This window comes from Patiria miniata, unplaced genomic scaffold, assembly GCF_015706575.1.
Source record: "Patiria miniata isolate m_02_andy unplaced genomic scaffold, ASM1570657v1 HiC_scaffold_6, whole genome shotgun sequence".
NCBI classification, from domain to species: Eukaryota; Metazoa; Echinodermata; class Asteroidea; order Valvatida; family Asterinidae; genus Patiria; species Patiria miniata.
The window spans coordinates 19,790,558-19,932,765 of record NW_024037073.1 but is presented as its reverse complement, the minus strand read 5'-3'; the positions used below and the strand labels follow the sequence as shown (position 1 = coordinate 19,932,765).

Below are 142,208 nucleotides of genomic sequence, written 5' to 3'. Positions count from 1 at the left end.
ATAAATCATGGCTTTTGTACAGGACTGAACCTGACAGTTAGGAATCACTTTTGACAGTTCTGGATCACGCACGCTAGAACTATGATCAGGAATAGTCAGAATCTTTTGGTCTGGGAACCGGACTACCACTGGGCCTGCGGCGTGCGTCCTGCACGCGTGATTGACAGGTGAACGATCTGCGCGAGGGCATTGTTCAGTTGGACCATGGAGATAGCTCCATGGTTGGACCAAGTTGCCAAGAAGGATCCAGAAAATGTCGTAAATTACGCAGCAGCTGGGCAACTGACACTGGCAGCAGGTTCTAATTTTGTTATTAAGAGGGTGAGTGTATTTTTAAAGCATAAATGAACTTAGCCCCACTAGTGTGGCCGTCGGTATGCTGCGCTGAACCTTTGGCCACACACCGTGGTACCGCGCGCTACTGAGGACGAAGTTTTCATAAAAATTCAGGGCAGTTTCTTACATTCTCAGTTTCTTACTTTCTTATGGTTGTATTCTATGTCTCACCTGTCACTTCTGGGATGCTTAGGTCTAATGATGTTCCATTTTCCGAGATATTCTTCAATCTTTCTGGAGCCCATATGCACTCGTGAAACGTCTGGTGGTGGCAGCCATTTTGAATGTGACAAGAGATGACCTCAAGCTGTGACGTCGCGTTTATGCAAATTGCTTGTCGAGCGCGCGAGGGCGCGAGTTGCAAATGCGACGGCTGTTTTCTGTGCCGTAGATCCTGAATAGAGATCGGTGCACGTGGCCCCCTGACGATAAATGCATGGTACAGGAAACAGCCGTCGCATTTGCAACTCGCGCCCTCGCGCGCTCGACAAGCAATTTGCATACACGCGACGTCACAGCTTGAGGTCATCTCTTGTCCCATTCAAAATGGCTGCCATCACCAGACGTTTCACGAGTGCATATGGACTCCAGAAAGATTGAAGAATATCTCGGAAAATGGAACATCATTAGACCTAAGCATCCCAGAAGTGACAGGTGAGACATCATAGAATACAACCATAAGAAAGTAAGAAACTGAGAATGTAAGAAACTGCCCTGAATTTTTATGAAAACTTCGTCCTCAGTAGCGCGCGGTACCACGGTGTGTGGCCAAAGGTTCAGCGCAGCATACCGACGGCCACACTAGTGGGGCTAAAATGAACTGGGTTTGAAGTCGCAATGTGGAAATCACTTTCAAAAATTCGGCGAGTCAGATTCCAAGATGGTGGACGTGTGGCCTATGTTTACGGAGGCAGTCCAGTAAACGGAGCAACTATAGAATGCAGGGCCACGCCGAAGCAAGGTTTTTTATTTTGCCTGGAGGCGTGGATGGAATAGGAGTAATAGATATGCAAACCTGCAAAAAAGTGCTAAGTACAGCGAAGGAATGCACTGCACTTGTCTTCAAAGCTTCTCATGAAGGATCGGAAGGGAGGGCGTGCTTGTAAATGTGTTGGAGGCACTGTCTGGAGTGGCGGAGGCGCGGAGTCTTGGAGTCGCAGAATCGCGGAGACGCGGGGCACTGGAGTGGCGGAGGCGCGGAGTCGCAGAGACGCGTACCGATAGAGGGCGCAATTCTCGGCGGAATCTTTTTGAGAACGAAGCATCCATATCCATTTTAAATGGGCGGGCCAATTAGGAAGGGGGGGGGAGGGCGACGGGGCACTGTCTGGAGTCGCGGAGGCGCGGAGTCGGGGAGTCGCAGAGTCACTTTAATTGGGCGGGCCAATTAGGAAGGGGGGGGGGAGGGCGACGGGGCACTGTCTGGAGTCGCGGAGGCGCGGAGTCGGGGAGTCGCAGAGTCACTTTAATTGGGCGGGCCAATTAGGAAGGGGGGGAGGGCGACGGGGCACTGTCTGGAGTCGCGGAGGCGCGGAGTCGGGGAGTCGCAGAGTCACTTTAATTGGGCGGGCCAATTAGGAAGGGGGGAGGGCGACGGGGCACTGTCTGGAGTCGCGGAGGCGCGGAGTCGGGGAGTCGCAGAGTCACTTTAATTGGGCGGGCCAATTAGGAAGGGGGGGGGGGGAGGGCGACGGGGCACTGTCTGGAGTCGCGGAGGCGCGGAGTCGGGGAGTCGCAGAGTCACTTTAATTGGGCGGGCCAATTAGGAAGGGGGGGGAGGGCGACGGGGCACTGTCTGGAGTCGCGGAGGCGCGGAGTCGGGGAGTCGCAGAGTCACTTTAATTTGGCGGGCCAATTAGGAAGGGGGGGAGGGCGACGGGGCACTGTCTGGAGTCGCGGAGGCGCGGAGTCGCAGAGTCGCTTTAATTGGGCGCGCAAATTAGGAAGGGGGGGGGAGGGCGACGGGGCACTGTCTCTCAGTGGTGGAGGCGCGGAGTCGCAGAGACGCGCACCGATAGAGGGCGCAATTTTCTGCGGCTCCACGACTCCACGATGATTTTCAGAGGTAGGTCGACTGCGGTTCCACGCCTCCACGCAGCCGTACGGAGGCGCGGATGTAGAGTAAAGTGGCCCTGCATTCTATAGTTGTACCCAGTAAACTGGCCACATTATGGGGCTACATCAGACCGTACAAAATGTGTGTGACAATATTTACCATGTAACGTCATGCATACGCACACATCATGACATGACATCTGAAACCGTCCGTTCGTGTTGCTACCACTGGCTTCTGTTTCACAACTGTCACATTGCTAGTGCTACACTTGTCTTCCTAATTTGACGGTGAACAATTATGGCAACGTGACTCATTGACTTAGGTGAAGACACACTTGGAAACCAGATTAGTTTCGTGTCTAGTAAGTATCGACTAGCGCTAGCGACTAGCGCGTGAAAATCAAAAATTGTCATGTGGATGGCAACAGACTGGTCTCGGCCATGCTGTCATATTTGTAGAATGCATTGTGACGTCTGGGATCTGCTCCACTGAACACATTTCAAAACATCACCGACGATTTTTCTTACGGGCATTTTCATTGGTCCGAAAAGTGACACTCGTCTATCTTACAGTTTAATACGCCGCGAAAAAGAGATGGCATTTTAGTTTGTACAAACAAAATTTGACATTTCTCAGAAAAGGTGACCATTTTTTACTTGAAACTGTGCGATAAATGCTGCAACTGTTGGAAATATGAACGTGCGTGCGTATAAGGTATATGAACAATGAGCCAGTTCTGAAGCACTTGAAAATATGTTGAATTTTGAGTCAAAATTGACAGTTATCGATTCGAGAAGTTAAAATGGACAGCTAAAAGTGCGTGGAACCATGTCGTAGCCGCAGGATGGGGGGGGGGGGGGGGGGGGGGGGGGGGGGGGGGGTCTTCTGACGCTAGAGGCGCTGGGGGGGGGGGGGCAATTTGGGGGGGGGGGGGGTTGCGGCACATGCCCCCAAGGCCCCCCCCCCCCCCCCCCCCCCCCCCCCCCATCCCGCCGGCTACGCCAATGTACGGTCCTGCGGAACCCTTTTTTAACGTTATAAATCATGTTTGACCAACTTGCTCGAGGTTGCTTGAAAATATCAATTTTATTACACATTTCGCTCATTTCCCTCACGTTAATGTTCGTTTAAAAAAGGGGGGGGGGGGGGGTCGGGAGAGAATGTCACAATTTTAAGTGGGCAGGCAGGCTCAATCAAAACTTTAAAAAAAAAATTCAGCCATCACATGCACAAACGGTGTACTCATGTCCCAGCGATAAACCATTTCCCTCTAGATCCGCCTTATTAACGTATAAGGTCTATGATATTCGAGCAAGCTTCGCTTGAGCCACTTTTTTTTTCGATCCCCCAAATAATCAGTCGAACAAAAAGGGAGAGGAAGTTTAAGAGAAGAACAAAATGAAACTATTCATAAGATGGAATTTGCGTCAGGTTGATACTTACAGATCTAAATCAATATTGGTTTTGCCCTCCCCCGACGTGTATAAACACGGTATATAACAGTGTTTATACACGTCGTTACCTCCCGAGTGAAAGTTGGAAAACAAATCACTCCGGGGTGAGACTTGAACTTCACCAGGGAGGTAACACACTGAGTATACCGTGTTTATACGTCGGTGAAGGGCAAAACCTAATATTGATAAACATGTAAATCTTTTGGGATTTATCATTCAATCTTGGGAATCCACTCCAGCAAGCTTATACAAGGAAGGTTGATCACTGTCATGGCCAAGGACGCACGCGCGGTCGGTCAATTTGTTTTGGTCATTCAATGACAAAAGGTTTGGTCACGTTTTAAGAAGAAGAGGATGAAAGAAGAAGTGAGATAGATACGATTTCAAAGGTTGAATAGGAGGTTAATTGGTTTCGGGGGAAGGGGTAGATGGGTGTGCCCCCCCCCCCCTTTCCAAGGAGTCTATGAATTGGTTTGTTTAAATAATTAAACCAGGAGAGTGACGTCGACTTTTTTTTTTAACCGATGTTGTATATTGTCTACTCTTCCCTCACGGATGAGTGAAATAATTAATAAACAGATAAAACACAATTAAAGAAAGTTAACTTTTGGGAACTACGTAAAATTCCTGGGACTCGAACCCGCAACTTGCAGAGTGATGCCACGCTTGCTACCGTGGAATCTAAACTGGGTGTATAAGTTATTTCAAATAACGTGCCAATTATTCAATCACCAGATTGTATACTAATGTCCGAAAATTGTAGGATTTTTGTCTTCGCCCCCACTCGTCGGATGAAACTTCAAACAATAGATGTGAATTGGCATGGCTTAGACAGTTACATCGAAGCCCGAAAGCTATACGTTTTGCATTTTGCTTTTCATAATAGGGTTCATAGTTCTGAGACCCCGATTCTCGGAATTTTAAGACATGTATATAAGCTCGTTAAGTCAATGTCAGAATAGCCTCTATGTATTTTGAACGATCCTTTGTGTGGAGTTAGCCTGTATAGAATTATTAACAAAAAACATGGTATATGAGCAATATTAAATACAGTGCTGAAAGAGCTCGTCAGTGCATAACACCAAACTAATGACTGATTAGACTGTGCTTGAAAACAAACCATAATATTGAACAATGATTATATTCGGTCAGATTGTGTTCGCTCCGATATTTGTAGCTGTAAACTTAGTTAATATTATGCCACTTCTACCGGTTTCAAAGACATTGACCTTTTGTAATTAGACCACGAGTGTGCACGGTTTCTACTTCGTGGGTTCAGATTAAGTTTAGCTAGCGACCACCGTTTCAGTCTGAAAGGAGCAACCAGCCGTTTGAACAGTGGTGGTGAGAGTCTTGTCATTACCGGCAGTTGCTCCGCGACCCGCAGCTACGGTAATGCGGGTACCTGTGTCATTACTTGTACCGTCCTCCGCAATGCCGACCCGGCGGGCAAGCCAGCGGTTCCCGCAAAACTCCTGCTTGAGTTTCTTACGAAAACGATCGTAAGCGAAACAGTAAATGAGAGGGTTGATGCACAGGTTGAGGACGACAATGACCGAGAACACTTGGTAGACCGGGTGCTCCACGAAGTTGTTGTGCACGTGGAGATTGTATAGAAGGTAGTAAATGTCAGTTGGAAGCCAACAGATGGCGAAGAAGGCAGCGACGACCACCAGGGTGATGGTCACGTTGCGATTGGCTTTGGAGAACATCTCCCGGGCAGCGTCGTTGTTCTCTCCCTCTCGGACCCTAGAGCGTCGACGGAGGGACCAGATGATCCGGGAGTAAGCAAAGAACATGACTGTGATAGGGACGATGATCTCGTGAACGAAGATGAGGGTGCCGGCCACGGCCTGCACCTCAAAGTTTGGCCAGGAGGCGCCGCAGTCGCGCACCTCGGCGTCGTAGTAGCAGATCAAAGTGAGGTGGGCAGCCGGGAGCCAGCCCGCGAGCCAGGCGGCGGCCATGACGAGTTTCAGACGGAACGGGGAGAAAGCGTTGCGATGCTTAATGGGATGGCAGGTAGCCACGTAACGCTCCGTAGATATGGCCACCAGATTGTAGGTAGAAGTGACGAACATACCGTACATTGGCCACTCGGACCACCAGACACGGCAGTAAAAGCCCCCAATGAAACCGTCAGCGATTGGGGGTACCGCGAGCGCAAACCTACGGACAAAAAAGATTGTGGAAGCCACGAGGTCAACAAAGGACTGGTGGATGATCAGCTTGTTGGTCGGTGAGTAGAACACCTTCCTGTGGCGCAACATGACAAAGCAAACCAGAGCGTTGCCGAGCATGCCCATGGAGCTCAGGATGACAGAGAAGAGCAACCCGAAGTCAACTTTGCCACCGAGAGCTGTTGCAGTGCTCGATACGGTAAAACTCTGCAGCAACGGCTGGCCTGACGTGACAGAGTCAGTCACATAGATCGTCGGTTGATTTGCCATAACTAACTGCAACTCAATTGAAGAAAGAGGTTAAGTGAAGAATTTGCTTCGGTGGCCCTTTGCTCAGTGTTCGTCTGAACGCAAGTTCAGGTACATCGAATATGAAAGTGATACAATCGCTTCAAGTGTGACGCTTGACTTTTTGGTAACTTTCTGGCAATGACAATGTGTTGTCCATAAATTGTTTTCTTCACAAGATAAAGAACGTTTGTATTTTTGTTTATTTACTGTACCCGAGGCCGATTGTCCTCTAAATGTGAGTCTCTGACTTACTGACTGACTGACATGGGCCGACTGACCGACTGAGTCACTCGGGATAAACTGAGACTTTCAGATCCATCTCTATTAAGCAAACCTCGTCTTTGTTTGCCTTACGGAATGAACCATGCACGCTTTCCTTATTAAAGGCCTGTGAAATCTTTCTTGACGTGTTCAAGCTTCTAGTGAAAGCTCCACACAGTGAAATCTTTGGTATAGCCACTGGAAAACCGACTGCGGGATGCTGACTGTAATCGAGGCCAGAGCTGATGCCCTTGTCTGCTAGAGTTGTCAGACAATTTTAGCGAGCAGCGAGACTTCCGGGGTAACAAAGGTCGCAGAACAGAGAACTTTAGAGTCTAATGACGAAGTTCAACATATACAGGCCGAACTTGTTTATCTCAAACTCGGTTTAAAATTTGACCGTTTGTTCACTCAATTACTCTCATCTGACCCTCGAAAGAAGGGGCACGTAGCAGTAGCTCCTAAACACAATTACACGTCCTCTGCTACCGTCACGCGATCTCCGTGCGATGGACCGAAAGATAGGATTTGGTGACCGTGGCAACAGTAATCCTCGGCAAAGACTCCTTGAAATTAAAGAGGAGAAAACACAATGTTAAGTTAAATTTTTAAGTGCAGGTGTTTTCCAGATATTGCATTCGTGATGGGATTATTTTTTTTGTTTGCAAGTGTTCACCTTCAATCCGAGATAGCCATCAATTACGTTAGATCTTCAGGATTTCAAGGATCACTTTTCCCCATTATCTACCCACGCTCAGTTCCTTAATACAAGTCCATCGCAATTAGGCAAGCTAGGCACGAAACATCTGTGGTTATGTCTCTAAGGAATAACGAAAGTTACTCTTCATTGGGGTCATCAATAAGGCAACGTCTCGCATGGGCAACACCCACATTTAAGATCCGTGTGTGGTCCGGACCATTATGCAGGTATACATGTATGTATGTGGTCATTTTTTTAAGACTGGAACTTGTTTCTTCGACGTTTTGGCCGAGAGTTAATATCGTCACATTTTTACCCTACGGGTCACAAACCTTTGGCCTGTGCAGGGTGTATCAAAAACGTAATCCAAAAATAATGGATTTGTATGTGAAAGTTATGAACTTGAACACTGTCAAAGTGGTTTCATCTTAAAGGATGAATCATTAGCTGGCCATTGATACTTTATTTGCATCTCTGCATTCACGGATGACAGAGTACCATTAATTTCAAAGCGAAGGCCAGAAACTCGTTTTCCAAGTGAGTTAAGCTGTCCCAAGATTCGCTGTCGCTTTGGACATTGCGTTGAAACGGGAGTTATTAGGGAGGTTTCGCAAGCGAACGGATACGCTTACACTTACGCTTAGCTATCCGTATCCGTTTTTTACTTACGTGTAGCGAGCGAGATATGCGTGTCGTCTGCACGTTTAGCGGATAGTGAGTGGCGTATGACGTCATACGTGGAGACCACATGCATATCTCGCTCGCTACACGTAAGTAAAAAACGGATACGGATAGCTAAACGTAAGTGTAAGCGTATGCGTTCGCTTGCGAAACCTCCCTATTGTGGATGTGTTAGTGCACACAATGTTAGGCCTGCATCATTATAATGTTGTTCCCCGAGTGTACATTAATCATTCCAAATTTATTTTCATCATCTCAAATGATCTAGTATTCCAAGTCACAATGCTTGGAAACATAACTTCTTGTGGGCATTGCCGAAACCTTGCGACGAAGTTCGGCTGATGCCCAGGCTATGCTTGAGTACATTTTGGCATCGGGTATAGTTATCATTTTAACGAATAAAGAAAAATATTTAATGTGATTTAGTTAATCATTAAACATGATATTTATACTCGAACATCTTCAACATATAATCCTCCTCATTCAACACATTGCTCCTACATATTTTGACCAATCATCCACCAATATTTTGACCAATCATCCACCAAACTTTGTCGAAAGTATCAGCAGCCAAGCCCCAACATGTCACATGACCAAACTGGGGTCAAAGGTCATCATGGGGTCACTAGGGTCAAAACCTGATTTTTCAGTTTTAAAACTCAAAACACTACTCCTTCCAGAAATTACATGGCACAATCACGTGACTCATGCATGAACACGAATTCGTTGTGTTCCATACTTTGTTGTCTACAACGCCTCAACTATACCCAAACCTTGCAAAACAGAAAAAAATAATGGATTTGCCACTCGGATAAGTAACCTGGCTGTCCGGAATCACGGGGCTTCTTTGCAAACCCCGTTCTCTACTGACCCGCGAACAGTGTTCTCGGGTTGCCCATCACGAACGCTCAAGTGCATGTGGATTGCGTGGAGCTGGCCGCGCAACTAAAAAGATGACATCCGCCATATTTAAACGCCGAATAAAAACAGAAAGGGAAAACTAGTGATCTTATGAAAATAATTCAAATACCGGAACAGCTTTGTTGTTTTCACGTACAATAAAAAAAAGGTCGCCTTACTACTCCTGCACTGAACGAGTGTTTTCAATTATATTATGCACAAAAAAATTAACGCAAGTTGCGGGAAGTCCGCCATCATTGTTCTTGACGTTCTTCATCTACTCCCCAATAAGTGGGGAGTGAAAATCCTGCTCGGGAACACCGTTCGCGAGTTGGTTGTCGTAAAATTGGAGCTCGAACCCGCAACCTGCAGCATTGTGGCCACCGACCTAGCGCAGCTTTTCGCACGCTTTTCGCCATGTATTCTAAATTATAACACCTCGCCCACAGATTCTGTATCTTGATTGGCCTAGAGCGAGGCACATGGCATTCGCTATTTTTTGCTATCTTGATGTGCACGGCAAAAGTACTATACCCATAGCAACCAAAGTACTATCCCCTTAGGAATGTCGGACACTTCGCCCCATTTCCACGTCGCCCCATGTCACTTCGCCCCTAACCACTTCGCCCAATCCCCACTTCGCCCTATTCCCACATCGCCCCATCCCCACTTCGCCCCATTTCCACTTCGCCCCATTCCCACTTCGCCCCATCCCCACTTCGCCCCATCCCCACTTCGCCCCAGCCGTTACATGTAAAAAAAAATCTCATCTATTTTTTTGGCTTAAAAAACAATTTCAACAGATTCACTAATTGCTAACCAACGGAAAGAATTAGCCCATCACCAAATGAACAATTCATAACCAACCTTTCAAGCTAGGCTCTCCCCTACCAAGAAAAAAGCTTGAAGTAAAAGATCCAACTTTGTTCCCAACCCGGCTATACCAACCCGTCTCCCACTTATCTGAGAACGACAATACCTTTGACATCCTAATTTCACTCTTGGAGGAACCAATCTCATCTAAATGAAGTTGTAAGTGTCACATATCAGACAAATTTTGACGGAACATTTTCCTCAAGGCAGTGAGTTCCTTTTAACTCACTGACCCATACCTACGGATTCTTTTGAATCCAGCCGCTTCCAGCGGCTGATGATTCACAAGCCAATAGGAGAGGCGTCTCTGAATGGGATAGAGCCATCATTTCTCTCATCTGTGTCTCGAGCACCTCATCAGAGAGTTTGTATTTTTCCTAAGTTTCTAGAATTGGGAGCATTTATTATCTGGGGTCTTTGGCAGTTTATTTGGTCTGCACCCCTAGCCTTCACCTTTTTCATACTACATGGGGCGAAGTGGGGATGGGGCGAAGTGGGGATGGGGCGAAGCGGGGATGGGGCGAAGTGGGGATGGGGCGAAGCGGAGATGGGGCGATGTGGGGATGGGGCGAAGTGGGGATGGGGCGAAGTGGTTAGGGGCGAAGTGACATGGGGCGACGTGGAAATGGGGCGAAGCGTCCGACACCCCCCCTTAGCAACCAGAGTGCTATGCACATCGACCGGTATTGTGTGCAAATGCATACGGTTTTGCGTGTATTGTTCCCAAAATGCTAGCGCTACAGAGCAGGGTTCAAACATTTCGTGAAGGGGCAGTGTTTAAAAGTGCAATTAAATTTTCAAGTAATTTCATATTCAAATTGATATACACTTTTGTTGTATTTAGATTAAATTACTTTTGTTGTATTTAGATTAAATTGACTGCTTTATATCGTAGTGTAGTAAAACTAGCCTCCCTGGGTGATCCATGGAGCATTCTATTTTCCCTCGGCTTCGCCTCGGGACAATAGAATGTCCATGGATCACCTCGGAAGGCTAGTTTTACTATATAAAACCACCACTCAGTGAAGCAGTCAATATTTGTAAACTATATGATGTAATTTCAAATCACATGATTATTCAATCACGTGATATGTTACTAATTTTACAAGCAAAGTAGCATGTAGAAGAGACATTTTCCGACCGCCGCGTCGCGCCATGTGCGTCCTATAGCACTCCAGCACAGGAATGGTTGTTCTTAACTTCCTCGACCCCAATAAACGTGTACTTTGTCTCTCATTAGACATGAAACCCAGCAGATTGTTATAACACAATTACACAGCGCCGTGGATATCGGTGGCGACAACGGACAAAAACGAGAGTCTAACGACTTGTAATCACGTCTATAGCTCTTTATAGACTACACATTTCGCTCGTTTGCAATTTGATGTTTGCGCTATGGCGTCAGGTAGTACTTTCAAATTCGTAATGCAATGAAGACGTCGTCCATAGCAACCTGGGCTATTCGACGACATGCCTTACATACAGCGTGCTGAAGTCTAGACTGGATGTAAGTACGGTAGAGGCACGAACATTGAATCTTAGACTGTTGGTCTGGTACCAACAATAGCAATTTTTCTATAAAGCTGGAGGAAGTAATTCACCGCACCGCATTGTGTATTAGTAAATTCAATTTATTTCAATTCGCATTCCCGCAGAAAGGTTTTTATTATTGGACTGAAAGTTTGGCATTCATTTTGTTTAAAGAGAAAAGGAATAGAAAATGGCATTAATTTAGTTTTCTTTTCGTTTTTTTCTTTCGTCCCCCCCATTATTTTGGCGTGGGGGGGGGGGGGGGGGTGTAGTGCAGTGGGTCAATCAGGGTTCGACCTTAACTTTTTTGTTCACTAGCCGCAGCCGGTCTACTCTTAACTAGCCCGCGGGCATTTTCACTAGCCCGCATTTTTTTCTTATCTCAAATACAAAATGGCGTATTTTCAGGCTCAATTCTGAGGCAATTTTGTCAATGTTTTTGATTAACAGATCTAATAATTTAACCCTTTCAAACAGTTGATAAAATTAGACACGAATTGATGGGGTTTTCTTTCAGAATTTGATGATTTATTCTTCCTGTACCTTCATCTTTGCCGTATCCCAATAATGTTTCACTCGCCAGCCGGGCTAGTTAAGTAAAAGTTTGACTAGCCCGCCGCTGTTTTGACTAGCATTTGGCTAGCGGGCTACAGCTAATTTCGAACCCCGTCAATATAGGTAGTACCCCACCCATTTTGTGAACACGTTCTATATGAAGGTTGTGGGGGAGGAAATGTGGAGGGAATGGAGGAATGTGGGCTGTCAATTAGATAAGATTATAAGGAATTTTAATTACAGTGCATTTTGAAAGGATTTTGTAAGAATTTGTGTATCGTACATGTAGGCCTACGGGTGCTTACACCTTTAGAAATGTCATTGTGGATAGCTTTACATCTTTTTTGTTCCGTATTATACCCGGGTCTCCACAGGGTAGCAGTTTTGGAATCACATGCACGTTTGTTTATCGAGGAAAATCGAGGATTTTCGTTTCCTTTGTTTGTACTTTTAACTTGTTCGCAACAGCTCTCACTGGTTTTGAACACGTTTTCTAATCGAGGTCGTCCTCGATTTGGTCCCTGTCCTCGATTCACCGATGATGTTTTACGTGTGTGTCCTCAATGTACACCAACAACAAACTCAAGCACACACTTACGATACGAAGTCACGAACTCGAGTCACACGTGTCAGGTCTTGTTGCTGGCACAATGTACACCACGAACGTGACAACCGCAGCTTTCAGACCTTGCTACAAAACAACACAACTAGACGTATTGCCGAACGTTATACTTGCCTAAACTGTACACGAACATGATATAATTATGTGACACTTAATTTTTACGATACCGCGTTTTATAATTGAGTTCTTCAAAAAATGCTTAGGCACTGGACCAGCTTAGGTTATCACGAAAGCGCCCATCAGGGTCGCGTATTAGTTGGGATATTTGTTTAAAGTAAAACTACATCTTGAAAAATTTGTTATTTTCGTGTATTAACCGCGTGAAAGAATTTCAGGACACAACATTTTGGTTGAAAAAAATTAAGCCGTTGGAGTACTTGTACTTGAAATTCCAGTCATGTTTCCGATCCTAAAGAAGCCTCAAACGCGTGGGCCGGAATTGGCACGTGTGTAAGTCTGTTACGAGTGTGGCAGCCGACATCAATCCTGACACTGTCACGAACGTGATATGCATTTTATGCGGCTTTTGACAGATTTGCCCAAATTCACTACTGACAAAATCGCTATACCGCGCGTGCTGGCTGTAAACAAGCCTCTTTTTGGGGGGTTTGAAAATTGTCTCCGCAAATGTAAGGTATTGTGTAGATTTTCTGTGCCCCAGACCTTATAGGTATTTGTCTAGCAAACACAATGAAACACTACAGTTTGGCGATCTCCGGACGAAAGTGTACTTATACGCGTCTGCCGAAATATGACGTGTAATTCGCAAAAATAATTATGCGTCATTAAAATAGTTGAAATCGCAAAACACGTACTTCACAAATAAAAAATCCAAATCACTCAACAGAATACTGTACTAAAAACCTTTAAAAAAAAAGCAAAGGGACTTTATGAAAAATCGGTTTCGAAAAAAAAAATTTGAAAGGATTTTTTTTATGGGGAGAGCGGGTAGGTTTTTGTCAAGGAAGGAAAGTTGCATAAAATAATTAGAGCTGGCATGCATCGTTGACGATGTGAACTAAAGGAGAGAATAAAGGATTGAATGGATTAGATTATCTCGCCAAATTGACTTACTAAAGTCGAGGTGACTGTGTTTCGATGTGATGACGTGCCCAGATAAATTATCTCACCAAGTCGAGGGGAACTAAAGTCGATATGATGAGACGACCGGCGGCCCGTGCATTAGTAACAACGCTCTACGGGTATACACTCGCACGTATGCTGGATGACACGTATCTTTGGAAGTCTCGTCCTGATACTAGTAAGCCGAGTCGATGACATAATTGTATTTTTGCAAATCATTCATGCGTATGTATAAAAGTTAGCTTTTGCTTTTACTACAAATTTTCAAACATTAACATGCGTCTGTTCGACTAAAAATGAAGCAAATACTGTTATTGGAATGCATTTGCTAAAAGCTAAAGGTACTGTCTTTTTACTAAAAGTATTTACCTTAGTAGCTTTTGCCAGACTGTAGGCATATTCTTTGTTTGGTACGAACAGAATGAGTAAATGCTTCAGATTTGGAGTGTTTTTACTGGTCGTTTTTCAAGGCTGGGTCGGGGCAAACTTGAAAAGAGAGAAGTAAATACTAGTATGCAGAGTGGCAGCTTGAATAAAATGTGGTCCGGCAGGCAAAGGTAATGTATGCATGGGGGAGAGAGTGTCTAAAATCAGAATACAAGCTGTACCGGTTTGAGGAAAGAAATATGGCAGGGAACATCCAGGGGAGGGAAAAGGGGGGGAGTACCGACTGCAAAGCAGCAACTTGATGTTCGTATCAATAAATAAAGCATGTTTAGCTTACGGGTTGCTCTGTGTGTGTGTCTGTATGCACACACAGACTGAAGACCATACACTGCTTGACGTTCACTCAACCACAATTATGAAGTATTTATTACCATTTCAATTAGAAAACGTAAAACAGTAAAAGTGAACTTTGATTCATACGAATTTAACCAATTGCTTTTCCTTATAATGCTTTTTCTTTATAGTAAACGCTTTTGCTGTTTGCTTAGACCTTCCAGCATTTGCTGGTTTTTACACATAATAGTTACGACCCCTTATCCTGCCACCAATTAGTTGACCTCATCACGGGATTATTTATCTTGGCAAGGTGTCATCCTGAGTTCATTTTGCCGACTTGGTAAAAATTGTGTGATCAAGCAAAACTCAACTGAAGTTGATGTGAGAATAAAATTAGGCCTAAATCTGTGTATATCTTAAGAGCGTATATTGTAGAACGAGAAAAGGAATTGGCTTCTTTCACTTATAAAAACGCGAAAACCCACCACTTGAGATAAAGAAATTGCAGTGGCAAAACAAAGGCATTCAAGAAGGTGGGGGAGGGGCGAAAACTCACGAAAATTCACTTACCAAATCCATAAGATCGCACTTCGAATGTCATATATATGCGGGACACGAAGAAGACGGCCGCAGAAGGCGTGGGAACCACCCAAACAGATGCTGCGCTCGGCATTCAGGCTGTCCAATTGTGAAGCACGGCTAGACTGAAGTCACCAGTCTTTAATACAACAGCCTGCCATGATTGAAAAAAATGCACTAATTCTGATTGGCTCGTCTTCAAGACAGGTGAGGCGACGCGCGTATAGACCACGCCCATTTACTAGTATCAAACTGACAGTCCCGAGCAATTATACAATGCAGAGAAATTATCAAAATTGATGGAGACTTGATATAAAAGTCTTTTAAAGATCAGCATGCCTTGTGTCAATGACCCTCACAACGGTCACTTTTTCGAAACGCTTGGTGGCAGCAGACACACTGGTAATTTTTCTATTGTTTGTGCGATTTTGAACATGCGTCAGTTACGAAGGGCTGTGTTTCTGACTTTACTTCCCCAATACAAAAGAAACCTTTCAACTCCAAAAAAATGGAGGTGAAAGAGGTTTCACAGTTTAAGTAAAGTAATTTTTTTGTACCGACGGTTTTCTTAACTACACGAAAACAAACGAATGTCCACATAGAGTATGTAAACAAACCTGAGTGTGTGCACGCGTGTACACGTATCACGATAAACGCCTATATTGGGTTACAGAAAAAAAAAAACGGTCGCGGCACCAAGGTGAAGGTTTATTTCCAAACAACTTTGTACTTTAGTATATGGGCCTGCATCACTTGATAATAATTGATCGATTCGCGGATGAAAGATTCTATTAAACGCATTTGTTAAGCTTCGAGTGCAGCTTTCGACTTTTAATGGCTCGAGGCTGTCACTCGCTGGCAGCAGGGCGGAAACTTAGCAACGCACGTACGAGACAAGACTACATCGGTTGCCAAGAAGTCACCCTACGCCGCTCTGGTTGGTCTTCATTCGTGCATGAAGTACACGCTCGATGGGGCGTTTAGTTCGATGCTGTGTGCAACTCGAGTAAAGGCTAGTTGCACGAGATTTCTGTTGACCATTGAAAATTGTAAATATTCAGTTCATAGTATGTAAACAGTGAGGAAAGGTAGAAACTATTACAACACCTCACCCACAGATTCTGTGTCTTGATTGGCCGAGAGCGAGTCACATGGTACTTTCTATTTTTGCCATCTTACAGTGCGCAGCCAAAAGTACTATACCCGTAGCAACCAAAGTACTATACGCACTGTGTGCAAAATGCATAGGGGTTTGTTGCGCGTTACGCGTATTGTTTCCAAGCGCGAGCGTACAGAGCTGGGGTCAAACATTTTGTTAAGAGGTAGTTAGAAAAAGTGCAAGATGATTTCCAACTAATTTCTTATTCAAATAGAATTGAGTTTGTATTGTATTCAGATTAAATTAATCACATCGCTTAAAATCAAGCAGAATCTGTGGGAGAGGTGTTATAAAACAAATATTGACTGCTTTATCTCTTGGTGTAGTAAAACCATCATCCCTCGGTGATCCATGGACCATTCTATTTTCCCTCGGCTTCGCCTCGGGAAAAATAGAATGCTTCATGGATCACCTCGGGAGGCCAGTTTTACTACACCACTCGAAGCATTCAATATTTGTATATACTATATTATATCTCCCCAACCGACACCCCCCCCCCCCCCAAAAAAAATACCCATAAACGACATAGCTCCCTCTCAATTATTTAGCTCTAAACCACAGATAACCGATGCACATGTATATACAACAACACTATGAAGTATTTAAGTTTTAGCTCCAAAATAAACTCTTGTTAGAAAAGAAAAATTAAAAAACAGTGCGTGCAAGAAACTGAAAACCTAACGTCCTGTCTGCAGTTAGGGAAAGCTTTAATGAAAAGTTTTTCAAAGTAAGCTAGCGAGACGTGTTTGGTCGGGATTTTCTTGTATTACCAGGTAAGTTGATTTCGAAACCATTGTGCAAATGATACAGGGCCTTCAGTAAAACGTGTTATTGATATTTACGACAATATTTGTGCATTATTTTAGGAAACGCCCAAATGATAGAGTTCTATACATAATTCTCTGTCGTTTTGCGATGTCACGTTCTAAACAGTGTTCACACTTCCTATGCGAACACGAAGCAGGAAATACTCAACATAAGAGTGATACAGTATTTCGCCAGACTTAAAAAATCAGGGCAAATTTGGGAGTAAACGTGGCACTCTGTGCAGGTATTCGCTTTCCGAAGACAAGAATGCATGTAGGTTAAGTAATTAGGCCGCCATTGTACAACACAATGGCTAGTCTGTGAAACGAAGAGCCCGATGATGAAGTCGCTATGGCAACGAATCGGGGTCCTCTGACTGACTTCACATCTACGGCGGCGAACAACTGGGATGTGAAGTTATCAAAGGTACATTGGAACATTTGCTTTTTGTGGATTTCTTTTCGTTTGAAGAAACAAAAATGCTCACAACCTTAGGAAAGACAGTTTCAGCTCAGTGGATACTATACAGTTTGAGAAACCAGAGTGATGCACAATTTCCGGGGGTCTCGGAAATGCAGCATAATTTCTCAGGGTATTTGGTACTACTTCACTTTGAATAAGGATTTTCTCGTTATGTTTCCGGGTAGCGATATTTTTTTCCGTACACATACATTCGTTATGGGTGTATTTCGAAGTACGTTGAGTTGCAAGTCAGGTTCTCGGACTTTATTTTCCCTTGAAACAAAAAAAATCCTCCTAACCACATATTGGTAAAAGAAAAATGATGCAAATGACTAACAAACCCTTTTAAGAGAAAAAAAAGAAGTAAAGAAGAAGAAATTAAAAAAAAAGCATCCAATGGGAATCGAACTCACACCATTGGATTTGTAATACAAAGTAGTATCCATGACACTATGGCAGCGACTCGATCAATGTGGTAGTTTTAAACATTATTCTATTGCATGTATAGGGCCCTCCAGCATAATTCTATAGTAGCGAATATGTGGTATGGAAAAATAAATCGCCCGCGACTGATCGCACAACGACTTATAGCTGGTTATCAATAGCAATTTCCATAGCATAGTGCAGAGGGGACCAACTTTCAACAAAAATGGCGGAAAACGAAACTTTGTGCGATAAATTTCACATTACACACTTTTTCCATGTTAGTTTACGTTACGATTATGTCACTTTTGTCACCATTGTACAATGATATTGTCGATAAGAAGTCCTAAGCCATACACAATTATTATTATTTGTGTAAATAAAGAGAAACAACCAGAGTTGAATAATTGTGCGACCGCCATTTTCTGACGGTCGATGGCATGCCAATAGCTCGACTAGAGTGGAGTCGTTCACACTTCAACTTCAGTGCGCATGCGCTAGGTACGTCACGAACCAACCACTATATAGTTAACCACTGGTCCTTGCTCAAACTTGCCCCATGTTTCCAGGTGTCAGAAAACTTCTGAGACGATTGGTGGCAACAGAAACAAGGGTGCTTTTACAAAAAATAAAGCAATGAAAAGGATGCAGAATGAGAAATTTGGAGGAAAGGATGAAATCACAGCAGAATTATTAAAACCGTACAGAGTCGCAACAGTGAAATGGTAAGAAAACCTATCATTTGATCAGTACAACGGCGAGCAGCCCGCTTCGTATGTAATGATTACAAGCGGAGATCCAGCGTTAACAGCATGCTGTCTTCTCTCAAATGGGACACCCTCGAACTCCGCAGAATCCGACTACGACTGACAACAATCTACAAGGAAGTCCACAATATCATACCATCAAACCTGCCGTCAAGCCAGAGTAACAACAATCATGCAACAAGACACAACCTCGGTCCTCATATCATTGTCCCGTCAAATTTCAACAAACTGTGCTATCAATATTTACTCTACCCAAGAACTTCAAGGGAATGGAACCTGCTACCACCAAACATTCGCTCTGCTCCCAATGTCAAAGCTTTCAAAGAGGGAATTGAGCACCTAGATCTCCTCAGCTTAGTTAATAAGGCCCACTTTAAAATTTAGTTCACTGCGCCAACCACTCCGACCTGTGCGAGATAACCACTTAAGAGGTGTTTGCACAGTAACAACCAGAACCAGAACCAGAACCAGGATGAAGTACCATAGACATAGAAGCAGGGGCAGATTGTCAAAATACCAAAGAAATATTGACCTAATGTGGAAATTGGAGAGGAATCACGTTAACATCTGTTTTCCGGTATTATTTGGAAGACTTCTTATCGACAGAATCAGAGATGGAGTGAACAGCAAGTCGAGAGATGAGCAAGCGGGTTTTAGAAGAGGCAGAAGTACTGTGGAGCAAATATTTGTAAATTACGCAACATAACAGAGCAAGCTGTGGAATGGCAGTCAACCTTATACATTACATTGCGTGGACTTTGAAAAAGCGTTCGACTCTGTACATAGAGAGAGCATTTTGGGCAATCATTGGCAGTTATGGAATCCCGCACAAAATAATGAAGATGGTTCAGATCATGCACGAGCTAGGACAGTGAATGTGCAGTGCTGGACGAAGTGGAGGGAGACGGAGTGGTGCAGGGTAAAGGCTGTAGTGAAGCAAGGCGATGTCATGTCTACGTCGTTCATCTTCTTGACTGTAGAGGATTGGGTAATGAAGAGAACAATAGAAGGAAACAACGCATGAATTAGGTGGAAATTCATGAGTAAATTGGAGAATCTGTATATACTTCGCTGACGACATTGCACTTTTGTAATCAAACTGTCAACATATGCAATCAAAGGCCACGCAACTAAATCAATCTGCGACAAAAACTGGACTCAAAATTAACAAGAAGAAGGTTGAAGTATTGAGAATAAACAGCAACAGCAACAGCAGAATGATGGCTGATGGACATCAGTTAAAAGAGGTTGACAAATACACGTACTTGAGAGCCCTTGTTAGCAAGCAAGGAGGAAAGGTGAAGACATTGCTAGCCGGATTTGTAAAGCAATGACATCATATATGAAACTAAAACAAGTTTGGAATTCAAACAAGTACTCATTGAAAACCAAAATTAGACTTATCAACTCAATCGTATGATCAGTGTTACTGTATGATTGCGAAACGTGGAAGATCAATGAAAGTGACAATAAGAAGCTGGACACATTTCAATTCAAACGCCTCAGAACAATCTTGAAAATCAGATGGACTTATGTCGTGTCAAACGAAGAAATACTCAATAGAACCAAATCAAAGAGAAGTGAAGGCTAGAAGAGGGACATGGATTGGTCACGTTCCACTGCAGGAGAGCAATGACATGGGTTGCTGAGGGCAGGAGGAAAGAAGGACGCCCGAGAACAACATGGAGGCGTACTGTAGGGAAAGAAAGGAAATAGCTAGGATAGAAGTCTTGGAATGAAGTTAAACCTGTGGCCAAAATCAGAGCAAACTGAGAGTGTACTGCAGCCTTCTAGGCCACTCGGCTCGAAGAGGATATGTGAGGTGCGGAACATGTACACGTGCATCGGCTTAAACATGACGTAAACAATTAGCGTCTTATAGTCTCCCATTGTAAATGCAAATGTTCCCACTAGCCTATAACAAATGCTGTTAAACTTTTCCTCGTGCAAATGTCGAGTTTAAAATTCTCAAAATAAATACATTTTCTAAATGCTGGTTCCCCCTCCCCTACAACAGTTAACTTTTGAATGAGACATCGATCGAAACCATCGGTCCTTGTTAAGTTATTATACATGTACGAGGTAATTTTAGTCAGAAGCCATGTTGCACTTCTCTACATTTTTTTTTTGCTTTTTACACGTGACGTACGCTTAGCGAGTTGTATCAGGCTGTTTTCTATACAGAGGGCGTTTAAAAAAAGGAAACCCAAATGGCGCCCCCTATTCAAGGGCGGATCCAGAACACAATTTTGGGAGGGGCCAAAAAAAGTTTTTGGTCCCCCAAAAAGGTGGGTCAAACAATTACGGCGTGGGGTTCGGGGCCCGCTTAAGGGCCCCGAAATTTTTTTGGTTTCTAGATGCTCTGTGGTGCGATCTGAGGCAATTTCTGACCACTTTAACCAATGTTTTTTTGAGGAAAAGATGGTGGTGTACTCATTGCCTGCCTTTATTGCGATGTCACAATAAAAAAAAAAAAAAATTGGTTTCGTTTTGGGGGGGGGGGGGGCCATGGCCCCCTTTGGCCCCCCCCCGGATCCGCCCTTGCCCCTATTTTGTAAAGAGGTTTTGCATGAAGCGCTTTTCAGATCTACGATATGAAAGCCCAATTAGTAAGCTTTCTTTTAGTACAAGAATCATTCAAATCACTGATGTACTTTCCGAGTAATGGAGTTTTGAACACAAGAGTTTTAAAATGTTGTCCACGGATCACATGTAAGGTACGTGATTTTTCAGTAAAATGAAACCATGTCGTAATTGTCGTAATGAATAACACTATCCAAACTTTTTGGATATAAACATGGGAGTGGTATATCTGTTTCGCGACTCAATAGGGAAGATCCTACCATGCTTTTCGATGGAAAATTTTGTTGTATAATTTGTTTTTAGATTACAGTACCTGGTCCTGTTTGAAATAGGTAGCAATTTGTTTTAGGGCTGTCCCGAATATACCGAATATTCGATCATCAACTGAATATTCGAATAGCTTTTTGCCAGTTGGAATATTCGGCGCTTTATTGTCAGGTGCCACTGTAGCATGAATTTAGGTTTTATGAAATACGGACCCATTGGTGGTATTGCACATGCTCATGCATAGATAAATAGGAGAGGGACCGGTCACGTGAGAGGGCTTAACCAATAATAGGGAAAAAGAGTCCGATTTTCATACAAGTCCGATTTTCATATGACACCACTTTTTGGGTTTAACGGTAACTTTTTTTTGTTCGATGGCGGTTCGTTGTTCTCATCCTTTTAGCAGGTTAAAGTCCCTGACAGTTGTAAATACTTACAGCAATACACTCCAGCGGCCCATAACGATTGCCGCATGCAAATTTTAACTGGCACTCTCTGCGTGCAACGTTTGACCGGCGCGGCACGCAGTTGCAGCTGGCAGTTTCGAATATCCGAATATTCGGTCAAACGCAGTTTCAAGTAATCGAATATTAAATTATTCGAAAATGAACAGCCCTAATTTTGTTTGCATGATGTACATGGCATACCAAGGAATAGCCACACGGGAGAACTTGTTCACGGGCGCGGCTATCTTGAACATTTCCGGTCTTAAAATCAAATGGGGAGGGAGGGAGTTTAACACTTCTCAGACACTGTTTTAATGTGAAAATACACCTGAAAATGTTTACTGCGAACCACTGCTTTAACCGCCCCTTTTTTTCTCTTCCTATTGTGGGGCACATGGGGGAGAAAACTCCCGAATCATCGACCGCTCAATCTCATCGATTCACCACCAAGGGAAAAAACATCATCATCAACCTTAATGGACCAAAGCCTTGAATTTTGTCCGAGTTATAAACTCATTTCGAAGCTTAAACTTCATCCACGTGGGACTTATAATTCATTTCACCTTTCTTCAAGAAATAAAAAATGTCTTTTATCATGCGCTGTAACGGGACATGTTGCAATTTAATTCCTTTTTTTTTTTTAAGCACAATGCATATCTCAATACCGAGGAAAAATTCAACCCCAATCGACTAAAAACCTTGAATTTTGTTCGAGTTAAGAGTGAATTACGGGCTTCATATATAAGAAATAAATTTTTACATATGCTCTTCAGGGCATCCATTAAATATGGTTCTATGTTTTTGGCTTTGAAGGAGGGTCGGTCGGTCGGGGGAAAATACTCGGAATAAAAAAAAATCCCCGTTGAACGCAGACACACGCTATTGCTATATAAAATGACGCAACGCCCTCAATGTATTATATGACGGAGTCTTGATCTAACTTTTAATTCCTTGACATTTCAATGAACAAAATAAAATAACAAAAAACAATTGGTTGGAATTCTTGTTACATTTTATGAATTCTCATATTTTACTTGTACTTCATTACCTGTCGTCGAAACATAGCGTGTAAAACAAAACAAAAAACTTCCAAAAGGGCGTTACCCGCGGACCAAAGCAAAAAACAAGTGTGTGTGCACTGTATGCAGGGACGGTACATCACTATCATAAAGTTTCGCACGTTATAAATTTTGCACAAACAGCTCAATTGTGAATGTACATGTACGTACAGGTACATCCAGGCCAGGTACAAAAAACAAATGAATCTACGGACCGGCTGATCAACTTAATGGCTGTAATCATGCTACAGGACGATACCAACATGTGAATGATATTATACACATGTTTTCCCCCGAAATTGAAACGATCTATTTCTTTGTTTTGGTTCCTTAGTATTTTTTTTCTTGTAGGCAATTCCAGACGGTCGGCAGCACAATAAAATGTTTTTTTTTCTTATAGGAAGCCAAAAATAGGGTTGGGCGGCAATGAGAACAATAGAAATACAAAGGGACGCCCTAATGAAAATCTTGCCATATATCTTTAAAATGTAGTTCCTGTTTACAGGAGTTGCATCATTGCATGTCGCAACTGAATCCGGTTCATAATAAGTGACTTCGTCATACACGCGCGCGCACCACTGATTACTAGTGCCCGATGGCTAAACATTGAAGTTGCGTTAACTTCCGGTGTAGCATGAATTTAAGTTTTATGAAATACGGACTCATTGGTGGTATTGCGCATGCTCATGCATAGACAATAAGGAGAGGGACCGGTCACGTGAGAGGGTTTAACCAATAAAAGGGAAAAAGAGTCCGATTTTCATACCAGTCCGATTTTCATATGACACCGGTTCCATTGGTGCAATGCTACACCGTGTGCAGTAAGCATGATTAAGTTGAGATGACGTCACACTTACGAACCGGTTACCAAGTAAACTCGAGATTAGTTTATTTAAGAGCTTCATCAAGATCCAGGTATAAGACTCGAGATTTGCTCGGTTTTGTAAAGAAATACAAAGTCCATATCATGCATTTTGGGCATTTTGCATATAATTTATTAATTCCTGTTTAACGTTAGTTACATATACACATACACCATACCGAGAAATTTTAACAAGATCCTAAAAAATCGGTTGCCTTCCAAATAACTTAATCAACCTTCCCATTGTTCAGTTTTTAAAGAAATCCGGTTAAGTCACCGAGTTTAGCAGTGCTAAAAATGCAACACCCACAAAGAATGGAGTCTGAAAGTGGCTTTGTTTTAATACCATAACAATAAGATGGTGGACCTACAGTAGTTATGTTTCGGTATGGATTATTTTTCTATAACCCGATTTGGTCACCGAATTTTTACTATTCTTTGCGATACATGACTTTTTACAGGTACTCAAAAAGTAAGCGAAGTCCCCATCCATTCCGTTGACAAAGACGCATGCGCGTTGTGGACGGTGACTTTACTTGACTGAAGAAAAAAAAGCTGCTTTCGGTTTTGCGAGTACCAAATTTCAGCGAATCAGATAGGGACTGAAAACCCAATTCACAGTTTTACAGTCAAAATAATGTACCTGCATTGTTTATTACGTATGACTAGGTGTTGGTTGATTTTTGCGTGAATAATCAACAATATTTCTGCTATGCATGTCTACGAAATTGGGCTATTTGTTACTGCAGACCCCCACCCTCTTGCAAAACACTTAAAAAAACTAAACTCTTAAATAAAAACAACAACCTGCATTAATTTTAACAGAATATCTTTAGTCAATAAAATTATTCTTGAATGCCTAGGCAGAAGTGATGTCGGCAGCTAGTTCTTCTAATTTTTCCATCAACTGTTGTTCCTCGGCCTCCGTCGATCGGGTCAACTCGTATTTGTGATAGGGTATAGATTTTCGATCTAGAACAAAATAGAATCTGAGGTTATAGAATTATAAGCATTAACGGCATCTACCCCGAAAACCTGTACCTTAATCTCTGCAACAGTTTCTCAGGCTGGCAATCTTTGCTTAATCAGTCCACGCCAATGAGACAACCACCAAATTTACTTAGGACAAAGTGAATGTTGGTGAATTCATATAAAACTTTGACATGTTTCTCAGACACCTTGGAGAGTTTTATTTTCCTCCAGCTGATTTGCAGCTAAGGCCACATTCTGGCAAGGACCATTAGTCGACTTGTGGTTCATTTGTGACGTACCTTACGCCTGCGCACTAATAGCAACGTGCGAACGTATCTAGTCAAACGCTGGTCAAAATGTCATCGCAAAACTTCTGGGTCCTGGTTTCCTGCTGTACGTTACGAATGCACTTGGCTATTGGTTACCAGCGATGCAACCAGCCCCAGTATATGGTTCCAAATAGTCGACTAGCGTAGTCAATCATCGTCGACAAGACAGAGTTCGGGCAAACGTTAGTCGAACTATGGTTAACCAATGGTCAACAAAAGTTTTTGCACAAACTTGCCCTCTGGTGTTTATCTTCTCTAAGTGGCAATAACACTTACCCAAATAAAACTGACCACTCGCTTCTTGAACAGCGCCCTCTGCGATGGCCAGCCACAAGACTGTATCAGCACCCTCGCCCGGCGTCCTCAACCGATCTTTCTTTTTCGCCTGTTCGTACAGGTGAGGTGGCAGGTAGGCCTGCAAAAGGGGCGTGTCGACTATCCCAGGATGCATCGCGGCAAAGTGGATCGCTGGGTGCGTGCGAGCCCACGTGGTCAGCATGATGAGCTGCTGACGCTGTTTTCGGAGGATCAAGTAAAAATGGTGAACATCCAGGAACTGAAAATGGTGAACATCAAGGAACTACAGGAGACTTCGAGACTTTTTGTGCGCACGTTATGCGCAGGCGGAAAGGTTGACCACTGTTATTGTTCATACAAATTCTGTCCAATGACAGCTCGAGGAAATTACGTCATGCATTCAGAAAAAAATAACCCTTCCAAGCGCCCTGCTTCGGGCGGGCGGCGGGTCCGAGCAAAGTGACAGAATGTGCATACGAATTGTGAAAATAACTTTTTTGGGGTGCAAATTATTACACACTTTCAGGGAGTGGTCAGGGAGGTTGCCGTTGGATCCAAATGAAAACCTCCCTGGCTGATGAGTTTACTTATAATGTCACGCGTTCCTCTTGGTGAGGTATTGACAAGAGATTCAAACAATGAATTTGGTGTAATATGGTTTAACCCTACATGGTCGCTGTTAAAAGTGGATCGCAACGTTTGTAAGGATAACTATTTCTTTCCAAAATGCATATTATGCTGCATTTCGACAAGTTCAGGCTTGGGTAGACCGCTACAGGTTTCGGTAATTTTTCACTGACTGAATCTTTGACAATTTCGAAAGTTCTCCCCGAAAATGGTCAATAAGATATCGAAGTAGCCTCTGTATTACATTTGGGATTTTTTTTTTTTACCGTGGTATGACATTCGATAAAATGTATCTACATTGGCACTGTTTTGGTTCTAACTATCTTTTCTTCCTGGTATACCATATAGACTTACTTTACTCTGAACATAGACTATCTTCTCTTTCTGGTCTACCATATAGACTTTACTCTGAGCAAAGACTATCTTCTCTTTCTGGTCTACCATATAGACTTTACTCTGAGCAAAGACTATCTTCTCTTTCTGGTATACCATATAGACTTACTTTGCTCTGAGCATAGACTTTGTGTCCGTCGAATGGCTCCAGCCTTTCTTGTCTGAGATCATCAAGGCTCTCCAGACGAAGCTTTTCCGTAAACATGCCTTGAGTAGATACTATTATCTAGGAGTATAATTGGTATACAAAAAAAAAAAACCACAGGCCTAATTGCAACACTTTGGCTTTGGTATTGCACGTGTTTCAAGGTAGATACTCGAATAATGCTGTAAACCTCCCTTTTCTAGGCCCGGTTTAGATGTGATACCACCAAAATTGAGAATTAATTTAATTAAAGCACACCCCTGCAATAGCAAGCCGTCAGAATGCCCATCAGAAGTAATTCTGAATTCAGTGTGTAGCGTGCTGCATCGTGAAAAAGCTACAGAACCGATACCGAGATTTGGACTATTTCTTTCAATAATACTGCATATATTGACAATATTCTTTTGATGCCGAACAATGTAATACCGAATAATGTTGTCGAAATACCGAAATACCCACGACCTATGGACATGCATCAATACCGCGATTTTCCCTCTTGAATGTGGCCAGATGTGTACAACAGCCCTTTAAAAAACGTGACAGACACGACTTGGCAAGATGTACAGTGTATACACGTATATGGAAAATTGGTTAACATTCCTTATGGTCAAGGTAGCTTGATATGAAGGTAAAAATTGTGCTTACAAGTCATCACGCCATTCTGCTCATCATGCTGCCTGTTTGCAGTTTCCCTAACACAACGTGTCTTATTTATTTTGATGACAAAATACTCTGTCCAGAAAATCACATAATACTGAATACCGCCACATTTTTGTGTGGCCTGCCGTGGACTCTTAAAATCTAAATTCCAATACCGCACAAGCCACTTCTACTTACAACTCTGGATCCAGGGGTTGTACGGAGCAGTGGTATCAGTGTTGTCGAGAGGATGTACACGCCCATGGTGTTCATGGCGTAATTCGTTTCATACCCATCCTCCGTTAGCCTTCGCTCGGGCAGTACACACGCTGCGCAGTTCACCTGCGTAAACAAGGGTAAAACAATCCTGCATTTTTACTGAAATCAGGAATGAACCACGATTCGTCACAAAATGTGTGACGTCATAGCACATTATTTAGCCGGCAGTGAAACCGTATAACCTATGGGTAGACCTTTACGTGTCACCATTCAGTCAGTGGTGTTAAACAAAATTGCATGTGAACACGGCAAGTGAGGTACTTCCCAACACGTATTGTTTCTGTATTCTAGAGTCATCATACCATAAGAAACAAACATTGTTTTCCCCGCATGTTTACGGAAGCATTTATTTTACCTTAAAAATAATTGATTTTGTTTTTAGAGTCAGGCCTTCAGTATAGTACACGATTAACCGAACCACGATCTGATAATTATGTCTGGGATCTAAACTTTCTTAAAATTATTATCATTTATTTGCTACCTCCATTCGACGAAAAGCACACGGAAATTACTTAGATGCACAATTAAAATATAGGTAGGCCTATAACAAAACATGAAAAGAAAACAATTATTTCTTATCACAATTATTTTTCTTTTTACAGCCAGTCCTCTACTTAAGGTATAAACAAGACAAACAAAAATTGATTCAGGTAGGGCCTACAGTTTGTTTTGACTTTTTATCCGAAAGATTTCTTGGAACTTTGGCGATTCATTGGTGTGCGTATGTCCTTTATAAAAAGCTCATGCGTAAACTATTGGAATAAGGTTGAAGTGCTTAGAATGAGCCGTTGTAGCTTTTGCCAAAATCATTTCTGCACATTCGACACATTTTATCCATTCAATGAAATTGCAAAAGCAAGGTACTCCTATATGGAAACACACTCAGATTTCCAAACAAAAAATCGGAAACTCACCAGCACATCCAGTGTCTTCCAAGTCTCAGCAAACTTCCGGGCGAAGTCGTGCACGCGTCTGGGCTGAGACAAGTCTAACACGTGGAGGTGAACATTCTATGAATACAAAGGACATAATTACTAAAAGGAATAAAGCGGTATTTGTAAACCACACCTCTGCTTTACTGTGGTCAATAATAGCAAAAGAAAAAAAACCTGTAAATGCCGGGCAGATCCCACTGATCTCTTAAAAAATGTATCCAGATAACCCATTGCTGCTAGAAGTGAAATAACCGCCCGCCATATTACCACTCCCATAACAATGGAATTGTGTAAAAAGCTATACCAATTTAACCCAAATCTTTGCCTTTTTATTAAATTAATATTTGCAAAAATGACTATTTGACTCAAGTATTATTTCATACAAAATTCTGTAAGGAAAAAAAAAGATTGTTTAATACTGGTACGGGAACCACTGTTAACCACTCCCATCGTATATATAATATTAAAGAATAAAAAGTATACTCGGAACCATCGCGTAGATTCAAGCAGGGGCGGCGGAACTTGGGGGGTGGGCAAACTGGGGGGTGGGCAAACTTGGGGGTGTCACTTGCCCCCCCCCCCCCCCCCAACCCCCCCCCCCCCCCCACCCCACCCCCCCGGATTTTCCCAGGCCAACAAAAGTGCCCCTCTCGCGGTTATAAATGTGCCCCCTCGGGAAGAAAACAAAACTGCCCCTCAAACGCACACGTATGAAAGTGAAGATTTGTGAAGACAGAAAAGACAACAAGCTTTTATTTTTATTTATTCAATCATTATTATTATTATTTTTTTGGAATTGCCGATACAATTTTTAGGGTCGCAGCCTAAAAATAGGGTCGGTCGGGTAACCGGAAGCAGAAGTATTATTTTTTTTGGTCTAACTCCTAGGTAGACCTTCAATTTTAGATGGTAGTTATAAGGCGCACAACCGCAGACACTAGGCCACCAGCATTTTGTAACCCATAAACTACTACTATACTACTGCTGGTGTGAAAGGTGCAACTTAATGGGTCTCATATTTCTCATAAAACTTCACTTACCTGCCTAGACATAATACATAGACATATTTACCAGCGCCTTGAGTACCTATTGTTGGTAGATACGTGCGCTATATGCTCTGGTATACTGCATTATTATTGATCTCCATTAGTCTTCCGTAAAGTTATGGATATCAACAAGAACTGTTATCCTACCTCGTTGCCGCTGCTAGTCACAATCTCCGTACGCGTCGCCTGATCCTCGTTCAAAGTCAACATGTGGACTCGACCGCCTTAAAAAAAAAATGCAATCGGTGTTATAAATATACCCATACAGTTATTTGGATGAGTAACTCCTGTTGTCAACACCCCATTTGCCCATTGGTTACGATTTATTGACATAGAAAATGAAAACATAGACGGAATTTTAAATTCCGGACGGTTTTAGAATCGTTTTGATTTGGTATTTTTGGTGGTAGTGGCGATGGCGACATACCTGATGCATAACGTATGGTACGAATATTTCGCATCGCTTTACGTACAATATGGTGCGTATATGCCATAAAGGCCGAAAATTAATGCTAGGCCAGAAGGTTAAGGCCCAAAGGGCCTTAAGCCCCCAAGGCGACAGCCCCTATATAAAGGCACAAATGCTAGTCACAAACTTAAAGACCTAAGGTCCTGCAAAGACCCACACCAATTCCCAACCCAAGTCCCAAAGCCCAGACGCCAAGCCCTTGCCGAAACCCTTGGTACGAAATTCTAAATAGTTATGATGGTCCAGGCCATAAAAGGTAAGGTCCAAAGACCCAACTTAGCCCGAGCCTTGGAGATAACATCCAACATCAACAGGCCAAAGACCTAAATAACAACAAAATCTGAAAGCATGAAAAGCACGCCGTTTTTTGGTCAGGTTTATACCTCTTTTTGCGAGTTCCAAGGTGATGCTTTTCCCGATCCCCGTATTGGCTCCAGTCACCATGTATGCTTTTCCCGTGAGGTCTACGTCCAGTGCTGCAGGGTCAAAACTCTTGGAAGCCTCCGCGAACCCGACCCTTGAAAGAAAGTATGAAAAAAGGAAAGTACAAATTCAGACCTCAGATGAATCAAAGTCAGCAATGGCTAAACGAGTTTTTGAAAGCCAACAAATTTGAGTTCTTAAATTAAGAAAAGGAGAAAATGTTCTCTCTAAATTCTAAAGATTGAAAATTTACTCCATTCGAGTGAAGATTCACTCCCACAGTCGGAAACTAGGGACTAGCCGTTTTAGAGTGAAATTTCTTCAATCGTAAAGATCGAGGTTTCACTCGAGCTTCGACTGAAGTGGTTCATTTTTCGGGTTTTTTTTGTCAATCGAAAATGAGAGTGATTTTCACTCTAAAACGTCTAGTCCCTAATTTCACTCTTTGGAATTTAGAGAGTTCTTTTTCTTTTTGTCTAATCAAATTCACAATTACCAACCTGGTGTAGTAAAATTATGTCCGGTAAATTCTTTGTGTTTGCTTTCTCTTTTTACAATCGCCAAAAATAAATATAGCCTTGGTATAATTGTAATCAACTGAAACTCACCTGAAGCATTCATCTCCTGGGAAGCCGAATTCTGGATTATTGAAATCCTTCATGTCTCTCCAACTTAAGTCTAAAACACAGAATAAAAATAAAACCCGCACTCAAACCATGATCACGAGATATGTCGCGTTTCCTATATTATCACGATATGTTTCTTTGTTGTTTTCAGTTATCCTTTAGACAGAACATTTCAGATATACTCAGAAGGATCGTGAGCTAGAATAAAAAGAAATACATTTTGTCTTCTTGATATTCTTTCCTAATTTTGTATTTCTCTCGTGATTTCAGATATTGCACTGAGGCTCGGGCCTCAGAGTCTTGTGAACAGAACTATATTGCACTGAGGTTCGAGCCTCATGAGCCTTGTGAACAGAGCTATATTGCACTGAGGTTCGAGCCTCGGAGTCTAGTGAACAGATCTATATTACACTGAGGTTCGAGCCTCAGAGTCAAATCAAATCAAATCAAATCAAATCAAATAATCTTTATTATATCCCACTGGGGTAATTTAAAATGCTCGCATACAATAACAACATCGACACATTATAAAACACAGTTACATATACAATTGCACGAACAATAAAAACGAACAATCAAAATGATAAAAATGTCCTTATATAATATCATATTAACGCTGGAACATAAGATTGTGATGTTTTATTGCACGAGGAATGAAGGAGGATGGATGTCGGTTTGTCGCAGCATAGGGCACCCGCATACGACCAGACCTTGGGATCAGCTGTTCAGCAAGCCTATCATGAAGTGGGTGATTTTTGTCATTCAGTAGCATAGTGAGCTTGCCGATCACCAGATCCTCATATGCTGTGTCCACTAACGGCCGCGACACCCCAAGAATCCTTCCTGCTTGTTTTATAATTCTATCTATGCGGTCTTTTTCACATTTCCCAACATTTCCACCCCAACATATCAGACAGTAGCCCCAAACACTAGCAACCACAGTGTCATAAAAAGTTGCCAGAATTTTACGATCAACATAGAACGAATTTAGTTTCCTAAGGCAGAACATGCGAGAATTAATTTTTTTCACAATGAAATCCACATGTTCATGCCAACTCAATTCATTGTCAATTACGACACCCAGATATTTGTAACATGTGACACGTTCTACAACACTGCCTTTCAAGGTAACAGGTTCTGGTAGGCGACGTGACTTCCTATAATCTATAACCATTTCTTTTGTTTTAGAGACATTTAATTTGAGATAATTCGAATCACAGTAGTTGACAAATTGTTGAAGTTGATTTTGATATAACTGATCATCATCCTTACTAACCAGTCCAATCATCGCAGTGTCGTCGGCAAATTTAATTAAAGGGCATGACATTTCAGAAGACCGACAATCTGATGTATACAACGAAAACAGGAAAGGAGCCAGAACCGTACCCTGTGGAGCGCCAGTATTTGAATAAATTGAACTAGATTGCGTGCCAGCAGCATTCATTTTAACATACTGCGAGCGATTTGTCAAGTAGTTTAAAATCCAAGACAAGAGCGACTTCGGTACTTCACAATGGTCCAGCAATTTTTGAATGAGCATGTGTGGCTGAATAGTATTAAATGCCGACGAAAAATCAAAGAACATCACTCTAGCAGAATTACCATATTGAGCTCGTTCTAAGTGAGCATATAACTTATCCAAAATGAGTAAGATAGCGTCACTACAACTACGATTTCTCTGATAGGCAAACTGCATAGGGTCTATAAAACTAGATACAAAACCACCCAGAACACTCTTAAACAATCGTTCACACACTTTCATTGGTATGGCTGTTAAGGCCACTGGTCTGAGATCATTCATGCATGTAATATTAAAATTCTTGGGGATAGGAATACTACATGAGCACTTCCAAAGTCTTGGAATGGACCGGGTACTAAAAGACAAGTTAAAAATTACAGTAAAAATTCTTGAAAGCTGACTCGAACATGATTTTAAAACCTTTGCAGAAATTCCATCTGGCCCAGCGGCCTTGGAAGTATTTAGTTTTAGAAACTGACGACGCACATCTTGTTCAGAAACAATCAACTCATAAGGATCGGAATCATTTTGTAATATTTCATGAAGGTTTTCGACTTGAGCATGAAAATCACACTGATCAAAGCGGTTATAAAATTCATTTAACTGATTTGCATATTCAACTGATGTGTCCGGCAATTGAATATTCTTCTTGGATCCATTTGAATATCCACTCATAAGTCTCACTCCCTCCCAAACCTTTTTCATAATATTCTGTGTCAAAGTCTGTTCAATTTTATCTTTGTATTTAGCTTTCTCTGCTTTGATGACACGCTTTAGTTCCTTTTGAATTTCCTTTAGTTGTATCCTGTCACCCTGTCCGAAGATCTGCTTCTTCCTATTGATCACATCTTTAACTTCCTTTGTGATCCAGGGTTTGTTATTTGGGTAGATTTTGACCTCCTTCGTGGAAATAGCATTTGCGGTACAAAAATTAACGTAGCAGCTAACTGCGTCTGTAAGGTCATTCAAATCAGGGTTGGCTTCAATGAATACGCCCCAATCCGTGCATTCCAATGACGCTTGCAATTCACTCAAGGCATCTGAATTCCATTGTTTAATCGACACAATCTTTGGTTTCTGACGCTGCACTAATGGTCGATACTTCGGTGACAGGAGCACTAAGTTATGGTCGGCTTGTCCCAGCTGAGGGAGAGGGGAGGCAGTGTACGCGCCTTTTACGTTCGAATAAAATAAATCCAGGGTTGCCGTGCCACGTGTAGAGCAGTTGACATATTGGTGATACTGAACACTACTCTTCTTTAATGAGGCATGATTGAAATCGCCATTAATGATAACCATGGCATCTGGATTAGACCGTTCAATATCATGAATAGCTGAACACAATTCATAGGCACCCTGCTTGGCAACTGACCGATTAGGAATGTATATAGTTGAGTAAACTACATGAGAAAATTCCCGGGGTAGGTAATATGGGCGCAGACTGACCGACAGAATTTCCAAGTTGGGGGAACAGGAATGGCGTTTAATCACAGCATTGTTCGGATGACACCATTTCTCATTAACGTAGAGACAAACTCCACCACCACCAGCCTTCTCTGCATCGTTTAGGATCCTATCTCCTCGCAACAGTTTAAACCCATCTATTGCCACATGACCATCACTATCGGCGTCCTTAAGCCAGGTTTCAGTGAATGCCATGAGAGAGATGTTCCTGTAATCTTGTAGATACCGGGTATTTGCCTGAAGCTCATCACTTTTATTTCTCAAGGACTGTACATTGCCCATTATAACTGAGGGTAGATACGGTTTGAACTTACGTTTCCGCATCAGTTTTTTTACTCCACCAGCTTTGCCACGTTTGCCACGAGTCTTGTGAACAGAGCTATATTGCACTGAGGTTCGAGCCTCAGAGTCTTGTGAACAGAGCTATATTGCACTGAGGTTCGAGCCTCAGAGTCTTGTGACTGATAGAACTATATTGCACTGAGGTTCGAGCCTCAGTCACGACACACATTTTACACACAGTTTCCTCTGGTATTTATTCACGTGTAGGCCTATGTTTAAGAGGTGCTTGTAGGCCTGTGAAACTGAAGATGAAATAACTGTTCCTACGTATCTTTGTAACTAGTAAATGCCAACTTCTCCTGGAAAAAATTCGTAATTCTAATACATCGCCTTAAACTATACGAGCATATGCCGAGCCCATAATGATGACTTATGAGTAAAATGTGAATTGTATACGAAGTAACAATTCGAATGCATAGAAGACTTACCTTTGCTGTACGAGCGGTTCAAAAGCTCACAGGAGTCACTCAACGAGACACAACCAATACTATGCGCTGAAGCTACGACCCAGCATTTTGTACTTCTCTACACCACGTTCATACTACATGTATTTACACTAGTTTATATACATGCGTATTATGTAATCTGAGTCATAAATATGCTGCCAGCAAAGAAAATTGCTGGTAACATATAACGTATCTTATGGGCCATTGATCCTAAAAGAGCCGGGTTATTTTGACCATCTCTCAGCCGAAGGATTCCGCCCCCCCCCTAAGATCTCGGCCATCGAGTGGCGAAAAATTTTAAAACTCGGTACATGCATAGAGCAACTCATCATTAACATACCCAAGAAATTTCATGACTATAATAAGGGTTTTGGAATTACGGCTAATTAATTCATATGTACAAATGATAATTCTGCTCTGTGTATACGACGTTTACGGGAAAATGCAGTTTTCATTGTAAAATGTCCTTCACTGGGTTTTGTATTCCGAGTTTTTATTTTATATGGAATATCCTCTGCACCGCAAGTGCCTATGATATGCGAGCAGATTCTGCGATTAATTATGCAAAACAAGACTGCCTCTCGACTTCGAGATTCTGACCATTCAGCGGGCGCCCTCTATCGGGTCTTCGGTAACCCGTTGTTGTAATTTACAAAAAACTTGGCAGCCAAATTGACCAATCAACATCTTAGTCCACATTTCTGGTCGAACTGACGTCACAATTTCCAAAGTCGACTCTGATTGCCTGGCGCACGGGATCGCATGAAATGTGCATGCTATCAGACGTTGGTTAGAGAGAGGGCACCGTTTGACTGACATGTGACGATACAGGCGATACGCAGAATAGGTTCTATTCGCCTATAGCACTTAATTTCAGGACGAAATTTGACATGTTTATTACTTTTTCAAGGTTTCTGTGTAAAAACTATTGTACAGAAAAGTGTCACGTTAACCAGAAAAAGCGTCATATTTGACCGTAAAAAAAAAGCATTAGGGCGAAAGGACTCGGATTACGAGTCAATTTTTAGAGTGTGTAAGTTTGCAGCATTAGGCCTACGTCAGCTGGTGAACACATCTTTTCAGACTGAAATGTGTATCCCTGTGGAGTAATTTCTTTGTTCTCGTGATCTGATACACGGTACCCTGTGGAGACATGTGTATAATAGGGAACAACAGATTACATACGTCTTCACAGGGCTCCCCAATGGTCTCACGAAATAGATATATGGACTTTACTAAAAAAAAAAAAAACCCAACTAGGAATTTCCAAGTTGTGTTGATCCGTTGCAAAGTATTTGAAAGGGATATTAAGTCCGAATTTCACCCCAAGACATTAATTCTGGTTAAAACAGGAGTATTCTTTGAAACTACATTTTCAAACTCAAAATTTTAGAACATTGTATCACGTGTGTTTTGTAGGAAGTAGGTTTGCGACATAGAGCTATATTAAATTAATTACATCCGTATGTGATTTGTTTTCGTTTTGCTGAAAGAACACTTAAATTTTTGTGATCCGTGGACAGAACCTTAAAACGGTGGTTGTGTTTAAAATTCTGTAACTTGAAAAGTACACGAGTGATTTGAATGATTCTTGTACTAAAAGAAAGCTTATGAATTGGGCTTTCATATCCTAGATTGTGAAAGTGCTACATGCAGAACCTCACTTAAACAATGGTCCCGACATTTCGGTTTCGTTTTTTTACTCACCCTGTAGTGGCAAGGCGGGAGGGAAAGGGTGCACGTGAGGTCCCTTATTCCCAGAGGGATATTCTCGAGTTTGGTCAAAGGATCAAGCAATATACGAAGCACTTTCCCTCCTCCAAATTCTGAGTGGAAGGAGGAGGAACACAATGGGTACCCGTCCCCCCCCCCTTACGCGATGGTGAACTTGAAAAACGAGAGTTGCCGCGTTCAGAATTTCTTTTAAATCTAGTATAGGTTTTCCCGGCCAATTTCCTGAAATGTTCATTCATTTCTGAAAATCGGTCATTCGTTTTCGTCTGAATATGAATGCACGTCTTTCCCATTTCAATTCAACGAAAGTTTAATCGTTTTTATTGTCCGTGCATTCGGTTTTGAGAAACAGACGGCCAATTACGTTACCGGTGCTTTCATTTGCGCAAGCATCATCCTTTTCGCGCAGAGTTTTGGAATACAATTTCGTGAATGTGCAATCAAAAGTACGTTTTTCTCATTCAAACTAGCAGATTAGATCACAGAACATAAAACTAAAAGTGAAATGGAATGGTCAATGTTTGAAATTGCTCTCTAAAAGCGAAAAAAAAGTCTTGTAAACGAATCTGAATGAACATGAACGAAAGGTGCTGCTCAATCACTTAGTTGATGAGCTGAAATGGATTCGAATGCGCTGGTAGCGAAAATGAAATGCGTGTTTAGAGCGATTCTCATATTCAGACGAAACTGAATGACCGATTTCGGAAGTGAATGAACATTTTAGGAAATTGGCCGGGAAAACCTGTATTAACAAACTTCCAAAATGTAAATGCCGAATCAACAATTTTGGCAGTTTAATTCCAGCACACGCGCCACTGCTGTGATTTTAACACAAATCGACGAAAACAACTTATTCTTTGTCACTCAACATTACCGAGCACGTTAGTAAAATCAACGCGCTAAACAAAAATCAATGTCTGTCGCAGTAAATGTCAAGTGATGACGTCACGACTGAAGGTAAATATTAATTGAACAGGTAACAACGAAATAAAATAATCAGAAATATGAATATTCATGAGATGAAATCCACGTGTATTATCACACAGCACAGACAAACGATGTTCAGCAAGAAGCATGCTTAATTGACCATGTCCATGAGATCAAACAGGATGAAAAATGGCTGTTTACTGACGACAGCATTAGGAAACCGAACACTAAATAATCAGGAACATGAATATTCATTAGATGAAATGCCTTCTCACAAAGAGCAGAACGATGCTCAGGCAAGGAGCGTGCGTAATTGACCATGTCTGGTAGATAAACGGTGAATTAAACGGCCGTTTTCTGACTACGACAGGATTAGGAAACAGAACACTAAATAATAAGGAACATAAATATGAAATGTGCATCCTCGCATAGAGCAGAACGATGCCCTGGCAAGGAGCATGCGTATACCTGACCATGCATGTCTAGGAGATAAACAGCGAGTTAAACGGCTGTTTTCTGACCACGAAAACATTAGGGAATCAAACACCGACCGCTCACCATATGGCTGAGAACACAGCTAATAATACGTCAATTACGGGCGTGTAATGCAAACGGAGATACAGACGGCTCTGTAACTGTTGATTGTATCCTCCAAGAATCTAAGACTGCACCTATAGCCGCCTCCTCATCATCATTAACACCTGGCAACCACTCACACAATCATCGGGGGCTGCTGTTCTCTATTAAAAGACACTCGGTTTTTAATGGTTGTCGTCTTGTAATGTCATCACGTCAGCCGCGCAGCCATTAGAATAAAGCACAAGACTGCATAGCTACGGTAAGCGCTCACCCTTGATATTGCCTATTGTAAATTTCTTGCCCATGTTTGCCAACCGTGATTGCTCATATGCGTGTGTTCGTTAATTACGCAAATTATGTTTTTTTTTTCACAAAGAAATTTCATTCAATATTGCACAGTTTGCTCGTCAATTTTACGCCCCTTAAGAGTAATGGAAGTAATTATTCACTTCGTTTTATGGGGTCCGAATGACCTTTAAGCTTGGATGCGAACATTATAAGAATAAAACTAGCCATGCAATAACCATCGTAATTTTATAATCATAGAACCGCATACACATCAGAAAGTTAATATCAATTACAAACAATATTACATCGAATGTAATATCAACGCAAAATATGTCAGAAAAAACTGGCAAGAAATATGAGCGCCGATTTAGAAAAGAGAAAGGTCAAATTCGTATAAGACTCCAGTAAATGGGGTTTAGACCCTTAAACTAATGAAATGGGGGGGGGGGGGAGATATCGACAAGATTTGAAATTCAGTATCTTAAATGTCATCTTACGTTTCTCACTGAAATCGTGAGACTTAATATTTCATGCGGTTAAATTACCGCACAGTGAACAGCACGAACATAATTTCTGTACATTAACATTTTGTAAACCAGAGGTTGGGAGAAATAGCCCATCTTTATTTAATTCGCGGCTAATAGGCTATATTTTATTCCTTTATTTAATGTTTACAACGCACCAAGTAACAGTGAAAATATATTTATGTGTAGGGCGGCACGAAAGGTGCATGTTATTGCAAAAGGCCTAAACGTGAACTGACATATGGCTTCTAAAAAAAATCAAGTAGGCCTATACCCATGAACCACATACACGTAAATGTGGCGTTAAGGAAAATTCTGTACCGCGCACATGTTAAGTTCATACTCTGGCAAACAAAATTGCATTACTCTTGATGTCAGTGCAGTCACGTATGGACAGCTGTACATGACAAATGCCACGTATTTCCGACAGGTGCCGATGCCCTAATTTGATAGTAACTTGACTTGGCATATTGTGCTGTACAACTGATTATTTCCAGCATCTCTCGCGCGTTCTGAATTAAAACAACCCCAGCACGGACATTTAACAATTATGCATTCAATTACATTATTTCCAACGGTGTTTTACAGAATCAAGTTCGTTTGAGTAATACTGAATGTCATTTCGTCTGATTTGCAAGTGATATTTTTCCGTTAATTAAATAAATGCATTCTTGTTTGCAGTCAGATCAATTAATCATTTTATATAACGGGTGACTGAGGACATAAGGTCCGGCTGGTTTAATTCAATGCGCAGTTTAAATGCACGTATAGAAACACTGGTACTCGCAAATATACCCGACCAATAATTTATAGAAAGAAAATGTAAAATAAAGACGGGCCATGCTCAAAGTGAAAACAGGAATGGCACCAAATACTGTGTGAAATTATTCCACTTGAAATTGTATCGTTTCGAAGAAAACAATCACTGAAGGTTGTTTCAGTGGCGCACCCAGGATTTGACTTTTCTTCAAATTTATATAAGTTTAATATTTTTTTCAAAAAAATTTGCCCAACATTTTTGGCCGCAGAATAAAAATTGATTTTTTTTTTTTTTTTTTTTGGGGGGGGGGGGGCTATTTTGACGTTGGTGGCGCCACTTACACCCCTATTGTACTACTCGAAAATAGGCCACATACATATCATCAAGGGCAAATCTAGGACATTAATTAAAAAAAAATACCCCAAAAAATGTAACAACCTCTGGGGGGGGGGGCTCAAGCCCACCCGAGCCCAACCCCCCCCCCCCCTTTCGGTGCGCCACTGGGTGGTTTAAAAAAGTGTGCCCGCTGGCACATTTCTTTTAATTTGACGACATTCATTAAGCATTGACCTCGAAGAAGTCACGTAGCCCCATACACACATTTAAACCCGGCTGAATGAGAATCATGTCCCCAATGCTGATTGAAGGATTGAGGGTGCAATTCAAAATATAAACAACTTTTTTGAATAGTTAGAGCCAGTTACGAAACTAAACAATATGCATGGGTTTACTTCGTTTTCTCAAATGTATTTGAAGATAATCAGTGCTTATAAATATTATATACAACGTCCACTAAAAATAACGTTTAAAGGGTTAGTTGTTATGCGCCTTTAAATTTTGAGCAATTTTGTTGCTTGAGCAAAAACAAAAATCACAAATAGCAAATGATCCTGCATGTACACTGTAAAAAGGTTGGATAAAACATTGTTGGGCAATATACTTTACCCAGCATTGGTATGAAATTACCTCATATTGGGTTGAATTGGGTAAAAACTGTCAAACTATTGGGAAGAATTTGCCCAAGAGTGTAGGCAGTTGATAATTCGACGAGCATTGGTCGAATTATCAACCCATTTGTCCAACTTTTTTACAGCGTACCTTTAAGGGAAACGAGACGTCTACTCTATTGGGCCAAATGTTATTCAAACTCCGAGTACCTTCGAATCTCAAGATCGAACCGATCTCTAATTTGATTTACAAATTGTGTACAGGCCTACATGCTTATATCCGTTTAGTCAGTGCAACGATTTGGAAAATTCAATAAAAACGCGAGGTTACGAGCTGCCACGCGCGCGCTTCGCTTACTATATAACCCTCTTTGTTTATAATATAGACCAGTAGTATGATTTAATACATTTTTACTGTCATTTTCGCTATCAAACTACGTAAAATGACATGATTTATCAGCATAACAATTCAGCACAAATGTGACTATCGGATAATATTGGTTCGTAGGACACACACACAAATTTAATTGTCTAATTTATTCAGCTGGCCAGTAGCGTTGGGGATTTTATTTGCAGGCGGTATACAGCTGCCAATTTACTACCAAAGTGGACCATAACATTTTCTGACCTCGTAAAATGTTTAATTGCGGGAGTGGGCGGGGCGATGCATTTCAACAATTTGTTGAAAAACTATCAAACTAACTAGTTTATGACAAATGATACCGAAAACAGTTCACACTCACCTTGCACGTATACACAAAAGTGCAACATTTTTTCGGTACCATTTGTCATAAATTGCATAATTTTGTACACATTATCACTGTTTTGGGGCCAAACAAAGAGTGTGGCTGGATTGCTAAGGAATTTCTGTACTGATCAGTCGTAATTTGAGCAAGATGTGCCCAGTAGTTTTAAAGTTAGACAAAAAAGTATTCAGGGGGACTTTCTTTTTTGAATGAGTGTAGATATTAAGCCAATGTAAAAAATTCCAGGATGATATTGAATTTTGTACTCAGATTATATCATGATGAAGTGGCTGTCGTTTCAAGTTGTGGTCGTGGTCGTTGTCGCGGCTGTCACACAGACCAAGGGACAAGGCAAGTGGCACTACAGAACGCAAGACGACGGTGACATGCACGGAGGGGTGCCGATGGGTATCCCCAACGACCAGTGCGATAACGCCAGGGTGAGGACTGTAACACAAATCAATTAAAAAGTTCTTTACTATTTAAAGTCCGTTCTTTTTGGGTGTTCCAAAACATCTTTGAAAGTTTGAGGTTTCAAACAGGAGCGACTGCGTCCAAGACTGACTGTTGCAATCTTTCTGAACGACGTACGTTGGACTGTATGAAAAAGGGACTCGTGGGTTGTATTACGGGGTGCATACCTTTGTTCCCCAACCCTAACCCTAACCCAAACCATCTAACCCTCTATCCCTAACCCTAAGGATTTTGGGGAACATAGGTATTGGGGAATGTCGGGTAGACCCCATATTGCGCATGCGCGTTAGTGGACATAATTAGGAAAGAGCCAGGTCACGTGTGAGGGTTAAAGTCCATATAAGGTAAAAGAGACCAGATTTAGTAGGAGTCCAAATTTCATATGATACCGCTCCTTGAGAAAAGGAGGCCAATTTCAAGTCCTAATGGCTGACTGCTTGCATTTCCCTTCGTTTCAGGATCATCTGGAGGTCGACTGGGATAAGTCGAGAGAGGACTACGAATGTATGGGATCAACTTACACAAATGAAATGGTAAAGAATTTATGCACACAGATTAAATAATACATGTATACCTTATTGACATTCGCATTGCATCACGGGTATGGATATCAAACAAGCAATGCAGTTTATGAACAAACATATGGAGGCATGCAGTCAAGCTTTGAAATATTTTTGAGTGGTCGGGCACAACCCGACCACTCTTTGGATTTGTCGCGATTAATATTTCTTTCTTTCTTTTTTTCTGCATAGCACGTTTCCGCGGGTTTTCTCCTAAACGGTATATGATATGAACTTGTAACTTTTAACATAAATTGACCCTCATTCTGAGTGGTGCATATCGGGTGTCAAATTACAAGCGATTATCGTTAAAAAATGACGATCTTCTTTCATCTATAACTCTTCAACAAAATGATCAATTATGCTCCAACCTTGTAATCAGATAGACCATAAATTGATAAACATTTTTTTGTTGTGTACGTGAACTCGCTTGACCTTTACTTCCGGGTCTACCGGAAGGTCAAAGTTAGGTGAATTCAAAATGAAGACATTAGCCTGAAATAGAAACAAAGCACAATTGCTTCCAAACGGTTTACGGTATGATCATACAACCTAGTGTGAACTTGAAACATGTTACGAAGATGTTATAACTGTTGTTACGTCATCATGACATCATCAGGTATCAAATCACAAGCGATTTTATTGCACGATTTGACAAAATACTTTGACCTATATCTCTTGAACTAAATAGAGTATCATGTTCGTTTTTTCGTGAGGCTGTAGACGGTGCCTTGAGCAACATTTCTTATTCCCGGGCACAAAACTGCTTGACCTTTACTTCCGGTGTTACCGGAAGTGCAATAGAAACTGAATCTAACTCTAAAACGGAAGCATTTTACTACAGACAAATACATTATGGAAGTGTTAAGTGAGGAATGCCAATCACAAAAACATTATTTTGACGTCATCCACGAAAGGGCGCCCTCCAGCGGCACATAGAAAACAGTTTAATCTTTTAAAACGTTAAAACCCTCAATCAAATTTTTATGATATACTGCCCCTATATATCCCGTGAGTAACCACAAATGAATTGTCCAATGTGGTCCAATGGTTACCGTGTTCGATTTATGTGTCATGGTACATATGGGTTCGAATCCTTACGGGGAACAAGGCACTTTTACTGCTTCGTCCTTCGGATGGGACGTAAAGCTGTAGGTCCTGTGTGTTGTGTAATGCACGTTAAATTACCCAGTAACACTTGTTTTTCTTTAACACAGCTTTTAAGTACCACCTAATTCCACCTTACCACCTCACCATACCACCTTGGCACCTTACCTCACCTCGTCCCACCTCAACGGGGGTCGAAATGCTCATAATACACTATAAAGTCTACTGGTTTGTTTCCTTTTGGGGGGGGGGGGGTTCCTGTGGTCAATGACACTGAGGAAGCCTTAGTTGAAGATGATTGCCTGCTTACTTTTTGTCTCATTTTTGGATGAAGGATCCGGCAACTTTGCAACCTGCGCAGTGTTCTACTCTTCTGGACCCGGTAAGTAACCCCGGTTAAAAACCCCAAAACATATGTTTGCAAATTCTAAATCTAAAATTGCATACTGTAAAATTTATTTTGAATTTTGATTCAGTGTACGTCCACTTTTTGGCAGTTCTTAGAAATATGGTTGTATGGAAACTGGCTTTGAAGCTTACCACAAGTCAATCACAAGTCATCACAAGACAAAAGAGTTGACAATAACAAATTAATTCACACGTCATTCAAGTTGACAAAAGCAGTATTCATCCCATCTTGCGTGTGACCGGCCTTGTTCTTTGACTTGCGATTGATTTGTGATATGATCGATCAACTTCACAAACTTCACAATGTTATTATGTCTACCGACAGCCGATCCACGTATGTTTGCCCCAGCCCATCACCTATCGCGACCCAATCCCGACATCAGGAGCACACCGCCCCCTATGGGCCAAGTTTGGCGAGTACCTGTACCTGCCGAAGCAGCGATGGCTGCACAATCTGGAGCACGGCTGCGCGGTGTTCCTGTACCACCCTTGCGCCGATCCTCAGCAAGTCCAAGAGATGCGAGTCATTGCCGATCTCTGCCTGCGGAAACACATCATCACTCCGTTGAAGGAACTGTCCAGAGAAACGGTAAGATATATATGGCTTAATGTCAGGGATATACCAAGACATTTGAAAGGAAGTGGCTTACTTATGAAATACGACATGTTAGCTTAATGGAGATTGGCAAGCCTCTTCTTAGGGTGCATCCAAGCGTGTTATTCTTGGTGCAAGAGTATACTCCCGGTCAGACCGAGAGTATACTTGTGCTAGCAGGTCGTATTCCTCCCGTTCGTGCACTCGGGAGTATTCTCGTGTTAACACGAGTAGCACGCTCAAACACCCTTAGAGTAAGGTCGAGAAGAATCCTTTATACATGTTGACAGTATACGTATTACATATACGAAAAGAGTGGTTCGCTGTTTTGACGAATCCAGGCACACAATCACTATACAGTCACGAGGCCCCCTTCAATGGAGGAACCATTGTGCACGCTATTGTACAAAGCAACTGCCGTGTGACAGGTTGCCTGAACAAAAGCTAGCACAATGCATCAATCTGACCGATCTAATCTCGCAAACAGTTTTAGCAGCGTGAGCTCAGTTGACATCGAGGACACAACATTGACATCGAGGACACAACATTGACATCGAGGACACAACATTTTCCTCCCCAATTGCAACTTCATCCCCCCATAATCAAGGCGTTAATCCAAAAAAAAAAAACACTGGTGAAAAAAGGTAAGGAAAGATATTGCAGACCACTGAAGACCCTTGTCATAACTTTCCAAAGCCTTGAAGGTAAAGTTGCAGAGCTCCCAACATGCCTGGCAATAGATGACCCCGAGAGATTTTTCCAAAAATGTAAAAGTAGTGAGATTTTTCCAATAATGAGAGAGCCTTTGCATTGAGCAGCAATCTTTGAGGTGAATTTTTGTCATTAATTCATTATTTATCCATTCCCATTGGTCAAGTGCCCGTCAAGTTAGTGGTTTTAAACAGTTGATAAAACTATGACTGGTTTTAAACACTTTTTCCAGCACATCGTGCAGTATGCACCAATTTCCATATAAGGCACAAAACATGAATTAAATTTGTTGTACAAAATCGTTGGAAATTTATATTTTTTGACTTGTTTTGACTTTTTGACCAAAAGGTATTAATGAATGGATTTGGCTTGGGCCAATATCAGTGTCCAGCAGGCCCTTGGCCAGTTTAAGAGCACTTGTTTAAGCGGCCAAGCACTTACTTAATCCCTTAAAACTGTTGAAACTTGTTATGCGCATCTGCAGTTGGAATAGAGTTCCGAAGTGAATACATCAAGTGCACAATTATGTGTGTAAAAGACATTGCCGTGTGATTCAGCCAGTGAACCAACACACACGTGCATACTCCATTCGTTTGCACTACACTTTCCGGTTCTAAATGACGTCACACTTCGGTACTCTATACTGATATGGCTTATTAGTAATGGGCAACTGACTGACATGTTCTTAATGCCTTTCTTGATTATAGCCATTTGCGGTACTTACCTACGGGTGTAAACTCCTCCTGCCTTACGTCGATGCAGACCGAATCATCAAGTTTCTCCAAGATCACGCCCTGGATGCACCCGAGTCCCGCGTGACGGAGGACGGACAATTTGGGGTCGGACTGGAACGGCCGGCACGTCAGCACATGTACATGGATGACAGCCCCAGTAGCATCTGCCAAAATTTTCAAGTATGGGAGGAAACTTTGTAGGGAACTGAATGCAGGGTCTGGGCAGGGATTAATTGCCATTACTGCTGGGTGGGGACTTTTTGTCGAGGACAAAGTGGGAATCTGCACAAAGCTGGAATTCCCAATTTGCCTGGGTGGGCAAAGTGGGCATTCTAATACTGCCTGGCAATGTAGGAATGAATCCAGAACTTATACATGAATCCATTTGCATAAAAGTTGTAATTAAAAAATGATTCCTACTTTGCCCAGGTCCAGTAATAGCGCAATGTGAAAATGTTGCCGATGATCACTTCCGGCACCTCCCCCTTAGGTTCAAGTAGGTAAGAAATAGGCCTAACCTTCCAAAATATTGGCATTCCCACTTGATTCCAACTTGATTCCCACTTTGCCGAAGTTTTGCTACAGCGCACTGTGGGAATGCTGCCCGCAAACTGTCAACAGATACATTTCAGATAGCGGTTTTGCTGGACTAAATGTTAGATGTACAACTGCATTCCTACTTTGCCGCGCAGTATTGGAATTTCCACTTTGCCCTGGGCAAATTCAGATTTGCCCAGATTCCCGCATTGCGCATGACACCTTGATTACTAGAGTATTTGTGAGTGGTTTATGCTACTCATTGTTCTACTGGTGATTTTTAATCAGCTTGAGTACTTGTCATGGCATGAGCAGAAGCAGGTACTCACGAGTAGCAATTTGTTTCGTAGGAGTATTGATCGACCGAGTCAACAAGAAATGACTCGGTGCAGAATTTGCTGTGACTGGCAAGCAGTTTGCTTGTTGTTACTTTGAATTCACATCATAATATGTACATGTCATTTTTTCTGCTTTTGCAGGAATTTAGTTAACTACCCACGAGTACTCGACTGCTCGCGAGTAATTTCTCTTCTAGTACTCGAGCTGAAAAATTACCAACTTAAAACTCGCCCAGGTCTAGCAACAGAAAGCAGATAAATGATGTATGTGTGTAATTAAATGGAAAAAAAGAGAAGAAAAACGAGAAACAAAATACATAGAAAGGTTGAAGTTTGACAATGGTACACCGATAACAATTCTTATTATAATATTATGGTTTTAGTAAAACGTGTAGTTTTGATAGATTTTGTTTTGTTTTGTATAAAGGGGTGCATTATAATTAGTAGTGCGATGATTTAGAAATGCTTTTAAACGTATAGTAACAATTTAGTAAGTGGGAAAAAGAAAACAAAAGCTAGAAAGGGGTTCCTGAGTGAGTCTAAGAAAAACCAGTGATGTAGTCAAGTTCATCACAAGTCCCTGCAAGTCCATCACAAGTCCTCCAGTCCCAATTCAACTCACAAGCTATTCAAATGAGCTTTGACAAAGGCATTCCTTTGTTATTGTTCATCCACTGTTACTTGTGACTGGACTTGTGATTTACTTGTGATGGACTTCATTATATCCCTGAGATAAACAATACAGGTGTCACAAAAAAAAAAAAAAATTGATATCCAAATTGAACAGCATTAGTTTATCCATCAGCTGACTGTATGGGCTCCGTGCACCAACAAAAGAGGGGGCGTTTCTACCACTTTTTGAGAGCCCCTTGGACGAGACACCTCGTGTGCGTACGGGACTGGTTCGCGCACAAAGTACGCACAACTTATTTATCCTGAATGTGCACAAAGCTAAGCCATCGTATCTTCGCGCGTGAGCGTCAGGCGTTGTCGGCACGCGAATATGTCGAATTTAACTTGCGACAATCTCGCAGACTAATCCCCGCCCCCAATAACTTTGGATCATTCGAAATATACGCAGTGGGTGGACCGGGAACCAGTCTAGGTCACCCCAAACTCTCCATTTTTGGCCGTTGAAAGGGTACTTGTGCATGGAGCCCATACCTTACTGTATGACAGTGTAACTTACCAGTAGGGTGCTGCATTAAGCATGCATGATGCATGATTGTGCAGAAGTAGGCCAATCATACTATAGGGAAGGTAGCACAGCCAAGACGCTTTGCAACCAATAAGGGCAACCTCAGGTTGACCTGCGATTTGCTTGCGCCGCGACGAAACCCTCTACATCGAGCATGAAAGTAATGCTCAGGTCATAAAACTGAGAAATCGTGTGATTCGCGTGGAACAAGCGGCATCTCGACAAAAAATAATCGCAACCTTGCTCACGTCGCCCACGACGCGCCAATTCCTTGGCATAGACATGATCATTTGACGTCTTCAAAACGGCGTTGTGCGTGTTGATAACAATCGAACCAACTCCCAGGGCCATGTCTGTCCATTCGACCATTTTTACCGCACGCTGATTAGCTACACCATGAAATAAGATGATCCGGATGGGCACACGACGTCGTAACTTCACACGGGTTGACTGAGATTGATTCCTGCCTGTCGGGACCACGTTCCATTGCGGCGCAGAAGTTGAAATTGTTTTACTATTGGAACTGTTGATTTTTTGTTCGCACGAATGATGCCGATCGTCTTAATATCGTCGCAGTTAAACTGATATGCTCCTGACGGTTGTAGCTCAGGCCCAGCTCGATCCTGAAAAGCCAGTCGCTGACTGCTCTGTGTCGTCGCAAGGCCGACATGAGGGCGGCCTTAGATATTAGAAGCATGAGGCCGTTGCCTGTCCTCATATACACACGTGTGGTATGAGGTCATGTCTCCAGTCTAACCAGCAGCATAAGAATCTCATCATGAACCAAAATAAAAGAGTACATGCAGGGAGGTTTTTTAAGTGGATGTAATCACATTAAAGGGGTTGCAATACTAGTCTTATCAATCTGAGAAACTGAGACATAGAGGAAAAACAAGGAACAAAACATAACAAATGCAGTAGGGAAAAATGGAAAGGCAAGAGACGAAATGCAGAACACAATTATGTACCGAGATATTTTATTTACAGCTTGTACATATGATGTACATTTCAGTATATCAATTAAATATCCAAAGTAATGTACTAATGAAATAAATACATAGAGAATACATGGCAATTAAACATGCACGGTCTTGTCAAGTCATTTCAGCTGTCGATGGAAAATCGGCCTTCCAATGGTAAACAACATTCTGGTATGATGACAGGTTTTTGAACGGTTGAGACAGGTTTTTCAATGGTTGACAAATCTACCATATCTGGCTATCATTAAGGTTTAAGGAGCTTAGATTAACGTACGGACATTTATTTTGTGGTTGCAGATCGCAAACAGTCACAACTGAATATGTTTTCAATTACAAGTCAATTTAGCAAGTTAGGTCATACGTAACAGTTGATGTTCAATCTTGAAGCATTCCCTTTGTCAGAATTCATATGAATAGCCGGCCACTACACTTCAGGTGACTTGTGATTGATTTGTAATTGACTTGTGATTGACTTGTGATTGACTTGTGATTGAATTTTGATTGAATTGTGATTGACTTTTGATTGAATTGTGATTGACTCGTTATTGAGTTGTAACTGACTTTCGATTAACTTGTGATTGAGTTGTGATTGTTTTGTGATTGAATTGTGATCATTGAATTGTGATTGACTTGTGACTGACATGTGATTGACATGTGATTGACATGTGATTGACTTGTGATTGAATTGTGATCATTGAATTGTGATTGACTTGTGATTGACTTGTGATTGACTTGTGATTGAATTTTGATTGAATTGTGATTGACTTTTGATTGAATTGTGATTGACTCGTCATTGAGTTGTAACTGACTTTCGATTAACTTGTGATTGAGTTGTGATTGTTTTGTGATTGAATTGTGATCATTGAATTGTGATTGACTTGTGACTGACATGTGATTGACATGTGACTGACATGTGATTGACATGTGACTGACATGTGATTGACATGTGACTGTGACATGTGATTGACATGTGACTGACTTGTGATTGAAATGTGATTGACATGTAATTGACTTTTGATTGACTTGTGATTGACTTTTGATTGACTGTTACTTGAATTGTGATTTACTTTTGATCAGCTATGGAGGAGTTGATTGTAACTCTTGCTTAAGTTGATAATTGGTAATTTTCAAAACAAATTGGCGGGGGGGGGGGGGGGGGGGGGTATGCATGATGGGGGAGGGGGGTGTGCTGATAATAAATTATGCAGAGATGGCATTGAGGCAAGACTTGCGTATGCACATCTCCCAGACGTCCAGCATCTGCGTCAGAGAGAATCTGTCTGGCATTCTCTTCAGCTGAGATGAGAGGGTTTGCTGGACTGACTGGAGGAACGGTGTTTGATCTGTGGACAGAGAAGAAATCAATATACTCTACTCAGACAAAATGATGCTTTCACTGATTGTATCCTCAGCTATTAACAAAATAAACCATAAAAAAACCCCAAAATGAGTATAGTGTTTATAAAAATACATAGGTGAAGGGCAAAACCCAAATATGAGAATGAGTTCCCCTATGCAAATTCCATCCTATAAATACTTTGGTTGCGGAGCCCACTGCTATATCAGATTCGAACCAGCACCGAACCTGGCAAGCTCAGTGGTTGAGTGGTAAGATGTCTGCACTAGTAAGCAGGAGGTCGTGGGTTCCAGTCCCACCCGAGTAAGCTTGTGAATTTGTTTCTTGCAAGCCCTTGAACAACACTGATACACTAATATTGAAAAAACAAACCTAAAAAAACATTCAAAGAAAAGAATACATGGCACCTTTGTTAGAATTTTGGAATTTATGAAAAACTGCCATGAATGGACATAAAATGTGGACAAAACTGGACAGATGTATAATCTACATAAACATCCTGTACCTAATAACTCTCTTCCCTTTCTTCTTCTACAAGAATATCCTAACTTTTACTTCTGAATTGTTCACACTTTCCATCTCTCTATCTTGAAACCACTACTAGCCCTCAGATTAAGCCAAAGACCTAAACAGAACTTACTTATCAATGCAAATGTGGTTAGAATTCTATCTTGTTTTGAAAAATATTGCAAATGTTCAAATTAATCTTCATCGGCTCTGAAAGTTCTGAAAACTGTGATGGCAATGGTCAGTGCTTACTGTATTCCCGTGTGCTTGTATCCCAATGTGGGCTGACGTCAGGGTAGCTGTGGGGAACGGTCACGGCTATGGGTGGTACACTCGGCAGCCTCTTATCCTCTGAAAACAACCAAAACCACACGACAACAATTTTAAACAAATTCCAACTGATTCAAAACACTTTTTATTTTATAATCACAAAAGGAAATTATGTACTTTAAAATGATTTTATAGAATTGAACAAATAAATTGACTGAAGCAGGGTTTGGACCTGTTAACCACCGGATTGCCATAATGGTGCTCTACCAAATGAGCTATCCAGCCTCATGTCGGGGTTCCCCAATTTCTCAATGCTTTGTTCAAGGGGGGCACAAGTAAGAAGCCATAAACCTGCAAATGCCATGTAGCCAGGGATAACGCCCAAGGTCACAATATGCTAGCAACATTAGCAATGCTGCAAACCTGGAAAAGCTAACAGGGACAAAATAGGCAACTGCCAACATCGGGCTTGATGCTCAGATGTTGCCAAAATGTTACATTTCAAAAACAATTGCTGCAGAATGTTAAAAGTGAAGATCAATCCATATATGCTACAATTTGGAAACCATTTCCCTATTGAAAGCAAAATTTATTTCCTGGACACTGACGGAGTATGTAATAAAAAATATGTCATGTTGGATTACCTAGTTTACATATGAGGTGTACATCACTACCACCGAGGTGATGCGCATCGTCTAAGCTGACTTTGAACTTGGAGGCTAGCCTGGCCACTTCTCCCTGCACGATGTTTGGCACGGTGAACGTCTGGGGGTCACTCTCTGTCTTCTGACGTTTGGCTGGGGGCGTGGAGGTAGGGTAGCTAAGGGGAAGACAAATAAAAAAATGAGTAATTCACGGTTATTTCGTTCTTTAAAGAGTGTCAAGAACTGTGGGTATTAATCATAACAATGTGTATCAACAAAGAATGGTATGCAAGGGGAAAAACTTTGCAAGTGAGAGTAATGTAGGAATCTCTTAGTTGAAAACACTGGTGGTTTTAAATAGAATCAGACATAAGATCCCATTTGAAATTTCTGTTCAAAACTTGAAAATAAGTTCATGTCTATAAAAAAAATCATTTCATACCATATTGCAGGGGTCTTGATGAGTGCATTATTGTTACAAACGTATCTCTTGCAATATCTTTTTGTATCCCCCTCACATTCATCAAGATTGAGGATTAAGGTTGCTTAAAAGTAAGTTTTAAATTAATGTAAAACTGCTGTGAAGCAGCACAAACACCATGCATCATTCAGGATCCAATCACCGGTGTGCCTAGGATGGAAAGATGGCACCCCCGTACGTTATGTATGTAGTGTTATTTTGCCGTGAAGCAAAGGGGTATAGGTTTCAATAAACTGGAACGAAAACATACACACTGACTCTTCTATGTGATTTACTTGTCTAGCCGATTTATTCTGCTTCTGTCTACCGAAAATCATGCCTAAACTTCACTCGTGTTTCCACATATCATCATGCAACTCGTTTTTTTCCTGTTGCGCATACTCTTTTCCCGCGCCTCAAATGTATACATTGTAATCATTTATTGTCTAGCGTATGACCCTGACGACCTCGGCAAGTCTGCCCAGATACGGATACTTTTTATAGGTCTTGTCTGGCGCCCTCTCTTGATCGCAATAATTAAAAAAACGCATGGCCTGACAAAAGATTATTTCGCTACATGTACTTCATGTATACCTTTGCTCACAAGAGAATTTTTTTTTAATAGTTACGGTCATTGAACTCATAATTTACAGAGTTTGCGAAGATCTGTGCTGGTTCTATATTAAGCACATAATGGAGATCCTGAGGACAGAATTCTATGGTAACTCTTTTACGGGTACTTTTACGGGTACCCAGGTACCCGTGTTATACTTCAGTAGGGTACCTGGTTCCCGAACTACCTGTAAATGCACACCACTACATCACAGCCATAATTTGGGCCAATATCTCCCTCTAATTCCTTACTTGGTTGGTGGGCCATGTATTGCCGTCATTCCGGGGCCGAACGTCCGCTGTAGGGAGTGATTCAGTGTGGGTGATTTGACACTCAGCATGATAGCTTCGTACAGCGGTGTGCAGATATTCCTCGACTTGCTGACTGTGGTAGACGCTGTGGGCATGGAGGTAGGGGCAGTAGGGACTGTCGACTGAGAAGTTTGGTGGAATAAAAAATACTCACGTCAGAATGGTTTCGACTCCTTGTTTTCAATCAGACAAATAGTTGGTGGGATGCAGTTGAACTACTTGGGGAAATGGATGCCTTGAACCTACCCGTGTAGGCCCTGTTTGCTAGATCTAAAAACCTCAATCCATTTAAGTCCTCCAATTACTGCCGTGTTAAAATTGGATATAAATTGGATACAAAACCAGTATGCGAACGCGCTGCGTCCCGTCCAGTGAGCTTTCAAAAGTGGTAAAAAAGCACTCTGCATTTTTCACGCAATGGTGTGATGTTTCAGGATGTTCGCGGTGGAAACAGTGCACAAACAAGGATCCCAATTCACCCGATTATCAAGTCTGTTAGGGAAGTATTACTGAGATAACTTACCATTTTATTAGGATCCAGGCTGTTGGTCTTATTACCACCCATGTCTTTACGGAATTCTGGGAATGCATGAGAAAAAACTTACGTTCATTTGTGTAATTTGAAGTAGTAGCATAATTCTTTGTATTGTCAATTACAAAGCAAAATGGACACAACACTATTCAAGGAACAACACTACAAATACCTAAACCAAATTTATGGGTTTTTGGCTATTCAGCAAAAAATGGCTAATTTCATTATGTAGTTCATGTTTTCTTTATTTTATTCACACACATGATTTCAGTATTTATTATCTATATGTACACAAAATTCGACTCATTTTTGCGAGAATCAGGCAGAGAAGTTGCTAAAGAACATGTCACTTTTGGGACTGCATATGAGCGCACCAGACTTTTTGACAACCATTACAATTGCTCTCTCAGGAAGTAAATATCTTGTCTATTAATAACAAATACAGCAATAATTACAAAACTCATCATAGACAAAGCAATTCACACAACAAAAATATGGTAGACTCTAGATTGTTTTGGAAATCCACAAGGCACACAAAGAATCAAAAGCTGTTCAAATAGGGGGTTTTTTTTGAAAAAAAGAAGGTATTTTTGAAACTTGAAAACTGGCAGATACAGAGTATGCAACGTACCCTCCTCCTTGCTAGCTTTCTTTGTGGGCTGGATGTACTTGGACATCTGCTTGCGTTTCTCGGCGTAGGCCTGCTGATCGTACCCTTGTCCTGCTGCTTGAGCTTTGCCGGGACTTGGCACGGGGCCAACTGAGCCTGGGTTACCTAAGGTAATAATGCATTAAAAAACAACAACACAGAATGCTGAAACAAAAGAAACTGGACAATACTTTGACTGTTCTGTAAAAAAAAAAGTTGTCGCTACTTAAAAAACCATAAATAATGAAAAACATTTATGATACATCACTATCACATTAAAGGTAGGGTAGATCATATGTCAATTGTGCATTTTTGGGGGTTTGAAGCCCTTGTCCCGAAACTTGACCACAGAGTTTTCTCTGGGTAGTTACTTTTTAAACAACAATATTTGTCAGCAATATATACAACCATCCCCTCCCCCCCCCTCCTTAAAAAATTGTACCTGGTGTGTTCAAGGGACCACTTGGGGACGGGACGCTGGGTGGACCGCGCTGAGAACCGGCAGGGGAGGGCTGCTGTGGTGACGGGGACGGCTGAAGATAACTGGCTGGAGACGGCATAGGCTGGGACCTTGCACATTATGGAAATCAGAAAATGACTTCAGAACAATATGTACAATGCTTGTGGCACAGGCTAGGAAACTCAAAGAAAGAACCTCAATTTTGGAAACAATGATTTTTTTAAAGTTGAACAAAGAAATTGACAGGAGCAGGGTTTCAACTTTTGACCTCCGGGTTGCCGTTCCGGTGCTCTACCAACTGAGCCATCCAGCCCTATATTGGCGGTTCCCCATTTTGTCAATGTCTTTGTTCAAGGGGCGCTAGTCAGAAGCCAGAAACCTGTATATGCCATATAGCCAGGGATCACGCCCGAAAGCACGATGCTAGCAAAGTTAGCAATGCTGCAAACCTGGGAAATAGCAAACGAGGATCACTGAGAGAGGATACGGCTCATTTGGAAACAATGATAAAATTACCATAAAAGTTATGGCTGTTTGTGAAGTAAGAATTTATCGATGGGTCAAAAAAGTAAAAGTAAAAACTGAGAAAAAGGCCTTTAAACTTTTGACTATTTTGTAGCCATGATAATGGAAGACGGGTTTCCTTAAAGACGCCTTTAGTCCACGATTTTTATACCACTTCTTTAAAATATGTGAAGAAGGCATATCAAAGATTATAAATATCAATAAATTTGAAAATCAAAAAGAGAAAGTCCATCTCATTCCTTTTTTTTTTTTTTTTGCATTTTTCTCCACGATGGCCTGTGCCCAGTTCTGTCTCAATTTGCCAGAACGCCTCACATATATCAAAGATCAACAATGCTAAAATCAAGGGTTCACGCTCAAATTTGTTTAACTGAAAATGAAGGGGGTGTTTGTTTAACACGTCCCAGATGCTTACCCCTGGCTTGCAGGCTGAGAGGCTGGTGATGGCTGCTGGGTCATCGGCTGCAAATAAACCAATCACAAACCAAAATCAATGAACGTTCTTTGTCTTAGTTTGGAATCTTCTATGGAAAGTATATTGCATCCTGACGCCACTTATTTTCATAGTATGTCATCTCAATGAAGGTCATTCGTGCAAAAATGTTGAAAAGACATGAATCTGGGACTGTGAAACATTTCCAATTTTGATGGAAATACTTAGAAAATGTTCTTGACTCTCCATAGACTTTGCACACAACTGCCGAAGTAGCGTCTGGATACTACATTCTAAATTTCCTCCTCTATCCTCAGCAGGCATAACACATACGGTAGTTATTGTGTGTACAAAGATACACCACTTCACTGGTTTAGCACTGAGTTAAACAAAGTTCATGTTGAAGAGTGTACACACCATCGGTCATTATCGTAAAATCTACTTAAATACAGTAACTAGCCAATAACTAAAACCTTACGCAATTAAAAATATTTTTTTAAAAACCTTTTGAAACATTTCATCTCGGCAGGTTGTGCCTTTTCAAAACTCTGAAGAAAACTCAGGTTTTCAGATACATTTAATAATAATAATAATAATAATAATAATCGGCATTTAAGAACGCTCTTATTAGTAAACTAAATCACAGCGCTTACAGTATTATTATTACCCCTGATCACTGGACCAATTGAACATTCCAAATACCATCTCAGCTCCCTGGGGAGTATACAGCTCGATGCAGCCTGTTAGGCGCAAGCAAGCTAAATCAATCACAATAACCATCTCTGCCCTCATAGGTACCCGTTTACTCCCGGGTGGAGAGAAGCAATGTGTGACAAAGTGCCTTGCTCAAGGGCACACGCACCATGACCCCGGCTGGACTCGAACCCACAACCCGCAGCTTTACCCACAGGCCACGAATCCAGTGCCCTTAACCACGAGGCCACAGCACTCCAAAAGTTGAATTTCAGGGGACGCAATCTTAAAGATTTTGACAAAAACTATGCTGGTACTTTATTTCTTGACCAAACAAAACATTTTTAATTGCGGAAACAAAATTTTGACCAATTTTAGATTTCTCCACAAGTTGAATACCTTTTGGATATTCGTTACATTACTGCAGAACTCTCTCAAAATAACAAAAAAACAAAAAAAACACAGAAATTCTGAGGAGTATAATCCCTTGAATCACAGCAAATCAATATTCCACATGCACACAAGTGTCCTGTCTGCACAGAGCACAGAACCAAAATAAATGGGGCATGATAACATCAAATGCAAACATCCGTGTCCAAAACCAACTACAGAGTCTCCCAACATTATCACTTTTTGCTGGGTAATCAATTGCGACCTGTCACCACAAAATGAGCATAAAGTCGGAAATTGCCATTTTGCAGAACAGTGGGGCAAAGCCAAAAATTGAAGGGTTGGTCGATTTCCTGTTTTCAGGTCAAATTCAATCGTTTAAGTCCTGTTCTACTTTTACAGATTTTTTTGTTCTTTCAAACATCTTTAAAAACCTACTTTCATCCCGTTTTTTTCATGCGACTATTCATTCACTGGAATACAACAGTGGGATTTGTAAATGCCATTTTCTCACAAATTACTTTTAACCTGTTAGCGCAGGAGGCCGTGATTACACGCAAAAGTTTTGCGGTATTGAGAATGGATGATAGATAAACACGCTATTGATACTGGGCAAATTACGACTGGAAATACAACTAGCATTCACAACTGCCCTCTTTTTTTACGACCAAACTTTTCAGAGGCCAAGCCGAGACAAAGTGGCTTTAATTTGTGGCTGTAATTATAAGCAACATTCCTATAAAGCTGTAAGAATTCAAAGAAATGTACAAAAATCCAACAGGAAGATTACAGAAGAGAAAATGTGCTCATCACAGCCTCGAGCACTCCGTAGCAGATGCTTCACTAACACTGGTTTTTATTTGAGTCCAAAATAATAAACGTTGAAGACTGATTTCCCTTCATTATTAAAAATTTATAACATGTCTTTGCAAATCAGGTAGAACTGGCAGGGTGGGTGGTGTTTAAATTTGGATTTGTTGTGGACTCTGAATCTGATAGAGGTATGAAATGATCGAGGAAAAGAATGATATATTTTGTTATTCGGCAAAAATTATGCAAGTGAGCTACATGCAACGATTACACCCATCATCGATCATGCAAAGCATATCTTCGTGTGTTATCTTTTGTGTGAACTTTATTGTAAAAATGCAAGAAAAGGCATGAACATGAAGCAAGCATAAAGAAACCAGGCTTATGGTACATTATCAATATTAATGTGTATTTATGCGCATGTATCCACCAGTATTGGTGCTCAAGGCGCTACATCATTATTACCCTGCTCATTGGGCTAATGAAACATTCCAAATACCATAGGGGAGTATACAGCTCGATGCTGCCATTTCGGCGCAAAGCAGCTAAAATCAATCACAATAACCATCTCGGCCCTCACAGGTAACCAATTTACTCCTGGGTGGGGAGAAGCAGTGAGTGACAAAGACAAAGGGCACACGCACCATAACCCCAGGCTGGACTCGAACCCACAACCTGCAAAACTACCCGCAGATCACAAATTCAATGCTCCAGACCATGAGGCCAGGCACTCCACATCAATGTAAAGATGAGACTGTCTAGAAATAAACACATTTTTTTAAAAGCATGGTTTCACTTTGTGGAGCAAGCACTTCAATTTTTTTGTAGAGCAAGCCTTAGCATATAGAAAAAAAATATAGAAAAGTTAGATTATCAGGAAAGGGCAAGTGCCACCAAATGATTTGGAACAAATGATTAATTTTATTTTTTTATTGTGCATTTGTCTAGAAGCAAGCATTACCGACCTGTGGTGACATCAGGAAGTGTTGGCCCCCATACGGGGACGTTGGTGGGCCCTAGTGGTCAGTAAGCAGCAATGGAGAGAAGCAATGTGAGATAAAACAAAAGCGGTTAGTTTTACAGCACTGCAAACGGAAATCAGCACATGATCATTACTGGATTGATGAAATATGCCATTTGGTCACCTCTGGTAAGGAGAGATACATTAATAGTAAAAGTGTGGAGTGTTATAGCCAGGCAGATTTCTCAAATTTGGGGAGACACGTTGAAAGTGTTTTAAGATATTCCAAAACTACAAGATCTTGGTGGTAAATGGTGAAAACGGCATTAAAAGTAAAGCTCAAGTTAAGAAATAGCAGCCATTTACAGAAACATGGTAAAAACTAGTTTGTGCAAGTCTGTATTTTGAATCTTTGATCCAACATATGCGGACACAGATTTGTATTTTCTGACCACCCTCCCTTTATTTTTTAGAATTTCGTTGTACATGCAGGTTTTGTCAAGCTGGGCCAAATGAAGTAGATACCAAAGCGAGCGTGTCCAAGAATATTGGTCCTAACAGAATCATCTGTGTTTTACATCTGCTCATTGAGATCATATTCTTTAGACCCATTTTGTTCCCTGGGAATATGGCTGATGCTCAGTGTCAATTAGGGCAAAAAATTAATTGAAATTAAAATCTATATAACTAATCAACAAAATCTTGAGTTTAAACAAGCGATGCACTTGTCTGTTCTTTTCCATGTCATCACCAAATTTTCAACCAAAACTGGTATAATTCCGAATTTTTCAATTATGTAAATTTTGGGACTCTATACAGACCTGTGGGGACATCACAAAAGCCTGGCCAGCGCCAAATGGGGACATGGGTGGCGCCTGTGCAGCAAAATGGAAGAGTTCGTGGAGAGAGAGACAGTGTTAGGTGTTAGTACTTGGTTAGCGGTTAAAACAAATTATAACACGGCTATTAGGATTGATTGCACAAAACAATGGACAACTTTCACATAAAAAAGGAATGAAATGGTGCAATGGGAATTTGCCAGGCTTTTGATGCAGGAATTATGGAAGCCAAAAATGAAGTGCTGTATAGAGTAGGAAACTAGCGAGAAAAAGGAAGCCAAAATTCACCAGGACAGAATAAGAATTCCCTATGGTATAAGAATTCCCTATGGTAAAGGAATTCCCTATGGTATAGGAATTCCCAATGGTATAGGAATTCCCGGTCGAATCAGAATTCCCTATAGTATAGAAACTCATCACATGATAAGAATTTCCAAAGTCACAGGAATTTGTCATGCTATAGGAATTCATCATGCCATTGGATTTCAAGGGGCTACATATACCACTAGAATTCATCATGTTACTAGAAGTGCCCTTGCCAAAGGAATCCACCAGGCTATAGGAATTCATTATGCCATAAGAATTACCAATGCCACAGGAATTCACCACGATTTTAACATCCATTCACCATTGGCATAGGCATGCATTATGTCATAGCATTTCACCATGCCATGTGAATTCACAATCATGAATTATGCAAATTCAATCAACTCATGCAACAGTAAACTTCCCCACACCACAGAAAATGTCCATGTCAAGTTGGAATAAACAAGTCACAAGTTACAATACATGCAAAATCACAAGTTAATATGGATGTGCATTTGAGGAACACAAACAAATTCAGAAAATAAATCTTAACGAAGTTCAAAGGGTAACAGAGTTGACAGTTTAAACTCACTAAAACAGCATACATGTACCACTGACTTTAAGGTAAATTGAAAAAAAAATGTAAACAGCTTTTGAAAGAAAAGCACAAAAGCATACGATGGATAATAGATGCTGCGCTGAACACTTTGTTTTTGAAAATTTGAATTAGGAACATGTACAATTTAATGCCTGAAACAGGAACCACTGCGTCAATAGATCAACTGTTACAATTAATATGATCGACTCTTAGAGTCTAGTCTAAGCACCGTCGATATCAGGAATGTTCAATAATCGATATATCGGAAATCCAATATCAAGAATATTCGATATATCGATTATCCCATATAAAAGTTAAAGACCATAAAGATGACGCTTTGATTTTTAAAAAAATGTTATATCCCAATTTTGAGCATATTGCTCAGACTTTTTAAAACAAATCTCAGCACTGACATTTTGTACAGAACAGTCAGTTTCTTTTTAGGTTTTACATTGGGGGAGACCGTGAATTCCAGGGAACACAGAGCACAAAGCAACGCTGCTTGGCATTCTGCGATGTTTTTATTGAGTCACAAGCACAACTCGTCGCCGACTTTTATAGAGTGATTAGAGCGCAACACATTATGAATCACTGTATGTGATTTTTTGTTTTCAAAATGAAAATAAGACTTTGACAGACGTGATTTTCAACAGATGAGTTTCAAAATACATTTTAGAGCTCATCAAAATAAGTATTGTAGGAGTATGATATTGAACTTGACACGTTTTGTTCCATGCCGAAATCAGACAACAGCACAGTATTCACCAAATGTCTGCATTTTTTTAGACACACTGAGTTAAAAATCACATTTCCAATTCCCCATTTCAATTTTTAAACAGAAAGTCACATCTAGGGGGTTCTAAAAGTGCTGAAATGGAACTCAACTAACCTAACATCTGTGATACACATAACCTTCACTGAATGTACCACAATACATGCTCAATTACAAGGGGGGGAATGCTGTTAAAAAGTGCATAAAAATGGTACACAATAGGCACTGCACAGTTATTGCTCTAACATATCACTGGCTATGAGTTGGGCTCTAGCCAATATGGTACAGGATGACATTTTATCCACATTGTTACAAGTGGCAGGTTTCAAACTCTCGTTTGACACCATCTCAACTAATCTTATCAGTTAAACATTCAGCGATTTATTTCCAAGTCCAAATTAACACAGCTGCTAAGCAGACAGCAAATTCAAATGGTAAGCAAAAAATTAGCGGAATACCAGTCACAAACCCTACATGCATCTCCTGACATTTTGGATGGTAACCAGTTTTTGTGCTAAGCAACTTTTCTGTGCTCAGCAAAGTCGTCTTCATGCTCCCTGACACGTGACCTTTAATTCCCCCACAGCCAATGATAAGAAGGAGCAATCCCTGTAGCTTATCTGCCTGAGTTTACAAACCTGTGGGGACATGTAGCTATAGCCACCGTATGGTGAGGCCGGTGGCCGCTGCGTAAGAGACAAAGACAAAGGTGGAACTTACAACCAAAATGGTTATTATGAAATGCACATTTACAACAAAATCTATCAGGATTTGTTGACAAAATTGAAGTTTGGATATACCTGTATCATGATGTATAGACTAATTCAGCTGCAGCCATTTTCTGCGGTGGCACCAGGCTAGCGTGAGTCGCGCTCAGGTAATACGCACACACTTCGGGCTCCTTCCACCAATAGGGCACAATTTTCAGCTTACACAACTGGGCCCAATTTGAGGGAACTAAACGGCGGCAAATAAGTGCTTACTATGACAGGAAAATTGTGCTAACCTGAAGCACATATCAAGGCATATATATGTTAACTGTTTTTAACCTTTCCAGGTGAAAAACCTTTTCAGGTTAGTACTCTCTTTGCTGTGCTTAATGCTCAAATCACCATGAAATTAAAAAATTATGAAAATATCCCCACTCCATAGAATAAGCACTGCAAAGGCAACTACTTATGAAGGAAAATTGCTTTAACAGAATATTGTATTAAAATGACATCTGCATGCACGTTTAAGCAATCCTACTCAAACTTAGCACGCAGTTTCTTGCTTACTGTTAAAGAGTGCCACAGAATAGGGCATAATCTTCATAAACATGCAAAGAGAACACACTGTAAAAGCTTTGTAGAAAAAGGCTTGCCAAAGGTTGAGTCACTATCTACCGTACCTGTTGTTGCGTGCTCTGTTGTTGGCGTTGCTGCTGCATCTGTTGCTGCTGCTGAATCTGCTGTTGCTGCAGCTGCTGCTGCTGCAGCTGCTGCTGTTGTAGTTGCTGCTGCTGCAGTTGCTGCTGTTGGATCTGTTGCTGTTGAAGCTGCTGCTGCTGTTGCTGAAATGCCTGTTATTTGAAATCAGTAGTACTGATCAGCAGGGTTCGACCTTAACTTTTTTTTCACTAGCCAGCCTATAAACTATAAACTGTGCGAGGGAAATGAAGTTCTTGTATTATTTCTAGTATTTGTACTTTGATTTGTCTACAGTGGTAATGTGTCAAGCCTGTTAAAAAGAAAAAAAGAAAAAAAAAAGAAGTGACATTTTTAAGGCTCCCCCATGTTGTGCAACAGAAAAGCTCAAAGTAATCCGAGGATACACAATTGGTAGAGTACATCATTTGTCATTTGTACATTTTCTTTCGTTTGAAGCCACAAGAGTGCTTTAAATCTAAAGACAGGTGCTTAATAATTAACCCGATGAAGTTTTAGCTCAGTGAATGCTGTGTATTCCGAGAAAACAATATTCTAGGATCTCGATTTCAATTCAAAAGTTGCCGAGTCATGTTTGGAATTGCGCCCTAAATCAGCGTCTGGGACTTGAGCATAAGATGCTGAAGTGACCCTGTGCATTTTAAAGTATTTTTGAGGCTTTGCATAGTGGAGATACTAATGAATGAAAGGTTTGCGGAAACACCATGTGCGAATAATTTCTCAACTAAGAGAATGGTTCTGAAAAGAACCAGAGGTATAAACTCGACGTTCCGGTCAGTATGCTCTGACCGTCTTCAGGAGATTTTCAAATTAGAACTTCAAACCCAGACAAAGTATGTGAGGAAAAACACACTGCATGCATGTGGATGAAGGCATACTGCACATATTATGACTGAGTCTGGTACCTTGAATCCTTGCTGCCCTCTGACATGCTGTGTGCCACCAGGTCCCTGCATCTGCTGCAGCTGCTGCTGCATCTGCTGAGACTGCAGCTGCTGTATGGCATACAATCAAGAAGACAGTTTGGGTTGAGTTTTTAAACTAATCACTTCACAGATCGTACGTTATTGACAATGCATTATACCGCTTCACTTTGCCACAAAAGATGTGATTCACAATACAGTTCACCACGAGTGTACCATGGAGGGGCATTATTTTGCAGAACACCAGCATGGCAAACGTTGGCATCTGTTGCTGAACAAGATTCTTTTTGGCATTTATGTTCAAAGACTAAGCAGGTTTTTTTGTATTATTAAGTTGGATAAACAAGGTTTGCCCCTGAGTGTCAAATCCTATAATTTGAGGCCAATTTCCACTTAGTTCGGATATTAAAAGTTTCCAAAGCTGAACCCGAAGCTGGAGTCAAAACTGGTTTTCGAAAACTCTGATTAAAAAAAAGGAGTGATGCCTTGTACCTTGAATGGTTGCTGTCCTCGGATCATCTGGCCCTGCTGGCCAGGCTGCATGGACCCCATCTGCTGCCCCACCTGGGGAGAATTCATCCCCTGTAGATGGGAACACAAAGGAAGATTTTACGGAGTTGTAAACTGAGTCAATCGCAAGTCAAACAAAAGCCTACTCACAAGTCAGGTTACAAGTAAAAAGAGAGTACACATTACCTGTTGTGGTCCACCAGCCATGAAAGCTGCTTGCGGTTGAGGCGAGTTAGCCGTTCCCGACAGCTGTTTCGCCAGCTGCAGCTGAATTTGTTTCTGACGTTGCTGCAATGTTAGCTGGCTTGCTGCAACAGAAAGATAAGAACAATAGATTCAATTATTTTTTATCTCCCGTTGACCATACCGTTTTAGCTCAAGAGACTATCAAATATGATGGACCCAGGTTGTGGAATTCACTAACCGATCAATTGACCTATTGCTGTTTGTGAATTAGCCACATCCCTTAGACAACCCTATGGGATTCTGTACGTTAGGTTTTGTTTGTCTCAGAGTTTTCGCGTTCCGCGTCCATTTGTATATCATGTAATTGGACAATATTTTACAAATACCGCAATAGGTTAATGGAGGGAATCGAACAATTTTCTCAACCTTCAAAATTATTTTTAATTTGTGTTTGTGGAATGAATATTGTGACTCGGTGAAATCAAATGTGAATTTTTATATTTTCATCTTTACTTCGTCAACAGTTGTAAAGCGCATTGACTGGTCTGTGTTATTGTCCCTGTCTACTGTTTGCATGTCAAGCTCCGCTTTATACTCGACCTCTCTCAGTGACAATCTGGAGAGAGTTACCCTATACGTTGGGTTGTTTGTTTCTTTTGTTGTTTGTTGGGTTGTTTGTTTGTTTGTTGGGTTATTTGTTTGTTTGTCTTCTACCAAACTGCAGTGCCATGTTGCCCACTGGCTGCCATCATCTGCTCCTTGTCCTTCTGTTTACCAGTATGGTGTTTGTTTGTTTACTACCAACCTGCAGTGCCACGTTGCTGCCTAGCTTCCAATATCTGTTATTGTCCATCTGTCCATCTGTCTATCTGTCTTTCAGTCTGCAGGGGTGTTTGTTTGTTTGTTTTCTACCAACCTGCAGTGCCATGTTGCTGCCTAGCTCTCATTATCTGTTTCTGTCTGTCTTTCTGTCTGTCTGTCAGTCTGCATGTTTGTTTGTTTGTTTTCTACCAACCTGAAGTGCCATGTATCTGCCTGGCACCCATCATCTGCGTCATCTGCTGTTGTCCTGGGGGAGGCGTCCCTTGCTGACCAGGTCGGGCCCCTAGAATGGTTATTGACGTCAGCCCCTGCAGCGCCGCCATTGGATCTGTCGTTGGAAAAAGAAACATAAATGATTTTCAATTATAAAGGTATGTGTCAAACATTATCTACATTTCATTTACTGATATCTGTTGTGTTTTGCAAGATTGAGGCAGTGGTCACTCCTCCAAGGACCATATTTAATAAATAACAGATGATTTTGGAGGATTGAGGATGTCTTCTTTACATGGAGGCAGTTGGACAATTTTGCATGATTGACAAGATTGAGGATTGTTCCTAGCAAAAAGGGCCTGGGGGTTAGGGTTAACAGAATCAGCCTTCCTACTTCACTCCTCTTTCAGACACACCACTTCAACACCTTGTGGTGCATGGGTTTTACCTTGTCCTCCACCTCCAATTTGTTGCATCTTTCCCTGAGCTCCTTCTTTCCTGGAGTCTGCAAAAATGAAAAAAAAATACACACAAGTGCACTTGTCCGAATAAACTTCCAAACTTGCTGTACACATCAATGGTGATATTTTCGCTAATTTTCTCAACAGGATTGTGTACCTACACTGAACAGTACAGAAATTGGTCACTTTATGTCAGTACAGTCAGCACTCTACAAATCAAATATACATGTTGTTGCTCTGATCTGTTATGATTTTATTGGAATAATGCTACATTCCAATTGCGTTGTGTTTATTGGGTTCACGAGTTCACTAGCCGTATTATAGTGTTTTTTCACCTGGTAACTGTTATTCACCAGTGGTGAGCTGGAGGCGAAATTGTCTTCTCGAGTTTATGACTTAGTCTGGTTCCCTGACCCCATTCACCTTTGGACCCATATTTTTAGGGGGGCTGGGAAACAGTCTATTCACAACCTGACAATAATAGCTTGGGTAATGTGCATGAAGGCCTGTGCGCATGCGTGTTGGTGAGTAGCATTAGAATGCAAGCCACTTGTGAACTAGGAGTAATTCACAGTGAACACAATGAACATGATGCGATTGGAACGCAGCATAAGAGCCAACAGTAATCTGAGTATCACCCATTGTCCAACGGAGCCCCCTCTCTGTCTCCGATCTAATGTCCAATATATCTAAGCATGCGATTTATGCGACCCCGCGCACAAGCCAATCTGAGTCGACTTTACTAAAATCGTGACGTCATTTCATTCCGAAATTTGGACTGAGATGCTGATGGGTCAATGTGGATGCCATGTTTTTGCAACACAACAACAGGCATAGAGAGATAATAAAATCTAGACACGACACTGGCTCTCAAACTGTAAGCAAAATGCTAAGCGTGTCGCGCAAGAGGGCATTCACATTATACGCTCATTATTTAAAATATGTGACGATCATTTGAAGTCACAGGACGTTGACGCATCGCGTAATATATATCGTTACATATACAGGCCGCGTGACGCAGACTATGTTCAATTCACAGCATAAAAGCATAATAGATGTCGTGTAGGTTTTATTTAGATGTCTATGTCAACGGGTAACTGAAGACCCGATATAGAAGGCGCAGGCTTAATGGTCAGAATCACGAGGTCAAGATGCAGTCTACATGTAGTTGCACAATTAATCGCCGAATCTGCTCGCATATCATAGATACATACATGTAGACCAACCCAATAGATGGGATAAGAACAAAATACTACTCATTCTGAGTCACACAGTCGCAGACAACACAGAGTGTAGTTCTATTTTAAGTATTTATTTAAAGTTAAAGGCATATATGGGATCCTTTGCTTTTCATGCAATTTGTTCATTTCCAATAGTACCACTACTCAAAATCCAAAGAAGAATGTTTAAAACCTAAGCTGTTGAAGTTTCAGCTCAGTGGATACGTACACGGTTCAAGAAAACAGTGAAAAACCATGCCCAACCTTTTGATCATGAAACACAATTTTGTCACTACAGCTCTTTATTAAAAAAAAATCAGGTGGATTTTTTTTATGGGGAGTCAGGTTGGTGTAGCGGTACTTTCCTCGCCTTCCACCGCTGTGACCCGGGTTCGAATCCCGCCCAGGCCAATATGTGGATTGGGTTTTCAAGTCCTGCCTGATTCCGTGGGTTTTCCCCAGCATATTCTTCTGGGGTTTTCCTCACACCTCTAAAACTGTAATTTCTTCTCATTGTCTTCTCCCTACAGGTTTCTTCAGGCTTTTGAGCTTACAGTGCCTAGGGCACTTTTTGGGGAATCCCTGGTTTCATTACCAGAATTAATAAATAAATAAATAAATCAGTCAAGCAACTTGTTGGAAATCACCTACATTTCTTGATCCCTTCTAAATGACAGCAAGCCAGACGGAATAATTTCACATATTGTGGAAAAGGACAATCTTCAATCCAAGTTGGATTTTCGATAGTACTGCTCCAACATGTGTTAAAGTGAGTTGGATGATTATGAAGGACTGAGGCAACGGTGGCCCCTCCGCTGAGTATTCAAGAAATAACGGGTGATTTTGGAGGAGTTAAGCTAAATCCAATTTTCACATGGTGGCAATTGGAGGATTTTGCAGAATTGAGAATGGTTCTTAGCCAAACGGGCCAGGGTGGTTTAGGGTTAATCCTAACCCTGCCAGATGCAACACAGCGCATCAGGGGGAAAAGTCTGGTGCACTTTGATGCATTCAGCTACCAACACCGGCACATTAACGGCCACTACCAAGACAATAAGAGCTAGTCCCATTGAACAATGCAACAGTTGTATCCTGCTGCATTCAGTGACCACAGACTCTGAGGCAGTTTGGCATTGAGACTTTCACCTGATGGATCTTGCTACATTGGGCAGGCTTGTCATTTAGACAAGCATTGCATGTTGCTGCTTTTGGCAGGGTTTCTTGCCAGAATACCCTGGAGGGTGAGGGTTAGGGTTAAGGCAGTTTGACAGTCACAAATTACATACTCACTTATACCTCTCATATGAATCATCAACCGCGCAACCAGTGTGAGGTACTCGTCCTGAATACAGAGAGAGAGAAAAAAATAGATGCTGTAAATCAATTGCTACATTTATCACGATGCAATTAATTAAAGAAGATAACTAATATGCCACTTATTGTAGATTCAGCTGTTACAGCGATGGCAAATTCACATGCTTTTTTTTCTTTGTGTAAATTTATACTGGCGTATTATAGGACAGATAAGGCAGATAAAGGGAATTAAAGGGACACTACATCCTGGAAAGCACCTTATTGGGCTACAAAACGCGTTTGAAATAAAATCATATTAACTGGAAAGAGCATTTAAAAGTAGAATATGAACGTCCACACAACCATCCTTTAAAAATTGGCCGTTTTTGTGTTATTCTTGCGAGAGTGAATTTCGGGGGTCAAAATTTTGCCTCTCAAAAATCAAGTGGCAAGTGCTGGCCAAGGGGGCCCGGCCCACCAGCCCCCCCCCCCCCCCCCCCCCCCCCCCCCCCCCCCCCCCCGGCGATGGGCCAGGGTGCTAGTCACGATTCCAGTCGCACATGTTTGACCAATGCATCGCATGTTGCAGACACAGTGCTGTGTGTACTTGTACGTTATGAACTGTACATTGAATCGTCTTATATCATCAGACACAGAAGCTGGGGGCGTCAATTTCAAAGAAGGAGACTTGTATTTGAGGCTGAAAATACGTATGCGCATGTCACAAAAATGTCAGTCGCGTCAGAAGCAAATAACCAGTGTTTCTTCATCCTTTCTCGGAAACAGTGCGACATTAGGTTCGTTTCCTTTCAACCAGACTTTTAAACTACAACGTAGGATTATGTAAACAATCTTAACCCTAACTCCCTAATGAGTTTTACTAAGAACAGTACCAAGTCTGCCCAAATGCATCACTGACCCTGCTTCACATAATGCTTCAGGACCAAATCCGCCAAAATCCACCACAAGTCCACCACTACTATACCGGGTAGGTAGATTTTCATGGACTTGGCACTCATGGCTTGCCCACCAAAATCCCTCCAAATGGGGGATGGATTTTGATGGAGTTGGGAAGGTTAAGGTTAAACATAGAAGTTTCGGTGATTTCAGGACGACGTGCCCCTTTATAATGTAACTTGTACATTTGTGTACATGGGCAATCCTAGTCATATTTAGTTATTGAACCCATTTTTTTTTTACAATCTAGGTACAGGCACAGCGCTAAAAACTACCAAGGTACCTGTAAATTCCTTGTGACCTTAAATTGTTTTTTTGTTTTTTTGGCTGGAAATGCAAGTGCCGTCAACAGTGTTACGTTTGAACAAGAACGTACTGTAGTACAAATAACAATAACAAGCTCAATCTCGGAAGCTGCAGCCCAACATGTTTATGCATGAATCACGTAATTGTGCCATGTAATTTCTGGAAGAAGTAGTTTTTTTGAGTAAAAAAATAATCATTTTTTTTAACCAAAGTGACCCCATGATGACCTTTGACCCAAATTTGGTCATGTGACATGTTGGGGCTGGGCTACTGATACTTATGACAAAGTTTGGTTGAAATCGGTCAAAAGATGTAGGAGCAATAGACAATGTCAGCATTTGTTGCTAACTAACTAACTAACTAACGGATAGACATGATGATTTGTTGAGCTACAGAGTTGAGTTCAGAATGTATGCAGAATGTACACTCAGGCACTTAACTTGTATTAACAGGCTTTAATTATGTACATACCTTGTCAGATAGTGAGCACCAACTGCAAATTCATAGACTAATATTTATGTATGTGGAAACCACACCTAAAATACAGACCCACTGTTCTGAAGGATGGACTAACAATGCAGAACAATGAAGTGATATCAGCTATAAATACATACAGTGAGAGAGGAAATCAATATTCCATGTTGCGACTTCCTTATCCCATGGTGGATGGATCTGATATTAAAGGGGCAGTGCTGCTTGTGTTCATGTACAGGGTGAGTCAAAAAGAAAGCTACTGAATTAGACACAAATGTGTTTAAAAATATGTGACTCGCTCCATTCATCAGTTCGTAGAACGGTAAATGATCAGTGGGGCACAGCTGAAGTTTGTGATCTTTTTATATTAATTTAATAGACATAACTTGGGAATAGAGTATTACTTGAACCTTTACTAGTCAATAAAACATGTAGGGGCCTACTTTATCCCTATGTTACATGGGGATAGAGTAGGCCAAGAATCAGTTCCATAACTAGGAATTCAATCGTGTCAAAAACCAGGACATTTTACTCTGATTAGTCAAAACAATGGTGGGTAAAACCAAACAGACTCACACACGCCACGGAGAGTCGGAACCGGTTCTGTTTAATAAGAGAACCGGAACTGTTTCCAGAAATTCTGGAACCGCCCAACACTACAGCCTTAGCGTGTTGATGTACACATGTGTTTAGCTCCATGCACATACATACATGTGTCCTTGAGCCCCCTATACTTGTGCATTGTTGCACCAATACCCCATATTCAATCATTTCACGTATCAAACTATCATTAAACAGTAAATCATTTTTAAATGGCTAAGGAAAATAGCGATTGAAAAAAAAATTCAATTTTTTTTCGGGTGAAACTCAAAATACCACAGGGAATGATCTTTGACAACAACTGTTCCTTAACAAAAGAAGCATACATAATATGCTGGGAAAACTTATCTCCATAAAATTAACTACCATGGAATCTCTTGCAATCAAAAAATGAATATCAATATAAATAATTTTTTTTTTTCATAAAACAATACACACAATTGGAAAAACGTTAGGATATTTTGTACTTTTTGAAGAGCACAGGGCACTCACATGTGTGTTTTTTTGTAAGGCATATCCCTTTAATATTTGACCAGGATATCATTGTTGTGATATACAATGTATGTTTTATCAGTGAATCACATCGTTGTATTGCACTTGAAAGTGCGTATAAATGACGACATGCCAATGATAATACTAGAAGTTCTTGCACCAACTACATGTAAATTGATTGCATACCACAGTGAGCCATAAGTGTAGAAACATCACTCATATGATGCTATACATATGCACAACACAGTGGCCCCTTTATTACAACTTAACCTAGCATATTGGATGTATGCACTCAAAAGAACTTTGACATCCGGGCAAAGTGGCTTACTGAACAAGGAAACTCACTGATAGGTAAGAACAGCTATGAAATAATTGTGTAATAATCGTACGTCATCAAGGTACAATTTTCTCCTTTTTTTGACTCCCTTTTGTCTTTAGTGTTAAACAACAATCTGTTAATTAAGTGCCCATCTCAATTCATATTTGGGATGAGTTGCGGACACGTTCCGGACATTGTATCGAGTATAAGTTGCAGGATTCTGAACAACTTCCCCGCAATCTTCCCGCAATGAAGTTATCAGTATTGACGAGTCAAGCAGTTGGTAATGAAAATTTCCCCAGAACATGTCCAGGACAAATACAGAGCTTCTTCCGGAAGAAGTGAATGATTCTAACCAGAAAGTGTCCGGAACCTGTCCCAGATATATGAATTGAGCCGAGCCTTGAGGTACTGTCCCTTTTTCTCTTGATGTATGTATATGTGTTATTGTAACGAGAAACTACTGTTTTGGTTTTTACTATTTAAGGCATCTGCAAACCCCCCCCCCCCTCCCCTTGGGTTACTCTTGCACACAAATTTGAACTTCAATGGACCATTCAGATTTGTAACTGTCCCTTCCCTTGCCATCATTTTCCCTTCATTTTAATGCCCTCTGACCTACAGTTTTTTTGTTTTGATTTTTTAACTCACTTTAGTCCATACCCAACTCTACCCAGCCCTGCCCCTCCCTACCCTATACCTTGCCCGACCTGTTGCAATGTGTCCTTTCATGCCCTCTCTTTTGACCCTCGCCCCCACTACCCTCAATCCTACCCTACCCTATACCTTGCCTGACATGCGTCCATCCTGTACCATCCTATTCCCTCATTTCCTTCCCCTATCACCCCATTGCCCTGAATCCTACCCTTCTGCTCCCTGAGTTATGATTGTATTATAAAAAGTGTACATTTGTGTATTGTAATTAATATATTTTTGGCTTTGTCATAATTTTTGTATAAATATGAATATATTGTATTTTATGTACCTATTTTTAATTAACCCTTATCCTGTAAATGTGCAAAGTTGTCCTTTAAGTCAAAATCAATCAAGTGACTGTTTTCAACAGTTAACAGCCCCCAGCCTACATAAAGCAGGATTGACCGGCCGTGACTGTTTATGTGGGGTGCTATGGTCCAATGGTTACGGTGTTCGACTCGTGTGCCATGGTACATGAGTTCAAATCCTGACCGTGGGAACATGGTGCTTGTGCTCTTGAGCAAGGCACTTTACCATTATTGCTTCGTCCTTCGGATGAAACGTAAAGCCCCATATATTGTGTAATGCACGTTAAAGAACCCAGTAACACTTATCGCTAAGAGAAGGGGTTTGCCCCGGTGTTTCTGGCAGTGGCTGCAATATGCACCGCAGCACCTTGTAAACCCTTATAAGGTGCTACATAATGGGTCTCATATTTCTCATCAACTTTATTTACCTTTCTTTAATAATAGACATAATTTCCAGCGCCTTGAGTACCAAATTGTTGGTAGATACGTGCGCTATATAAGACTCCGATATTATTATTATTTATTATTTTATGTAACTTCATACAGCTATGCTTTGACTGTACATGTAGGTGATTGAGCAGCCAGCTGTGCCTGCCACTTGTCTGCTTTTGTCAGTTGACTGAATTTGACTAGTCACAGTGCTTGCTCGAAATATGATCTGACTGTGTAAAAGGCACGGCAGGGGAAGAGGATTAATTTTTCGACTGCCTGTGACAATTCAGACAGCAAGAGGATGTTTAATGTACACTGGGAAATCAATTTTCATGTTATTTGTTGAGCATGACAATAAATAATTCTTGAATCTTGATTCATCCTTTGTATGCAATACTAGGACTTTGACATGAAATTGGACTTGGAGCTGAAAATGCAAAGTAGTCTGCCTTGTGCAAAGTGCCTTTTTTTTGGATACGGGTATAATTTTGTACATTGTTCGTGCAATCTAGACTCTTGAAAGAGTGCTGAAATTTGATTGGGCAAGTTCGTTTTGTAAGAACAATTTCTGATTAAATTTCAAGCTTTCTTTATGTGTTTTGAAATTCCTTAGAAGTTTCTTCAAACAAAACCAGCCTGATTGAGTTTCTGTGTTGACTGGTAGTGCATTACAAAAGGATAATAATACGAATAATATAATAATAATAATAATGTGTAAGTTTGTAATGCGCATGTATCCACCAGCATTGGTGCTCAAGGCGCTACATCATTATTACCCTGCTCATTGGGCCAATGAAACATTCCAAATACCATCTCAGCTCCCTGGGGAGTACCTGTATACAGCTGGATGCTGCCATTTCAACGCAAACAGCTAAAATCAATCACAGTAACCATCTCTGCCCTCACAGGTACCCATTTACTCCTGGGTGGAGAGAAGCAATGAGTGACAAAGTGCCTTGCCCAAGGGCACACACACCATAACCCCAGGCTGGACTCGAACCCACGACCTGCAAAATTACCCGCAGACCACAAATTCAATGCTCCAGACCACAAGACCACGGCACTCCACTGATTCATCTCAAAAAAAAAAAAAAGTGGCCACTTACCCTATTTTTGGCTTTTTGGAACACATGATTCTCCATCTCAATGCTGGACTTGGTGGTTGGATTACCTGTCTTATGCACTTCATCGTCACTGAGTTGGCAGAAAAAAAACCCAAGTATACAATGTAAATCTCCAATGTCAAGTTAAGGAATAGGGGCACGGCCTAAGTCTCTTTAACCTTAACCCCCCCCCCCCCCAGGCCCTCTGCTAGGAACCATCCTCAATCCGCCAAAATCCTTTAAAAAAATGCAGAGTTTATCCTTAATGAAGGATATCCAGCACCTCAATCTTTCCCAGAGGAGTATACTAGTAAACATGCTCGAATGCTCCGTCATCATGTTCAACCGTACCGTCGATGCTGTGCATCAGAAAAAGTGGACATATTTATTTCTTCTCATTTTTCGTGCAAAGGAAACACTCTGTAGCATGTTTACTAGCCGACTAAATGGATTATGTAAAGAATGCATACAGGTAAGCATGCCATGGTTAGACCCGTGTACATGTACATGGCTATACAAAGCCCAGGGGTGGATCTAGAAATTTTTGTGGGGGGGGGGGGGGGGAAGAGGGGGGGGGGGGGGGTTCATCAGCAAAAAAATCTGAATTGTAGACAGGTTTTTTTCTCCGGACACTTTGCCTGCGTAAAATTAAAAAATCATAGGGGGGGGGGCTGGAACCATATTTCAATAGGGGGCGCTGTTCAAATTTGATGATTATTAACACTATATTAAAGAATGGTGTACAAATACCCCCTATCTAAAGCTGCATCTGTCCGTATTTTGAAAGGTTGCTCCAGGGTTGCGTCAAAAAACTCGATGCACAAGATTGTACGGGTAGCCAGACCTGGACAGCTCCTACCATTTTGTGCATGCATGAGTGACTCGGAGCACCAGCGTTCCGTGCGTGACCTCGGAAATCAAAAGTTCAGCTCATAGAACTCTAGCCCCATAAATGTGGCCTATTTACTGGACTGCCTCCGTAAACATAGGCCACACATCCACATGTACAAAAATCGTGTCGACTTTGCCAAATTTTGATTTTTACATTTAGGCTTAGTTTGTAGGATTTTTTTGCTTTAGAAGCATACTCACCCTCTTTATAGGCTATTCAGAAAGTGCTGCCTTTTTCAGATGTCTAATTTTTGTGAAATTTAATGTTGAAATTTTGATACGCAAACGTGTAAAAATGAATCTGTAGATTTCACGAAAAATATACATCTGAAAAAGGCAGCACTTTCTGATTAGCCTATAAAGAGGGTGAGTATGCTTCTAAAGCAAAAAAACCCTACAAACTAAGCCTTAATGTGAAAATCAAAATTTGGCAAAGTCAACACGATTTTTGTACATGTGGATGTGTGGCCTATGTTTACGGAGGCAGTCCAGTAAATAGGCCACATTTATGGGGCTAATAGAACTCATACTAGTACGTGCATGACGTGTCGAGGTCGTTTTTTTCCCTTCAAATTTCTTGGCAATGCAAGATCGGAAAAATTCTGCCAACCGGACACCACTTACCTGCCGCCAAACATCCAAATTTTCACCTCACCTTGTGATTTCAACCAAGAGGAATCCAGGAAAGAGTGGACATGCAAAAAAAAATTGGTAAAAATGTGTTTTTGGAGCACATTTTGCATGCACATGTAGTGCAGATCTGAGTTGAAGCTAGCTGGAGTTACCCAGCCCTGAGTTTTATCATTGGGTTGTCTATAAGGGCTGGAGCGAATTTTTCTCGTAACTTGTAGTATTTGCAAAAATTTTTGGAAAATGTTCAATTTTGTCCCCGTTACACACTAATTGCAACTGCAACTCACCCCAAACTTGCCTGGAATAACCATTACACAGGTCCTTGAAGTAAAAAACTATCCACGATGAAGATTCAGCCTACAATTGCAGTGAAAACAGGAGGAATAACCCCTAACTTGACAACCTTGCTGGATTGGCCAGGACCGCCATTGGTTTGTGCACAAAAAAAATTGTGTACAATGAATGGCGGTCGATTAACAGGCACAGAGAGAGCGATCGCTGTCAACTACTCGTTTTTGCCGGCTGCGCTGGCTGTTGGCACATGACGTCACGCGGAAGCGTAACACCCGATGACTGTTTCATGCACTAATATGAGGTTTACCACTCGCATCACAGCTTTGGTACTGGAACCGCAACCAATAGTGCATGAAACAGTCATCGGGTGTTACGCTTCCGCGTGACGTCATGCGCCAACAGCCAGCGCAGCCGGCAAAAACGAGTAGTTGACAGCGATCGCTCTCTCTGTGCCTGTTAATCGACCGCCATTCATTGTACACAATTTTTTTTGTGCACAAACCAATGGCGGTCCTGGCCAATCCAGCAAGGTTGTCAAGTTAGCGGTTATTCCTCCTGTTTTCACTGCAATTGTAGGCTGAATCTTCATCGTGGATCGTTTTTTACTTCAAGGACCTGTGTAATGGTTATTCCAGGCAAGTTTGGGGTGAGTTGCAGTTGCAATTAGTGTGTAACGGGGACAAAATTGAACATTTTCCAAAAATTTTTGCAAATACTACAAGTTACGAGAAAAATTCGCTCCAGCCCTTATAGACAACCCAATGATAAAACTCAGGGCTGGGTAACTCCAGCTAAGTTGAAGCAGCCGGTCAAAACTGATTGAAGTGTCTGGAACAGCGGTACGTTGTACGCATGACATCGATAACCATGACGTCGCATGAGACGTCGCATGAGCCGGCCAATGATAGTGCAATACGTCATTATGAATATTTATTTTCTCATGAATATTTAGTTTATTTCAATGGATACTTCAAATACGTCCAAAGATAGCCCCATAAATGTGGCCTATTTACTGGACTGCCTCCGTAAACATAGGCCACACATCCACATGTACAAAAATCGTGTCGACGGAGCCAAATTTTGATTTTCACATTTTGGCTTAGTTTGTAGGTTTTTTTGCTTTAGAAGCATACTCACCCTCTTTATAGGCTAATCAGAAAGTGCTGCCTTTTTCAGATGTATATTTTTCGTGAAATTTCCAGATTCATTTTTACACGTTTGCGTATCAAAATTTCAACATGAAATTTCATAAAAATTAGACATCTGAAAAAGGCAGCACTTTCTGATTAGCCTGTAAAGAGGGTGAGTATGCTTCTAAAGCAAAAAAACCCTACAAACTAAGCCTAAATGTGAAAATCAAAATTTGGCTCCGTCGACACGATTTTTGTACATGTGGATGTGTGGCCTATGTTTACGGAGGCAGTCCAGTAAATAGGCCACATTTATGGGGCTAGTCCAAAGATTGATCATTGCAACAGCGATCGTGCGCGGCCTAGCGGTTAAGAGACTCGTGTATCAAGCAAGCGTTCGAGGTTCGAATCTCGAAGAAGTGAGCGACTGATTGATAAATAGAAATTAAGGAAAGGAGGGGGTGAGAGTAGAAGAGGGAAAGTGGAGGGAATAACCATAAAAGAGGTAACTTTTGGCGCTAGAAAATTTATTGAAAAAAGTGGTGTCCGGTTGGCAGAATTTTTCCGTCAGTTTTGAACAGAACTTGTAAAAAATAGAGGTGTCCTAAAAGCAAGGATTACCAAAATAACAATTAACATGGCTAAATTGAAGGCCGCCCTCACGCGGTTGTAAATGAGAGGCAAAATACTCACAACTGCGCGACGACTTTTGCCCTGAATGACTCCGTTTTCCACTCGTCTTCATTCCCAGGGTACACAGCACCAATTCCCGGCGTGGGAATCATGTTTGACATCGTAAATGGTCACCCTAATTACTTATTTTTTGGTGGGAAATATTGGTGAAAATACACCCACTCACCGTCACTGACACTGACACAGCTCAGCGTGCACTGCAAGCGCCACTTAATACTTAAAAAAGTCTGGTGCAAAAGCCTCGGCCTCTAGATTTTGTATACACCGAAGACTAGGCTCCGTACAATTTTCTCATCTCTTTGTAAACAAATTTTACGGCTGAATCAGCGTCTACATCCATTCATCAACTAGTCTTGAGTTGCAGTCGTCTATCGTAGGTTCGTGCATTTTGCATTTTGCTCCCGATATTCAATCAATTCGACATTTATTTTCACATTGACATCCTCGGTAACAATTCAGACAAAAAATTGTTTATTTACTTAGCAATAAAAAATTTATTCAGTGCGATGAATTTTGTGCGCGAAATGATATTTTTTCCAGAGCATTGCAGACCCGCTACCCAAAATCAACAAAAGAGTAGATTTTCGTTTAATAAAAACCTACAAAATAATTTTTACAAAACTTTTTTGTGCAGGACACACATCTTTTACAAACGAAAAAATGCGGGGAAGGGGGGCCCGGAAGGCGATAACCCATTTTGCTCACACAACTCAAAACCTGAATGCACTATACGTGTACTGCCTGGGCGAAGGGGGGGGGGGGGGGGGGGGAACGACACACCCCAAGTCGACATTGGTCGTCTGTGTTTAGCTGTTCATTTTTAATCTTAATAACTGTCAAACTATGCATTTCCAAATATAGGTTTTTCAGGTTAATTCGCCATCATTTTCCATCATATAAATTCGATAGAAAAATAACATCATTGAAAACATCATTGGCCAAATGTTTTTGTTTCAAATTAAACGCAGCTGGAAAACTTATGCTTCGAAGTCGCTTCCCCTATGTTCGGGTTTTATCCTAAAATAAAGATTTTTAATAACTTTTTTTCCCAAGCCGTTACTTAATATTCGATGGGGGATGATGTCGAACGAAAAATATATTCCTCCAAAATGCAGCATAATACTTTACAAATTTCAAAGTATATGCGGCCTGACAATAAATCAGATGGATCTTTTTTGTGTGTGTGGTGAAAAAGCAACCCGAAATCAGCACTATTTTAATTAGGGTTTCAGCTTCCCAAATGATATTAATATTATGTACGGAGAGAGCAACTTTAATTAGGCCCTAATCCTCAAAATGAAACAAAATATCTTTATATAGGCCTACTTGGTATCGTATCGCGTGGTCTAACAGAACTTTTAACTTTAATGAATGACAGTTTCATTTTGATCATTACAATTTCCAGAATTTCGTTGTGAGCATGCGAAAAGTCCAACGTGAAGAATACAAATCCGCTTGTCACGTCGAGTACACGGGCCTACATAAAAGTTAAAGTTGATCAAGTTTTCTCTGGCGAAAGAGCTAATTATGCAAGAATTTATATTGTGTGCATGGCTGGAAAGAATTTCAAAGTACAAAGAAAGACCAACTGGTGCTTTGCTATAGTTTTTCTCCGAGTGGAATTTCATTGTTATTCCGAAGGAATTCTTATACGGCGAAGGTTTACAACATTAACATGGCCCAATATCTTGCATTGCGGCGCAGACTAGAATGGCGAATAGTTACTTTGGAGTTCGAATTTCTATTTAATCATCACTATCAACACTGAGTATTGCAGTGTTTCAGCTTAATATTAACTTGATATACTATGAAGCATCTGGTGTATCAAGCATTGCTGTTATGTACCATCTTTGACAAGTTCTCTACACAGAAGGTAAAAGTACAGGATAATCTTTATACTTTCAGGCCAGTTTGTGTCGTTTCATACTGGAGGGGAACCTTTTATACTGAAACAGAAAAGAAATACTCCGAACTCCGTCAAGATAAATGTATCAGATGATAGTTTTTTTTTCTAAGACGATATTAGTTTTAAACAAGGGAAATAATGATAAAGTATCATAATGTGCAATTATTTATCACCAGTCCTCATGATAGTAGAAATCATATTCATGAAACTGCCGTAAACTTCGTGATTGTGGCAGTGTGAAGATTGGGGGGGGGGGGGGGGATCCCCCCGAATCCGCCCACGATTTGACTTGAGGTATTAAGATTGAGAGCGGCCATTATGATCGATTTTTTCCTCTTTATATTTTAGAAACCGAAACTTGGGTTTTCTGCAAAATTGAATCAAAATAAGTTTGTTCCTCGTCATCTTCTGGAAACAGAAAGAGGTTAGTACGAATGAGGAAACCTTGTTTTGAGAAATATTTATATTACGCCTATCTGACATTTTTTTAGATAATTCCCCGACCGTAAAGTCGTAATCACTTGCAATTTTGGCGATCATACATCCAAAGAAATACAGACCAGTTGGTCTCTTCAAAGTGCGGGGGGGCTCATGCCATATTTTCAATGGGGAGCGGCAATAAAATCCTAAAATCATTCACACTATATTAACTAATGCACCATTGTCACGACTATTTCTTCTTTAGGGGGAGACCGTTCGCATGTACATCACAATCCTTCTTTTTGCTAATGCAATTTTTTTTTGACGGAATTTATTTTGGGGGGCTAGAAAATTTTTTGGGGGGGCTAAAGCCCCCCCTAGCCCGCCCGTAGAACCGCGCCTGGTACATTGATGTCCTCCATAATTTGCCTTGGTGCTTTCGATCATTTGCCTTGGTGCAATTTCCCATTCCTTGGTGCTCTTTGGTAAAAAAAAATTGAGGAGGTGCGGAAATAGAGGGCGCTGTTGGAGCTACCGCGGAACATTTTGGAAAAAAAAAGATCGACGCGCATGATTAAAATCGACGCGCGCGCTGACCAGAGACCGACTTTTTTTTTTTTTTGGCCTAACAAATGAGTGCACAAAATTGGTTTACTTAATATAATGTATATCCCAGCAAAAGAAAGGCATTGTCCACTAAGATGGCTGCTACGCAAAAGGTCCTTACTTCAGCGATCGTCAGTTATTACAAATATAATTTTTTTATGTTGAAAAACAAAATGAATTTGTGACAGAATTTTTTCTCTCAAGACTCAGGATGACGCTTGAACATTAACTTAAATATTCTCAGAATGATGAGAATGGAAGGAAGCACCCCTCGAGACACTTTTTTTTCCAATGAAAATTCCCTGGCTATTTATTGAATTATCATTGTTTTCCTTCAGGAAGAAACTACAACGTACAAGGGCGGATCCAGAACACAATTTTTTGGGTTGCCAAACAAATTTGTTGGTCCCCCATAAAGTGGGTCCCAAAAATTACGGTCCCAAAAATTCTTTGGATTCTAGATGCACTGTGGTGCGATCTGAGGCTATTTCTGACCACTTTAACCAAATCTTTTGGAGGAAAAGATGGTAGTGTACGCAGTGCCTGCATTTATTGCGACGCCACTTAAAACAAAAATTGGTTTCGGTTTTTTTTTGGGGGGGGGGGCATGGCCCCCGTTGGCGCCCCCCCCCCCCCATCCGCCCTTGTTGACGTATTTATCGTTCCGTTTCTGTTTATAGAACCATGTACATTGACGTGTTTTCGGGGCCGTCTGCACGAGGCATCCTGCGAATGCCTTTGTAAACGAAACTGGAGAGGGCCATCTTGCGACGGTGAGCAGTATTGAAAAAGAAAAGAAAACTTGATTTACCGATTGCTAAACATAAAGTGTGTTTTGCCACTGTATAAAGAATAAAAACACCAATTTCCTTCTCCAAAGGAAACAAAAAGATTGTACAAAATTCTCAAGAAAACGCACATCAGTAACTCAAAAGATTTCCTTTGCTTTTACTTTTGTTCGGGGGGGGGGGGGGGGGAGTTCTGGGCAGTCCTAGGCAGAGTTTCTTTTTGTGCCCCATTTGTTGCATTGGCATCGAATAAGAAGGCGGGGCACATCGATTATGCCAACTTTAATGGGTGTGGCTACGTCCCACGCTGGACTCCGTTCCAGGCTGAAGTTTCAATAAATCAACACAGCTTGTGATTTAAATTCATGCGACATCATTATTTTTCCATGGGGTTTAACATTATTTGCAAGGAAAAAAGTGTCTAGGTCTTGCCAGAATGTTTCTAATATTGTTCATTTCCAGAAAGGATTTGTAAACCTTGGCAGGGGAGTTGCTCAACAAAAACACAATGTGTCAACAAGTTGAAGTTTTGCGACGGAGTGCCAAATTGCTCAGATGGTTCGGATGAAAACACATGCAGTGAGTTAATTTCATCATTTTGCTGAAGTGGAGTAAGGGGCTGGGTATGCCTCCCCTTCCCACCTGCCCCCACCCCACCCCATGTGTCCACCCATTTGGGAGAGGGCAAAATGACCTTTTATTGTTAAGACCAACAGAGGGCCCTCTCCATAAAATGAGGCCCCCTAAGTGCCAACCTGCCAATTGGATTGGACCCTAGTGATGCCATTACTTCATCCCAAAGACTCTGGGAAGTGGAAGTGGGGCCCAAGTTCTGTCAGTTAAATAAGGGGTTAAACTTTTCTTAAATATACCTCATTGGCCTTACATAGCTCCAGCAATTTTCAGCTATAGAACCCCCCCCCCCCAAAAAAAAAACATCCCTCAACAGAGCAGCCTTCTTATTATCAGAAAAGTGATTATTGTTCTGTTACTTATTCTCAATCGTTTAATTGCAGCCTGTGTCAACAAAGTCTGCCATAATGGTGGTCGGTTGGATAAAGTGACGTGCGCTTGCATATGTACATCCGATTGGACAGGGGAGCGTTGTAAAAGTAGGTAGAACATCACCTTGGGGTTACCCAGGGAGGAAACCCATAGAATCAGGCAGGGGCTGAAACCCAATCCACACTTTGGCCTGGCTTCTAGGTTGGATTCAAGCCTGGGTCACAGACATAGATGGCAAGTAATGTACTTCACCAATCTCACTCCCAAGTTGAGAGGGAGAGCGTGGCCTAGTGGTTGGGGTTCGTGACTCGACTACAGAGGGTCGTGATCAGAGGGTCAGGGGTTCCAATCCAGCTGCTGACCATATGTGTGTCCTTGGGCAAGCCACTGCACCGAGTAGCCTAGTGGTTCATGACTCCAGAGGGTCAGGGCTTCGAATCCAGCTCCTGGTCATATGTGTGTCCTTAGGCAAGCCACTTCACCCCCACTTGCCTCTCGCCACCCAGGGTCCGTTCCGGCATTAGCTGGAGAGTAACCTGTGATGGACTAGTGGCATCCCATCCAGGGGGATAGAAATACCCTTGGTCGTTTCATGCTACTGAAACCAGAGATAAACGCCGGCCTGATGGGCCACATTGGCTCGTGACAGACTTTACCTAAATTGTTAGCTTCTATGATAGAAGGGACGTGCTCTACTAATAATATTGATCTAAAACCTGGACCTTCTAGGTATAATGGATGAGTTTCTTTAATCTGTTTTTTTTTTTATTCTAGCCCCAAGCCCTGCCAATTGTGGCTTACGGCTGGTGGACAAGAGTCGCATCATCGGGGGACAGAGTGCCGATATTGAACACTATCCCTGGCAGGTCCAGCTGAGGTACCGATCTACGAGGACTAGCTGGTACTTTGTCTGTGGTGGGACGCTTATATCTCCTCAGCATGTTGTCACGGCTGCTCACTGTGTGTAAGATTCCGTTTCAGAGATTTGTCGGTGATAGTTATTATCTTTCTTGCAGTTTTGATTTTCAGAGTAACTGCATCAGTAATCCCAAAGTGCTAAACCTCTTTCCTTGTTTACAATTCATCTGTCACAGCAACACACTATCAAATGTAAACAATATGATGTTGTTTTTTTACTTCCATCTATCTCTTACAGTGTGGATAGAATAACCAATCGATGGCGAGTGTATTTAGGCCGCAGATGGCGTCAGAGCGGAGGGGAGAAGGTCCGGGATGTCGGGAAGGTCTTCGTCCACCAGCAGTACGATTCGATTAAGGACTCCAATGACATAGCGTTGATGGAATTGATTTTTCCTGTGAGCTTCAGTCGTCGGATTCAGCCGGCTTGTTTGCCCTTGCCGGACAGGCAGCGATTCAACAGCGACTCGGCTTGCTTCGTCAGTGGCTGGGGAGTAACTGGTAAAGTGTGGTAGATTAGTTGATTTCAGCAGCCACCATTGAGGTGCGTTGGTTACGTTAACTCATTAGCAATGAATGCACAAGAGGTCTACTAGATCTCTGTTGAACCAAAGCACATTCCTCAAAGATGGCAGCAGTGCAAACAATCTATTTGGTATGTCTCTGATAGGCTGGGGTTTGTGACTCCACAGGGTCATGATCAGAGGGTCAGGGGTTCAAATCCAGCTGCTGGCCATATGTGTGTGTGTTTGGGCAAGCCACTTCACCCCCACTTATCTTAATGTATTGTAACGTCGACCGGATCCTGGGTTTTCACACGCCAGACGAAGAAAACCACACTATTCTTCAAGGTTTCGGGGCTCTGGGTCATTTATTCTTGCCACTTTCTTACACGAGGCTCTCTCCTTTCACAACTCACAACAAAAACACGTTATACAAAAGTGTCACACTACTGAGTCGGCGCAGTCGGGCATCGGGTCTCCCTGGCCAAGCGCAGGGGTCCCGACGCTACAGTTGCACCGTGAGTCCGTGCTGGCGCCCTCTGCCAGCGGCCCGGTTAGACAACTCGTTGGTTTGCCTTTAGATGCTTGCTAGCTTGATGTCTTAGCTGGACATGTATTTGATCTTGGCAGGATTCTTGCAATGATGTAACTGCAAGCTTATCTGTTGTAATTTACAGAGCAGGGAGGCATTCTGCCATACAGTCTTCAAGCAGCTCAAGTTGTACTTGTTCCCAATAAGCAGTGTGCTGACGTATTCCTGGATCTGACAGACTCGATGATCTGTGCAGCTGAATCACTGCTAATCCTGGGAAAGGTTGATACCTGTCAGGTAAAAAACAAAGTCTTTAAAGCTCAAAACTAATGTTAACGAGTCAAAAAGATTTTACGCAGCGGCCTTATTACCAAGATTTTCATACAGGTAGAGAAAACTTAAATGGTAGCCTTTTGGGGCGTGTGGCCTAGTGGTTTGGGTTTGTGACTTGTGAACACAGTGGTCAGGGGTTTGAATCCAAGTGCTGGCCATATTTATGTTGTGTCCTTGGGCAAGCCACTTCACCCCCACTTGCCTGTCTCCACCTAGGAGTATAAAGTTAAGGGTAAGGGCACATATACATTTTCCAGCATGATGTAACAATTTTTCAACGTGGGAGAAATTCTCAATTTCTCCTGTAAGGGTCAGGGAGGTGCCACCCTAAGATTTACCCGCTGATTATACTTGAACAATAAAGACTTGATAAAGACTTGATATGTGGACCTTACTGGCTCCTTGCATGACATTTAGAAGATGATGAGAATATAGAGAATACTTGATGGCACATTTGCCACCACGAGTTTATTAAACAAGAGTTAGAAGACACACAATATAAAATCTGTATCCTCTCAGACGTGATACCGTTTGCCTTTTCCCCGGTTTGATCTTTGGGTGTGATCCCTGGCTACATGGCATTAAACAGGTTTATGGCGTCTTGAACAAAGATATTGACAAACTGGTAAACCATCAACGTAGGCCTGGATAGCTCAGTTGGTACAGTGTTCAGGAGGTTTTGCAGGTTCAAACCCTACTACAGTCAATTTCTGAGCTCAGTTTTATAATTAATTTGAAAAAAAAAACCTGTCAATTATTTTCTCCTGTAAATGGAATCCCTTATTAACGATCTGTCTTTACATTCATATCCAGGGCGATTCAGGTGGTCCACTGAGCTGTGCAGCCATCAACTCCCACGGCTTCCTGCGATGGCACTTGGTGGGAATTACAAGCTACGGCTTCGGGTGCGGCAAACGTGGACTGCCTGGGGTGTACACCAAAGTGTCTAAGTTTGTTGACTGGCTGGACGAGAGGATGAACTCCAATTAACATCTGGCTGGTCATGCCACTACATTTTTTTTAAACCAACACCATCAACAGAGATGCCAACCGTTACTCTTTTGGAGTAATTATTAGGATTTTGAGGCATGTTATTACTCTTGAAAATCCCAGCTGTCCTATACGCCAACATTGTGGTTACTCTGAAAAGTACTGTGGTTACTCTTAAACTTGACTGTTGTCCTATGTATTTACATTAATGCAGGAAGAATCATTACTATTTTGTAGTCGTAAAGTAAAGTAAAGTCGTAAAGTAAAGTAAAGTTGGCATCTCTACATCAAAATCAATTTTGCTATAATTTGAAATCCTGAATAGCTAGGACTCGAAATATAAAAAAATACACAGACCTAAAAAAAAAAAATTATGCAACAACACACTTTTATTTCACAATTATTTTTTTTCAACAGACCCGAGACCTAATGACCTAATGGCTTTGTTTACATATGCGCTTTCCTATGGGAGTGAAGTCGGGACACCGGACGAAGTAGGGACTGTCTACCACATAGGAAGGGCACATGTAAACACAGTGTGACGTCATTATAGGTCTCAGGCCTATTGTAACTTTTTTTCAGGCTGAGGTTCCCCCCAATTTTCACACTTTTAAGAGTATACTTACAGTACATTTCAGAAAAGGCATATAAAATGTAAATCGTCTTTTTCAATTATAGAAATGAAGACAATTGCAAAAGACATTGTTTTGTTTTTTCTATCACAAAAAATTTGAATGGACTATCATTTTCCCATGAATAAATAGCAGTTAACCGTAAGAGGAAATCTTTCTCCCACAGATCCTGCGATATTTACTTCCTTGTTTTAAATAACTACACACGCTTTCTCATTTTCATACACAGATATGTCCATCTTTTTGGTGTCTAATCCAAGGCTTCTAAAAATGTTTAAGGTCCTTGATAATTGTCTTTTTGCAATTACTTACCTGGCATACTACTGAGAAAGAAATGTAATTTGTATAAAGATGCGAGTGGTTCACAAAACACAGTTTGGATGCATCCAAATCAACATGCTTATTTAAAATTGCAGGTAATTTGCATGTATTTTCTTGAGGCCAAACTTTGACTATAGCCAAGGATTCTGCACCATATTCAGTAGTGCGGGACACCATACAGTACTGCAACTGATTTGAATTTTGTGCATTATCAGTCACTAATGATACTGAAGCCTACCCTAAATTAATGGCCACAGCTGGTAGTTACACATGGGTCTATGGAAAGCGGCTTCAGCTGTTGGCAAATAATTTTAAGGTATAATGGACCATTTGTCATTTGAGAATATTTTTTTGTTTGAAGCAATTAACAACCTGATGAAGTTTCAGCTCTGTTAATGCTGTAAATTCCCGAGAAATTAAAACAATATTCTAGGATCTGGATTTCAATTCAAAAGTTGCCCAGTCATAATTTGAAATGTAGACAGGTTGCGTCCAAAATCAGCATCTGGACATGTTCTCATTCAGCTGATTGCAGCTATGTGATGTCACGCACTGAACCGACGAATAATAGTGAAGCGCGTGTGTGATGCTCATGCCAACATTTGCGAGCACCAATTTATGGACACACCTTTGGAACTGACCTTCTTTTATTGTTTTCTTCAAAATGACAGCATACCAGAAGAAACAATTTCTCATAGAGTGTAGTGCCATTGCTATCTTTAAACCAAGTAAGCTTTTCAACAATAATTTAGTCGGTTACTTTTTGGATAGCTGCAAATGGTCCACTCTTCCATTAAACAGTTTGAATGCAGCTTGAAATGCCAAAGTTACCAGGGACTTTTTAAAGCTATTGATGCACCACAGAATATATGCAGAAGTCATACAGATGACTAACAACAAACTGTACATCACATGAAAATATGTACACTTCATATATAAACTGTCCTTTTTTTGTCTAGGCAAGGCACTCTGCACTTTATTTACATGGCTCAAAATCGTGACATACATGTATTTACATCTTTGGAAAGAGGTTCGTAATTTGATCAGAGAAGTTTTCCTTTTAAAAAATTCCAGACCAGCTCGATATTTCAACTGCGCATGTGCACAATGATATGGGTCACGGATCAATCGGGATACATCAAAGACGCACAGTGGCGTAGCCAGGAATTTTTCGGGGGGGGGGGGCACTGGGGGGGGGGGGGGGGGGCTGGAACATTTCATGGGGGGGGGCGTCATGTAGATCAATGATAAAATTTTTTAGTAACTCAAAATCTCAATGGGGGGGGGGGGTTGACTGGGGGGGGGCGACGAGGTTTCATGGGGGGGCTATCGTCCCCCCACGCCCCCCCTTGGCTATGCCACTGAAGACGCATGAACGCGCAAGGAGACAGTCGCATGACGCTCGCGCGTTTATTCCGAGCAGAATCATGAGCAGAATGGACGTTTGCGTATCATCGCGAATGAACTTTGACCTGGACTACTTCATCGAGATACCCAACTGGTTTATAAGCCTTTGTACTAATTACGTCACACTTTGTTTACATGTGCACTTTCCTATGGAGCCAGTGGGGGCCCACGGTCCACTGAGCACCATAGGAAAGCACACACGTAAACAAAGTGTGACGTAATTAGTACAGAGGCTTATTGGTGGGCACAGAAACTATGTATGTATGTACTGTTTCACGAAACATTTTTGTACAATTGTACAGTCTTTTTTTGATCTTTGACAAGCTTTGTTGATAAAAAATTAGCATTCGACAAAAATATGTCCACCATCAACCAAGTTGTGACCTGTCAGCACGAAATCAGCAAAATGTCGGAAATTCCTATTTTACAGTACAGTGAGGCAAATTAAGCCAAAATTGGAAGGGGTGGCTAATATTTTTTCCCAGGGGAACCTCAATCTGAAAGGCTCGTGCTACCTTCTCTCATCACATTTAATGAGTTGACTGTTCATTCACTGTAATAACACAGCAGCAGGATTGTTTTAATGCCATTTCCTCAGAATTTTGTTCTACGTCAATTTAGTTGGCAGTCCATTTTATTAATGAACTCTGTACCCTCATATGTTATATACATGTACCATTAGAAAGCTCTTGTTCTGCAGAATCTAGAAATAAAAATATCCCAATTCTTAAAGAGTTGACCTTACTCTCATTTTACGGTGACAGGTCACGTTTGGCAACGGCGAAGGTTGAACCCTGACTACGACAACTAACAAAACGATAGTACAAAGTCCACAAACAATATGAAAATATATTTACAAGTACACAACAAACCAGATGCACAATATAACACAAACTTGTCCCATATGTAGTCATTAGTACAAACTTAAAAACACACTTTCTACAAACAGAAATGTGTATACGTATTACCCTATGAGATATCCAACGATCGACAGGTAGACACAAAATAATGTAGTGCACCTGTGTCCCATTGGCATGTGGAACACAGACACACTATTTGTTTTCGTGGGGGTCTACCCAATGCTCCCCAATACCTATGCTCCCCAATATCGATATTCCCCGAAATCCTTAGGATTAGGGTTAGGGTTAGGCTTAGGATTTCAGGGAACATCAGTATTGGGGAACATAGGTATGCACCCGTTTTTTCGTGTTCCACAAGTGCAAGTGGTATAATGAATTATCTTCAAGCACAGGGGCGTCGCTAGAACATTTTCAATGGGGAGGGGGGGGGGGTGTAGGACCAAATTTGCCAACAAGTTTGCATACAAAACTTTCGACATGTCGAAAAGAAAAAAACTTCCTCAAATTTACCAACAGAAAAAGTTATGGGTGTGAAAAGTAAAATTTGCCGACAAACTTGCAATGAAATATTTGACTAGCAAAAAACAAAGAACAAAAAAAAAAAAGTCCTCCGATTCAAAATTTGCCAACAACAGTAAAAGAATATAAAAAAGGCCCTCAATTTTACACATTTGCCGACAACAATTATGGATTTGCCGACAGAAATTATGAATGGGTGGGTGTCATACGCCCCCACACCCTCCCACTAGCAATGGCCCTGTTCAAGCACAGTAAGATCCAACATGCATGCTGGACGTGGCTCCTTTCCCCAGCTTGCTATTATTAAAGCGCAGTCACCATGCAACTTCCACGATGAAAGTGTTCATTGTACCCAGACCAGGGCAATAACAAACCATGTTCACAACCGTCCAGCCATAGATCAGTGCAGCAGTGCTGAGTACACATGTACTCCAGGCTTACAAAAGGACAAAAATTGTATCAAACTGGGTAAAAATTGTGAAACTGAAAAAGGGGCTCACTGCCCCACTCTTCCTGCACACATGCGGTGAGGGCCTTCCCTGTAATAAATTGTCTGTGCATTTGAACACTCTGCTTAAATGAATCCTAGCTTCAACTCAACCTGAAAGCATCTTTTAAGTTACTCAAGAAAAGAAAGTACACTTGTGCCAAATTCAAAACAATGACAAACTTAAGTAGTGGCCCAATAGACCATTATCATATTGCGGCCATCTTGCTTTTTTTCCCATTCAAATCAACGTAACCCAAGCGAGGCTGCAAGGAAAAATAGTCTGGTTCCTTTTTGCACAAAAAAACATTATCATTCAGTACTTATATTGAATACAGGGAACATGACTGAAATGGTGGCTGCATGATAACAGTCTATAGACTCTGTGCAAACAGTAGATGGATATTTTTGACCACTTTCTCAAGCCCAGTGGACGAAATTAACACACCAGGTTCGCATACTGGTTCGCATGCGTATGGCGCAAAGTACTGACTAAATGTATTCTAAATGTACGCCAATTCCTTAGCGTCTTTGAATGTGTTCGAACGTCCCTGCCCATCTCCCCCAACTCTCCCTTTGTAACCGTTGAGGGGTACTTCTGCACGGAGCCATACTCGCAAACCTAACACTACTGATGACAGACATTCCTCCAGCATTGCCATGAGCGTTGCATTATTTGTCATTCCTCTACGGCTGGAGGCAGAATGAGCACATTCAGTTGTGCATGTTGACCTTGAAGCACAGGCAGTCAATGGTGTCACATTCTGGGGCCTGGCAGGCACAGTCACAGCCGGCACACTGCGTTCAAACACAGAAAAGAACATGATCAACATTGCCAATGATGAAAACTACATGTGCACTAGCAGGGCTAATAAGTGGCATGAAGTAAAACTGCCTGTAGCCAATTAATGCAGGTTTTTAAATGTACATGTTCTGCAAATGTCTGTTCTATACAGGGTGGATTAAAAAATAATAATATGAAACCGAGATATTATTGCTAATTGGAACAGACGTAGGGCACATGTGAATCAAAGGGAGATATCCTCTGTTAGGGTTGAATCTCCTCTTTAATATGACACCCTGATCGTGTCCTAACTAAATAGACCCTTTCATAAGATTGGTCACTGCTCAGTCAACCGTGAATGTAAGGACACGATCAGGGTGTCATTTGAAAGAGGAGATTCAACCCTAACAGAGCATATCTCCATTTGATTCACATGTGCCCTACTTCTGTCCCAATTAGCAATTATATTTCAGTTTCATTTTTGTCCCACCCTGTATAAACTGAAAACTCCATGTACAAATAGGATTCCCGACTTTCCATTTCAATAATCATTTTCTGTGTGTAAGAAAAATACAAACACGTAAATGGGTCATTCTACAAATGTGTCCACTCTTTTTCCTGTCCCTGTTACATCTGATGCAATTCCTTAATGCAGTCATCCTCCAAGATTGATTATGAAAAAGCAAACTACCAACATATAAAACATTATTGAAGTCATTCTTAATGATACTTGAATTGAAAATAACACATTTCAGGGACAGGAAAGATCTCACACTTTGGATCCTACATTTATACAAATGACCCAATATAAGTAAAAAGTGTTCATCGAATCAGCACTTATTTTGGTGCCCATAGACACCTATACCCACCGACCCGAAGAACGGACCAATCTAAATTATGGCAAATGATTGGCACACCATGTTGATGTAATGACTGACACTATGTTTATTTTGGAGAAAACATGTCGATGTGAATTAAGTAAATGAGGATTTTGAACATGCAAAAAGAGTGATATCTTTTCCTGAAATGTTTTCATTGTTACTTTTAGAATGATTCATAGATTATTCATCAGGTTTACTTTTTACGTTTTAAAAAAAAAATCTTACAACGATGCAGAGCCCCAAAAGTGAAACTAGTTCTTCAAGATTTAATATCTTTTTTTTTTTGAAGAGGCTCTCGGCTGTTCCAAAATTGTATCACTCAATGGTTTCCACGTAATGATATAAAATGACCAATAAAAGGTAAACATGAATACGCAATGTGAGCGACATCTTCTAAATGTGTTTGTAGGACTAAAATGTGTTCCATCTCCAGACAGACATCATGGATCTTGGATATTTGATTGTCCCTAATTGTGGCTTAATTCTTTTTTTCTTTTATCAACACATGCCATTCTTGCTGCAGAGCATGCACCATGTTGAACAAGAACAATCTTTGAGGTAGCATTTCAGGGAGTGTGTTCCACATCTAAACAAAATCTGTATAAATGCTGGGATATGATAAAAAAAAAGTATGAATCTTCTTGAAAAACAGAAATGAGGCAATGAAAATGTGATATCTTGAGACTCGGATGGCTTCAATAAAATGACTTTTTTAATGCACATTTGGAACATCTTTCCCATAGCAAATATACACCCTGCGTGGATGCTTCTTTTATCATTGAATTCTCAAGCTTCCCAACATTTGATTAATTCTGCCAGGGAGAAGACCTTTGTAAAAACTGTGCTTCTCTTCTCCTTTGTTAAATCTTCGAAACTAGACGCGCCGTAAGACAATAGTCACGATAGGCCTAAATTGCTTCAATTCATGACCAAATCATAAATTTATCAAAATGTGAGAAACACATTCTTTATGCACATGTAGAAGTATGGCACAAAACAGTTGTCTGATTGTATAGCCGTACTTTGACGTCATCCAATACAGCTCGCAGCAGATACTCCCGACGGCTTTTGTTTTCCTTCTGAATTTTAGCAGAAGCTTTTTTAGTTTCAATTTTTTTTTTGTTACAGCTGAAACTCCCCTTATCTAATTTCGGTGTTGTAGATTGTTTCAAATATGTAATCTTAAAAAATTAGTCAAAGTTTGCCACAGTGATGGTACCGATCTTTAAGATAAGCATTTTTTAGTTTTTGGGGTGATCGGTTCGAGCAAAATGTTTACTAATGACATGACAGTCTGCTGTGACATGCACCAAAGCATAGTATCACTGTGTCCAACATATTTATGGTATGTACAAATGGAAGAATGAAATGAAAAATAGCAGTGACGACACAAGTTGACTCGAGGGGAAGAGAGAGACCGGTGTTACTCACTTCACAGTGGGAACAGGAACACGAGTTACCGGTCCCACAACAAGACGGTGTTGAGGGGGACCCACAAGAGCAACAGGACTAAGGAAGAGGGTTAGTGGGGAGAGAGAGGGGGGTTATTATCCGAAATACAAGGCAAGTTAGAAGCAAAAGAAACTGTCTAGCATTTAGGCTGTGGCTTTTAAAGATACTTTATGCATAGAGCTGACAACTTTAGATTAGCATTTGCTTGACACAGTCTTGCAAATTAACAAACAAAAGGAATATGATCGTGAGCTGCAGCTATCACCCATTTTAAGTGCAAACACACTGCGTAGGCCTACAAGCTTTGCAGAAATCATTCCGTACATGAAAGCTACAAGAATGGTGAAGTAACAAGTGGAGACACACAATTTTTAAAATCGCTTTTAAGAATTGCCTTTCATTTCCATGCATAATCATTGAGTAGTTTTGTTTCAGGACGTTATTAAATTCCCAGTATAAATCATTATCCTTGGAAATTTTGCAGGGACTCAAATTTACTTTATCATGTTTACCTTTGCTTACACATACACGTTTGTTTATGGTGTAAATCAAGGATTTTCTTTTGTTCCCCTTCCCTTTTCCTTTGTTTGTACTATAACTTTTTCGCAACAGCTCTCATTGGTTTTGTACACGTTTCTAACCGAGGAATCCTCGATTTGGTCCCTGTCCTCGATTCTCCGATGATGTTGCACATGTGTGTCCTCGATTTACACCATAAACAAACGCTGTACCTCTTGAACAAAGTCATGGCTCTGCAAACACGCTGGATGAGGATTGCTAACAATTTTATCGAGATGCTGCGCCAACATTTCCAAGACCATCAACTTTGAAATAAGCTTATTAGCAAGACTACCAAACACTGGTGAGGAAGGCAGCTTGAATGGTTGCATTGCATCTACTCTGATGGATGGCAGATAGGACAGCGAATGAGAGTTTGAAAAATTACATACATACGGGGATTCAGTCATATGGGGATACAGTCATTTTAGGTTCCTCAAAAATTCTTTCCAATGTCACCCCCCCCCCCAATCTGCAGGTCACAAAATCACAAAGTTGTCAGAACACTTATTGTACGAAAGGAGTAAGGTATTACACACACCCAGATTTACATATGTCCAGTCTGCTTTCTTGTGTGCTTGTGTACAATGCTTTAATAATAATAATAACTGGATTTTATACAGAGCGCCAAATTGCCAAATACAAGGTCATGGCTGGTGGTAAGTTGTCTAGTCTGAGGATCAGACGTTTACGTGTGCAGAACCACACAAACGAACGTCTGATATATCCTAGCATGCAAATTGTACGTGACCCCGTGCGCACCAGCCAATCAGAGTCGACTTTAGAAACTGTGACGTCATTTCGATCAGAAACGTGGAGTAAGCTGTTGATGGGTCGATTTGGCTGCCACGTTTTTGTAAAACAACACTTGCCTGATAAATAACCAAGACAACAATACAAATGCACTGAATTCTGGTTCAGCAATGCCTTACAGGTCCTATTCACAGGTTGAATTCTGACTCAGGATCAAAATGACGACAACAAAAAAAACCTTCGAATGTGGGATGTAGAGGTTGTACTTGTAGGTGCCTTGGGCTGGGAATATGGTATGATTTCGTGGTTTAAAGGGTGGTACCCGGTACATGTAGTAGGTTTTAAAGGGAGCACACCATTCCACATACCACAGTTCAGCTCAAACTTTACAGAAATGACTCTTGCCGACACACTGATCAAGTCCTGACGAAATCAACATGCATTACGAGAACATTTTGCATCACATATCGGGCCTTTTGGCAAGTACCAGAAACTACTTGATGCAAATGCGAATCGACTTTGACATCTGGAAACATTCACTTCGAAATTTCACTTGAGTTGCAATGCCTTCCACTTTTTCAAATTTGCAGCACCAATTGCTGAAGTGATTCCACAAATTTGCTTTCATGTTCGCTTTCGTGCAAAGTATAAACCGGCCGTTAAAGGGAATATATATACAACATTTGTAAACATCGAAAAATAAAACTACCAAGTTTTTTACGAAATACCTTACTAGGATGTTGGTAAATGACAGTCACAAGCATTCTGTAAAATTACGGCACCTGGTGTGAAGTCATTTTCAAGAAAATGGTATTTTTGTATACATTTCCAACGGTGGTCGGCAGACCACCGTTGGAAAAGCCTAACTACATGTATTGTTCAACTACTGCTCCATATTTACCATTTGTTTCAGTTCAAATTGTGTTTGCTATTGGTTACATGTTCATGAATGGGTGCAGGCCAGCTAGACTGGTTCCCTTACCTTACAATTTTCAGGCATCTATAAATTGATCCATTTCATCTTTAGTGGAGTCAGAGAACCAACTTGAACATTTTTGTTTTTCTTGTTTTTTTCGAGCATTTTCGGACACGAAACTTCAAACATGTCAGTGTAACAATATTTTGATCTATTATACTAACCCCTCAACTAGTTCATTTCTGAAGATTACAGCGAAAGCCAATGATGTACATTCCCTTTAATGGTGCCCATTTAAAAAGCAAGAACATAACATCTACTGTAAATTGTACAAAGACCCATATTGCAAGTTCCTTAAATGTGCCGCTTTTCTGTCTCCAAATTACAGTGTGATTTTCTTGTTTACTTTCTGGCATAACAGAGGGAAGAAGTTTCCGGCTTTGCGTCAAGGGCAATGATGATGGAGAGAATGAGAGTCCCACTCAAGCTCCTAAAGACTACCTGCCACTATCCACAATGGATCAAACTCCCAAGCAACCTGTGGATGTCTGAATACAGGTGCGGATCAAGGATTTTTTTAGATGAGGGGCACACCTTTGGAGCAACTAATGTGAGCGCGGGCCACAAAGCCCTTAAGGCGCTGGGTCCGGGGCCGGCTTAAAAACCCTGAAAAATTTTGGATTCTAGATGCTCTGTGCTGCAATCTGAGGCAATTCTTGGCCCCTTTCCCCTGAATTATTTGAGCAAAATGTTATTAGATAAGGATTTTTTAAAATATACTCTTGCTTTTACAAATTGTAAGTTACTGGTTTTGTTTTTTGAGCGAAGCAGTTTTTCATCAATTCAGAACTGATTGAACTGATCCAGAAATAGGAAAAGTGGCATCGGTACTTTTGACGTCGCAAAGTCAAAATTAAAAGAGCTGAAATTTGGAAAATTATTTTGTAGTATCTCCATCACTCAAGTCAAACTTTTTAATCAATGTTACTTGAATTTGTGGATCAGTTGAGCGGAAAACAGCCTGAATGATGTTTGCTATCCGGAATGGGAAAACGACTGTACCGGTACGATCAAATTTTCCTCGCTTGAACTTCAGAAAGCAACACACTGTGTTCCATCAAACTTGCCAGAGCGAGTCTCGAGTGCTAAATCTTGCCTTTTGGCAATACCTGCTGACTGTTTTTGTCTTAAGACCGGCCTGTCACATTATATGCGCTCCCATAGGAGACTTTACGGCGACCAACAATATTAAATTAATTTCACAATCGCAGCGAGGATGCAAGAAAACGACAATGATCTCTAATGTCCCCTACATGACCTCTGACCTCAACCTCCCAGAGAAGAATTGTCTCTTGCCACCCAAAGCCCACTGCTTCAAAGTTTTATCGGAATCCAACACAGCATGTACAATGTTACAAAGGTTCTTCAAAAACTCAACCTAAAACTTCTATGAATTAATCAATTATTGACCTCAGCTGACCTTTGACACACGACCTTCCCCCTGAAAAATACCCCACATCATCTTCGACACTCAGTGACCCTTGCGTCCAAGTTTTCTGGAATTCAGTTGGGTACTTGGGAAATGAGAGTAATTTGAAAAACCTGAACATGTACAATGTACGGGCATACCGTTATGCAGTCCTACAGAATTGAGTGACACAAAAACCCCAGCTGTTTGCGAGGTCACAAAAGTCATAATAATTATGTGTATTTCTATATCTTTGTACTTCCAATGCTATTAATGCAGAAAACAGTGCTAGACTACTTTGTGATTGCGGGATTATATACACCGACAACAATGTAACACTATCGGTTCGGCAATTGTCTTTGTACATCCAATGCTAATGCAGACTACAGTGCTTGACTACTTTATGCTTGAGTAACACTGATGGATTCATCTCTCGGTTAAAAGGACGATGGTTGGTAAAGAGACACACCCTTCCATATAGAACAACTCAGCTCATACTATACTGACACACTGATCAAGTACTGAAGAATTCAACATGCATTACGAGGACATTCTGAATCATATCGGGCCTTTTGGCAAGTACCAGAAACTGATACTTTTGGCCTGTGTTTTGATTAAGATTCCAACTGCGTTTCACTCCATAGGGCAGGTGTTCCTGGCTGCTAACACCGATCACTGGTGTGCAGTACCAGCCAGCCAGATGATCAACTGCAGCCAACTCCGGCTGGCTGAGTGTCAAGAAGAGCAGAAGAGCTACAGTATTCCCTATGAGATTGATGATGATGGAAACAAAGTCTACTCCTCGTGTGAGCGGTATGTCATGAATGATGAAGACGTTGGTAGAAACATGAGTTTGAATTCAACGGACGTCATCTCCTGCGATGCTGGCTGGAAATTTGATCACTCACGCTACAAGTCCACCATCAATGAAGATTTCAGCTTGGTCTGTGACAGACAGGATCTACCTGCCTATGCCCAGTCAGTTTGGTTTGCAGGATTGCTGGTTGGTTCCTTGGTGTGGGGTTCTGTGGGTGACTGGATTGGTAGGAGAAAGACCTTTATTTTAACTGTCATTCTTGTCACAATTTCATCGACTGTTACATCTTTTGTGCCCAACTTTACTGCCTACGCAGTCATGCGCTTCTTTACAGCAGCCTGTGCTTATGGTCTAAATCTCATGATATATGTCTTAGCTTCTGAAATAGTTGGTCCTAAAAGTCGTGTAGGTGCAACAACTGTGCTATTTCTAGCCTTTGCTGTAGGTTATATGATTCTGTCCCTTCTGGCATTCATTCTGAAAGCATGGCGCCACCTACAGTTAGCTATATCACTCCCCTTCGTCCTGACTTTTCTTGCGATCATTGTGTTCCCTGAATCTCCTCGCTGGCTGATAACAAAAGGCAGATACAAAGAAGCTACCAAAATCATTGAAAAGATAGCTAAAGTGAATGGTACCGAGGCTCCAGAAGACTTACTGGACAAACTGAGTGAAGACAGCAAAGAAGACAAGAAGCAGCCATCTCGCATCCCTGTCACCCAACTTGCTCTGATCCGCACTCCCAACCTCCGCAAGAAAACTCTCATCCTTTGGGTTGACTGGTTTGTTGCTAACATGGTATATTACGGACTATCTCTGAGTACCTCTGCCTTGGGGGTAGATGATTACCTTGCTGCCTTTGTCTCTGGTGCCATAGAGATACCCAGCTATCTTTTCTGTTGGTATATGATGGACCGTTTTGGCAGACGCATTACCCTAGTTGCCTTCTACATCTTTGGTGGAGTGTTTTGCCTCATAACAATCTTCATTCCTCTTGGAGCTGCCAGGGCTGCAGTAGCCATGTTCGGCAAATTTGCAATCACTGCAGCATTCGGTCACATCTACATCTACTCCCTTGAAATCTATCCAAAAATCATCCGGAGTATCGGCATGGGTACATCTTCCATGATGGCTCGTGTTAGTGGCATCCTCTGTCCAATCATCTTGAACCTGGGCAAGTACTGGAAACCACTACCTCTCTGTGTCTTTGGAGGAAGCGCCATCATTGCTGGAGTCCTGTCTCTGATGCTCCCAGAGACCATGGGATACAGTCTGCCTGATACCATTCAGGATGGAGAGAATTTCGGCAGTAAGTCACACAATCATTTACTCTCCTATCACTTTTTCTCATCCTGTGCTTGCTCTGAGGTTTGAAAGCGGCATTCCCCATGCTATTTCATCCCGAATAATAGATTCCTTTTCTAAAGTGCTATTTTTCTAGCACTTCAAAAGTTATTCACTTGTGAATGAGATATCGACCCCCAAAAGATCAGCCAAATCCAATTATTTACTGAATTATCACTGGTTCCCGCCCAACAATCAATAGCAAATACGTGCGGACCGCTAGCCAGTCTGCTCGCAAAGTGGATCCGTCTGTGCCCGAAACAAAACGAAACACTTTCATAGGTTTGGAGACTTCTAAAAAAGGGGAAAAGAGGTTGTTTTTTTGGTTGCAATCAAACGTACGAGTTGAAAATGATTAATTATAACAAAATTGGGGGGGGGGGAACACAACTTAAATCGACTGTCCTTTCTGAAAAGACAATAAATATGCCACAGTTCCTAAATGTGCTGCAATTTTTCAACTACAGCACGTTTTTCTTGTTTACTTTCTGGTATTACAGAGGGAAGAAGCTTTCAGCTTTGCGTCAAGGGCAATGATGATGGAGAGAATGAGAGTCCCACTCAAGCTCCTATCGACTACCTGCCACTATCCACAATGGATCAAACTCCCAAGCAACCTGTGGATGTCTGAATACAGGTGCGGATCCAGGATTTCTTTAGACGGGGTCACACCTTTGGAGCAACTAATGTGAGCGCAGGGCGCGAAGCCCTTACGGCGCTGGGTCCGGGGTTGGCTTAAGAACCCCGACAAATGTTGGATTCTAGATGCTCTGTGCTGCAATCTGAGGCGATTCCTGGCCCCTTTACCCTGAATTACTTGAGCAAAATTGTATTAGATCATAAGGATTGTTTTAAATATACTCTTGCTTTTACAAATTGTAAGTTACTGGTGAACGTACTAACATAGTTGAAAACCAAGTATTTTTGTCTTCATATTTTCTTGCATTTTATTTTTGGTAAAGGAATTGTATTGACTTTGTATGTAAACTGTTGCAGCGATGCGTTGGGGCATTTGCTCCGAGGACTATATGCAAGTGCAGATCACAAATGTCTTACGGCGTGGGGTCCAGGCCCGCTGAAGGGCCCCGGGCAATTTTGGATTCTAGATGCTCTGTGGTGCAATCTCAGGCGATTCCTGGTCCCTTTTCCGTTAGCCCTGAGTTATTTGAGCAAAATTTGTAAGATTATAACGATTTTTTTCATTGAAATTAGGTTTTGCCCTTCACCGACGTTTAAACACTGCATACTCAGTGTGTTACCTCCCGAGTGAAAGTTGGAAAAAATCACTCGGGTAGGACTCGAACCCACGACCTCCTGCTTTCTGGTGCAGATGTCTTACCACTCGACCACCGAGCTAATAGATTTTTCATTGGTTTAAAATATACTCTTGCTTTTGTATGTCTTTTAAATTTCTTCGGTTCTTCACTTGATAACCATGTATTTTCGTCTGCATAGTTATGTTCTTGCATTTCATTTTTGAAAGTGAATTATATAGAGTTAGTTTGTCAACTGTTGCTACAATGCGAAGGGACATCAGCCTCGAGGACTAAAGTGGAGCGCGAATGTCATACGTTGTGTGGTCCGGGGCCTGCTTAAGGGCCCAAGGAAACTTTGGATTCTAAATACTCTGTGGTGAAATCTGAAGCGATTCCTGGCCCCTCTTTCCCTGAGTTATTTGAGCAAAATGTTTCAAGATTATAAGATTTTTTTATTGGTTTAAAAATACTCTTGCTTTTACAAGCCTTTTAAGTTTCTTCTGTATCTCACTTGATAAGCATGTATTTTCGTCTGCATAATTATTTTTGTGCATTTTATTTTTGAAAAGGAATTCTATAGACTTTGTAAACTGTTGCAAGGATGCTTTGCAATCTAATGTTTTGTTTCAAGTTGAAATTTTCAGTTTATCAATAAGAACAAACTGCTTGAACATGTAAATTGAATTCAAGTTTCAAATTAGTGTAATTTAATCAAATTAAAACAGAGGAGCAATTAGGCCTCCATGCACATTGTAAATTCACAGCCCAGATTTATCTCATGACTAATCTCATGCATGCATAATGTTATTGCCCAAACATTTTACAGAAATGTCCTTGGTTTTAATTCAGTCCATTTTCAATTTCAATGAATAGGGCCTATACATGTACATGTATTTGTAAATAAACCATCGGTGCAGCAAGACAAATTGCATAACACAATCATCACAGTTCCTATACATGCAACTGGTCTCTTACAAAAAATGCTCATCTTGCCTTTTGGCGCCATGATTGCAATTCCCACATGGTACGACACATTTTGAAGGTGGATACGTCATTTGGTTATGTAAAAAAATACAGGCTTGTCCGCAAAGTTGCGGAAAAGCCAAAAAGAGAATCTCCTCGGTACAACACTCGGACCGTGTGAATTCGAATATTTTGTTCGTACTCTTTAGTCAAATAAACTCTTGCATCAAATGTTTGTTGAATCAAAATAAGTTGTAGAGTCTCTAATGTTTGAAAATTTGCCAACGAATGACGGTAGGTTTTTGCCTAGTTCCAGATCGCGCGTTCAAGTAGGAACTACACGCGCATTAATTGCTTTTATGTGACGTATTCTGTGATGGGTCAAAGGTTTCGGTCTGTGCATGTTCGTGCCGTCCCGCTGCAGACAAAAGTTTAAAAATCATTTACGTGAATCCTCTTTTTAATATTTGCTGGAATTCTCTTGAATGAACGGTTTTTCGAAAAATTAAATAATACTTGACCAGAAAATTGATTTTCTTGCGTGATTTTGTTTTTCCAGCAAAGCAGTTTTTGATCGAATCAGAACTGATTAAACTGATCGGGAACTAGGAAAAGTGGCATCGGTACTTTTGACATCGCAAAATCAAAATTAAAAGAGCTTAAAGGGAATGTACATCATTGGCTGTCGCTGTTATTTTCAGAAATGAACTATTTGAGGGGTTAGTATAATAGATCAAATATTGTTAAACTGACATGTTTGAAATTTTGTGTTCGAAAATGCTGGAAAAACCAAGAAAAACAAAAATGTTCAAGTAGTCTGGTTCCTGGACTCAACTAAAGATAAAATGGATCAATTTATAGATGCCAGAAAATTGTAAGGTAAGGGGATCCAGTCTAGCTGGCCTGCACCTGTTCATGAACATGTAACCAATAGCAAACAAAATTTGGACTAAAAAAGGGTACATTTGGAGCAGAAGTCGAACAATAGTTAGGTTTTTCCAACGATGGTTGGCCGACCAGCGTTGGAAATGTATACAAATATACAATTTTCTTGAAAATGACTTCACACCAGGTGCCATAATTTTACAGGTTGCTTTAGACTGTCATTTACCAACATCCTAGTGCGGTATTTCGTAAAAACTTGGTAGTTTTATTTTTCGATGTTTGCAAATGTTGTATATTCCCTTTAAATTTGGAAAATTATTTTTTAGTATTTCCATCACTCAAGGTAAACTTTTTAATCAATGTCACTTGAATTCGTGGATCAGTTGAGCCGAAAACAGCCTGAATGATGTTTGCTATCCGGAATGGGAAAACGACTGTACGATCAAATTTTCCTCCCTTGAACTTCAGAAAGCAACACACCGCGTTCCGTCTAGCTTGCCAGAGCACGTCTCAAGTGCTAAATCTTGCCTTTTGGCGAAACCTGCTGACTGTTTTTGTCCTAAGAACAAAAGGGCCTGTCACATTATATGCACTCCCATAGGAGACTTTACGGCAACCAAAAAATTAAATTAATTTAACAATCATAGCGAGGATGCAAGAAAATGACAATCTCTAATGTCCCCTACATGACCTTTGACCTCAACCTCCCAGAGAAGAATTGTCTCTTGCCACCCAAGGCTCACTGCTTCAAAGTTTCATCAGAATCCATCAGAGCATGTACAATGTTACAAACGTTCTTCAAAAACTCAACCTAAACTTTTATGAATTAATCAATTATTGACCTCAGCTGACCTTTGACACACGACCTTTCACCTGAAAAATACTCCACATTATCTTCGACCCTCAGTGGTCCTTGCATCCAAGTTTTATGGAATTCAGTCGGGTACTTGGAAAATGAGAGTAATTTGAAAAACCTGAACACGGGCATACGCGCATACAGTCCTATACAGAATTGAGTGACACAAAAACCCCAGTTCTGTAAGAGGTCACGAAAGTTGTTAAATATGTCTATTTATATATTCTTTGTGCTTTCAATGCTTTCATAGACTACTGTACATAAAGCACAGCCTTTTATGCTTGAAGGGGTGAAATACCCAGACAACAATACACATACTCTGCTTGAGCAATGCCATACAGGTCCTAATCACAGATTGGATTCATAAGTTAAAAGGGCAGTAGTTGGTTTTGACTGAGGGAATGAACACACCCTTCCGCATGCATCAGCTCAGCTCAAACTTTTCATGCTGACACACTGATCAAGTACTGAAGAATTCAACATGCATTACGAGGACATTTTGAATCATATCGGGCCTTTAGGCAAGTACCAGAAACTGCTGGTGTTTGCCTTGTTTTTGGTTAGTATTCCACCTCCGTTTCACTTCATCGGGCAGGTGTTCCTGGCTGCTAACACCGATCACTGGTGTGCAGTACCAGCCAGCCAGATGATCAACTGCAGCCAACTCCAGCTGGCTGAGTGTCAGGAAGAGCAGAAGAGCTACAGTATTCCCTATGAGATTGATGATGATAAAAACAAAGTCTACTCCTCGTGTGAGCGGTATGTCATGAATGATGAAGACGTTGGTAGAAACATGAGTTTTAATTCAACGGACGTCATCTCCTGCGATGCTGGCTGGAAATTTGATCACTCGAGCTACAAGTCCACCATCAACGAAGATTTCAGCTTGGTCTGTGACAGACAGGATCTACCTGCCTATGCCCAGTCAGTTTGGTTTGCAGGATTGCTGGTTGGTTCCTTAGTGTGGGGTTCTGTGGGAGACTGGATTGGTAGGAGAAGGACCTTTATTTTAACTGTCATTCTTGTCACAATTTCATCGACTGTTACATCTTTTGTGCCCAACTTTACTGCCTACGCTGCCATGCGCTTCTTTACAGCAGCCTGTGCTTATGGTGGAAGTCTCATGATATATGTCTTAGCTTCTGAAATAGTTGGTCCTAAAAATCGTGTAGGTACAACAACTGTGCTTTTTTCTGCCTTTTCTGTGGGTTACATGATTCTGTCCCTTTTGGCATATCTTCTGAGAGAATGGCGCCACCTACAGTTAGCTATATCACTCCCCTTCGTCCTGACTTTACTTGCGATCATTGTGTTCCCTGAATCTCCTCGCTGGCTAATAACAAAAGGCAGATACAAAGAAGCTACCAAAATCATTGAAAAGATGGCTAAAGTGAATGGTACCGAGGCTCCAGAAGACTTACTGGACAAACTGAGTGAAGACAGCAAAGAAGACAAGAAGCAGCCTTCTCGCATCCCTGTCACCCAACTTGATCTGATCCGCACTCCCAACCTCCGCAAGAAAACTCTCATCCTTTGGGTTGACTGGTTTGTTGTCAACATGGTGTATTATGGACTATCTCTGAGTACCTCTGCCTTGGGGCTAGATGATTACCTTGCTGCCTTTGTCTCTGGTGCCATAGAGATACCCAGCTATCTTTTCTGTTGGTATATGATGGACCGTTTTGGCAGACGCATAACCCTAGTTGGTTTCTACATCTTTGGTGGAGTGTTTTCCCTCATTACAATCTTCATTCCTCTTGGAGCTGCCAGAGCTGCAGTAGCCATGGTGGGCAAATTCGCAATCAGTGCAGCCTTCGGTCACATCTACATCTACACTCTTGAAATCTATCCAACCATCATCCGGAGCGTCGGCATGGGTACATCTTCCATGGTGGCTCGTGTTAGTGGCATCCTCTCTCCTATCATCTTGATCCTGGGCAAGTACTGGGAACCACTGCCTCTCTGTGTCTTTGGAGGAAGCGCCATCATTGCTGGAGTCCTGTCTCTAATGCTCCCAGAGACCATGGGATACAGTCTGCCTGATACCATTCAGGATGGAGAGAACTTCGGCAGTAAGTCATACAATCATTTACTCTTCTATCACTTTTTCTCATTCTTTGCTTAGTCCGAAGGTCTTAACTCTCCTCGTGAGAAGTCAATATTAGGAGCAATATGTAAAACCCTTCAAAACCCTCCAGTTCACTTTCAGGTGAAGAGATATGAAGTGTTAAAGTAACTGTGTCACTCAGTCACTGCACAAAAACAGCACTGTGGAGAGCAGTGAAGAGTGACTGAATCTTTCCGCTTGCCCTGATCTTAACCATACAAAGGAATTGTGCAAGGAGTTTAAGTGCTGTCCATACCCCACAGAAGATTACCTCAAAGGACATTTGAAGTGTGGATGATAACTCTGTTGTGAAAAATGGTTTGGCAAACTTGCAGAAGAGTAGGAAGGTTAATGGTGCCCATTTAAAAAAGAAACCAAGAAAATAATAATGACTAGATTCATTCTATGAAAACTTAAGTTCCTTAATGCGTAAGCTTCTCTTATTTACTTTTTGGTATAACAGAGGGAAGAAGCTTCCAGCTTTGCGTCAAGGGTAATGATGATGGAGAGAATGAGAGTCCCACTCAAGCTCCTGTCGACTACCTGCCACTATCCAAAATGGATCAAACTCCCAAGCAACCTGTGGATGTTTGAATACAGGCGCGGATCCAGGATTTCTTTAGACAGGGGGCACACCTTTGGAGCAACTAATGTGAGCGCAGGGCGCGAAGTCCTCACGGCGCTGGGTCCGGGGCCCGCTTAAGAACCCCGACAAATTTTGGATTCTAGATGTGCTGCAATCTGAGGCGATTCCTGGTCCCTTTCCCCTGAACTATTTGAGCAAAATTTTATTAGATCATAAGGATTTTTAAAAATATACTCTTGCTTTTACAAATTGTAAGTTACTGGTGTACTTCAAAGTTGAAAACCATGTATTTTCGTCTTGATATTTTCTTGCATTTTATTTTTGGTAAAGGAATTGTATTGACTTAGTTTGTAAACTGTTGCAGCGATGCGTTGGGGCATTTGCTCCGAGGACTATATGTGAGCGCAGATCACAAATCTTACGGCGTGGGGTCCGGGCCCGCTGAAGGGCCCCGGGAAATTTTGGATTCTAGATGCTCTGTGGTGCAATCTCAGGCGATTCCTGGCCCCTTTTCCCTTAACCCTGATTTATTTGAGCAAAATTATTAAGATTATATTGATTTTTTCATTGGTTTAAAATATACTCTTGCTTTTGTATGTGTTTTACGTTTCTTCGGTTCTTCACTTGATAACCATTTATTTTCGTCTGCATAATTATGTTCTTGCATTTTATTTTTGAAAGTGAATTATATAGAGTTAGTTTGTCAACTGTTGTAACAATGCGAAGGGACATCTGCCTCGAGGACTAAAGTGGAGCGCGAATGTCATACGTTGTGTGGTCCGGGGCCTGCTTAAGGGCCCCAGGAAACTTTGGATTTTAAATGCTCTGTGGTGAAATCCGAAGCGATTCCTGGCCCTCTTTCCCTGAGTTATTTGAGCAAAATGTTTCAGGATTATAAGATTTGTTTTATTGGTTTAAAAATACTCTTGCGTTTACAAACCTTTTAAGTTTCTTCGGTTCTTCACTTGAAAACCATGTATTTTCGTCTGCATAATTATGTTCTTGCATTTCATTTTTGAAAGTGAATTATATAGAGTTAGTTTGTCAACTGTTGCTACAATGCGAAGGGACATCAGCCTCGAGGACTAAAGTGGAGCGCGAATGTCATACGTTGTGTGGTCCGGGGCCTGCTTAAGGGCCCCAGGAAACTTTGGATTTTAAATGCTCTGTGGTGAAATCCGAAGCGATTCCTGGCCCTCTTTCCCCGAGTTATTTGAGCAAAATGTTTCAAGATTATATGATTTATTTTATTGGTTTAAAAATACTCTTGCTTTTACAAGCCTTTTAAGTTTCTTCTGTATCTCACTTGATAAGCATGTATTTTCGTCTGCATAATTATTTTTGTGCATTTTATTTTTGAAAAGGAATTCTATAGACTTTGTAAACTGTTGCAAGGAAGCTTTGCAATCTAATGTTTTGTTTCAAGTTGAAATTTTCAGTTTATCAATAAGAACAAACTGCTTGAACATGTAAATTGAATTCAAGTTTCAAATTAGTGTAATTCAATCAAATTAAAACAGAGGAGCAATTAGGCCTCTATGCACATTGTAAATTCACAGCTCAGATTTATTTCATGACTAATCTCATGCATGCATAATGTAATTGCCCAAACATTTTACAGAAATATCCTAGGTTTTAGTTCAGATTTTTTTTTTGGGGGGGGGGGGGGGTTAATACTCTTGCTTTTACAAGCCTTTGAAGTTTCTTCTGTATCTCACTTGATAACCATGTACTTTCGTCTGCATGATTATTTTCGTGCATTTTATTTTTGAAATGTAATTCTATAGACTTTGTAAACTGTTGCAAGGAAGCTTTGCAATCTAATGTTTTGTTTCAAGTTGAAATTTTCAGTTTATCAATAAGAACAAACTGCTTGAACATGTAAATTGAATTCAAGTTTCAAATTAGTGTAATTCAATCAAATTAAAACAGAGGAGCAATTAGGCCTCTATGCACATTGTAAATTCACAGCTCAGATTTATTTCATGACTAATCTCATGCATGCATAATGTAATTGCCCAAACATTTTACAGAAATATCCTAGGTTTTAGTTCAGTCCATTTTCAATTTCAATGAATAGGGCCTATACATGTACATGTATATGTAAATAAACCATCGGCGCAGCAAGACAAATTGTATAACACAATCATCACAGTTCCTATACATGCAACTGGTCTCTTACAAAAAATGCTCATCTTGCCTTTTGGCGCCATGATTGCAATTCCCACATGGTACGACACATTTTGAAGGTGGATGCATCATTTGGTTATGTAAAAAAATTCAGGCTTGTCCGCAAAGTTGCGGAAAAGCCAAAAAGAGAATCTCCTCGGTACAACACTCGGACCGTGTGATTTCGAGTATTTCGTTCGTACTCTATAGTCGTATAAACTCTTGCATCAAATGTTTGTTGAATCAAAATAGGTTGTAGAGTCTCTAATATTTGAAAATTTGCCAACGAATGACGGCATGTTTTTGCCTAGTTCCGGATCGCGCATGCAAGTAGGAACTACATACGCATCTATTGCTTTATGTGAGGTATTCTGTGATAGATCAAAGGTCTGTGCGTGTTCGTGCTGTCCCGCTGCAGACAAAAGTTTAAAAATCATTTACGTGATTCCTCTTTTTAATATTTGCTGGAATTCTCTTGAATGAACTGTTTTTCAAAAAATTAAATAATACTTGATCAGAAAATTGATTTTCTTGCGTGATTTTGTTTTTCGAGCGCAGCAGTTTTTTATCGATTCAGAACTGATTGAACTGATCCAGAAATAGGAAAAGTGGCATCGGTACTTTGGACGTCACTAAGTCACAATTAAAAGAGCTTAAATTTGGAAAATTATTTTGTAGTATCTTCATCACTCAAGGTAAACCTATGTCACTTGAATTCGTGGATCAGTTGAGCCAAAAGCAGCCTGAATGATGTTTGCTATCCGGAATAGGGAAACAACTGTACGATCACATTTTCCTCGCTCGAACTTCAGAAAGCAACACACCGCGTTCCATCTAGCTTGCCAGAGCACGTCTCGAGTGCTAAATCTTGCCTTTTGGCAATACCTGCTGACTGTTTTTGTCCTAAAAACAAAAGGGCCTGTCACATTATATGCACTCCCAAAGGAGACTTTACAGCGACCAACAATATTAAATTAATTAACAATCGCAGCGAGGATGCAAGAAAATGACAATGATCTCTTATGTCTCCTACATGACTTTTGACCTCAAACTCCCAGAGAAGAATTGTCTCTTGCCAGTTGCCACCCAAGGCTCACTGCTTCAAAGTTTCATCAGAATCCATCACAGCATGTACAATGTTAAAAACTTTCTCCAAAAATGTAACCTAAACTTCTATGAATTAATCAATTATTGACCTCAGCTGACCTTTGACACACGACCTTTCACCTGAAAAATACCCAACATTATCTTCGACACTCAGTGACCCTTGTGCCCAAGTTTTATGGAATTCAGTCTGGTTCTTGGGAAATGAGAGTAATTTGAAAAACCTGAACATGGCCATACGCGCATATACAGATTTGAGTGACACAAAAACCATAGCTCTGTAAGAGGTCACGAAAGTTGTTAAATGTGTATTTATATATTCTTTGTGCTTTCAATGCTTTCATAGACTACTGTACATAAAGCACAGCCTTTTGTGCTTGAAGGGGTGAAATACCCAGACAACAATACACATACTCTGCTTGAGCAATGCCATACAGGTCCTATACACAGATTGGATTCATAGGTTAAAAGGGCAGTAGTTGGTTTTGACGGAGCGAACACACCCTCCTGCATGCATCAGCTCAGCTCAAACTTTTCATGCTGACACACTGATCAAGTACTGAAGAATTCAACATGCATTACCAGGACATTTTGAATCATATCGGGCCTTTTGGCAAGTACCAGAAACTGCTGGTGTTTGCCTTGTTTTTGGTTATTATTTCACCTCCCTTTCACTTCATCGGGCAGGTGTTCCTGGCTGCTAACACCGATCACTGGTGTGCAGTACCAGCCAGCCAGATGATCAACTGCAGCCAACTCCAGCTGGCTGAGTGTCAGGAAGAGCAGAAGAGCTACAGTATTCCATATGAGATTGATGATGATGGAAACAAAGTCTACTCCTTGTGTGAGCGGTATGTCATGAATGATGAAAACATTGGTAGAAATGAGAGTTTCAATTCACTGACGTTATGTACTGCGATGCTGGCTGGGAATTTGATCACTCACGCTACAAGTCCACCATTAATGAAGATTTCAGCTTGGTCTGTGACAGACAGGATCTACCTCCCTATGCCCAGTCAGTTTGGTTTGCAGGATTGCTGGTTGGTTCCTTGGTGTGGGGTTCTGTGGGCGACTGGATTGGTAGAAGAAATACCTTCATTTTAACTGTCATTCTTGTCACAATTTCATCGACTGTTACATCTTTTGTGCCCAACTTTACTGCCTACGCTGCCATGCGCTTCTTTACAGCAGCCGGTGCTTATGGTGGATATCTCATGATATATGTCTTAGCTTCTGAAATAGTTGGTCCTAAAAATCGTGTAGGTGCAACAACTGTGCTATTTCTAGCCTTTGGTGTAGGTTACATGATTCTGTCCCTTCTGGCATTCCTTCTGAGAGAATGGCGCCACCTACAGTTAGCTATATCACTCCCCTTCGTCCTGACGTTTCTTGTGATCATTGTGTTCCCTGAATCCCCTCGCTGGCTGATAACAAAAGGCAGATACAAAGAAGCTACCAAAATCATTGAAAAGATAGCTAAAGTGAATGGTACCGAGGCTCCAGAAGACTTACTGGACAAACTGAGTAAAGACAGCAAAGAAGACAAGAAGCAGCCTTCTCGCATCCCTGTCACCCAACTTGATCTGATCCGTACTCCCAACCTACGCAAGAAAACTCTCATCCTTTGGGTTGACTGGTTTGTTGCCAACATGGTATATTACGGACTATCTCTGAGTACCTCTGCCTTGGGGGTAGATGATTACCTTGCTGCCTTTGTCTCTGGCGCCACAGAGATACCCAGCTATCTTTTCTGTTGGTATATGATGGACCGTTTTGGCAGACGCATTACCCTAGTTGCCTTCTACATCTTTGGTGGAGTGTTTTGCCTCATAACAATCTTCATTCCTCTTGGAGCTGCCAGAGCTGCAGTAGCCATGTTCGGCAAATTTGCAATCACTGCAGCATTCGGTCACATCTACATCTACTCCCTTGAAATCTATCCAAAAATCATCCGGAGTATCGGCATGGGTACATCTTCCATGATGGCTCGTGTTAGTGGCATCCTCTGTCCAATCATCTTGAACCTGGGCAAGTACTGGAAACCACTACCTCTCTGTGTCTTTGGAGGAAGCGCCATCATTGCTGGAGTCCTGTCTCTGATGCTCCCAGAGACCATGGGATACAGTCTGCCTGATACCATTCAGGATGGAGAGAATTTCGGCAGTAAGTCACACAATCATTTACTCTCCTATCACTTTTTCTCATCCGGTGCTTGCTCTGAGGTTTGAAAGCGGCATTCCCCATGCTATTTCATCCCGAATAATAGATTCCTTTTCTAAAGTGCTATTTTTCTAGCACTTCAAAAGTTATTCACTTGTGAATGAGATATCGACCCCCAAAAGATCAGCCAAATCCAATTATTTACTGAATTATCACTGGTTCCCGACCAACAATCAATAGCAAATACGTGCGGACCGCTAGCCAGTCTGCTCGCAAAGTGGATCCGTCTGTGCCCGAAACAAAACGAAACACTTTCATAGGTTTGGAGACTTCTAAAAAAAGGGGAAAAGAGGTTGTTTTTTTGGTTGCAATCAAACGTACGAGTTGAAAATGATTAATTATAACAAAATTGGGGGGGGGGGAACACAACTTAAATCGACTGTCCTTTCTGAAAAGACAATAAATATGCCACAGTTCCTAACTGTGCTGCAATTTTTCAACTACAGCACGTTTTTCTTGTTTACTTTCTGGTATTACAGAGGGAAGAAGCTTTCAGCTTTGCGTCAAGGGCAATGATGATGGAGAGAATGAGAGTCCCACTCAAGCTCCTATCGACTACCTGCCACTATCCACAATGGATCAAACTCCCAAGCAACCTGTGGATGTCTGAATACAGGTGCGGATCCAGGATTTCTTTAGACGGGGTCACACCTTTGGAGCAACTAATGTGAGCGCAGGGCGCGAAGCCCTTACGGCGCTGGGTCTGGGGTTGGCTTAAGAACCCCGACAAATGTTGGATTCTAGATGCTCTGTGCTGCAATCTGAGGCGATTCCTGGCCCCTTTACCCTGAATTACTTGAGCAAAATTGTATTAGATCATAAGGATTGTTTTAAATATACTCTTGCTTTTACAAATTGTAAGTTACTGGTGAACGTACTAACATAGTTGAAAACCAAGTATTTTTGTCTTCATATTTTCTTGCATTTTATTTTTGGTAAAGGAATTGTATTGACTTTGTATGTAAACTGTTGCAGCGATGCGTTGGGGCATTTGCTCCGAGGACTATATGCAAGTGCAGATCACAAATGTCTTACGGCGTGGGGTCCAGGCCCGCTGAAGGGCCCCGGGCAATTTTGGATTCTAGATGCTCTGTGGTGCAATCTCAGGCGATTCCTGGTCCCTTTTCCGTTAGCCCTGAGTTATTTGAGCAAAATTTGTAAGATTATAACGATTTTTTTCATTGAAATTAGGTTTTGCCCTTCACCGACGTTTAAACACTGCATACTCAGTGTGTTACCTCCCGAGTGAAAGTTGGAAAAAATCACTCGGGTAGGACTCGAACCCACGACCTCCTGCTTTCTGGTGCAGATGTCTTACCACTCGACCACCGAGCTAATAGATTTTTCATTGGTTTAAAATATACTCTTGCTTTTGTATGTCTTTTAAATTTCTTCGGTTCTTCACTTGATAACCATGTATTTTCGTCTGCATAGTTATGTTCTTGCATTTCATTTTTGAAAGTGAATTATATAGAGTTAGTTTGTCAACTGTTGCTACAATGCGAAGGGACATCAGCCTCGAGGACTAAAGTGGAGCGCGAATGTCATACGTTGTGTGGTCCGGGGCCTGCTTAAGGGCCCCAGGAAACTTTGGATTCTAAATGTTCTGTGGTGAAATCCGAGGCGATTCCTGGCCCTCTTTCCCTGAGTTATTTGAGCAAAATGTTTCAAGATTATGAGATTTTTTTTTTGGGGGGGGGGTTTAATACTCTTGCTTTTACAAGCCTTTGAAGTTTCTTTTGTATCTCACTTGATAACCATGTATTTTCGTCTGCAAAATTATTTTCGAGCATTTTATTTTTGAAAAGGAATTCTATAGACTTTGTAAACTGTTGCAAGGATGTTTTGCTTTCTAATGTTTTGTTTCAAGTTGAAATTTTCAGTTTATCAATAAGAACAAACTGCTTGAACATGTAAATTGAATTCAAGTTTCAAATTAGTGTAATTTAATCAAATTAAAACAGAGGAGCAATTAGGCCTCCATGCACATTGTAAATTCACAGCTCAGATTTATCTCATGACTAATCTCATGCATGTATAATGTAATTGCCCAGACATTTTACAGAAATGTCCTTGGTTTTAATTCAGTAGATTTTCAATTTCAATGATTAGGGCCTATACATGTACGTGTATTTGTAAATAAACCATCGGCGCAGCAAGACAAATTGTATAACACAATCATCACAGTTCCTATACATGCAACTGGTCTCTTACAAAAAATGCTCATCTTGCCTTTTGGCGCCATGATTGCAATTCCCACATGGTACGACACATTTTGAAGGTGGATTCGTCATTTGGTTATGTAAAAAAAATACAGGCTTTTCTGCAAAGTTGCGGAAAAGCCACGCAAAAAATTCTCCTCGGTACAACACTCGGACCGTGTGATTTCGAATATTTTGTTCGTACTCTATAGTCGTATAAACTCTTGCATCGAATGTTTGTTGAATCAAATAAGTTGTAGAGTCTCTTATATTTGAAAATTTGCCAAGGAATGACGGTATGTTTTTGCCTAGTTCCGGATCGCACGTGCAAGTAGGAACTACACGTGCATTAATTGCTTTTATGTGACGTATTCTGTGATGGGTCAAAGGTTTTGGTCTGTGCGTGTTTGTGCCGTCCCGCTGCAGACAACGTTTAAAAATCATTTACATTAATTCTCTTTTCAATATTTGCTGGACAATCGATTGCAAAACTGAAAGAACACTTTCAGAACTGTTTTTCAAAAAATTAAATAATACTTTATCAGAAAATTGATTTTCTTGCTTGATTTTGTTTTTCGAGCGAAGCAGTTTTTGATCAATTTAGAACTGATTGAACTGATCCAGAAATAGGAAAAGTGGCATCGGTACTTTTAACGTCGCAAAGTCAAAATAAAAAGAGCTTAAATTTGGAAAATTATTTTGAAGTATATCTCCATCACTCAAGGTAAACTTTTTAATCAATGTCACTTGAATTTGTGGATCAATTGAGCCGAAAACAGCCTGAATGATGTTTGCTATCCGGAATGGGAAAACGACTGTACGATCAAATTTTCCTCGCTTGAACTTCAGAAAGCAACACTAAGTTTACCATCTAGCTTGCCAGAGCACGTCTCGAGTGCTAAATCTTGCCTTTTGGCAATACCTGCTTACTGTTTTTGTCTTAAGAACAAAAGGGCCTGTCACATTTTATGCGCTCCCATAGGAGACTTTACGGCGACCAACAATATTAAATTAATTTCAAAATCACAGCGAGGATGAAAGAAAACGACAATGATCTCTAATGTCCCCTACATGACCTCTGACCTCAACCTCCCAGAGAAGAATTGTCTCTTGCCACCCAAGGCTCACTGCTTCAAAGTTTCATCAGGATCCATCACAGCATGTACAATGTTACAAACGTTCTTCAAAAACTCAACCTAAACTTCTATGAATGAATCAATTATTGACTTCAGCTGACCTTTGACACACGACCTTTCACCTGAAAATTACCCCACATTATCTTCGACACTCAGTGACCCTTGCGTCCAAGTTTTATGGAATTCAGTTGGGTACTTAGGAAATGAGAGTAATTTGAAAAACCCGAACATGTACAATGTACGGGCATACCGTTATGCAGTCCTACAGAATTGAGTGACACAAAAACCCCAGCTGTTTGCGAGGTCACAAAAGTCATAATAATTATGTGTATTTCTATATCTTTGTACTTCCAATGCTATTAATGCAGAAAACAGTGCTAGACTACTTTGTGATTGCGGGATTATATACACCGACAACAATGTAACACTATCGGTTCGGCAATTGTCTTTGTACATCCAATGCTAATGCAGACTACAGTGCTTGACTACTTTATGCTTGAGTAACACTGATGGATTCATCTCTCGGTTAAAAGGACGATGGTTGGTAAAGAGACACACCCTTCCATATAGAACAACTCAGCTCATACTATACTGACACACTGATCAAGTACTGAAGAATTCAACATGCATTACGAGGACATTCTGAATCATATCGGGCCTTTTGGCAAGTACCAGAAACTGATACTTTTTGCCTGTGTTTTGATTAAGATTCCAACTGCGTTTCACTCCATAGGGCAGGTGTTCCTGGCTGCTAACACCGATCACTGGTGTGCAGTACCAGCCAGCCAGATGATCAACTGCAGCCAACTCCGGCTGGCTGAGTGTCAAGAAGAGCAGAAGAGCTACAGTATTCCCTATGAGATTGATGATGATGGAAACAAAGTCTACTCCTCGTGTGAGCGGTATGTCATGAATGATGAAGACGTTGGTAGAAACATGAGTTTGAATTCAACGGACGTCATCTCCTGCGATGCTGGCTGGAAATTTGATCACTCACGCTACAAGTCCACCATCAATGAAGATTTCAGCTTGGTCTGTGACAGACAGGTTCTACCTGCCTATGCCCAGTCAGTTTGGTTTGCAGGATTGCTGGTTGGTTCCTTGGTGTGGGGTTCTGTGGGTGACTGGATTGGTAGGAGAAAGACCTTTATTTTAACTGTCATTCTTGTCACAATTTCATCGACTGTTACATCTTTTGTGCCCAACTTTACTGCCTACGCAGTCATGCGCTTCTTTACAGCAGCCTGTGGTTATGGTCTAAATCTCATGATATATGTCTTAGCTTCTGAAATAGTTGGTCCTAAAAGTCGTGTAGGTGCAACAACTGTGCTATTTCTAGCCTTTGCTGTAGGTTATATGATTCTGTCCCTTCTGGCATTCATTCTGAAAGCATGGCGCCACCTACAGTTAGCTATATCACTCCCCTTCGTCCTGACTTTTCTTGCGATCATTGTGTTCCCTGAATCTCCTCGCTGGCTGATAACAAAAGGCAGATACAAAGAAGCTACCAAAATCATTGAAAAGATAGCTAAAGTGAATGGTACCGAGGCTCCAGAAGACTTACTGGACAAACTGAGAGAAGACAGCAAAGAAGACAAGAAGCAGCCATCTCGCATCCCTGTCACCCAACTTGCTCTGATCCGCACTCCCAACCTCCGCAAGAAAACTCTCATCCTTTGGGTTGACTGGTTTGTTGCTAACATGGTATATTACGGACTATCTCTGAGTACCTCTGCCTTGGGGGTAGATGATTACCTTGCTGCCTTTGTCTCTGGTGCCATAGAGATACCCAGCTATCTTTTCTGTTGGTATATGATGGACCGTTTTGGCAGACGCATTACCCTAGTTGCCTTCTACATCTTTGGTGGAGTGTTTTGCCTCATAACAATCTTCATTCCTCTTGGAGCTGCCAGAGCTGCAGTAGCCATGTTCGGCAAATTTGCAATCACTGCAGCATTCGGTCACATCTACATCTACTCCCTTGAAATCTATCCAAAAATCATCCGGAGTATCGGCATGGGTACATCTTCCATGATGGCTCGTGTTAGTGGCATCCTCTGTCCAATCATCTTGAACCTGGGCAAGTACTGGAAACCACTACCTCTCTGTGTCTTTGGAGGAAGCGCCATCATTGCTGGAGTCCTGTCTCTGATGCTCCCAGAGACCATGGGATACAGTCTGCCTGATACCATTCAGGATGGAGAGAATTTCGGCAGTAAGTCACACAATCATTTACTCTCCTATCACTTTTTCTCATCCTGTGCTTGCTCTGAGGTTTGAAAGCGGCATTCCCCATGCTATTTCATCCCGAATAATAGATTCCTTTTCTAAAGTGCTATTTTTCTAGCACTTCAAAAGTTATTCACTTGTGAATGAGATATCGACCCCCAAAAGATCAGCCAAATCCAATTATTTACTGAATTATCACTGGTTCCCGCCCAACAATCAATAGCAAATACGTGCGGACCGCTAGCCAGTCTGCTCGCAAAGTGGATCCGTCTGTGCCCGAAACAAAACGAAACACTTTCATAGGTTTGGAGACTTCTAAAAAAAGGGGAAAAGAGGTTGTTTTTTTAGTTGCAATTAAATGTACGAGTTGAAAATGATTAATTATAATAAAATTGGGGGGGGGGGGAACACAACTTAAATCGACTGTCCTTTCTGAAAAGACAATAAATATGCCACAGTTCCTAACTGTGCTGCAATTTTTCAACTACAGCACGTTTTTCTTGTTTACTTTCTGGTATTACAGAGGGAAGAAGCTTTCAGCTTTGCGTCAAGGGCAATGATGATGGAGAGAATGAGAGTCCCACTCAAGCTCCTATCGACTACCTGCCACTATCCACAATGGATCAAACTCCCAAGCAACCTGTGGATGTCTGAATACAGGTGCGGATCCAGGATTTCTTTAGACGGGGTCACACCTTTGGAGCAACTAATGTGAGCGCAGGGCGCGAAGCCCTTACGGCGCTGGGTCCGGGGTTGGCTTAAGAACCCCGACAAATGTTGGATTCTAGATGCTCTGTGCTGCAATCTGAGGCGATTCCTGGCCCCTTTACCCTGAATTACTTGAGCAAAATTGTATTAGATCATAAGGATTGTTTTAAATATACTCTTGCTTTTACAAATTGTAAGTTACTGGTGAACGTACTAACATAGTTGAAAACCAAGTATTTTTGTCTTCATATTTTCTTGCATTTTATTTTTGGTAAAGGAATTGTATTGACTTTGTATGTAAACTGTTGCAGCGATGCGTTGGGGCATTTGCTCCGAGGACTATATGCAAGTGCAGATCACAAATGTCTTACGGCGTGGGGTCCAGGCCCGCTGAAGGGCCCCGGGCAATTTTGGATTCTAGATGCTCTGTGGTGCAATCTCAGGCGATTCCTGGTCCCTTTTCCCTTGGCCCTGAGTTATTTGAGCAAAATTTTTAAGATTATAACGATTTTTTCATTGAAATTAGGTTTTGCCCTTCACCGACGTTTAAACACTGCATACTCAGTGTGTTACCTCGCGAGTGAAAGTTGGAAAAAAATCACTCGGGTGGGACTCGAACCCACGACCTCCGGCTTTCTAGTGCAGATGTCTTACCACTCGACCACCGAGCTAATAGATTTTTCATTGGTTTAAAATATACTCTTGCTTTTGAATGTCTTTTAAGTTTCTTCGGTTCTTCACTTGATAACCATGTATTTTCGTCTGCATAGTTATGTTCTTGCATTTCATTTTTGAAAGTGAATTATATAGAGTTAGTTTGTCAACTGTTGCTACAATGCGAAGGGACATCAGCCTCGAGGACTAAAGCGGAGCGCGAATGTCATACGTTGTGTGGTCCGGGGCCTGCTTAAGGGCCCCAGGAAACTTTGGATTCTAAATTCTCTGTGGTGAAATCCGAAGCGATTCCTGGCCCTCTTTCCCTGAGTTATTTGAGCAAAATGTTTCAAGATTATGAGGGTTTTTTTTTGGGGGGGGGGGGTTAAAAATACTCTTGCTTTTACAAGCCTTTGAAGTTTCTTTTGTATCTCACTTGATAACCATGTATTTTCGTCTGCAAAATTATTTTCGTGCATTTTATTTTTGAAAAGGAATTCTATAGACTTTGTAAACTGTTGCAAGGATGTTTTGCTTTCTAATGTTTTGTTTCAAGTTGAAATATTCAGTTTATCAAATAACAACAAACTACTTGAACATGTAAATTGAATTCAAGTTTCAAATTAGTGTAATTTAATCAAATTAAAACAGAGGAGTAATTAGGCCTCCATGCACATTGTAAATTCACAGCTCAGATTTATCTCATGACTAATCTCATGCATGTATAATGTAATTGCCCAGACATTTTACAGAAATGTCCTTGGTTTTAATTCAGTCCAGTTTCAATTTCAATGAATAGGGCCTATACATGTTCGTGTATTTGTAAATAAACCATCGGCGCAGCAAGACAAATTGTATAACACAATCATCACAGTTCCTATACATGCAACTGGTCTCTTACAAAAAATGCTCATCTTGCCTTTTGGCCCCATGATTGCAATTCCCACATGATACGACACATTTTGAAGGTGGATTCGTCATTTGGTTATGTACAAAAATACAGGCTTTTCTGCAAAGTTACGGAAAAGCCACACAAAAAATTCTCCTCGTTACAACACTCGGACCGTGTGATTTCGAATATTTTGTTCGTACTCTATAGTCGTATAAACTCTTGCATCGAATGTTTTTTGAATCAAATAAGTTGTAGAGTCTCTAATATTTGAAAATTTGCCAAGGAATGACGGTATGTTTTTGCCTAGTTCCAGATCGCACGTGCAAGTAGGAACTACACGTGCATTAATTGCTTTTATGTGACGTATTCTGTGATGGGTCAAAGGTTTTGGTCTGTGCGTGTTTGTGCCGTCCCGCTGCAGACAAAAGTTTAAAAATCATTTACATTAATTCTCTTTTCAATATTTGCTGGAATTCTCTTGAATGAACTGTTTTTCAAAAAATTCAATAATACTTTATCAGAAAATTGATTTTCTTGCGTGATTTTGTTTTTCGAGCGAAGCAGTTTTTGATCAATTCAGAACTGAATGAACTGATCCAGAAATAGGAAAAGTGGCATCGGTACTTTTGACGTCGCAAAGTCAAATTAAAAGAGCTTAAATTTGGAAAATTATTTTGTAGAATCTCCATCACTCAAGGTAAACTTTTTAATCAATGTCACTTGAATTTGTGGATCAATTGAGCCGAAAAAGGCCTGAATGATGTTTGCTATCCGGAATGGGAAAACGACTGTACGATCAAATTTTCCTCGCTTGAACTTCAGAAAGCAACACACCAAGTTTACCATCTAGCTTGCCAGAGCACGTCTCGAGTGCTAAATCTTGCCTTTTGGCAATACCTGCTGACTGTTATTGTCTTAACAACAAAAGGGCCTGTCACATTTTATGTGCTCCCATAGGAGACTTTACGGCGACCAACAATATTAAATTAATTTCACAATCGCAGCGAGGATGCAAGAAAACGACAATGATCTCCAACGTCCCCTACATGACCTCTGACCTCAACCTCCCAGAGAAGAATTGTCTCTTGCCACCCAAAGCCCACTGCTTCAAAGTTTCATCAGAATCCATCACAGCATGTACAATGTTACAAACGTTCTTCAAAAACTCAACCTAAACTTCTATGAATGAATCAATTATTGACCTCAGCTGACCTTTTTTGACACACGACCTTTCACCTGAAAATTACCCCACATTATCTTCGACACTCAGTGACCCTTGCGTCCAAGTTTTATGGAATTCAGTCGGGTACTTGGGAAATGAGAGTAATTTGAAAAACCTGAACATGTACAATGTACGGGCATACCGTTATGCAGTCCTACAGAATTGAGTGACACAAAACCCCAGCTGTTTGCGTAGTCACAAAAGTCATAATAATTATATGTGTATTTCTATATCTTTGTACTTCCAATGCTAATGCAGAAAACAGTGCTAGACTACTTTGTGATTGCGGGATTATATACACCGACAACAATGTAACACTATCGGTTCGGTATTTGTCTTTGTACTTCCAAGGCTAATGCAGACTACAGTGCTTGACTACTTTATGCTTGAGTAACACTGATGGATTCATCTCTCGGTTAAAAGGACGGTGGTTGGTAAAGGGAACACACCCTTCCATGCATATAGAACAAGGGCGGATCCAGGGGGGGGCCAAAGGGGGCCATGGCCCCCCCAAAAACGAAACCAATTTTTTTTTTTTTTTTAACATCGCAATAAAGGCAGGCAATGAGTACACCACCATCTTTTCCTCAAAAATACATTGGTTAAAGTGGTCAGAAATTGCCTCAGATCGCACCACAGAGCATCTAGAATCCAAAAATTTTTCGGGGCCCTTAAGCGGGCCCCGAACCCCACGCCGTAATTTTTTGACCCACTTTTTGGGGGACCAAATTTTTTTTTGGCCCCCCCTAAAATTGTGTTCTGGATCCGCCCTTGATATAGAACAGCTCAGCTTATACTATACTGACACACTGATCAAGTACTGAAGAATTCAACATGCATTACGAGGACATTTTGAATCATATCGGGCCTTTTGGCAAGTACCAGAAACTGATACTTTGTGCCTGTGTTTTGATTAAGATTCCAACTGCGTTTCACTTCATAGGGCAGGTGTTCCTGGCTGCTAACACCGATCACTGGTGTGCAGTACCAGCCAGCCAGATGATCAACTGCAGCCAACTCCAGCTAGCTGAGTGTCAAGAAGAGCAGAAGAGTTACAGTATTCCCTATGAGATTGATGATGATGGAAACAAAGTCTACTCCTCGTGTGAGCGGTATGTCATGAATGATGAAGACGTTGGTAGAAACATGAGTTTGAATTCAACGGACGTCATCTCCTGCGATGCTGGCTGGAAATTTGATCACACGAGCTACAAGTCCACCATTAATGAAGATTTTAGCTTGGTCTGTGACAGACAGGATCTACCTGCCTATGCCCAGTCAGTTTGGTTTGCAGGATTTCTGGTTGGTTCCTTGGTGTGGGGTTCTGTGGGTGACTGGATTGGTAGGAGAAAGACCTTTATTTTAAATGTCATTCTTGTCACAATTTCATCGACTGTTACATCTTTTGTGCCCAACTTTACTGCCTACGCTGCCATGCGCTTCTTTACAGCAGCCTGTGCTTATGGTAGAAATCTCATGATATATGTCTTAGCTTCTGAAATAGTTAGTCCTAAAAGTCGTGTAGGTGCAACAACTGTGCTATTTCTAGCCTTTGCTGTAGGTTATATGATTCTGTCCCTTCTGGCATTCATTCTGACAGCATGGCGCCACCTACAGTTAGCTATATCACTCCCCTTCGTCCTGACTTTTCTTGCGATCATTGTGTTCCCTGAATCTCCTCGCTGGCTGATTACAAAAGGCAGATACAAAGAAGCTACCAAAATCATTGAAAAGATAGCTAAAGTGAATGGTACCGAGGCTCCAGAAGACTTACTGGACAAACTGAGTGAAGACAGCAAAGAAGACAAGAAGCAGCCATCTCGCATCCCTGTCACCCAACTTGATCTGATCCGCACTCCCAACCTCCGCAAGAAAACTCTCATCCTTTGGGTTGACTGGTTTGTTGCCAACATGGTATATTACGGACTATCTCTGAGTACCTCTGCCTTGGGGGTAGATGATTACCTTGCTGCCTTTGTCTCTGGTGCCATAGAGATACCCAGCTATCTTTTCTGTTGGTATATGATGAACCGTTTTGGCAGACGCATTAGGCGGACAGGCTAAATACCCCCTGTTCACTTACCGGGGGCCGCTTTCGATTGATTCCCTCTTTTATCGGCTCCCGCTTGAAAAGAAAGCGGGTGACCTGTTTCTACAAACCGTCCCACGGTTGGCACTCCCGGCTCCCGCTACAAATAACCCTTTTTATAACAATGAATCCTGCGGTTTCATACCCATCAGTGGCGGCTTCTACTCACCGACCGCAAAGACCTGGTACATTGCTAATCCTCTGATCTTTTGTCTGCCCTAAACATACAAGCCCCACTGCAAACCGTCACCATGCACGGCTGTACCGTGTGCGTTCATGCGTGGACCGTCTCCCGCTTTGGCTTGAAGGGTCCCACACTTTCTCAATAGCAATACCGTCCCACGGTAAATGAACAGGGGGTATTTAGCCCGCCCGCCTTACTCTAGTTGCCTTCTACATCTTTGGTGGAGTGTTTTGCCTCACTACAATCTTCATTCCTCTTGGAGCTGCCAGAGCTGCAGTTGCCATGTTCGGCAAATTTGCAATCACTGCAGCATTCGGTCACATCTACATCTACTCCCTTGAAATCTATCCAACCATCATCCGGAGTATCGGTATGGGTACATCTTCCATGATGGCTCGTTTTAGTGGCATCCTCTGTCCTATCATCTTGATCCTGGGCAAGTACTGGAAACCACTACCTCTCTGTGTCTTTGGAGGAAGCGCCATCATTGCTGGAGTCTTGTCTCTGATGCTTCCAGAGACCATGGGATACAGTCTGCCTGATACCATTCAGGATGGAGAGAATTTCGGCAGTAAGTCACACAATCATTTACTCTCCTATCACTATTTCTCATCCTGTGCTTGCTCTGAGGTTTGAAAGCGGCATTCCCCCATGCTATTTCATCCCGAATAATAGATTCCTTTTCTAAAGTGCTATTTTTCTAGCACTTCAAAAGTTATTCACTTGTGAATGAGAAATAGACCCCCAAAAGATCTGCCAATATAATTAGTTATTGAATTATCACTGGTTCCCGCCCAACAATCAATATCAAATATGTGCGGACCGCTAGCCAGGCTGCTCGCAAAGTGGATCTGTCTGTGCCCGAAACAAAACGAAACACTTTCAGAGGTTTGGAGACTTCTAAGAAAGGGGAGAAGAGGTTTTTTGGTTGGAATAAAATAGTTGAGTAATATAGAGCTGAATATTGTTCTTTAAAAAAAAATGATTTTTTTTTGCAGAGCATCGGGAATACAACTTAAATCGACTGTACTTTCTGAAAAGACCCTAAATGTGCTACAATTTTTCAACTACAGCACGTTTTTCTTGCTTACTTTCTGGTATAACAGAGGGAAGAAGCTTCCAGCTTTGTGTGAAGGGCAATGATGATGGAGAGAATGAGAGTCCCACTCAAGCTCCTATCGAGTACCTGCCACTATCCACAATGGATCAAACTCCCAAGCAACCTGTGGATGTCTGAATACAGGTGCGGATCCAGGATTTCTTTAGACGGGGTCACACCTTTGGAGCAACTAATGTGAGCGCGGGGCGCGATTAAAGCCCTTACGGCGCTGGGTCCGGGGCCGGCTTAAGAACCCCGACAAATTTTGGATTCTAGATGCTCTGTGCTGCAATCTGAGGCAATTCCTGGCCCCTTTCCCCTGAATTACTTGAGCAAAATTGTATTAGATCATAAATAAAGGATTGTTTTAAATATACTCTTGCTTTTACAAATTGTAAGTTACTGGTGAACGTACTAACATAGTTTAAAACCAAGTATTTTTGTCTTCATATTTTCTTGCATTTTATTTTTGGTAAAGGAATTGTATTGACTTTGTATGTAAACTGTTGCAGCGATGCGTTGGGGCATTTGCTCCGAGGACTATATGCAAGTGCAGATCACAAATGTCTTACGGCGTGGGGTCCAGGCCCGCTGAAGGGCCCCGGGCAATTTTGGATTCTAGATGCTCTGTGGTGCAATCTCAGGCGATTCCTGGTCCCTTTTCCCTTAGCCCTGAGTTATTTGAGCAAAATTTGTAAGATTATAACGATTTTTTTCATTGAAATTAGGTTTTGCCCTTCACCGACGTTTAAACACTGCATACTCAGTGTGTTAATTCCCGAGTGAAAGTTGGAAAAATCACTCGGCTAGGACTCGAACCCACGACCTCCGGCTTTCTAGTGCAGATGTCTTACCCCTCGACCACCGAGCTAATAGATTTTTCATTGGTTTAAAATATACTCTTGCTTTTGTATGTCTTTTAAATTTCTTCGGTTCTTCACTTGATAACCATGTATTTTCGTCTGCATAGTTATGTTCTTGCATTTCATTTTTGAAAGTGAATTATATAGAGTTAGTTTGTCAACTGTTGCTACAATGCGAAGGGACATCAGCCTCGAGGACTAAAGTGGAGCGCGAATGTCATACGTTGTGTGGTCCGGGGCCTGCTTAAGGGCCCAGGAAACTTTGGATTCTAAATGTTCTGTGGTGAAATCCGAGGCGATTCCTGGCCCTCTTTCCCTGAGTTATTTGAGCAAAATGTTTCAAGATTATGAGACTTTTTTTTGGGGGGGGGGTTAAAAATACTCTTGCTTTTACAAGCCTTTGAAGTTTCTTTTGTATCTCACTTGATAACCATGTATTTTCGTCTGCAAAATTATTTTCGTGCATTTTATTTTTGAAAAGGAATTCTATAGACTTTGTAAACTGTTGCAAGGATGTTTTGCTTTCTAATGTTTTGTTTCAAGTTGAAATTTTCAGTTTATCAATAAGAACAAACTGCTTGAACATGTAAATTGAATTCAAGTTTCAAATTAGTGTAATTTAATCAAATTAAAACAGAGGAGCAATTAGGCCTCCATGCACATTGTAAATTCACAGCTCAGATTTATCTCATGACTAATCTCATGCATGTATAATGTAATTGCCCAGACATTTTACAGAAATGTCCTTGGTTTTAATTCAGTAGATTTTCAATTTCAATGATTAGGGCCTATACATGCACGTGTATTTGTAAATAAACCATCGGCGCAGCAAGACAAATTGTATAACACAATCATCACAGTTCCTATACATGCAACTGGTCTCTTACAAAAAATGCTCATCTTGCCTTTGGCGCCATGATTGCAATTCCCACATGATACGACACATTTTGAAGGTGGATTCGTCATTTGGCTATGTACAAAAATACAGGCTTTTCTGCAAAGTTGCGGAAAAGCCACACAAAAAATTCTCCTCGGTACAACACTTGGACCGTGTGATTTCGAATATTTTGTTCGTACTCTATAGTCGTATAAACTCTTGCATCGAATGTTTGTTGAATCAAATAAGTTGTAGAGTCTCAAATATTTGAAAATTTGCCAAGGAATGACGGTATGTTTTTGCCTAGTTCCGGATCGCACGTGCAAGTAGGAACTACACGTGCATTAATTGCTTTTATGTGACGTATTCTGTGATGGGTCAAAGGTTTTGGTCTGTGCGTGTTTGTGCCGTCCCGCTGCAGACAAACGTTTAAAAATCATTTACATTAATTCTCTTTTCAATATTTGCTGGACAATCGATTGCAAAACTGAAAGAACACTTTCAGAACTGTTTTTCAAAAAATTAAATAATACTTTATCAGAAAATAGATTTTCTTGCTTGATTTTGTTTTTCGAGCGAAGCAGTTTTTGATCAATTTAGAACTGATTGAACTGATCCAGAAATAGGAAAAGTGGCATCGGTACTTTTGACGTCGCCAAGTCAAAATTAAAAGAGCTTAAATTTGGAAAATTATTTTGTAGTATATCTCCATCACTCAAGGTAAACTTTTTAATCAATGTCACTTGAATTTGTGGATCAATTGAGCCGAAAACAGCCTGAATGATGTTTGCTATCCGGAATGGGAAAACGACTGTACGATCAAATTTTCCTCGCTTGAACTTCAGAAAGCAACACACCAAGTTTACCATCTAGCTTGCCAGAGCACGTCTCGAGTGCTAAATCTTGCCTTTTGGCAATACCTGCTTACTGTTTTTGTCTTAAGAACAAAAGGGCCTGTCACATTTTATGCGCTCCCATAGGAGACTTTACGGCGACCAACAATATTAAATTAATTTCAAAATCACAGCGAGGATGAAAGAAAACGACAATGATCTCTAATGTCCCCTACATGACCTCTGACCTCAACCTCCCAGAGAAGAATCGTCTCTTGCCACCCAAGGCTCACTGCTTCAAAGTTTCATCAGGATCCATCACAGCATGTACAATGTTACAAACGTTCTTCAAACACTCAACCTAAACTTCTATGAATGAATCAATTATTGACCTCAGCTGACCTTTGACACACGACCTTTCACCTGAAAATTACCCCACATTATCTTCGACACTCAGTGACCCTTGCGTCCAAGTTTTATGGAATTCAGTCGGGTACTTGGGAAATGAGAGTAATTTGAAAAACCTGAACATGTACAATGTACGGGCATACCGTTATGCAGTCCTACAGAATTGAGTGACACAAAAACCCCAGCTGTTTGCGAGGTCACAAAAGTCATAATAATTATATGTGTATTTCTATATCTTTGTACTTCCAATGCTATTAATGCAGAAAACAGTGCTAGACTACTTTGTGATTGCGGGATTATATACACCGACAACAATGTAACACTATCGGTTCGGCAATTGTCTTTGTACTTCCAATGCTAATGCAGACTACAGTGCTTGACTACTTTATGCTTGAGTAACACTGATGGATTCATCTCTCGGTTAAATGGACGATGGTTGGTAAAGAGACACACCCTTCCATATAGAACAGCTCAGCTCATACTATACTGACACACTGATCAAGTACTGAAGAATTCAACATGCATTACGAGGACATTCTGAAGCATATCGGGCCTTTTGGCAAGTACCAGAAACTGATACTTTTTGCCTGTGTTTTAATTAAGATTCCAACTGCGTTTCACTCCATAGGGCAGGTGTTCCTGGCTGCTAACACCGATCACTGGTGTGCAGTACCAGCCAGCCAGATGATCAACTGCAGCCAACTCCAGCTGGCTGAGTGTCAAGAAGAGCAGAAGAGCTACAGTATTCCCTATGAGATTGATGATGATGGAAACAAAGTCTACTCCTCGTGTGAGCGGTATGTCATGAATGATGAAGACGTTGGTAGAAACATGAGTTTGAATTCAACGGACGTCATCTCCTGCGATGCTGGCTGGAAATTTGCTCACTCACGCTACAAGTCCACCATCAATGAAGATTTCAGCTTGGTCTGTGACAGACAGGATCTACCTGCCTATGCCCAGTCAGTTTGGTTTGCAGGATTGCTGGTTGGTTCCTTGGTGTGGGGTTCTGTGGGTGACTGGATTGGTAGGAGAAAGACCTTTATTTTAACTGTCATTCTTGTCACAATTTCATCGACTGTTACATCTTTTGTGCCCAACTTTACTGCCTACGCAGCCATGCGCTTCTTTACAGCAGCCAGTGGTTATGGTCTAAATATCATGATATATGTCTTAGCTTCTGAAATAGTTGGTCCTAAAAGTCGTGTAGGTGCAACAACTGTGCTATTTCTAGCCTTTGCTGTAGGTTATATGATTCTGTCCCTTCTGGCATTCATTCTGACAGCATGGCGCCACCTACAGTTAGCTATATCACTCCCCTTCGTCCTGACTTTTCTTGCGATCATTGTGTTCCCTGAATCTCCTCGCTGGCTGATAACAAAAGGCAGATACAAAGAAGCTACCAAAATCATTGAAAAGATAGCTAAAGTGAATGGTACCGAGGCTCCAGAAGACTTACTGGACAAACTGAGTGAAGACAGCAAAGAAGACAAGAAGCAGCCATCTCGCATCCCTGTCACCCAACTTGATCTGATCCGCACTCCCAACCTCCGCAAGAAAACTCTCATCCTTTGGGTTGACTGGTTTGTTGCCAACATGGTATATTACGGACTATCTCTGAGTACCTCTGCCTTGGGGGTAGATGATTACCTTGCTGCCTTTGTCTCTGGTGCCATAGAGATACCCAGCTATCTGTTCTGTTGGTATATGATGGACCGTTTTGGCAGACGCATTACCCTAGTTGCCTTCTACATCTTTGGTGGAGTGTTTTGCCTCACTACAATCTTCATTCCTCTTGGAGCTGCCAGAGCTGCAGTTGCCATGTTCGGCAAATTTGCAATCACTGCAGCATTCGGTCACATCTACATCTACTCCCTTGAAATCTATCCAACCATCATCCGGAGTATCGGCATGGGTACATCTTCCATGATGGCTCGTGTTAGTGGCATCCTCTGTCCTATCATCTTGATCCTGGGCAAGTACTGGAAACCACTACCTCTCTGTGTCTTTGGAGGAAGCGCCATCATTGCTGGAGTCTTGTCTCTGATGCTTCCAGAGACCATGGGATACAGTCTGCCTGATACCATTCAGGATGGAGAGAATTTCGGCAGTAAGTCACACAATCATTTACTCTCCTATCACTATTTCTCATCCTGTGCTTGCTCTGAGGTTTGAAAGCGGCATTCCCCATGCTATTTCATCCCGAATAATAGATTCCTTTTCTAAAGTGCTATTTTTCTAGCACTTCAAAAGTTATTCACTTGTGAATGAGAAATCGACCCCCAAAAGATCTGCCAATATAATTAGTTACTGAATTATCACTGGTTCCCGCCCAACAATCAATAGCAAATACGTTCGGACCACGAGCCAGTCTGCTCGCAAAGTGGATCAGTCTGTGCCCGAAACAAATCGAAACACTTTCATAGGTTTTGAGACTTCTAAAAAAAGGGGAGAAGAGGTTGTTCTTTTGGTTGCAATAAAACGTACGAGTTGAAAATGATTAATTATAACAATTTTTTTTTTGGGGGGGGGGGAACACAACTTAAATCGACTGTCCTTTCTTAAAAGACAATAAATATGCCACAGTTCCTAAATGTGCTACAATTTTTCAACTACAGCACGTTTTTCTTGTTTACTTTCTGGTATAACAGAGGGAAGAAGTTTCCAGCTTTGCGTCAAGGGCAATGATGATGGAGAGAATGAGAGTCCCACTCAAGCTCCTATCGACTACCTGCCACTATCTACAAAGGATGAAACTCCCAAGCAACCTGTGGATGTCTGAATGGTTTAAAATATTGTGTTGTTTTAACTTGATACATATATGGTTGGTGTATGCATTTTGACGATATTTTTAAAAGGGAAATGGTTTTAAGTTGTGATTCTGTGTAGTTTGCTTATACAGGGTGAGTAAAAAAAAACTGAAACCTTAATGTCGGGACTTGGGACTATTGTTTTAGTGAAGTTATGCATGTAGCACTTTCAAAATCTGTGCATTCTTTCAACAAAACAAAAACAATTAACACATTTGTGATTTGTTTTGTTTTGCTGAAAGAACACTTACCTATTTGTGATCCATGGACAGAACTTTAAAACAGTGGTTGTGTTTACAATTCCGTAACTTGAACATTTCATGAGTCATTTGAATGATTCTTGTACTAAAAGAAAGCGTTGAATTAGCCTTTCACATCCTAGAGAATTTCACTTAGACAATGGTCCCGACATTTGGGTTTCTTTTTTTATACTTACCCTGCATAGTTTTTTTTCTCCAAACAAATATGTTATTTTATAAGAGATATGTGACATGTATTTTGCTGGTTATTTTCTTAAAAAATAGTCTGATTTATAACTCTAGTCTAGATGTTTCCAAGCTTCAAGCAAAATAAATACATACTGTAAAAAGGCTCAAGCTGAATTTCTAAGATGAGATCATTATATATTTATAACTTTGTGGCTAAAGCGAACATCAAAATAATTAAACCAACATATATTGGAAAAGCATTTTATGGTTTGTATTGCTTAAGAAGTGCATACCCAATGTTCTTGAGAAAACACAAGAATTTTCTCTTAATAAATTTCCAACTTGTACGTATTAATTCAACCTAAACAAAACCCTTATTACATTTCTTTGTTGGACTTGGACGTCTGCAACCTTTGGAGGAAAAAAAATAACAGCGTTGCTGTTGAAACCCCTCAGCCAGAGTCAAGTTATCATCCGACAACCATTAACCTTTAACTCAACATGATGACCTTGACCTTTGGCCTTTGACCCCAGAACCAGTCCCAAGTTGCCTGTACCAAAGGGCAACCCCCTACCCAAGTCAGACACCAAAATCTCATTTCTAACTCAAGTTAGCATCCGGAAACCATTTACATTTAACTCACCACGGTGACCTTGACTTTTGACCTTTTGACCCCCAAACCAATCCCAACTTGCCTGTACCCAAGCGCAACCCTCTACCAAAGTAAGACACCAAAATCTCATTTCTAACTCAAGTTATCATCCGGAAACCATTTACATTTAACTCACCACGGTGACCTTGACCATTGACCTTTTGACCCCAAAACCACCCCAACTTGCCTACTCCCAAGGGCAACCCCCTACCAAAGTTAGACATCAAAATTTCCCTTCTAACTCGAGTTATCATCCGGAAACCATTTACCTTTAACTCACCACGGTGACCTTGACCTTTGACCTTTAGACCCCAAAACCAATCCCAACTTGCCTACTCCCAAGGGCAACCCTCTACCAAAGTTAGACACCAAAATCTCATTTCTAACTCAAGTTATCATCCGGAAACCATTTACCTTTAACTCACCAAGGTGACCTTGACCTTGACCTTTTGACCCCAAAACCAATCCCAACTTGCCTACTCCCAAGGGCAACCCTCTACCAAAGTTAGACATCAAAATCTCATTTCTAACTCAAGTTATCATCCGGAAACCATTTACCTTTAACTCGCCATGGTGACCTTGACCTTTGACCTTTCGACCTCAAAACCAATCCCAACTTGCGTACTCCCAAGGGCAACCCCCTACCGAAGTTACAACCCCAAACAACATTTCTAACTCAAGTTATCATCGGAAACTAAGCTGCCCGGACGGACACACACACACACACACACACACACACAGACAGACAGACGGACGGACGCCCTAGGCGATGACAATACCCCTCGAGCCTCTCGGCTGAGGGGTAAAAATGGTTTTTATTTTGGGCACAAACAGATCTGCTTTGCAAGTAGACTGGCTCCCAGTCGATACATTACTGACACTGATTTCCGGGCAGCACCAGTCTACCCTGCAAGAATGGAATTATTGTCTGGCTGCCAATGATTCAAAATTTGTGAAGTAATATAATTCAATAAATAAGTATGTGTCAACTTTTTCAGTCAATGGCTCATCCAGTAATGAATAACATTCGTACAGCTAGAAGAAAAAACAATTCGGAAAAGAAATCAATATTTCGGGATGCAATTCCAAAATAGCACAGTTAACAGAAGTTTAAACTACAGATGTACAGAGTTTAAGGGACAAACAAACATTTTTAAAAGGTTCATCTTTCTGTTCTTTAGTTTAAGATAATTAAAAAAATGACGGTTGTGGTTATGGGTAATTTCAAAATGATTGAATAAATTCTTTGATGATACGAACTGATCAAAATGTTCTCAGACAACAAAAGTTATATTAGAATTTCACTTATTAATATTTTTATATATTTTTACAGAATACTCATATGTCGCTGCTGAAAAATTCTATTAAAAATTACTGGGGGAAAAACAAAGAATTTTAGTGTTTTTTTATGGGGGTTGAAGGTCGGTACATTTTCAATTAATATTAAAACACATTTTTTTGCCAATAAAAGGTTTTTCACCAAATGAATGCACAAACTACAAGTGATATCGCATTTGTCTGCAGTCCCTAATCAAAGTTACATCAACATAAATGAGGTAGACAAAGGTACATTTAAATTCCAACAATGATCTCTAATGTCTACTACATGACCTTTGACCTCAACATCTCGAAGAAGAATTGTCTTTTGCCACCCAAGGCTCACTGCTTCAAAGTTTCATCAGAATCCATCACAGCATGTACAATGTTAAAAACTTTCTCCAAAACTTTAACCTAAACTTCTATGAATTTACCCTAACCCTGCTAAATGCCAAAGAATGCACCAGTAGTAAAAACGTTGTTGCAAGTTGTTGCATTTAGCAGTCTCCTGATCTGCATGCATTCCATGCCTACATTCCGTTGCATTTGACAGGATAGGTACTTGGTACCAAGGCTGGCACTGCATTCTGTTGCATTTGGCAGGGTGCCTAGAGAATACCCCCTTAATCAATTATTGACCTCAGCTGACCTTTGATATTCGACCTTTCACCTGAACTATATCCCACATTATCTTCGACACTCAGTGACCCTTGTGTCCAGGTTTTCTGGAATTCAGTTGGGTACTTGGGAAATGATAGCAATTTGAAAAACCTGAACATGCAGTCCTACAGAACTGAGTGACACAAAAACCCAGTTGTTTGCGAGGTCACAAAAGTCATAATATATGTGTATTTCTATATCTTTGTACTTCCAATGCTAATTAATGCAGAAAACAGTGCTAGACTACTTTGTGCTTGCGGGATTATATACACCGACAAGAATGTAACACTATCGGTTCGGCAATGCCTACAGGTCTTTGTTACTTCCAATGCCAATGCAGACTACAGTGCTTGACTACTTTATGCTTGAGTAACACTGATGGATTCATCTCTAGGTTAAAAGGACGGTGGTTGGTAAAGAGACACACCCTTCCATATGGAACAGCTCAGCTCATACTTTTCATGCTGACACACTGATCAAGTACTGGAGAATTCAACATGCATTACGAGGACATTTTGATTCATATCGGGCCTTTTGGCAAGTACCAGAAACTGCTGGTGTTTGCCTTGTTTTTGGTTTTTATTCCACCTCCCTTTCACTTCATAGGGCAGGTGTTCCTGGCTGCTAACACCGATCACTGGTGTGCAGTACCAGCCAGCCAGATGATCAACTGCAGCCAACTCCAGCTGGCTGAGTGTCAGGAAGAGCAGAAGAGCTACAGTATTCCCTATGAGATTGATGACGACGGAAACAAAGTCTACTCCTCGTGTGAGCGGTATGTCATGAATGATGAAGACGTTGGTAGAAACATGAGTTTGAATTCAACGGACGTCATCTCCTGCGATGCTGGCTGGAAATTTGATCACTCACGCTACAAGTCCACCATCAATGAAGATTTCAGCTTGGTCTGTGACAGACAGGATCTACCTGCCTATGCCCAGTCAGTTTGGTTTGCAGGACTGCTGGTTGGTTCCTTGGTGTGGGGTTCTGTGGGCGACTGGATTGGTAGAAGAAAGACCTTCATTTTAACTGTCATTCTTGTCACAATTTCATCGACTGTTACATCTTTTGTGCCCAACTTTACTGCCTACACTGCCATGCGCTTCTTTACAGCAGCCTGTGCATACGGTATATATCTCATGATATATGTCTTAGCTTCTGAAATAGTTGGTCCTAAAAATCGTGTAGGTGCAACAACTGCGCTACTTCTAGCCTTTCCTGTAGGTTACATGATTCTGTCCCTTCTGGCATTCCTTCTGAGAGAATGGCGCCACTTACAGTTAGCTATATCACTCCCTTTCGTCCTGACTTTTCTTGTGATGATTGTGTTCCCTGAATCTCCTCGCTGGCTGATAACAAAAGGCAGATACAAAGAAGCTGCCAAAATCATTGAAAAGATAGCTAAAGTGAATGGTACCGAAGCTCCAGAAGACTTACTGGACAAACTGAGTGAAGACAGCAAAGAAAACAAGAAGCAGCCTTCTCGCATCCCTGTCACCCAACTTGATCTGATCCGCACTCCCAACCTCCGCAAGAAAACTCTCATCCTTTGGGTTGACTGGTTTGTTGTCAACATGGTGTATTACGGACTATCTCTGAGTACCTCTGCCTTGGGGGTAGATGATTACCTTGCTGCCTTTGTCTTTGGTGCCATAGAGATACCTAGTAATCTTTTCTGTTGGTACGTGATGAACCGTTTTGGCAGACGCATTACCCTAGTTGCCTTCTACATCTTTGGTGGAGTGTTTTGCCTCATTACAATCTTCATTCCTCTTGGAGCTGCCAGAGCTGCAGTAGCCCTGTTAGGCAAATTTGCAATCAGTGCAGCGTTCAGTCACATCTACATCTACTCTCTTGAAATCTATCCAACCATCATCCGGAGCATCGGCATGGGTACATCTTCCATGGTGGCTCGTGTTAGTGGCATCCTCTGTCCTATCATCTTGAACCTGGGCAAGTATTGGGAACCACTGCCTCTCTGTGTCTTTGGAGGAAGCGCCATCATAGCTGGAGTCCTGTCTCTGATGCTCCCAGAGACCATGGGATACAGTCTGCCTGATACCATTCAGGATGGAGAGAACTTTGGTAGTAAGTCATACAATCATTTACTCTCCTATCACTTTTTCTCATCCTTTGCTTGGGCTGAGGTATGAAAGCGGCATCCCCCATGCTATTTCATCCCAAATAATAGATTCATTTTCTAAATTGCTTTTTTTCGAGTACTTCAAAAGTTATTCACTTGTGAATGAGATATCGACCCCCAAAAGAACAGCCAATATAATTAGTTACTGAAATATCACTGGTTCCCGCCCAACAATCAGTATCAAATATGTGCGGACCGCGAGCCAGTCTGCTCGCGAAGAGGATCTGTCTGTGCCCGAAACAAAACGAAACACTTCAGAGGTTTGGAGACTTCTAAAAAGAAGGGGAAAAGAGGGTTTTTTTTGGTTGCAGCAAAACTACGAGTTGAAAATCATTAATAAAAAAAAAAAGATTAATTTTTGCAGAGCATGGGGAACACAACTTTCATCGACTGTACTTTCTGAAAGACCCTAAATGTGCCACAGTTCCTAAATGTGCTACAATTGTTCAACTACAGCACGTTTTTCTTGTTTACTTTCTGGTATAACAGAGGGAAGAAGCTTCCAGTTTTGCGTCAAGGGCAATGATGATGGAGAGAATGAGAGTCCCACTCAAGCTCCTATCGACTACTTGCCACTATCCACAATGGATCAAACTCCAAAGCAACCTTTGGGGGCACACCTATGGAGCAACTAATGCGAGCGCGGGGCCCGAAGCCCTGACGGCGCTGGGTCCAGGGTCCACTTAAGAACCCTGAAAAATGTTGGATTCCTGGCCCCTTTCCCCCGAATTACTTGAGCAAAATTTTATTAGATCATAAGGATTTTTTTATAAAATATACTCTTGCTTTTACAAATTGTAAGTTACTAGTGTACTTCAAAGTTGAAAACCATGTATTTTCGTCTTCATATTTTCTTGCATTTTATTTTTGGAAAAGGAATTGTAGTGACTTAGTTTGTAAACTGTTGCAGCGATGCGTTGGGGCATTTGCTCCGAGGACTATATGAGAGCGCAGATCACGAATGTCTTACGGCGTGGGGTCCGGGCCCACTGAAGGGCCCCGGGAAATTTTGGAATCTAGATGCTCTGTGGTGCAATCTCAGGTGATTCCTGGCCCCTTTCCCTTAGCCCTGAGTTATTTGAGCAAAACGTTTTAAGATTATAACGGTTTTTTCATTGGTTTAAAATATACTCTTGCTTTTGTATGTCTTTTAAGTTTCTTCGGTTCTTCACTTGATAACCATGTATTTTCGTCTGCATAATTATGTTCTTGCATTGTATTTTTAAAAATTATATAGAGTTAGTTTGTCAACTGTTGTAACAATGGGAAGGGACATCAGCCTCGAGGACTAAAGTGGAGCGCGAATGTCATACGTTGTGTGGTCCAGGACCCGCTTAAGGGCCCCAGGAAACTTGGGATTCTAGATGCTCTGTGGTGAAATCCGAAGCAATTCCTGGCCCTTCTTTTCCTGAGTTATTTGAGCAAAATGTTTCAAGATTATAAGACATTTTTTATTGGCTTAAATATACTCTTGCTTTTACAAGCCTTTTAAGTTTCTTCTGTTTCTCACTTGATAACCATTATTTTCGTCTGCATAATCGTTTTCATTTTTAATTTTTTTTATTTAATTTTTGTAGTCATTAGATAAAACTGAGCTTTGAAGTTACAATGTGCATAGAGGCCTAATTGCTCCTCTGTTTTAGTTTGCTTAAATTACACTTATTTTAAACTTGAATTCAATTTACATGTTCAGGCGGTTTGTTCTCATTGTTAAACTGAAAATTTCAACTTGAAAATGTAAAAAAAAAAAAATTAAATGAAGATTTATGCTGAAGATTATCGTCGCGTTGATGTAATCAGGTGGCAAGTTACACCACATAGGTTTTGTACACGTTTTCATCAAACCATACACTTTGGCACTTAATACTACTGGCAGATGTTATGGAGTCATCAAACCATACAATGGGGCATTTTTACAACTGTCAACGGGATTGAATGTCAGTCACTCCATCCCCCAACCACCTAAACCATATGTAGCTGATTGTATACAGTATATTTTTGCGAACATCAGACCCTTCTAATTTCAGGGGGGAAATTTAATACAACTTGTTCATGGCGCTTGTTGTATTGGAGAAAAATGAATTGCTACAACCATTCAGTTTATAGGCAGCACATGTATATTCTAAGGCAGTTAATAAAATAGTTTTCCTGGTTTTTTTTTTTTTTGAGGGGTCATTAAATTTATGAAAGTTTCAAAGACATTCCCAAGTTCACACATATCTGGTATGCTTGTGTAGCATGAAACAAAATAAATAAAACACCGCAGACGACCATGAATATCACAAGAGGGTATGACGTTGATACCCAATTCACTTCTACACACCCCAATAATTTCGGAGCCCTACACATGGACATGTACATGTACATCAGACTTCGGAACCATACACATGCACATGGGTACAGTATCAGAATTGGATGAAACTCCTACATGACTATCTCTCTATATCTTCACAATTCTAGTTTAAATTATGGAATTTCATAAATTAACTTTTTCTGCTTGATACACATTGTTCGGGCCGTAAAAGGTCGTATTAGCAGGCCCGTCGCCAGCCCTTATCAAATAAGGGGCCCACTACCATAAAAAATACAAAATACATCGTATGGCTTTTGCCGTTGGGGGGGGGGGGCAAGTGCTCACCAAGGGGGGCCCGGCCCCACTAGGCCACCCCTTGGCGACGGGCCTGCGTAGTAGGACAAAAAATGGTAAAGTCAAATTCAGATTTTTCGGCTAACCGATAGAGCATGGAAATATCTTTCATATGATTAACATTTTGTCTCAAAAGGCTAACAGCAAACAAAATTCGTAAGGAAATTTTTCATTATTAGTTTCCGGCAAAAGGTCGTCAGCGTGTAATTCTAATGTAACAAAATATGTTCCAAGTGAGCTAAGGTCACACTCAAGTGGGTACGCAAAGCCAAGTTGGTTACCAGCAAAAGATCATTGTGATTTAACATGCCGCTTATAAGCACACATTTAAGGCAGATGGAGTTCCGGTAAAAGGTCGTAACCAATAAAATAAGGGGGCCCACTACCATAAAAAATACAAAATACAAATTAACTTCAAAAGTAAGTAATATTTTGAAATTAATATGCACAGTATTATTGTAATTATTAACAACTTTTATGCGTCCAAATTTCAGCCTTATGTGATATTTAATTTAGAAATGGGAGCACAAAACCTTTCAACTTGATTATCTCCAAAAGTGATTTTTGCGTGCCTGGGCTACTTACGACCTTTTCCTTGGCACACGACAATATATGGTTTGTTTCAGTATTTTAAATATTTTTAAAAATTATATTGGATCATTTTAAAATAGATAACGGTTTAGTTTCCAGTTTCTGTAGCTTGCTCATACTTCTTTTAATTCCAAACAAACATTATATTGCAAGGGAGATATACGACCGATATTGTGCTGGTTATTTTCCAACAAAAACAGGTTGATTTAAAATTGTAGTCTAGTTGTTTCCACTTTCAGTAAAAAAATATTAGCACACAGTAACAATGTTCTAGTTTAATTTCTTAGTTGAGATCATGTATCAATTTATAACTTAGTAGCCAAAAACGAGCATAATTATAATTAATCTAAAACATATTGGGAAAGCATTTTATGGTTAATATATCTTTTTTTAGAGTTGCGTACCCCATGCTCTTCAATTGTTAACTTGTGTGTTTTAATCCAAGAAGAAAATAATAACAACTATCTTTTTCCTTTTTGGTTGTCTGCAACCTTCGGGGGAAAAAATGGTTTTTATTTTGGGCACAAACAGATCAGCTTTGCGTGCAGACTGGCTCCCAGTCCGTACATTATTGATACTGATTGTGGGGTAGGACCAGCCCACCGAGCAAGATCAGAATTATTGTCTGGCAGCTAATGACTCAAAATTTGAAAAGTAATAATTCAATAAACAAACATGGGCCAATTTGTTCATTTGATGCCTCATTCAAAAGTGAATTAGAAAAAGTAACAATTTGGAAAAGAAATGTATTTTTCGGGATAAAATTCCAAAATAACATGGGTAATGCAATTTAAACTACTAATCATATGTGCAGCTATATTATTAGGGACACACAAACGTTTGTGGAAAAGCTATTTTTTTTTTTTTATAGTTAATGTGAACCTGACGGTTGTGAATATGGGTAGTTTGAAAATGATTGAATAAATTATTTGACGAACTGAGAAAGTGATAGACAAAAAAAAGTTATTTTTGAATTTTCACTCAATATACTTGATATATATTTTTACAGAATTTACTAAAATGTTGCTGCTAAAAAAAATTGTGTTGCAAACACTGGGGAATTTTTTTTTTTAGCAGGTTCTATTGGTGGGAGTTAAAAGCCTGTACGTTTTCAATTATTATTATTTAAAACAAATTTATTACATTTTTCTGCCAAAAAAAAGTTGTTTTCTCCATTGAATGAATGCATGAACTACAAGTGATACCCGGAACACTTGTGTCCCATTTCCCCCTACATGACCTTTTTCCCCTACAGCTCTGTAGGAGGTCACAAAAGATGTTAGCACACTCATCCTGCACAGACAAATAGTATAGAAAGTCAACCCAGACTTTATATACATGCAAAGTATTTGTCCTTCAAATGACAGTACACTGACCACAGCATTTAATGCTTGAGGGATATAGGCCTAACACCCAGACAACAATATACTCTGGTTCAATAATGCCATACAGGTCATATACACAGATTGCATTCAAAAGGTAACGATATTAAACTGAAGTTGGTTTAGACCATCAAGGAAAAGCACCTCTCCACATGCAACGGCTCAGCTCTCACTTTTAATGCATGACTCTTGCCAACACACTGGTCAAGTACTGAAGAATTCAACATGCACTACGAGGACATTTTGAATCAAATCGGGCCTTTTGGCAAGTACCAGAAACTGCTGGTGTTTGCCTTGTTTTTGGTTATTATTCCACCTCCCTTTCACTTCATAGGGCAGGTGTTCCTGGCTGCTAACACCGATCACTGGTGTGCAGTACCAGCCAGCCAGATGATCAACTGCAGCCAACTCCAGCTGGCTGAGTGTCAAGAAGAGCAGAAGAGCTACAGTATTCCCTATGAGATTGATGATGATGGAAACAAAGTCTACTCCTCGTGTGCGCGGTATGTCACGAACGATGAAGACGTTGGTAGAAACATGAGTTTGAATTCAACGGACGTCATCTCCTGCGATGCTGGCTGGGAATTTGATCACTCACACTACAAGTCCACCATCAATGAAGATTTCAGCTTGGTCTGTGACAGACAGGATCTACCTGCCTATGCCCAGTCAGTTTGGTTTGCAGGATTGCTGGTTGGTTCCTTGGTTTGGGGTTCTATGGGTGACTGGATTGGTAGGAGAAAGACCTTCATTTTAACTGTCATTCTTGTCACAATTTCATCTATTGTTACATCTTTTGTGCCCAACTGAACTACATACGCTGCCATGCGCTTCTTTACAGCAGCCTGTGCTTATGGTGGAAATCTCATGATATATGTCTTAGCTTTTGAAATAGTTGGTCCTAAAAATCGTGTAGGTACAACAACTGTGCTATTTCTAGTCTTTGCTGTAGGTTACATGATTCTGTCCCTTGTGGCATTCCTTCTGAGAGAATGGCGCCACCTACAGTTAGCTATATCACTCCCTTTCGTCCTGACTTTTCTTGCGATCATTGTGTTCCCTGAATCTCCTCGCTGGCTGATAACAAAAGGCAGATACAAAGAAGCTACCAAAATCATTGAAAAGATAGCTAAAGTGAATGGTACCGAGGCTCCACAAGACTTACTGAACAAACTGAGTGAAGACAGCAAAGAAGACAAGAAGCAGCCTTCTCGCATCCCTGTCACCCAACTTGATCTGATCCGTACTCCCAACCTACGCAAGAAAACTCTCATCCTTTGGGTTGACTGGTTTGTTGTCAACATTGTGTATTACGGACTATCTCTGAGTACCTCTGCCTTGGGGGTAGATGATTACCTTGCTGCCTTTGTCTCTGGCGCCATAGAGATACCCAGCTATCTTTTCTGTTGGTATATGATGGATCGTTTTGGCAGACGCATTACTCTAGTTGCCTTCTACATCTTTGGTGGAGTGTTTTGCCTCACTACAATCTTCATTCCTCTTGGAGCTGCCAGAGCTGCAGTTGCCATGCTCGGCAAATTTGCAATCACTGCAGCATTCGGTCACATCTACATCTACTCTCTTGAAATCTATCCAACCATCATCCGGAGTATCGGCATGGGCACATCTTCCATGATGGCTCGTGTTAGTGGCATCCTCTGTCCTATCATCTTGATCCTGGGCAAGTACTGGGAACCACTACCTGTGTCTTTGGAGGAAGCGCCATCATTGCTGGAGTCCTGTCTCTGATGCTCCCAGAGACCATGGGATACAGTCTGCCTGATACTATTCAGGATGGAGAGAACTTCGGAGGTAAGTTATACAATCATTTAATCTCCTGTCACTTTTTCTCATCCTTTGCGTGGTCTGAGGTTTGAAAGCAGCATTCCCCGTGCTATGCCATCCCGAATAATAGATTCCTTTTCTAAATTGCTTTTTTTCTAGCACTTCAAAAGTTATTCACTAGTGAATGAGATATCGACCCCCAAAAGATCAGCCGATACAATTAGTTACTGAATTATCACTGGTTCCCGCCCAACAATCAATAGCAAATATGTGCGGACCATGAGCCAGTCAGAGTCAGCTCGCAAAGTGGATCTGTCTGTGCCCGAAACAAATCGAAACACTTTCAGAGGTTTGGAGACTTCTAAAAAAATAACAGCGTTGCTGTTGAAACCCCTCAGCCAGAGTCAAGTTATCGACCGGAAACCATTAACCTTTAACTCAACATGGTGACCTTGACCTTTGGCCTCCGCCCCCAGAACCATGCAGTCCCAACATGCCTGTACCAATGGGAAACCCCCTACCGAAGTTAGACACCGAAATTTCATTTCTAACTCAAGTTATCATTCAGAACCATTGACATTTAACTCACCACGGTGACCTTGACCTTTGACCTATTGACCCTGAAACCAATCCCAACTTGCCTGTACCCAAGGGCAACCCCCTACCTAAGTCAGACACTAAAATCTCATTGCTAACTGAAGTTATCATCCGGAAACCATTAACATTTAACTCACCACGGTGACCTTGACCTTTGACCTTTTGACCCCAAAACCAACCCCAACTTGCCTACTCCCAAGGGCAACCCTCTACCAAAGTTAGACATCAAAATCTCATTTCTAACTCAAGTTATCATCTGGAAACCATTTACATGTAACTCACCACGGTTACCTTGACCTTTGAACTTTTGACCCCAAAACCAATCCCAACCTGCCTACTCCCAAGGGCAACCCCCTACCAAAGTTAGACATCAAAATCTCATTTCTAACTCAAGTTATCATCTGGAAACCATTTACATGTAACTCACCACGGTTACCTTGACCTTTGAACTTTTGACCCCAAAACCAATCCCAACCTGCCTACTCCCAAGGGCAACCCCCTACCAAAGTTAGACACCAAAATCTCATTTCTAACTCAAGTAATCATCCGGAAACCATTTACATTGAACTCACCATGGTGACCTTGACCTTTGACCTTTGGACCCCAAAACCAATCCCAAACTGCCTACTCTCAAGGGCAACCCACTACCAACGCTACACATCAAAATCTCATTTCTAACTCAAGTTATCATCAGGAAACCATTTACCTTTAACTCACCATGGTGACCTTGACCTTTGACCTTTTGACCCCAAAACCAATCCCAACTTGCCTACTCCCAAGGGCAACCCCCTACCAAAGTTACAATCCCAAACAACATTTCTAACTCAAGTTATCATCCGGAAACTAAGCTGCCCGGACGGACACACTGACATACATACATACGGACGGACGCACTGACGGACGGACGTCCGCCCTAGGCGATGGCAATACCCCACGAGCCTCTCGGCTGAGGGGTAAAAAGGGGGAAAAGATGGTTGTTTTGGTTGCAATAAAACGTACAAGTTGAAAATTATTAATTATAAAAAAAATTAGGGGGGGGGGACACAACTTTCATCGACTGTACTTTCTGAAAAGACAATAAATATGCCACAGTTCCTAAATGTGCTAAAAAAAATTCAACTACAGCACGTTTGTCTTGTTTACTTTCTGGTATTACAGAGGGAAGAAGTTTCCAGCTTTGCGTCA

The 142,208-nt window shown here is 41.2% G+C and overlaps 14 protein-coding genes, 1 long non-coding RNA gene and 1 pseudogene across 21 annotated transcripts in view; 11 read left to right on the top strand and 5 right to left on the bottom strand.

Annotated features, from left to right (window-relative positions):
- LOC119743122 overlaps positions 1-2,855 on the bottom strand; it is a 10,750-nt gene extending 7,895 nt beyond the window's left edge. The window contains exon 1 of the mRNA XM_038219481.1: positions 2,552-2,855. The gene's annotated coding sequence lies outside the window, so the exon portion shown is untranslated. The remainder of the gene's footprint in view (positions 1-2,551) is intronic.
- Positions 2,856-3,768: 913 nt separating this feature from the next.
- On the bottom strand, positions 3,769-14,970 carry LOC119742880 (tachykinin-like peptides receptor 86C). Its single transcript, XM_038219114.1, has 2 exons — positions 14,816-14,970; positions 3,769-7,144 (listed from the first exon to the last, which is right to left on the bottom strand). The coding sequence occupies exon 2, from the start codon at positions 6,294-6,296 to the stop codon at positions 5,133-5,135; it is 1,164 nt and encodes a 387-aa protein (XP_038075042.1). The 5' UTR covers positions 6,297-7,144; positions 14,816-14,970; the 3' UTR covers positions 3,769-5,132.
- Positions 14,971-23,655: 8,685 nt separating this feature from the next.
- On the bottom strand, positions 23,656-44,169 carry LOC119742878 (dehydrogenase/reductase SDR family member 12-like). 3 transcript variants are annotated; one of them, XM_038219111.1, is made up of 9 exons: positions 44,091-44,169; positions 30,821-30,890; positions 30,173-30,306; positions 29,468-29,544; positions 28,254-28,349; positions 27,259-27,402; positions 26,386-26,502; positions 25,236-25,473; positions 23,656-24,630 (listed from the first exon to the last, which is right to left on the bottom strand). In XM_038219111.1, exons 2-9 carry the CDS (start codon positions 30,871-30,873, stop codon positions 24,518-24,520), a joined length of 972 nt encoding a protein of 323 aa, XP_038075039.1. In that variant the 5' UTR covers positions 30,874-30,890; positions 44,091-44,169; the 3' UTR covers positions 23,656-24,517. The 3 variants fall into 3 exon arrangements, with proteins under 3 accessions (XP_038075039.1, XP_038075038.1, XP_038075040.1); XM_038219110.1 differs by lacking the exon at positions 44,091-44,169 and adding an exon at positions 34,592-34,718; XM_038219112.1 differs by lacking the exon at positions 44,091-44,169 and adding an exon at positions 34,592-34,718 and having other exon boundaries at positions 30,821-30,883.
- LOC119742879 lies at positions 37,628-47,328 on the top strand. Its single transcript, XM_038219113.1, has 6 exons — positions 37,628-38,108; positions 41,385-41,554; positions 42,047-42,121; positions 43,590-43,637; positions 43,989-44,252; positions 45,677-47,328. The coding sequence occupies exons 2-6, from the start codon at positions 41,393-41,395 to the stop codon at positions 45,902-45,904; spliced, it is 777 nt and encodes a 258-aa protein (XP_038075041.1). The 5' UTR covers positions 37,628-38,108; positions 41,385-41,392; the 3' UTR covers positions 45,905-47,328.
- A 2,583-nt stretch (positions 47,329-49,911) lies between these two features.
- LOC119742743 (mediator of RNA polymerase II transcription subunit 15-like) lies at positions 49,912-77,494 on the bottom strand. Of its 5 annotated transcripts, none has more exons than XM_038218912.1 (20): positions 77,270-77,494; positions 73,632-73,719; positions 67,939-67,990; positions 65,416-65,472; positions 64,948-65,082; positions 63,933-64,054; positions 63,729-63,818; positions 63,219-63,308; positions 62,277-62,447; positions 61,525-61,572; positions 59,193-59,246; positions 58,376-58,426; positions 55,500-55,546; positions 54,542-54,669; positions 54,082-54,225; positions 53,442-53,497; positions 52,859-53,040; positions 51,535-51,710; positions 50,873-50,971; positions 49,912-50,099 (listed from the first exon to the last, which is right to left on the bottom strand). In XM_038218912.1, exons 1-20 carry the CDS (start codon positions 77,368-77,370, stop codon positions 49,957-49,959), a joined length of 2,034 nt encoding a protein of 677 aa, XP_038074840.1. In that variant the 5' UTR covers positions 77,371-77,494; the 3' UTR covers positions 49,912-49,956. The 5 variants fall into 5 exon arrangements, with proteins under 5 accessions (XP_038074840.1, XP_038074841.1, XP_038074842.1 ...); XM_038218913.1 differs by having other exon boundaries at positions 63,219-63,305; XM_038218914.1 differs by having other exon boundaries at positions 67,945-67,990.
- Positions 77,495-78,905: 1,411 nt separating this feature from the next.
- On the top strand, positions 78,906-87,289 carry LOC119742742 (chymotrypsin-like elastase family member 2A). The gene is made up of 9 exons (XM_038218911.1): positions 78,906-79,142; positions 79,524-79,599; positions 80,882-80,974; positions 81,452-81,568; positions 82,006-82,101; positions 82,769-82,958; positions 83,151-83,413; positions 84,093-84,244; positions 85,094-87,289. The coding sequence occupies exons 1-9, from the start codon at positions 79,077-79,079 to the stop codon at positions 85,268-85,270; spliced, it is 1,230 nt and encodes a 409-aa protein (XP_038074839.1). The 5' UTR covers positions 78,906-79,076; the 3' UTR covers positions 85,271-87,289.
- A 1,176-nt stretch (positions 87,290-88,465) lies between these two features.
- LOC119743006 lies at positions 88,466-93,449 on the bottom strand. The gene is made up of 2 exons (XR_005272943.1): positions 92,593-93,449; positions 88,466-90,294 (listed from the first exon to the last, which is right to left on the bottom strand). It is a non-coding gene; the product is annotated as an uncharacterized LOC119743006 (long non-coding RNA).
- Positions 93,450-96,843: 3,394 nt separating this feature from the next.
- On the top strand, positions 96,844-99,100 carry LOC119743325 (organic cation transporter protein-like). The gene is made up of 2 exons (XM_038219728.1): positions 96,844-98,434; positions 98,970-99,100. Exons 1-2 carry the CDS (start codon positions 96,844-96,846, stop codon positions 99,098-99,100), a joined length of 1,722 nt encoding a protein of 573 aa, XP_038075656.1.
- A 3,698-nt stretch (positions 99,101-102,798) lies between these two features.
- On the top strand, positions 102,799-105,263 carry LOC119743005 (organic cation transporter protein-like). Its single transcript, XM_038219312.1, has 2 exons — positions 102,799-104,501; positions 105,000-105,263. The coding sequence occupies exons 1-2, from the start codon at positions 102,911-102,913 to the stop codon at positions 105,128-105,130; spliced, it is 1,722 nt and encodes a 573-aa protein (XP_038075240.1). The 5' UTR covers positions 102,799-102,910; the 3' UTR covers positions 105,131-105,263.
- A 3,570-nt stretch (positions 105,264-108,833) lies between these two features.
- Positions 108,834-111,225, top strand: LOC119743324 (annotated as a pseudogene).
- Positions 111,226-114,576: 3,351 nt separating this feature from the next.
- LOC119743322 (organic cation transporter protein-like) lies at positions 114,577-116,835 on the top strand. Its single transcript, XM_038219727.1, has 2 exons — positions 114,577-116,167; positions 116,705-116,835. Exons 1-2 carry the CDS (start codon positions 114,577-114,579, stop codon positions 116,833-116,835), a joined length of 1,722 nt encoding a protein of 573 aa, XP_038075655.1.
- Positions 116,836-120,471: 3,636 nt separating this feature from the next.
- Positions 120,472-123,729, top strand: LOC119743439 (organic cation transporter protein-like). The gene is made up of 3 exons (XM_038219842.1): positions 120,472-121,700; positions 122,120-122,501; positions 123,037-123,729. Exons 1-3 carry the CDS (start codon positions 120,492-120,494, stop codon positions 123,165-123,167), a joined length of 1,722 nt encoding a protein of 573 aa, XP_038075770.1. The 5' UTR covers positions 120,472-120,491; the 3' UTR covers positions 123,168-123,729.
- A 2,800-nt stretch (positions 123,730-126,529) lies between these two features.
- On the top strand, positions 126,530-128,792 carry LOC119743321 (organic cation transporter protein-like). Its single transcript, XM_038219725.1, has 2 exons — positions 126,530-128,120; positions 128,662-128,792. Exons 1-2 carry the CDS (start codon positions 126,530-126,532, stop codon positions 128,790-128,792), a joined length of 1,722 nt encoding a protein of 573 aa, XP_038075653.1.
- Positions 128,793-132,364: 3,572 nt separating this feature from the next.
- Positions 132,365-134,708, top strand: LOC119743320 (organic cation transporter protein-like). The gene is made up of 2 exons (XM_038219724.1): positions 132,365-134,025; positions 134,511-134,708. Exons 1-2 carry the CDS (start codon positions 132,376-132,378, stop codon positions 134,706-134,708), a joined length of 1,848 nt encoding a protein of 615 aa, XP_038075652.1. The 5' UTR covers positions 132,365-132,375.
- A 4,158-nt stretch (positions 134,709-138,866) lies between these two features.
- Positions 138,867-139,451, top strand: LOC119743319 (beta-alanine transporter-like). The gene has a single exon (XM_038219723.1). It carries the CDS (start codon positions 138,867-138,869, stop codon positions 139,449-139,451), a length of 585 nt encoding a protein of 194 aa, XP_038075651.1.
- LOC119743318 (organic cation transporter protein-like) lies at positions 139,449-140,390 on the top strand. Its single transcript, XM_038219722.1, has one exon. The coding sequence runs from the start codon at positions 139,467-139,469 to the stop codon at positions 140,388-140,390; it is 924 nt and encodes a 307-aa protein (XP_038075650.1). The 5' UTR covers positions 139,449-139,466.
- Positions 140,391-142,208: the final 1,818 nt, after the last annotated feature.

Bases quoted from the DNA above. Each gene is read 5' to 3' on its own strand.
- LOC119743439 (XM_038219842.1), top strand. From the start codon at position 120,492: ATGCATTACGAGGACATTTTGAATCATATCGGGCCTTTTGGCAAGTAC. The intron at 121,701-122,119 runs CGCATTAGGCGG...ATTTAGCCCGCC, and splicing joins TGATGAACCGTTTTGGCAGA to CGCCTTACTCTAGTTGCCTT. The intron at 122,502-123,036 runs GTAAGTCACACA...CTGGTATAACAG, and splicing joins GGATGGAGAGAATTTCGGCA to AGGGAAGAAGCTTCCAGCTT.
- LOC119743319 (XM_038219723.1), top strand. From the start codon at position 138,867: ATGCACTACGAGGACATTTTGAATCAAATCGGGCCTTTTGGCAAGTAC.
- LOC119742743 (XM_038218912.1), bottom strand. From the start codon at position 77,370: ATGTCAAACATGATTCCCACGCCGGGAATTGGTGCTGTGTACCCTGGG. The intron at 59,247-61,524 runs GTTTGTAAACTC...TTTGCTGCACAG, and splicing joins ATAGCTACATGTCCCCACAG to GCGCCACCCATGTCCCCATT. The intron at 50,100-50,872 runs GTAAGCACTGAC...CTCTGTCCACAG, and splicing joins TACAAGCACACGGGAATACA to ATCAAACACCGTTCCTCCAG.
- LOC119742742 (XM_038218911.1), top strand. From the start codon at position 79,077: ATGAAGCATCTGGTGTATCAAGCATTGCTGTTATGTACCATCTTTGAC. The intron at 80,975-81,451 runs GTGAGCAGTATT...GTTCATTTCCAG, and splicing joins GAGAGGGCCATCTTGCGACG to AAAGGATTTGTAAACCTTGG. The intron at 83,414-84,092 runs GTAAAGTGTGGT...TGTAATTTACAG, and splicing joins CAGTGGCTGGGGAGTAACTG to AGCAGGGAGGCATTCTGCCA.
- LOC119742880 (XM_038219114.1), bottom strand. From the start codon at position 6,296: ATGGCAAATCAACCGACGATCTATGTGACTGACTCTGTCACGTCAGGC.
- LOC119743318 (XM_038219722.1), top strand. From the start codon at position 139,467: ATGCGCTTCTTTACAGCAGCCTGTGCTTATGGTGGAAATCTCATGATA.
- LOC119743321 (XM_038219725.1), top strand. From the start codon at position 126,530: ATGCATTACGAGGACATTCTGAAGCATATCGGGCCTTTTGGCAAGTAC. The intron at 128,121-128,661 runs GTAAGTCACACA...CTGGTATAACAG, and splicing joins GGATGGAGAGAATTTCGGCA to AGGGAAGAAGTTTCCAGCTT.
- LOC119743325 (XM_038219728.1), top strand. From the start codon at position 96,844: ATGCATTACGAGGACATTCTGAATCATATCGGGCCTTTTGGCAAGTAC. The intron at 98,435-98,969 runs GTAAGTCACACA...CTGGTATTACAG, and splicing joins GGATGGAGAGAATTTCGGCA to AGGGAAGAAGCTTTCAGCTT.
- LOC119743005 (XM_038219312.1), top strand. From the start codon at position 102,911: ATGCATTACGAGGACATTTTGAATCATATCGGGCCTTTAGGCAAGTAC. The intron at 104,502-104,999 runs GTAAGTCATACA...TTGGTATAACAG, and splicing joins GGATGGAGAGAACTTCGGCA to AGGGAAGAAGCTTCCAGCTT.
- LOC119743322 (XM_038219727.1), top strand. From the start codon at position 114,577: ATGCATTACGAGGACATTCTGAATCATATCGGGCCTTTTGGCAAGTAC. The intron at 116,168-116,704 runs GTAAGTCACACA...CTGGTATTACAG, and splicing joins GGATGGAGAGAATTTCGGCA to AGGGAAGAAGCTTTCAGCTT.
- LOC119743320 (XM_038219724.1), top strand. From the start codon at position 132,376: ATGCATTACGAGGACATTTTGATTCATATCGGGCCTTTTGGCAAGTAC. The intron at 134,026-134,510 runs GTATGAAAGCGG...CTGGTATAACAG, and splicing joins CATCCTTTGCTTGGGCTGAG to AGGGAAGAAGCTTCCAGTTT.
- LOC119742878 (XM_038219111.1), bottom strand. From the start codon at position 30,873: ATGAAGGATTTCAATAATCCAGAATTCGGCTTCCCAGGAGATGAATGC. The intron at 27,403-28,253 runs GTGAGTTTCCGA...TTGTTTACGCAG, and splicing joins GGAAGACACTGGATGTGCTG to GTGAACTGCGCAGCGTGTGT. The intron at 26,503-27,258 runs GTAAGTAGAAGT...TTATACTCCTAG, and splicing joins CAACCCCTGGATCCAGAGTT to ATAATAGTATCTACTCAAGG.
- LOC119742879 (XM_038219113.1), top strand. From the start codon at position 41,393: ATGATGAAGTGGCTGTCGTTTCAAGTTGTGGTCGTGGTCGTTGTCGCG. The intron at 42,122-43,589 runs GTAAAGAATTTA...TTTTGGATGAAG, and splicing joins CAACTTACACAAATGAAATG to GATCCGGCAACTTTGCAACC. The intron at 43,638-43,988 runs GTAAGTAACCCC...GTCTACCGACAG, and splicing joins GTTCTACTCTTCTGGACCCG to CCGATCCACGTATGTTTGCC.